The sequence below is a fragment of the Hemitrygon akajei genome, unplaced genomic scaffold, assembly GCF_048418815.1.
Source record: "Hemitrygon akajei unplaced genomic scaffold, sHemAka1.3 Scf000063, whole genome shotgun sequence".
NCBI lineage: Eukaryota > Metazoa > Chordata > Chondrichthyes > Myliobatiformes > Dasyatidae > Hemitrygon > Hemitrygon akajei.
In genome coordinates, this window is record NW_027331949.1 from 1,610,597 (window position 1) to 1,754,775 (window position 144,179).

The window sequence follows — 144,179 nt, forward strand, 5'->3', positions numbered from 1 at the left end:
GTTTGCGAGGGGAGGCGGAGCCTGTAGATTTGATGAACGGGATGCTGCGGTTTTTTGACGTCACCGGGGAGGTGCGGCTGTAATGCGCTAGAAAACTAAGGGGCAGAATGGCCGTGGGGATAAAAGTCGCCTGAAAAAAAGGCTACGGGTCCAAACAACAGCGGGTAGTTACTGCAAAGGAAGTCTGTAATTAGAGGTCCACTGGGACCTCCACTGTTTCTGATCTATATAAAGGAGCCACGTGATTCTCTAATACGATGTCCATATACTTCAATTTTCCTCACATACACGAGCCTATTCTAACGTCTGTCAATGTTATCTGCATTTACCACCACCGCTAGTGGCGCATTCCTGGTGTCCAGCGGTCTCTGCGTAAAATGAACCTTGCGCTTCTCATCTTTGAAATAACCCCTCTGGTATAAGACATTTCAACCCCAGGGGCGGGGGGTGGGTGGAAGACACTTTATCTATGCCTCTCATAATTTTATAAACCTCTACCAGATCTTTCGCCAGCCTCCACCGCTCCAGAGAAGAGAACCCAAGTTTGTGCAGCCTCTCGTTGTAGCACATGCCCTCGATTCCTGGTAAACCACTTCTGCACCCTCACCTCCTTCCCGACCAGAACAGCTTGCACTTCCTGCAACACAGCTGGAGTATTGCAAGCTCAGTGCCTCGACTGTGAGGGAGCTCTGAGCTTGGACACCAAGATTCCTGGGCTCATCAGCACTAAGGGTCTGAGGAATCTTGGCATCCCAGTTCATCGCTCCGGCTGCCCGGGTGACACACAGTAAAGTCTTCCCTTGAATGGTCCCTTCACCTTCAGCCAGTTTAAACTCCATCTGCCATTTATCTGCCCATAGCTGCTGCTGAACAATATCCCACTGCATTCTTCACTAATCGACTGCACCATCCACAACACTGCCAATCTTCGCAGCATCTGCCAACTTTGCAACCCACATTTATATACATCACAAACAGCAGAGGTCCCAGCAGATCCCTGAGGAACACCACTAATCACAGACCTCCAATCCCTTGAACTAACTATCCCCCGTACGCTCTGGGCAAACCAGCTCACCATGGAACCTCCCATGAGGGTCCTTGTCAAATGCTAAGACTCAGCCCGAAACATCGCCTGTACTTTTTTGCTTGGCCTGCCAAGACCCTCCAGAAGACTGCGTGCAGCTTGAATTCCCAGCATCTGCAGATTTTCTCGTTTGTGATTGGACTCCCTAATTTGGCCATGGTTTTCCAAATGCTCATCAGTCCTGTCCCCGGGGATTCCTTACCACTGACATAACAGTCACAAGTTTCCAGGATCATCCCGGGTTTCAGTCCTGAATAATGGAACATCAGCCACTTCCCAGTTCTCTGGAACCTTGTCTGTGGCTAGAGAGGACAAGAAGATAGTGGCCAAGACCCCTGCAATCTCTTCTCTTGCCTCTCTCAATAGCTTGGGGTACGTCCCTTTGGGCCCTGGGCACTTATTCACCTTGTTGCTGTTTAAGAACCCAACACTACCTCCTCTTTTATCTCAAGTCAATCTGTCATCCGTGTCCTTCTCACTATTGCACACTCATTAAGGACCTCACCAACGTCCTCCACATCTAGGTAAATGCCCTCCCCCCCATATCGAGAGGTCTGACACTCCCCTTAGTTATCGTCTTGCTCCTGATGCCTCGGTGTTACCTTTAATAAACTTGCCATGGCCCATCCTCACTTTACTAATTCCCCTCTTTAGCTTTTTTCTGGCTGCTCTATAAACCCCAAGTGTTTGATTCCAGCTCCCTAAGCTAATACATTAATTGCCCTTTTCTTATTGACTAGTGGAATACATCCCAAGCTATTTAAAGAAATGGCAGAAGTTATAGCAGAGGCTTTGGTGATAATTTACCAAATTGGTAAATTTACAAAATGGTAAATTGTTAATTTGGTGGAAGATGGTGAATGTCACGCCACTGCTCATAAAAGGACATAGGCAAAAGGCCAGTTAGTTTAACATCCGCAGTTGGGAAAATGCTTGGGAAAGGCGTTCGATAACTTATCTTGAAGATAAGGATGCATAGAGTTGGGGGTGATGTATGAGCATGGTTAGAGGATTGGTTAACCAATAGGAAGCAGAGAGTTGGGATACATGGGTGTTACTCTGGTTGGCAATCAGTGGTGTGCGGTGTGCCGCAGGGGTCGGGGAACAGGGCTGGGCCTGCGACTGTTCATGATATACACTAACGATCTGGAAGAGGGGACCAAGTGTTGTGGATCCAAGTTTGCTTGGATAATATCCAAAGCAAATTGTGCCGGGGATGTGGAGAGTCTGCAGAGAGATATCGAGGGTTTATAGGTATCCGTTAGTCTCGTAAGACCATGGAAGGTTTTTCCAGGGCTCAGACCTGGGCAGGGTTGTATGGGAGACCGGCAGTTGCCCAAGCTGCAGGCCTTCCCCTCTCCACGCCACCCATGTTGTCCACTAGGCACGAGGACACAAGCAGCTTGGCACCGGGGTCGTCGCAGAGCAATGTGTTGTTAAGTGCCATGCTCAAGGACACAAACACGCTGCCTCAGCTGAGGCTCGAACCAGTGACCTTCAGGTTACTAGTCTGATGCCTTATCCACTAGGCCACGCACCAACACAATATAGAGGGTTGAGCGAGTGGGAAAGGGTCTGGCAGGTGGAGTACTAGGTCATCCACTTTGGAAGATAAAATGAAGGAGCAGTTTATTATTTAAATCAGGGGTGTCAAACTCATTTTAGGTCACGGGCCGGATTGAGCAAAATGCAGCTTCATGCGGGCCGGATCAGTCGGACGCGTGCGAACGCAGCTTTCGTTGCCTCCGTTTTTTTCAGCCTGCTCTCATGTGTCTCAGTCTCTGCTATAACTACAAAGTGTTTCACTTTACAAATCCCGTTTCTTATGAAGAAGACTGCCGAGCAAGACTGCCGAATAAACACTAAAAACCCTGAAAACCTGGTACCTGAATAAACTCAGCATTAGCCATATCATATGCCATAGGCGCTTCGATTACTGGGGCCAGCTTTAATAGTAATTAGATATTATCTTGCAGGCCAAAGATAATTCCACTGCGGGCCTTGAGTTTGACATATATGATTTAAATGACAAAAAATTGCAGCATGCTGCTGTACAGAGACACTTGGGAACACTTGTGCATGAATCACAAAACATTGGCTTGCAGGTGGATGTTGGCCTTCATTGCTAGAGGGATTGAATTTAAGAGCAGAGAGGTTATTCTGCAATCATACAGGGTACTGGTGAGGCCACATCTGGAGTAGTGTGCAGTTCTGGTCTCCTTATTTGAGGAAGGATATACAGAACTGGCTTTGGAGTTGGTGCAACAGGTTGATTCCAACCGTTAGACTATGAGGAGAGATCGAGTCACGTGGGACTGTACTTGCTGGAATTCAGAAGAATGAGAGATCTTATAGAAGCATAAAATTATGAAAGGGATAGATACGACAGAAGTAGGTAGATGAGGCAAGAACTAAGGGACATAGTCTCAAGATTTGGGGGAGTAAACTTATTTTGGAGATAAGAAGGAACTGCTTTTCCCAAAGAGTGATGAATCTGTGGATTTCTCTGCCCAATGAAGCAGGCTCGACGGGCTGCTCCGATTTCTTATCTTCTATGACTAAGTTCGTCCCCTGTCTCAATATGTAAAGTTCTCATACCTTGTCATCTTTCTGACTGGAACATACCTGCCCTGTAGTCTGCTTTTAAACACTCTCCAAATCTGCAGATGCTGGAAGTCCAAGTGAAAACCAGCAGACACTGGAAAAGCCGAACACCTGCAGATGCTGGAAATTCAAGCAACGCAGCATTACTCAACACAAAGTCCTCTTCTTGAACCATCTATGCATTGAGTTAAGAAACCCTCCTGCATTCCCCTAAATTCTGCCCCACCTAAACCTCTTGCACTTAGAAGATCCCAGTTTATATGAAGGAAGTTCAACTTTCCCATGATCACAACCCTGTGGTTTTTGCATCTTTCCTGAATTTGCCTGTAGAACAATCCCACCCTTCTTATTTTTTTGATTTTGTGGTCAAACCCTCCAGTGCAGCTGTGATATTGTCCTTGATTAGTCGTGCAACTCCCTCCTCGCACTCTTTTACCCCTCCATCGTTTCAAAACCCCTCAGGGGAACTCCTCTCCCTCTCTCAAGCAGGGCCCTGTAACGGCCACCGCATCATAGTACGACAACATGCTCCGAGTTCATCACCTTTGCCCACAATACTTCCAGCACTAAAATACACACACTTCAAACTACCTGCCCCAAATTACTCCCTGCCGGCTTTTACCGCCCCTGACGTCCCCATCCCTCCACTTCCCTGACCCAGCGCTCTGGTCCCCATCCACCGGCCAAACTGGCCACATCCAAATTAATGCTGACTATGCTTCTCTTGTGGGAGCTGCCCGCCACAAACCGGAGGAAGTGTTGAGAAGCTGGAAATCCAGAGAAGCTGCTGGAGTGATGTCTCCGGTCAGCGTGTTTGCCGAGGCTCGTTCTCAAACTGCACGTACGCTACACTACCCTGAGAAATCCCATTTCTAGCAGCACTTACGGGGAGACACACAGGGATTTGTGAAAAATATACGTACGCAAAGGAAGAGGCTCGGGAGTCTCCGGTCCCACCACCACCAGGTTCAGGGACAGTTATCACCCCCAACTCACCTCAATGCTGAACGGATTCCACAACCTACGGACTCGCGTTCCCGGAATTATTTATTTGTCTGTCTATTCGTGGACTGTTATTTCATGTGTCTGCACAGCTTGTCCTTTGCCTGGCTAGCTGTCTGTTGACTCTATTGTATTGCTCTGCTCTGGGAATGCCTGGTACGTGGTGACAGCACGCGTGAGCTCGCTTCGAACTTTGAAACCGCGAAGGCGGTCACACACGCGCTCGTGGCTCTTTGTCGCAGCGAGTCAGTGGAATCCCCACCCCCCACCCCGATCGCGTCGGAGGGTGGATTTGAGGAAGGAGGACAGAGAGGCAGAACGGGATTTTGAAAGTCGCTCATGGGACAGTCTGTGCCCGTGACGATGCTGTGAGACCGTTCTCCATTGCCACTGGAAGCTCCAGACCGTGGCCGATTAAATCAGTCTCGGATAACCCCTCTCCTCGCCTGCCATTCCTACAGCTGGTCTACTCTCTATAGATACCCCTTCGCTCACCTCTGATACCCCCCTCCCTCCACTGTGCCCCACGCCCCCACCTAACCCCAGCCGCACCTACCTATTTAACTGCGGAGACCCTCTCACCCCCTTCCCTGCTCCCGCCCCAGGCCTCAGGACCTGCCAATCACCTCCCCACTGGCTCCCCTGCCATCAGATTCCTCCTCCATGCCGTTGCCAGTTCCCCCTCATCGCCTCTCACACAATACCCCCACCACCCGCCAGCCCGTGCTCTTTCCCGCCCCCTCACCCCCACCAGAATTTATTATTCAGGATTCTGCAGCCCCCCCATCCCCAACCACCCCCCCCCCGAGCTCCTGCAATCTGCTGCTCTTCAACCCCGCTCTCTCCTCCATCCTCTCCCCTCTCTTCTCCCACTTTACCTGACCCTCATTCACCCTCCGCCTCCGCTCCCCCCCCCCCCACCCGTCCTAGGGCTGGGTTCCACCTTGCCAGCTCCTGGCCACTCCTATGCAACCTTGCTTGGTTTAAACTGGGCTTGTTACTGACACACACACACACACAAACACCTCGACCCTGTATGTCAACCGTCCTCCTCCTCCTCCTGGGGACACTGAATACCATCAAGTGGGGCCATACTGCCTTGATCTGGACTCTGACACCTGGCAGATCATTCCTACCCCCTCACAAGGGTAGCAACCGCTGGGAGTCGATTCCTACCCCCCCCCCCCCCCCCACAAAGACCTCTCGCCCGCTACCCGCAGACGAGTGCAGACACAGCAAGGAAAAGTGACCGATATTTATTGGATAGAAAGACAGACTCCCAAGCCGGCACTGCAGCCACCCCTCCCCTCACAAAGCCTTCTTCCTCCTGAATTTCGCCTTCATCTTGCGTAACTGGAGGGCCTTCTGCATCCTGGACGCCGCGCCCATCCTCTGGCGGGGTCGCCCGCTGGCCGGCGCCCTCCGTTTCTGGGGCACGGGGCTCGCTGATGCGGGCTGTTCTGCTGGCATGGACGGGGCCTGTGCCCCGGCGGGGGAGGGGGCAGGGGCAGGGGCGGGGGCGGGGGCGGGGGCCGACGGCAGCGAGTTGGCAAACTTGCGGAGCTTGGCCACGAAGAAGCCGTCCATGTTGTGCGTGTGCGGGTAGAAGCGGCGGCAGAGCTTGAGGGACGGGTGAAACCGGCGCTCCCGGAACCTGAGGGGGGCAACGACAGGAGAGGCAGAGCGGTCAGTCACAGCAGAACTGGACCCCCGGCGTAGACACTGACTAGAAGGGAAGAGTTAAACACTGGGCGAGACGAGGGTAAATGCAGACCAGGGAGGGGGTTAAACAGACCAGAGGAGGGGAGTTGTTGAACACAGGCCAGGGAGGGGCTGGTTGAAAGAACAGAAGTGGGGTAAATGCAGACTGGGAGTGGGGGTAAACACAGACCCACTAAGCAGACCGGGGGGTAAATGCAGTCACAGTAAACAGAATGAGGGGTGAACACAGACCCAGTAAACAGACAGAGGGGTAAATACAGACCCAGAATATAGACAGTGCTAACAGACCCAGGGGTAAATACAGCCCCAGTAAACAGAATGAGGGGTAAACACAGACCCAGTAAACAGACAGAGGGGTAAATACAGACCCAGAATACAGACAGTGCTAACAGACCCAGTAAACAGAATGAGGGGTAAACGCAGACCCAGTAAACAGACAGAGGGGTAAATACAGACCCAGAATACAGACAGTGCTAACAGACCCAGGGGTAAATACAGCCCCAGTAAACAGACCGAGGGGTAAACGCAGACCAAGGGGAAAGCGGGCCTTACTTTGTGAATCCTTCCACGCCGAACTCCAGACCAGTGGATACAAGCTTTACGTTGCGTTTCTTCAAAGCGTAGTCCACAACCCACTCGTTCTCCTCGACCTGTGAGACAGAGAGGGAGTCAGGGTGGAAGGGCGAGCAGAGCTAGCTCGGGCTGCCCTGGCCGGGTCCCTGCGGCACAAACTCACCGTGACGGAACAGGTAGAGTAGACGAGGTAACCGCCCGTTTGGGAGTTCGCATCCACAGAGTCGATGGCCGAGAGCAGCAGCTGCTTCTGGAGCTGAGCACACTTCTTAATGTCAACGTCCTCCTGTGGGGGAGTGGCAGAGTCAGTGTGGGCAAGGGAGGGTGAGGCGAGGCGAGAGGGGGCAGAGCAGAGCGAGAGGAGAGGGGCGGTGGGGAGAGAGGAAGGGCATGTCAGGGCGAGCGAGAGGGGAAAGGTGGAGGGAAAGGGGATGGAGGAGGCATGAAGGGGGAAGGAGCAGGAAAGAATAGAGTGAATATGGGGGGGGGGGGGTGACAGGGAGGAAGACGAGGTCACGGGCCCGTGTTTGATGGTCCAGCGTACGCGGGGCTCCACACACCTTGTTGGTCTTGACAGTGGGATCCTTCGAGATGACACCGGTCCCGCTGCAGGGTGCGTCCAGCAGTACGCGGTCAAATCCCCCCATCACCTGGGCAAACAGGGCAGAGTGAGTCACCCCACCACACACCCACCAAACCCAGCCAGTGGTGAGTCAGTGCTGGCTTTACCCTCCCGATCACTGTCCCAGACTTTGGGTTTGGGGAGAGTTTAAATCAGTCCCCAGATCATGCTCCCTTTCCCTGTTCCAGCGACCCCAGAGTCAGGGAGGGAGGGGGTGAATCAGCCCAGGTTTACTGTCCCCCACCCGGGTCCCTGTACCCGATGGCAGTAACCGAAACGCTCCCGCGCACAGAGCCTGCGTTGCCAAACTTCCCGTCTGTGTTACTCTGGATTTCCAACCTCTGCAGGATCTCTCGCGTTCATAAAGAGGAATTACGAAGTTTTGATCCAGCTTTAGAGGAGAATTCGGCCGAGGCCCATCGCATCTGCTCCAGCATTTAATCGTGGCTGATCCATTTTCCCTCTCAGCCCCCCGATCTCCTGCCTTCTCCCCGTATCCCTTCACACCCTGACTAACCAGGAATCTATCAGCCTCTGCCTTAAATACACCCAAAGACTTGGAATCCAGAGCCACCCGTGGCAACGAAATCCACAGATTCACCACCCTCTGGCTAACAAAAATCCCTCCTCATCTCCGTTCTAAAACGGGCCGGCACGGTAGCGTAGTGGTGAGAACAACGCTCTACAGTGCCAGCAACCCGGGTTCAATTCCCGCCCCTGCTCGCGAGGAGTTTGGACGTTCTCTCCCTGGGACCGCGTGGGCTTCCATTTTCATTTTTAGAATCTTTTTATTTGCACATAATCTTCTACAGCTATAAAACGATACAAAACTTCAACAAATTGATATATACACAATTAATAAAGCTGAAGAGAAAAAAGCTGATCGTAATAAAATGAGAATGAAAAGAAAAAATTTTTATATAAGGAAAAAAACAGAGAACCCCAACTAAAAAAAAACCCCACTAACTACAAAACAGGGAAAAAACCCATTAGGAATCAACCCCCGGAGCAATATGTCTTACCATTATATATATAAAAAGAATCATCAACCGCCAATTCATGTTTATACAGAATAAGATTGGAAGGAAACCATATAAAATAATTCAAATTAAATGATAAAATTTGGCAAAAGAGCCCCATCTTCTCTCAAAATCGAATCGAGACCGCGTGGGTTTCCCCCCACAGCCCAGAAACGTACCCGGTTGGTAGGTTAATTGGTCATTGCAAATTGTCCCGTGAGGACTGATTCGTGTCTCGGAGTATTCCATAGTGGACGCCCCTCCACTCTGAGGCCGTGCCCTCTGGTCTGAGACTCTCCCCCCATAGGATATGTCCTCTCTACCCCCACTCTGTCCAGGCCTTTCAATGAGGTCACCCCTCATTCTTCTGAACTCCAGTTAGCAGAGGCCCAGAGCCAAACACTCTTCACACTGGGAGTCACTTTCACGCACCTCCTTTGAACCGTCTCCAGTTTCAGCACGTCCTTTCTACGATAAGCGGCCCAAACCTGCTCATAAAATTCCAACTGTGGCCTCACCAGTGCTTTACAAAGTATCAACGTTACATCCTTGCTTTTGTATTCCAGTCCTCTCAAAACGAATACTGACATTAAATTTGGCTTCTGCACCAGACTCAGCCTGCAAATTAACCTTCAGGGAATCCTGCACAAGGACCCCCAAGTTCCTTTGCACCTCAGATTTTTGAATTTTCTCTCCATTTAGAAAGGAGTCTTCCATTTTATTTCTTCTGCCAAGGTGCAGGACCCATACACTACCCAACACTGTATTCCATTTCTTTTCCCATATCTCCTATCTGTCTAACTCCTTCTGTGGACAGGGCCAACGAACTTAACCCGTTCTCCAACAGATTTGACACTGTGGCCTCTGCCCATCCCCCACACAATTCATCTGTTGTCGGCCCCCAACCAACACATACTCCACTCTCCCCTCCTACCCCTCCTCACAGCCCCCCACCTTGCTCTCATGAATACACCCCTCCCACACCTGAAACCACCACGGTGGGCTTCACAGCTGAGAAGACAGCTGAAACGTCTCCACCCAAGCAAGGCTGCAGGCCCGGATGGTGTCAGCCCCAGGGTGCTCAAAGCCTGTGCCCCCCAGCTATGTGGAGTACTTCACCATGTCTTCAACCTGAGCCTGAGTCTCCAGAGGGTTCCTGTGCTGTGGAAGACGTCCTGTCTCGTCCCTGTACCGAAGTTTTCTGATTTCCAATATACCGAAGTTTTCATAAGTTTTCTGATGACTCAGCCATAGTTGGATGCATCAGCAAGGGAGATGAGGCTGAGTACAGGACTACGGTGGGAAACTTTGTCACATGGTGTGAGCAGAATCATCTGCAGATTAATGTGAAAGAGACTAAGGAGCTGGTGGTGGACCTGAGGAGGGCCAAGGCACCGGTGACCCCTGTTTCCATCCAAGGGGTCAGTGTGGACATGGTGGAGGATTACAAATACCTGGGGATACGAATTGACAATAAACTGGACTGGTCAAAGAACACTAATGCTGTCTACAAGAAGGGTCAGAGCCGTCTCTACTTCCTGAGGAGACTGAGGTCCTTTAAAATCTGCCGGACGATGCTGAGGATGTTCTACGAGGCTGTGGTAGCCAGTGCTATCGTGTTTGCTGTTGTGTGCTGGGGCAGCAGGCTGAGGGTAGCGGACACCAACAGAATCAACAAACTCATACGTAAGGCCAGAGATGTTGTGGAGGTGGAAATGGACACTCTGACGGTGGTGTCTGAAAAGAGGATGCTGTCCAAGTTGCATGCCATCTTGGACAATGTTTCCCATCCACTCCAAAATGTACTGGTTAGGCACAGGAGTACATTCAGCCAGAGACTCATTCCACCGAGATGTAACACTGAGCATCATAGGAAGTCATTCCTGCCTGTGGCCATCAAACTTTACAACTCCTCCCTCGGAGTGTCAGACACCCTGAGCCAATAGGCTGGTCCTGGACTTATTTCCACTTGGCATAATGAACTTATTATTATTTAATTATTCATGGTTTTATATTGCTATATTTCTACACTATTCTTGGTTAGTGCGACTGTAACGAAAGCCAATTTCCCTCGGGATCAATAAAGCATGTCTGTCTGTCTGTATTGGAGAATAAAGTTGCAACGTTTGCTGTGTGGCCAGCCTTGTGTTTGCTATTTGCTATGTATCCAATTTACTGTCCAGAATGTGATCTCTGTATTGTCTCTGTACTATTGAACACATCAGTGCCTTGAGAATGTAGCTAACAGTGAAAGTAAGCAGGTAGAGATAACGGTGGTAGACGGGATCGTGGAGTGGTGTGATGGTATGGGGACCAGTCAAAGCCGGGAAGGGGGACACGTGTTCCAGGGAGTAGACTAGAGCAAGTATGGGCTACTGAGCAGAAATATTGGTGGCGAATCAAGAAGCTAATGTGCTGGTGATAAGCGTTGCAAGCGGATAGGGTTTGAGATAGGAGACGGGGTATGCTAATGTAACTGAGATAGGAGACGGGGTATGCTAATGTAACTGAGATAGGGGACGGGGTATGCTAATGTAACTGAGATAGGGGACGGGGTATGCTAATGTAACTGAGATAGGGGACGGGGTATGCTAATGTAACTGAGATAGGGGACGGGGTATGCTAATGTAACTGAGATAGGGGACGGGGTATGCTAATGTAACTGAGATAGGGGACGGGGTATGCTAATGTAACTGAGATAGGAGACGGTGTATGCTAATGTAACTGAGATAGGGGACGGGGTATGCTAATGTAACTGAGATAGGGGACGGGGTATGCTAATGTAACTGAGATAGGAGACGGGGTATGCTAATGTAACTGAGATAGGGGACGGGGTATGCTAATGTAACTGAGATAGGAGACGGGGTATGCTAATGTAACTGAGATAGGGGACGGGGTATGCTAATGTAACTGAGATAGGAGACGGGGTATGCTAATGTAACTGAGATAGGAGACGGGGTATGCTAATGTAACTGAGATAAGGAGACGGGGTATGCTAATGTAACTGAGATAGGAGACGGGGTATGCTAATGTAACTGAGATAGGAGACGGGGTATGCTAATGTAACTGAGATAGGAGACGGGTTATGCTAATGTAACTGAGATAGGGGACGGGGTATGCTAATGTAACTGAGATAGGAGACGGGGTATGCTAATGTAACTGAGATAGGAGACGGGGTATGCTAATGTAACTGAGATAGGAGACGGGGTATGCTAATGTAACTGAGATAGGAGACGGGGTATGTTAATGTAACTGAGATAGGGGACGGGGTATGCTAATGTAACTGAGATAGGAGACGGGGTATGCTAATGTAACTGAGATAGGAGACGGGGTATGCTAATGTAACTGAGATAGGGGACGGGGTATGCTAATGTAACTGAGATAGGGGACGGGGTATGCTAATGTAACTGAGATAGGGGACGGGGTATGCTAATGTAACTGAGATAGGGGACGAGATATGCTAATGTAACTGAGATAGGGGACGGGGTATGCTAATGTAACTGAGATAGGGGACGGGGTATGCTAATGTAACTGAGATAGGGGACGGGGTATGCTAATGTAACTGAGATAGGAGACGGGGTATGATAATGTAACTGAGATAGGGGACGGGGTATGCTAATGTAACTGAGATAGGAGACGGGGTATGCTAATGTAACTGAGATAGGAGACGGGGTATGCTAATGTAACTGAGATAGGAGACGGGGTATGCTAATGTAACTGAGATAGGAGACGGGGTATGCTAATGTAACTGAGATAGGAGACGGGGTATGCTAATGTAACTGAGATAGGAGACGGGGTATGCAAATGTAACTGAGATAGGAGACGGGGTATGCTAATGTAACTGAGATAGGGGACGGGGTATGCTAATGTAACTGAGATAGGGGACGGGGTATGCTAATGTAACTGAGATAGGGGACGGGGTATGTTAATGTAACTGAGATAAGGGGACGAGGGTATGCTAATGTAACTGAGATAGGAGACGGGGTATGTTAATGTAACTGAGATAGGGGACGGGGTATGCTAATGTAACTGAGATAGGGGACGGGGTATGCTAATGTAACTGAGATAGGGGACGGGGTATGCTAATGTAACTGAGATAAGGGGACGAGGGTATGCTAATGTAACTGAGATAGGAGACGGGGTATGTTAATGTAACTGAGATAGGGGACGGGGTATGCTAATGTAACTGAGATAGGGGACGGGGTATGTTAATGTAACTGAGATAGGGGACGAGGGTATGCTAATGTAACTGAGATAGGAGACGGGGTATGTTAATGTAACTGAGATAGGAGACGGGGTATGCTAATGTAACTGAGATAGGGGACGGGGTATGCTAATGTAACTGAGATAGGGGACGGGGTATGCTAATGTAACTGAGATAGGGGACGGGGTATGCTAATGTAACTGAGATAGGGGACGGGGTATGCTAATGTAACTGAGATAGGGGACGGGGTATGCTAATGTAACTGAGATAGGGGACGGGGTATGCTAATGTAACTGAGATAGGAGACGGGGTATGCTAATGTAACTGAGATAGGAGACGGGGTATGCTAATGTAACTGAGATAGGAGACGGGGTATGCTAATGTAACTGAGATAGGAGACGGGTTATGCTAATGTAACTGAGATAGGAGACGGGGTATGCTAATGTAACTGAGATAGGGGACGGGGTATGCTAATGTAACTGAGATAGGGGACGGGGTATGCTAATGTAACTGAGATAGGAGACAGGGTATGCTAATGTAACTGAGATAGGGGACGGGGTATGCTAATGTAACTGAGATAGGGGACGGGGTATGCTAATGTAACTGAGATAGGGGACGGGGTATGCTAATGTAACTGAGATAGGGGACGGGGTATGCTAATGTAACTGAGATAGGAGACGGGGTATGCTAATGTAACTGAGATAGGGGACGGGGTATGCTAATGTAACTGAGATAGGAGACGGGGTATGCTAATGTAACTGAGATAGGGGACGGGGTATGCTAATGTAACTGAGATAGGGGACGGGGTATGCTAATGTAACTGAGATAGGGGACGGGGTATGCTAATGTAACTGAGATAGGAGACGGGGTATGCTAATGTAACTGAGATAGGGGACGGGGTATGCTAATGTAACTGAGATAGGGGCCGGGGTATGCTAATGTAACTGAGATAGGAGACGGGGTATGCTAATGTAACTGAGATAGGGGACGGGGTATGCTAATGTAACTGAGATAGGGGACGGGGTATGCTAATGTAACTGAGATATGGGACGGGGTATGCTAATGTAACTGAGATAGGAGACGGGGTATGCTAATGTAACTGAGATAGGAGACGGGGTATGTTAATGTAACTGAGATAGGGGACGGGGTATGCTAATGTAACTGAGATAGGAGACGGGGTATGCTAATGTAACTGAGATAGGAGACGGGGTATGCTAATGTAACTGAGATAGGGGACGGGGTATGCTAATGTAACTGAGATAGGGGACGGGGTATGCTAATGTAACTGAGATAGGGGACGGGGTATGCTAATGTAACTGAGATAGGAGACGGGGTATGCTAATGTAACTGAGATAGGGGACGGGGTATGCTAATGTAACTGAGATAGGGGATGGGGTATGCTAATGTAACTGAGATAGGAGACGGGGTATGCTAATGTAACTGAGATAGGAGACGGGGTATGCTAATGTAACTGAGATAAGGAGACGGGGTATGCTAATGTAACTGAGATAGGAGACGGGGTATGCTAATGTAACTGAGATAGGAGACGGGTTATGCTAATGTAACTGAGATAGGGGACGGGGTATGCTAATGTAACTGAGATAGGAGACGGGGTATGCTAATGTAACTGAGATAGGAGACGGGGTATGCTAATGTAACTGAGATAGGAGACGGGGTATGCTAATGTAACTGAGATAGGAGACGGGGTATGTTAATGTAACTGAGATAGGGGACGGGGTATGCTAAAGTAACTGAGATAGGAGACGGGGTATGCTAATGTAACTGAGATAGGAGACGGGGTATGCTAATGTAACTGAGATAGGGGACGGGGTATGCTAATGTAACTGAGATAGGGGACGGGGTATGCTAATGTAACTGAGATAGGGGACGGGGTATGCTAATGTAACTGAGATAGGAGACGGGATATGCTAATGTAACTGAGATAGGGGACGGGGTATGCTAATGTAACTGAGATAGGGGACGGGGTATGCTAATGTAACTGAGATAGGGGACGGGGTATGCTAATGTAACTGAGATAGGAGACGGGGTATGATAATGTAACTGAGATAGGGGACGGGGTATGCTAATGTAACTGAGATAGGAGACGGGGTATGCTAATGTAACTGAGATAGGAGACGGGGTATGCTAATGTAACTGAGATAGGAGACGGGGTATGCTAATGTAACTGAGATAGGAGACGGGGTATGCTAATGTAACTGAGATAGGAGACGGGGTATGCTAATGTAACTGAGATAGGAGACGGGGTATGCAAATGTAACTGAGATAGGAGACGGGGTATGCTAATGTAACTGAGATAGGGGACGGGGTATGCTAATGTAACTGAGATAGGGGACGGGGTATGCTAATGTAACTGAGATAGGGGACAGGGTATGTTAATGTAACTGAGATAAGGGGACGAGGGTATGCTAATGTAACTGAGATAGGAGACGGGGTATGTTAATGTAACTGAGATAGGGGACGGGGTATGCTAATGTAACTGAGATAGGGGACGGGGTATGCTAATGTAACTGAGATAGGGGACGGGGTATGCTAATGTAACTGAGATAAGGGGACGAGGGTATGCTAATGTAACTGAGATAGGAGACGGGGTATGTTAATGTAACTGAGATAGGGGACGGGGTATGCTAATGTAACTGAGATAGGGGACGGGGTATGTTAATGTAACTGAGATAGGGGACGAGGGTATGCTAATGTAACTGAGATAGGAGACGGGGTATGTTAATGTAACTGAGATAGGAGACGGGGTATGCTAATGTAACTGAGATAGGGGACGGGGTATGCTAATGTAACTGAGATAGGGGACGGGGTATGCTAATGTAACTGAGATAGGGGACGGGGTATGCTAATGTAACTGAGATAGGAGACGGGGTATGCTAATGTAACTGAGATAGGGGACGGGGTATGCTAATGTAACTGAGATAGGGGACGGGGTATGCTAATGTAACTGAGATAGGGGACGGGGTATGCTAATGTAACTGAGATAGGGGACGGGGTATGCTAATGTAACTGAGATAGGGGACGGGGTATGCTAATGTAACTGAGATAGGGGACGGGGTATGCTAATGTAACTGAGATAGGAGACGGGGTATGCTAATGTAACTGAGATAGGAGACGGGGTATGCTAATGTAACTGAGATAGGAGACGGGGTATGCTAATGTAACTGAGATAGGAGACGGGTTATGCTAATGTAACTGAGATAGGAGACGGGGTATGCTAATGTAACTGAGATAGGGGACGGGGTATGCTAATGTAACTGAGATAGGGGACGGGGTATGCTAATGTAACTGAGATAGGAGACAGGGTATGCTAATGTAACTGAGATAGGGGACGGGGTATGCTAATGTAACTGAGATAGGGGACGGGGTATGCTAATGTAACTGAGATAGGGGACGGGGTATGCTAATGTAACTGAGATAGGGGACGGGGTATGCTAATGTAACTGAGATAGGAGACGGGGTATGCTAATGTAACTGAGATAGGGGACGGGGTATGCTAATGTAACTGAGATAGGAGACGGGGTATGCTAATGTAACTGAGATAGGGGACGGGGTATGCTAATGTAACTGAGATAGGGGACGGGGTATGCTAATGTAACTGAGATAGGAGACGGGGTATGCTAATGTAACTGAGATAGGGGACGGGGTATGCTAATGTAACTGAGATAGGGGACGGGGTATGCTAATGTAACTGAGATAGGGGACGGGGTATGCTAATGTAACTGAGATAGGGGACGGGGTATGCTAATGTAACTGAGATAGGGGACGGGGTATGCTAATGTAACTGATATAGGAGACGGGGTATGCTAATGTAACTGAGATAGGGGACGGGGTATGTTAATGTAACTGAGATAGGGGACGAGGGTATGCTAATGTAACTGAGATAGGAGACGGGGTATGTTAATGTAACTGAGATAGGGGACGGGGTATGCTAATGTAACTGAGATAGGAGACGGGGTATGCTAATGTAACTGAGATAGGGGACGGGGTATGCTAATGTAACTGAGATAGGGGACGGGGTATGCTAATGTAACTGAGATAGGAGACGGGGTATGCTAATGTAACTGAGATAGGAGACGGGGTATGCTAATGTAACTGAGATAGGAGACGGGGTATGCTAATGTAACTGAGATAGGAGACGGGGTATGCTAATGTAACTGAGATAGGAGACGGGTTATGCTAATGTAACTGAGATAGGAGACGGGTTATGCTAATGTAACTGAGATAGGAGACGGGGTATGCTAATGTAACTGAGATAGGGGACGGGGTATGCTAATGTAACTGAGATAGGGGACGGGGTATGCTAATGTAACTGAGATAGGAGACGGGGTATGCTAATGTAACTGAGATAGGGGACGGGGTATGCTAATGTAACTGAGATAGGGACGGGGTATGCTAATGTAACTGAGATAGGGGACGGGGTATGCTAATGTAACTGAGATAGGGGACGGGGTATGCTAATGTAACTGAGATAGGAGACGGGGTATGCTAATGAAACTGAGATAGGGGACGGGGTATGCTAATGTAACTGAGATAGGAGACGGGGTATGCTAATGTAACTGAGATAGGGGACGGGGTATGCTAATGTAACTGAGATAGGGGACGGGGTATGCTAATGTAACTGAGATAGGAGACGGGGTATGCTAATGTAACTGAGATAGGGAACGGGGTATGCTAATGTAACTGAGATAGGGGACGGTGTATGCTAATGTAACTGAGATAGGGGACGGTGTATGCTAATGTAACTGAGATAGGGGACGGGTATGCTAATGTAACTGAGATAGGGGACGGGGTATGCTAATGTAACTGAGATAGGGGACGGTGTATGCTAATGTAACTGAGATAGGGGACGGGGTATGCTAATGTAACTGAGATAGGGGACGGGGTATGCTAATGTAACTGAGATAGGGGACGGGGTATGCTAATGTAACTGAGATAGGAGACGGGGTATGCTAATGTAACTGAGATAGGAGACGGGGTATGCTAATGTAACTGAGATAGGAGACGGGGTATGCTAATGTAACTGAGATAGGAGACGGGGTATGCTAATGTAACTGAGATAGGAGACGGGGTATGCTAATGTAACTGAGATAGGAGACGGGGTATGCTAATGTAACTGAGATAGGGACGGGGTATGCTAATGTAACTGAGATAGGAGACGGGGTATGCTAATGTAACTGAGATAGGAGACGGGGTATGCTAATGTAACTGAGATAGGGGACGGGGTATGCTAATGTAACTGAGATAGGGAGACGGGGTATGCTAATGTAACTGAGATAGGGGACGGGGTATGCTAATGTAACTGAGATAGGGAGACGGGGTATGCTAATGTAACTGAGATAGGGGACGGGGTATGCTAATGTAACTGAGATAGGAGACGGGGTATGCTAATGTAACTGAGATAGGGGACGGGGTATGCTAATGTAACTGAGATAGGGGACGGGGTATGCTAATGTAACTGAGATAGGAGACGGGGTATGCTAATGTAACTGAGATAGGGGACGGGGTATGCTAATGTAACTGAGATAGGGGACGGGGTATGCTAATGTAACTGAGATAGGAGACGGGGTATGCTAATGTAACTGAGATAGGGGACGGGGTATGCTAATGTAACTGAGATAGGGGACGGGGTATGCTAATGTAACTGAGATAGGAGACGGGGTATGCTAATGTAACTGAGATAGGGGACGGGGTATGCTAATGTAACTGAGATAGGGGACGGGGTATGCTAATGTAACTGAGATAGGGGACGGGGTATGCTAATGTAACTGAGATAGGGGACGGGGTATGCTAATGTAACTGAGATAGGGGACGGGGTATGCTAATGTAACTGAGATAGGGACGGGGTATGCTAATGTAACTGAGATAGGGGACGGGGTATGCTAATGTAACTGAGATAGGAGACGGGGTATGCTAATGTAACTGAGATAGGAGACGGGGTATGCTAATGTAACTGAGATAGGGGACGGGGTATGCTAATGTAACTGAGATAGGGGACGGGGTATGCTAATGTAACTGAGATAGGAGACGGGGTATGCTAATGTAACTGAGATAGGAGACGGGGTATGCTAATGTAACTGAGATAGGAGGACGGGGTATGCTAATGTAACTGAGATAGGGGACGGGGTATGCTAATGTAACTGAGATAGGAGACGGGGTATGCTAATGTAACTGAGATAGGAGACGGGGTATGCTAATGTAACTGAGATAGGAGACGGGGTATGCTAATGTAACTGAGATAGGAGACGGGGTATGCTAATGTAACTGAGATAGGGGACGGGGTATGCTAATGTAACTGAGATAGGAGACGGGGTATGCTAATGTAACTGAGATAGGAGACGGGGTATGCTAATGTAACTGAGATAGGGGACGGGGTATGCTAATGTAACTGAGATAGGGGACGGGGTATGCTAATGTAACTGAGATAGGGGACGGGGTATGCTAATGTAACTGAGATAGGAGACGGGATATGCTAATGTAACTGAGATAGGGGACGGGGTATGCTAATGTAACTGAGATAGGGGACGGGGTATGCTAATGTAACTGAGATAGGGGACGGGGTATGCTAATGTAACTGAGATAGGAGACGGGGTATGATAATGTAACTGAGATAGGGGACGGGGTATGCTAATGTAACTGAGATAGGAGACGGGGTATGCTAATGTAACTGAGATAGGAGACGGGGTATGCTAATGTAACTGAGATAGGAGACGGGGTATGCTAATGTAACTGAGATAGGAGACGGGGTATGCTAATGTAACTGAGATAGGAGACGGGGTATGCTAATGTAACTGAGATAGGAGACGGGGTATGCAAATGTAACTGAGATAGGAGACGGGGTATGCTAATGTAACTGAGATAGGGGACGGGGTATGCTAATGTAACTGAGATAGGGGACGGGGTATGCTAATGTAACTGAGATAGGGGACGGGGTATGTTAATGTAACTGAGATAAGGGGACGAGGGTATGCTAATGTAACTGAGATAGGAGACGGGGTATGTTAATGTAACTGAGATAGGGGACGGGGTATGCTAATGTAACTGAGATAGGGGACGGGGTATGCTAATGTAACTGAGATAGGGGACGGGGTATGCTAATGTAACTGAGATAAGGGGACGAGGGTATGCTAATGTAACTGAGATAGGAGACGGGGTATGTTAATGTAACTGAGATAGGGGACGGGGTATGCTAATGTAACTGAGATAGGGGACGGGGTATGTTAATGTAACTGAGATAGGGGACGAGGGTATGCTAATGTAACTGAGATAGGAGACGGGGTATGTTAATGTAACTGAGATAGGAGACGGGGTATGCTAATGTAACTGAGATAGGGGACGGGGTATGCTAATGTAACTGAGATAGGGGACGGGGTATGCTAATGTAACTCAGATAGGGGACGGGGTATGCTAATGTAACTGAGATAGGGGACGGGGTATGCTAATGTAACTGAGATAGGGGACGGGGTATGCTAATGTAACTGAGATAGGGGACGGGGTATGCTAATGTAACTGAGATAGGAGACGGGGTATGCTAATGTAACTGAGATAGGAGACGGGGTATGCTAATGTAACTGAGATAGGAGACGGGTTATGCTAATGTAACTGAGATAGGAGACGGGGTATGCTAATGTAACTGAGATAGGGGACGGGGTATGCTAATGTAACTGAGATAGGGGACGGGGTATGCTAATGTAACTGAGATAGGAGACAGGGTATGCTAATGTAACTGAGATAGGGGACGGGGTATGCTAATGTAACTGAGATAGGGGACGGGGTATGCTAATGTAACTGAGATAGGGGACGGGGTATGCTAATGTAACTGAGATAGGGGACGGGGTATGCTAATGTAACTGAGATAGGAGACGGGGTATGCTAATGTAACTGAGATAGGGGACGGGGTATGCTAATGTAACTGAGATAGGAGACGGGGTATGCTAATGTAACTGAGATAGGGGACGGGGTATGCTAATGTAACTGAGATAGGGGACGGGGTATGCTAATGTAACTGAGATAGGGGACGGGGTATGCTAATGTAACTGAGATAGGAGACGGGGTATGCTAATGTAACTGAGATAGGGGACGGGGTATGCTAATGTAACTGAGATAGGGGACGGGGTATGCTAATGTAACTGAGATAGGAGACGGGGTATGCTAATGTAACTGAGATAGGGGACGGGGTATGCTAATGTAACTGAGATAGGGGACGGGGTATGCTAATGTAACTGAGATATGGGACGGGGTATGCTAATGTAACTGAGATAGGGGACGGGGTATGCTAATGTAACTGAGATAGGGGACGGGGTATGCTAATGTAACTGAGATAGGGGACGGGGTATGCTAATGTAACTGAGATAGGAGACGGGGTATGCTAATGTAACTGAGATAGGGGACGGGGTATGCTAATGTAACTGAGATAGGGGACGGGGTATGCTAATGTAACTGAGATAGGGGACGGGGTATGCTAATGTAACTGAGATAGGAGACGGGGTATGCTAATGTAACTGAGATAGGAGACGGGGTATGCTAATGTAACTGAGATAGGAGACGGGGTATGCTAATGTAACTGAGATAGGGGACGGGGTATGCTAATGTAACTGAGATAGGAGACGGGGTATGCTAATGTAACTGAGATAGGAGACGGGGTATGCTAATGTAAATGAGATAGGAGACGGGGTATGCTAATGTAACTGAGATAGGGGACGGGGTATGCTAATGTAACTGAGATAGGGGACGGGGTATGCTAATGTAACTGAGATAGGAGACGGGGTATGCTAATGTAACTGAGATAGGGGACGGGGTATGTTAATGTAACTGAGATAAGGGGACGAGGGTATGCTAATGTAACTGAGATAGGAGACGGGGTATGCTAATGTAACTGAGATAGGGGACGGGGTATGCTAATGTAACTGAGATAGGGGACGGGGTATGCTAATGTAACTGAGATAGGAGACGGGATATGCTAATGTAACTGAGATAGGAGACGGGGTATGCTAATGTAACTGAGATAGGGGACGGGGTATGCTAATGTAACTGAGATAGGGGACGGGGTATGCTAATGTAACTGAGATAGGAGACGGGGTATGCTAATGTAACTGAGATAGGGGACGGGGTATGCTAATGTAACTGAGATAGGGGACGGGGTATGCTAATGTAACTGAGATAGGAGACGGGGTATGCTAATGTAACTGAGATAGGGGACGGGGTATGCTAATGTAACTGAGATAGGGGACGGGGTATGCTAATGTAACTGAGATAGGGGACGGGGTATGCTAATGTAACTGAGATAGGGGACGGGGTATGCTAATGTAACTGAGATAGGGGACGGGGTATGCTAATGTAACTGAGATAGGAGACGGGGTATGCTAATGTAACTGAGATAGGGGACGGGGTATGCTAATGTAACTGAGATAGGAGACGGGGTATGCTAATGTAACTGAGATAGGAGACGGGGTATGCTAATGTAACTGAGATAGGAGACGGGGTATGCTAATGTAACTGAGATAGGAGACGGGGTATGCTAATGTAACTGAGATAGGAGACGGGGTATGCAAATGTAACTGAGATAGGAGACGGGGTATGCAAATGTAACTGAGATAGGAGACGGGGTATGCTAATGTAACTGAGATAGGGGACGGGGTATGCTAATGTAACTGAGATAGGGGACGGGGTATGCTAATGTAACTGAGATAGGGGACGGGGTATGTTAATGTAACTGAGATAAGGGGACGAGGGTATGCTAATGTAACTGAGATAGGAGACGGGGTATGTTAATGTAACTGAGATAGGGGACGGGGTATGCTAATGTAACTGAGATAGGGGACGGGGTATGCTAATGTAACTGAGATAGGGGACGGGGTATGCTAATGTAACTGAGATAAGGGGACGAGGGTATGCTAATGTAACTGAGATAGGAGACGGGGTATGTTAATGTAACTGAGATAGGGGACGGGGTATGCTAATGTAACTGAGATAGGGGACGGGGTATGTTAATGTAACTGAGATAGGGGACGAGGGTATGCTAATGTAACTGAGATAGGAGACGGGGTATGTTAATGTAACTGAGATAGGAGACGGGGTATGCTAATGTAACTGAGATAGGGGACGGGGTATGCTAATGTAACTGAGATAGGGGACGGGGTATGCTAATGTAACTCAGATAGGGGACGGGGTATGCTAATGTAACTGAGATAGGGGACGGGGTATGCTAATGTAACTGAGATAGGGGACGGGGTATGCTAATGTAACTGAGATAGGGGACGGGGTATGCTAATGTAACTGAGATAGGAGACGGGGTATGCTAATGTAACTGAGATAGGAGACGGGGTATGCTAATGTAACTGAGATAGGAGACGGGGTATGCTAATGTAACTGAGATAGGAGACGGGTTATGCTAATGTAACTGAGATAGGAGACGGGGTATGCTAATGTAACTGAGATAGGGGACGGGGTATGCTAATGTAACTGAGATAGGGGACGGGGTATGCTAATGTAACTGAGATAGGAGACAGGGTATGCTAATGTAACTGAGATAGGGGACGGGGTATGCTAATGTAACTGAGATAGGGGACGGGGTATGCTAATGTAACTGAGATAGGGGACGGGGTATGCTAATGTAACTGAGATAGGGGACGGGGTATGCTAATGTAACTGAGATAGGAGACGGGGTATGCTAATGTAACTGAGATAGGGGACGGGGTATGCTAATGTAACTGAGATAGGAGACGGGGTATGCTAATGTAACTGAGATAGGGGACGGGGTATGCTAATGTAACTGAGATAGGGGACGGGGTATGCTAATGTAACTGAGATAGGGGACGGGGTATGCTAATGTAACTGAGATAGGAGACGGGGTATGCTAATGTAACTGAGATAGGGGACGGGGTATGCTAATGTAACTGAGATAGGGGACGGGGTATGCTAATGTAACTGAGATAGGAGACGGGGTATGCTAATGTAACTGAGATAGGGGACGGGGTATGCTAATGTAACTGAGATAGGGGACGGGGTATGCTAATGTAACTGAGATATGGGACGGGGTATGCTAATGTAACTGAGATAGGGGACGGGGTATGCTAATGTAACTGAGATAGGGGACGGGGTATGCTAATGTAACTGAGATAGGGGACGGGGTATGCTAATGTAACTGAGATAGGAGACGGGGTATGCTAATGTAACTGAGATAGGGGACGGGGTATGCTAATGTAACTGAGATAGGGGACGGGGTATGCTAATGTAACTGAGATAGGGGACGGGGTATGCTAATGTAACTGAGATAGGAGACGGGGTATGCTAATGTAACTGAGATAGGAGACGGGGTATGCTAATGTAACTGAGATAGGAGACGGGGTATGCTAATGTAACTGAGATAGGGGACGGGGTATGCTAATGTAACTGAGATAGGAGACGGGGTATGCTAATGTAACTGAGATAGGAGACGGGGTATGCTAATGTAAATGAGATAGGAGACGGGGTATGCTAATGTAACTGAGATAGGGGACGGGGTATGCTAATGTAACTGAGATAGGGGACGGGGTATGCTAATGTAACTGAGATAGGAGACGGGGTATGCTAATGTAACTGAGATAGGGGACGGGGTATGTTAATGTAACTGAGATAAGGGGACGAGGGTATGCTAATGTAACTGAGATAGGAGACGGGGTATGCTAATGTAACTGAGATAGGGGACGGGGTATGCTAATGTAACTGAGATAGGGGACGGGGTATGCTAATGTAACTGAGATAGGAGACGGGGTATGCTAATGTAACTGAGATAGGAGACGGGGTATGCTAATGTAACTGAGATAGGGGACGGCCTATGCTAATGTAACTGAGATAGGGGACGGGGTATGCTAATGTAACTGAGATAGGAGACGGGGTATGCTAATGTAACTGAGATAGGGGACGGGGTATGCTAATGTAACTGAGATAGGGGACGGGGTATGCTAATGTAACTGAGATAGGAGACGGGGTATGCTAATGTAACTGAGATAGGGGACGGGGTATGCTAATGTAACTGAGATAGGGGACGGGGTATGCTAATGTAACTGAGATAGGGGACGGGGTATGCTAATGTAACTGAGATAGGGGACGGGGTATGTTAATGTAACTGAGATAGGGGACGGGGTATGCTAATGTAACTGAGATATGGGACGGGGTATGCTAATGTAACTGAGATAGGGGACGGGGTATGCTAATGTAACTGAGATAGGGGACGGGGTATGCTAATGTAACTGAGATAGGGGACGGGGTATGCTAATGTAACTGAGATAGGGGACGGGGTATGCTAATGTAACTGAGATAGGGGACGGGGTATGCTAATGTTACTGAGATAGGGGACGGGGTATGCTAATGTAACTGAGATAGGGGACGGGGTATGCTAATGTAACTGAGATAGGAGACGGGGTATGCTAATGTAACTGAGATAGGAGACGGGGTATGCTAATGTAACTGAGATAGGGGACGGGGTATGCTAATGTAACTGAGATAGGAGACGGGGTATGCTAATGTAACTGAGATAGGAGACGGGGTATGCTAATGTAACTGAGATAGGAGACGGGGTATGCTAATGTAACTGAGATAGGGGACGGGGTATGCTAATGTAACTGAGATAGGGGACGGGGTATGCTAATGTAACTGAGATAGGGGACGGGGTATGCTAATGTAACTGAGATAGGAGACGGGGTATGCTAATGTAACTGAGATAGGGGACGGGGTATGTTAATGTAACTGAGATAAGGGGACGAGGGTATGCTAATGTAACTGAGATAGGAGACGGGGTATGTTAATGTAACTGAGATAGGGGACGGGGTATGCTAATGTAACTGAGATAGGAGACGGGGTATGCTAATGTAACTGAGATAGGGGACGGGGTATGCTAATGTAACTGAGATAGGGGACGGGGTATGCTAATGTAACTGAGATAGGAGACGGGGTATGCTAATGTAACTGAGATAGGAGACGGGGTATGCTAATGTAACTGAGATAGGAGACGGGGTATGCTAATGTAACTGAGATAGGAGACGGGGTATGCTAATGTAACTGAGATAGGAGACGGGGTATGCTAATGTAACTGAGATAGGAGACGGGTTATGCTAATGTAACTGAGATAGGAGACGGGTTATGCTAATGTAACTGAGATAGGAGACGGGTTATGCTAATGTAACTGAGATAGGAGACGGGGTATGCTAATGTAACTGAGATAGGGGACGGGGTATGCTAATGTAACTGAGATAGGAGACGGGGTATGCTAATGTAACTGAGATAGGGGACGGGGTATGCTAATGTAACTGAGATAGGGGACGGGGTATGCTAATGTAACTGAGATAGGAGACGGGGTATGCTAATGTAACTGAGATAGGGGACGGGGTATGTTAATGTAACTGAGATAAGGGGACGAGGGTATGCTAATGTAACTGAGATAGGAGACGGGGTATGTTAATGTAACTGAGATAGGGGACGGGGTATGCTAATGTAACTGAGATAGGAGACGGGGTATGCTAATGTAACTGAGATAGGGGACGGGGTATGCTAATGTAACTGAGATAGGGGACGGGGTATGCTAACGTAACTGAGATAGGAGACGGGGTATGCTAATGTAACTGAGATAGGAGACGGGGTATGCTAATGCCACTAAGATAAGAAATTACTATAAAGAATACTGTGTACTAGGCTCGGCGGACAATTAGTGACACGTTCATTAATTGTCTCAGCTTTTGTTTGCAAATGAAGGCTTAAATTTCTCGAAAAATCTTCTGCGTCACCTGGTTATTTCAAGAAACCACGACATCTGTAGCCTCTCTACTTCATCCAAATGGCACGCTGCTTCACCGGTCTTTGTATCGTTCGCAAACATGGCCACAAAGCCATCAATTCCACCATTCAAGTCATTTGACACAGAATGTAAAAAGAGTTGGTCCCAACACAGACTGTTATGGAACATCTCACTAGTCACTGGCTACCAACCAGAAAAGGCTCCCTTTATTCCTACTCTTTGCCTTCTGCAAGTCAGCCTCACCTCACCTTTATCAATGCTAGAATAAAACCACGGGCTCTAAACTTGTTAAAAAAATCTTTGTGATTTTTATAAATGACCTGAATGAGGACCTGGAGGGATGAGTTCGTAAATTCACTGATGGCACAAAGGTTGGAGGTGTTGTGGATAGTGCGAAGGGCTGTCAGAGGTTACAGCGGGACATTGATAGGATGCAAAACTGGGCTGAGAAGTGGCAGATGGAGATCAACCCAGATAAGTGTGAAGTGGTTCATTTTGGTAGGTCAAATATGATGGCAGAATGTAGTATTAATGGTAAGACTCGGTGGTGTGAAGGGTGAGAGGGATCTTGGTGTCCGAGTCCATAGGACGCTCAAAGCAGCTGCACAGGTTGACTCTGTGGTTAAGAGGTGTACAGTGTATTGGCCTTCATCAATTGTGGAACTGAATTTAGGAGCCGAGAGGTAATGTTGCAGCTATATAGGACCCTGGTCAGACCCCACTTGGAGTACTGTGCTCAGTTCTGGTCGCCTCACTACAGGAAGGACGTGGAAACCATAGAAAGGGTGCAGAGGAGACTTACAAGGATGTTGCCTGAATTGGGAAGCATGCCTTAAGAGAATAGGTTGAGAGAACTCAGCCTTTTCTCCTTGGAGCAATGGGGGATGAGAGGTGACTTGAAAGAGGTGGAATGGGCTGCCGGTGGCAGTGGTGGAGGCGGAGATGATAGGGTCTTTTAGGGTGGCTGAATGGAGCCTAGAAAAATAGAGGACAATGGGTAAAGCCTAGGTAGTTCTAAGGTAAGGACATGTTTGGCACAGCTTTGTGGGCTGAAGGGCCTGTACGTTTTCTGTCTTTCTCTGTGTGGCACCTTGTCAAAGGCCTTCTGAAAATCTAAGTACACAACATCCACCAATTCTCCTTTGTGTCTGTCCTGCTTGTTATTTCGTCAAAGAATTCCAACAGATTTGTCAGACAAGATTTTCCCTTGAGGAAACCGTGCTGACTACGGCCTACTTTATCGTGTGCCTCCAAGTATCCCGACACTGCATCCTTAACGACCGATCCCAACACCTTCCCAACCATTCAGGTCAGATTAACTGGTCTATTACTTCCTTGCAACACACAGAAAATGCTGGAGGAACTCAGCAGGCCAGGCAGCATCCATGGAAAAGAGTACAGTCGACGTTTTGGGCCGAGACCCTTCGTCAGGACCGGAGAAAAGAAGATGAGGAGTCAGAGTTAGAACGTGCGGGGAGGGGGGGGAAGGAAGAACCACAAAGTGATCGGTGAAACCGGGAGAGGGAGGCAGGGGTGAAGCAAAGAGTTGGGAGGTTGATTGGTGAAAGAGATACAGGGGTGTAGAAGGGGGAATTTAATAGGAGAGGACAGAAGGCCATGGAAGAAAGAAAAGGGGGGAGGAGCAGCAGATGGAGGTGATGGGCAGGTAAGAGGAAAGGTGAGAGAGGGAAATGGGGATGGTATTACTGGGTTCCAGAAATTGAAGTTCGTATCATCAGGTTGGAGGCTACCCAGCCGGTATATAAGATGTTGCTCCTCCAACCTGAGTGTGGCCTCATTGCGACAGTAGAGGAGGACATGGATGGACATATCGGAATGGAACCACTTCTGACATCCTTTTTCATATTTAGCAAAAAAATCAAATTAATGAATGCTACGATCCAATCAGCAGCTACTGCCCGAAGATTTTGACTACACCATCTGATCGAGTAACATTAACTTTTCTGTAAGTTGTTTTAGAAAGGCATGGAAACATAGAAAACCTACAGCACAACACAGGCCTCTGACAGCCCTCCACACTATCTACAACACCTCCAACCTTTGTGTCATCCGCAGATTTACTAACCCATCCCTCCACTTCCTCATCCAGGTCATTTATAAAAATCACGTAAAGGTCCCAGAACAGATCCCTGAGGCACCCCACTGCTGACCGACCTCCATGCAGAATATGACCCATCTAGACCTGGCATCTCTTTGAAAATTCCTTCAGAAAAGCTGTCTGACTCCAATTGAAGCGCTGCAATATGCAGAAGCAAACTTTAACAAGTTACGGTCACAGTATCTCGGCGATACCGTTTGTTGGAGTGAAGGTGAAAGAGCCAATTGCATCTGTTAGTTCTGGTACTGATGCTGTTCCACGTGCACATAATCACTTGGGTAATAGATTTCCTGAATTAGATGAGTTCAGAGAATGGCAAGGTTACGACCCTGCTGCTGTTGCAAACACAACCGATTCTGAGTTTGGAAACGAGAATGCTGCACGACTGGCAAAATAACACTCAGCTACCATTGCGACCTACGACGAGCGCGTTGCCTCAAAAAGGTGGCAGCAACACTGTGATGTCGAATGTCCTTTCTGAGAAAGCTAAGACTGGTTCGATTGAGACGGCCACTGATATTTGAAATATGCACCAAGAGGCTAAGAGTTGGAAGAACTGACAATTTTTGCTGACATCATTGGAAATTTTCAAGCTCCCAGTGCTAACTGTGAATGCGGATTTGGTTTTGTAAATTTAACCAAATGTAAATCCAGAAGTAGTCGAAAAGTGGGACCTTTGGATGATCTGATGAGGATTTAGATGAATCTTTCATCTGGATGCAAAATTAAGCTGGACGGTGTTACAGACAGAGGAGAAATACGAAAGATTTTCTTTGCAGTACCGTATTTCATGACACACTTCAATAAATAAAATCAAAAGCCTGTGATTTTTTTTGTTTTCTTTCCAGATATTCACAGTATGCATATTTCAAATCAAAACATTTAAATTGCCCTAAACACTAATGTTAACATTTTAACAAGTTAAGTTAAATGTTAACGTTAAAGTTAACATTTAGATTGACTTTCTACAGGGGCACAATTGAGAGCACCCTGACTGGCTGCATCACTGCCTGGTATGGGAACTCTACTTCCCTCAATCGCAGGACTCTGCAGAGAGTGGTGTGGACTGCCCAGCGCATCTGTAGATGTGAACTTCCCACTATTCAGGACGTTTAGAGATAGGTGTGTAAAAAGGACCCGCAGGATCATTGGGGACCCGAGTCACCCCAACCACAAACTGTTCCAGCTGCTACCATCCGGGAAACGGTACCACAGCATAAAAGCCAGGACCAACAGGCTCCGGGACAGTTTCTTCCACCAGGCCATCAGACTGCTTAATTCACACTGATACAACTGTATTTCTATGTTATATTGACTCCTGTTGTACATAATATTTATTATAAATTGCACATTTAGAGAGATGTAACGTAAAGATTTTTAATCCTCCTGTAAATAATAAAGTCAAGTCAATACGGTTCTCAGGCCATGCAAGAATCTCCTGCTCCGAGTGGTGGCCAGTCTGAGCAGCTGTAAGGAGGAGGGGGTGGGCTTTGCTGAGGACGTACCTTGGGGAAGTCTCTGCCGTCACAGTTGGAGACGATGGCGTTGGTGACACCGAGCCGATGAAGGTTCCCCACCACGCTGCGCAGACGCTCTGCACTGGGGTCGTTGGCCACAATTACCCCTGTGTTCTTCATTAACTGGGCTGCGTGCCAACAGTGGGCGTCAGACCGAGAAACAAAACCCAGGGCATCCCCACCTACCCCTCCCTCCCATCTGCCAAATTTACCCCTGTTACTCCATCCACTACCCTTTCAACTCTCCCCCACTTTACCCCTCTCCCATAGAACATTACAGCACAGAAACAGGGCTTTTGGCCCTTCTTGGCTGTGCCGAACTATTTTTCTGCCGAGTCCCACTGACCTGCACCTGGGCCATATCCCTCCAAACCCCTCTCATCCATATACCTGTCCAAGCTTTTTTCTTAAATGTCAAAACTGAACCCGCATTCACCACTTCATCTGGCAGCTCATTCCACACTCCCACCACTCTCTGTGTGAAGAAGCCCCCAACAATGTTCCCTTTAAACTTTTCCCCCTTCACCCTTAACCCATGACCTCTGTTTTTTTTCTCCCCTGACCTCAGTGGAAAAAGCCTGCTTGCATTCACTCTATCTATACCCATCATAATTTTATACTCCTCTATCAAATCACCCCTCATTCTCCTACGCTCCAGGGAATAAAGTCCTAACCTATTCAACCTTTCTCTGTAACTCAGTTTCTCAAGTCCCGGCAACATCCTTGTAAACCTTCTCCGCACTCTTTCAACCTTATTAATATCCTTCCTGTAATTAGGTGACCAAAACTGCACACAATACTCCAAATTCGGTCTCACCAATGTCTTATACAACCTCACCATTACATTCCAACTCTTATATTCAATACTTTGATTTATAAAGGCCAATATACCAAAAGCTCTCTTTACTACCCTATCTACCTGTGACGCCACTTTTAGGGAATTATGTATCTGTACTCCCAGATCCCTCTGTTCTACTGTACTCCTCAGTGTCCTACCATTTACCTTGTATGTTCTACCTTGGTTTGACCTTCCGAAGTGCAATACCTCACACTTGTCCGCATTAAACTGCATCTGCCAGTTTTCAGACCATTCCACCAGCTGGTCCAAATCCCTCTGCAAGCTTTGAAAACCTTCCTCACTGTCCACTACACCTCCAATCTTTGTATCATCAGCAAATTTGCTGATCCAATTTGCCACATTATCATCCAGATTATTGATATAGATGACAAATAACAATGGACCCAGCACGGATCCCTGTGGCACACCACTAGTCACAGGCCTCCACTCAGAGTAGCAATCCTCCACTACCACTCTCTGGCTTCTTCCATTGAGCCAATATCTAATCCAATTTACTAGCTCTGCATGTATACCTAGCGATTGAATCTTCCTAACTAACCTCCCATGCGGGACCTTGTCAAAGGCCTTACTGAAGTCCATGTATACAACATCCACTGTCTTCCATTTATCCACTTTCCTGGTAACGTCCTCAAAAAACGATTGGTTAGACATGACCTACCACGCGCAAAGCCATGCTGACTGTTTCTAATAAGTTCCTGTCTATCCAAATACTTGTAGATCCTATCTCTTAGTATTCCTTCCAATAATTTACCTACTACCTATGTCAAACTTACCGGCCTATAATTTCCCGGCTTACTTTTTGAGCCTTTTTTAAGCAACGGAGCCACATGAGCTATCCCCTTTCTTTCTTCTCATTTCCCTAACACCTCTTTTTCCTCCAGCTCCCCATTCCACTCCCTCACTTTCCTCTCTGTCTTTTCTTGTACCTCTCGTTTGCCACTTCTTCTCTCCGCCCCATTGCCCCCTTTCCCATCTCCCCATCCACTCCCACTCCCTCATTCTCTCCACAAACTGCTCTCCCTCTGGCCTTATCCCCCCTCCCTCCCGCTCTCCCTCCCCCGTCCACCCCGTCTACTCTCCCTCCCACTCTTCCTGCCTCGTTCACTCCCTCCCACTCTCCCTCAGTCGCCCTTACCTCCCTTCTCCCCACCTCTCCGCTCCCTGCTCATCCCCTGCCAGTCTCCATTTTGCTCCCTCTCTCTGAGCCCCACCTGCTGCTCCCACTGCACCCCCCCTTCTCTGCACACTCCATATCCACTGCACCTCTCACCTCTCCCCATCCTCTCTCCCCCTTCCTTGCACACTTCCACCTCGACTCTTTCTGCCCCTTCTCCGCACCCCATCCGTCACTCTCCTCCCTTCCTGCCTCTCCAACGTCCCACCTCCCTGTACCCAAGTTGACCCCCCGCCCCTCAGCTCGACCTCGTGCTCCCCGCTCCCCACTCACCACAGTAGGTAGTCTTCCCCCCCGGGGCGCAGCTCATGTCGAGGAGCATCTCTCCCTCCTGAGGGGCGAGGGCCATCACCGGCAGCAGGCTGGAGGCACCCTGGAGCATGTAGTGGCCCGCAAGGTACTCGGGGGTGGCTCCTGGGGACAGGACACAGGGTCAGAGAGTCCGAGGTGGAGGCGGGGAGGGAACAGGAGGGGATGGAATGGGAGGGGTGGGAAGGCAGCAGGAATCCAGATCAGATAGGTCGGGGGGCGAGGAGGAGGGTGGAAAAGGGGGAAGGGAGAGTAGACAGGGAGGAATAATGGCGAGAGAGGGTGGGAGACAGACAGAACCTCCCTCGCCCCTGAACTCACCGATGGGCACGGCAGAGTCGAAGATGACCAGGCCAGTCTTCGACCACTTGCCCAGTGGGTCCAGGTTCACCCCGCGGTTGATCAGCGCCTGTGCAGAGAAGAGGCAGTCAGCCAGTCCCAGTCACTCCACCCTCCCCGCGCACACTATCCCTCACGTCGGGCGGGGGAGGTCACGCATGGAGAGACACCACATATCCCCCCACCTCACACCCTCACCGCAGCCGAGACTGACCCCACACCGTCACGCGCCCCACGGACTCCAGTTGTCCAACCCTACTGCCACCCCAGGTATCTCCCCCCTTCTCCCCAGACAATGCCTGTCCCCCTTTCAGCGAGACGTCCCACCTCCCCCTCACCTGGGCCAGGTCCCGCCGGCGGGTTTTCAGGGTGTTGGTACGGATGGTCACGGGTCGCTGAACCTCACTGGCCTCCAGGAACTCCAGCAGCTGCGAAGGGAGGTGAAAGGGGTCAAGGAGGGCGAGGGCAGGGGCAGGGCTGCTCTCCGTCCGTTCCCTCCTCCCTCTCTCTCCCCTGCCCTGCTCTCTCTTTTCTCCCGTTCTCTTTATCTTAACCATCCAGCAACCTCCCAATTTAACCCTCGCCTCATCACAGAACAATTTACAACGACCAACTAACCTACCAGCCGGTATGTCTCGGGACTGTGGGAGGAACCCGGGGCACCTGGAGGAAACCCACACAGTCACGGGGAGGGAGAGCGTGGAAACTCCTCACGGGCAGCGGGCGGAATTGAACCCGGGTCACTGGGACTGTACAGCGTTGCGCTCACCGCTACCTCCTTCCCCATCTCTTACCCTCTTCCCTTCACTGCTCTCCCTATTCTAGCTTTCTCTCCCTCCCTTTCTTCCCTTCTCCATCCTCCTTTCCCCTTCCTTCATGTCTCTCCCTGCCTCTTCCGTCCTCCCGCCCCCTCTCTCCCTACCCCACCTCCGGCAGAGGGAACAGCTCCATCAGCTTCTCGATCAGGTAGCTGTTGTAGCTGTAGTAGGCGGCCAGGTCTCTGCGAAGGACCTGCAGGTACTCCTGCCGGTCGCGGCCCTCCTCCCGTCTCCCGCGGAAGTCCGCCAGCACCTCCATCGTGTCCTGGATCCTCTGGAAGATCAGCTTCAGGTCTGGGGGCTGGCTGGGTAGGATGGAGTGAAGGAAAGGGTAACAGAGCCCTCCCCTACCGCCCCCACCTCACAACACTCTCCAAAGTGGAGAGATTCCACAGAGGAGCCTGGCAGCTTGCGGGTGCAACCGGTTATCGAGAAGGCAAATGCAATCATTTCTAGAAGGGATTGTAAAGCGTTTCGTTAAAGCACCACACAGGATGTGGGCCAGTGCAAAAAAAATTTCCTGCCCATCAGTCCGTGCAGCCGTTAAAAAAAAATTGCGGGGAACTTCGGCAGCGAGGCTTCGTCAGGAGTTTGAGGTGAACTGGTACCCTCGCAGATGCACCGTGGAGAGGATTCTGACTGGCTGCATCCCCGCCTGGTATGGAGGGGGCCTCTGCACAGGATCAGAGAAAGCTGCCAACTCTGTCAGCTCCATCGTGGGCGCCAGCCTGCCCAGCATCCAGGGCAGCTTCAAACAGGCGGCATCCAGCATTAAGTACCCCCATCACGCAGGACATTGCTACCATCAGCGAGGAGGTACAGGAGCCTGACGAGACACACTCAGCGTTTCAGGAACAGCTTCTTTCCCTCCTACGTCAGATTTCTGAACGGACAGTGAACCCATGGACACCTCCTCTGTATTCTCCTTTCCTCTCTTCATTCAATTTAATCTTCTTTTTCTGTATCTGCTCCCTGTTACTATTGAAGGTGAGGACGTAGATGTGGTGAGGACCTAACTGTATTTTGGGGGGGGGGGGGGGGTGCACCGGGATGACAGACTTGAGTGGAAACCACACAGAGGCTGTGTACGAGAAGGGTCAGAGTCACCTCAACTTCCTGAGGGGACTGAGCTCCTTTCGAGTATGCAGGCCTCTCCTTCACATGTTCTACCAGTCTGGTGTTACCAGTACAATCTTCTATGCGGTGACGTGCTGGGGCAATGGAATCAACATGGGTGATGCCAACAGGCTCAATGAATTGATTAGAGAGTCTGGCTCTGTTATGGGAGTCAAACTGGACACACCAGACACCGTGGTAAAACAAAGGACCCTACGGAAAATACTGGACAATGTTTCTCACCCTCTGCACGGCACCTTGGCTGAACAGAGCGAACACTTTTAGTGATAGACTGAGACAACGGTGCTGCTCCAAAGAGCGCTAGATGAGGTCATTCTCACCCTCGGCCATTAGTCACTCTCTCACTGGGGAAATGATGACTCCCCTTCTGTTAGACTGTTTGAGGTAACTTAATTTTTATTCTTTCTTACTTCACTTCTAATATTTATAAATATGTGCACATAATGCTACTGTGACACTGCAATTTCCTTTGGGATCAATAAAGTATCTATCTATCTACATGCTCATGGTCTTGTTTACATATTGCAGAGGAGTGCTGCTGCAAAACGATCCATTTCACAGCACACGCCGGTGACACTGACCCTGAAGGCACAGACAAACCGCTGGAGGAACTCTGCAGGCCAGCAGGCACCATCGACGGAGACGAGTGGACAGTCGGCGTTTCGGGTGCACGGGGTAGCAAAGGGTTTCGAGGGATGAGGCATGAGCCCAAGCGTGAGTCTGGTCAACGGGGGCCAGTTCGGCCAAAGGGCCTGCGACACTGAACCGGAGAGCACCTGCAGACGCAGCCTTGGGCCCCCCGATCCAAGGAAAGATGAGCCGGCGAGAACGATCCCGAGGACGAACACACGAGGGGACGCTTGACGTCTCTGGGCCCGGACCCGATGGAATTCAGCGGATGATGGGAGGGTGGTGGGGGGTGCTGGGGGTGGAATCTCATCGAAACCTGCCAGGATGGAAGTCGCAGGGGTAGAACAGACACGGGAGGGAGGGAAGTTCTGCCACCCGAGGGCACGGCCTCAGAATAAAGACTTGCTTCGACGGGGATCTTGGCCGGCACGGATCAGCTGGTCTGAGGGGCATGTTTCTGAGGTGTGTCGCTCTACGAGACCCTCGATGAGGGTCGCGGATCACCACACACACACACACACACACAAAACAGAAAGGATATCTTCCCGGGTAATCTCCTGCCCACTCGGCAGTGTGAACCTCTCGACCTCTGCCACGTTGATCTGCACCTCCTCCTCCTCCTCCTCCTCCGCTGTCCCTCCATCCTCTTTGACTGGCCTGGAACAGATTCCTCCGTCTGAGTCATTATGCCCTCCTGCCAGGGAGCTCCCCCACACACCTGCCTCCCCTCGCCGGGAGAGCTCCCTCGACTGCAATCCTACATCGGGGGTGGGGGGGATGGAGCACCGTCGGACCACTGCTCCTGCATTCAGCAAGCTGCCCATCTCTCCTGGCAGTGTATGTGGGGAGCTCCCTCAGGCCCACCTGCTCCCCGCCCCCCGAGTGGAGAGCTCCCGCGGGCCCCCGTCCCCACGTGCGGGGAACCCTTTCAGTCACCCCCATCCCCATGCGAGGAGATTGAAGACCCTCAAGGTCCCTAACTTGGTCATCGAATTACAGGAAGGATATTAATAAGGTTGAAAGATTGCAGAGAAGGTTTACAAGGATGTTGCCGGGACTTGAGAAACTGAGTTACAGAGAAAGGTTGAATGGGTTAGGACTTTATTCCCTGGAGCGTAGAAGAACGAGGGGAGACTTAGAACATAGAATAGTACAGCACATTACAGGCCCTTCGGCCCACAATGTTGTGCTGACCCTCAAACCCTGCCTCCCATATAAACCCGCATCTTAAATTCTTCAATATACCTGTCTAGTAGTCTCTTAAATTTCACTAGTGTATCTGCCTCCACCACTGACTCAGGCAATGCATTCTACACACCAACCACTCTCTGAGTGAAAAACCTTCCTCTAATATCCCCCTTGAACTTCCCTCCCCTTACCTTAAAGCCACGTCCTCTTGTACTGAGCTGCGGTGCCCTGGGGAAGAGGCACTGGCTGTCCACTCTGTCTATTCCTCTTAATATCTTGTACACCTCTATCATGTCTCCTCTCATCCTCCTTCTCTCCAAAGAGTAAAGCCCTAGCTCCCTTAATCTCTGATCATAATCCATACTCCCTAAACCAGGCAACATCCTGGTAAATCTCCTCTGTACCCTTTCCAATGCATTCACATCCTTTCTATAGTGAGGTGACCAGAACTGGACACAGTACTCCAAGTGTGGCCTAACTAGAGTTTTATAGAGCTGCATCATTACACCGCGCCTCTTAAACTCTATCCCTCGATTTATGAAAGCTAACACCTCATAAGCGTTCTTAACTACCCTATCTACCTGTGAGGCAACTTTCAGGGATCTGTGGACATGTACCCCCAGATCCCTCTGCTCCTCCACACTCCCAAGTATCCTTCCATTTACTTTGTATGAGTTGTTATAGGTGTATAAAATTATGACGGGTATAGACAGAGTGAATAGAAGCACGCTGTTTCCACTGAGGCCAGGGGAGAAAAAAAGAGGTCATGGGTTAAGGGTGAAGGGGGAACATTGTTGGGGGCTTCTTCACGCAGAGAGTGGTGGGAGTGTGGAATGAGCTGCCAGATGAAGTGGTAAATGCGGGTTCAGTTTTAACATTTAAGAAAAGCTTGGACAGGTATATGGATGAGAGGGGTTTGGAGGGATATGGCCCAGGTGCAGGTCAGTGGGACTCGGCAGAAAAATGGTTCGGCACAGCCAAGGAGGGCCAAAAGGCCTGTTTCTGTGCTGTAATGTTCTATGGTCCCTCAGCCGTACATCGAAAGGGCACTCACAGGGCCTCCTGTATCGGGGGTGCTCCCTCAGTCCTGCAGGCCAGGAGTTCCCTCAAATCCACACTCCTGTACACGAGGGAGCTGTCTTTGACCACACTCACCACTATCTCTGACAGACACCGGCTCCGTGGAGCTCCCTCAGTCATCTTTTGCCGGGAACTCCCTTGATCCCTCTTTTCGATACAGGGGAACTCCCTCGCCACACCACCCAGCTTCCAGCCTGCGCCCCACTCACCCCGTCAGCCACTCACCGAGTCTGCGCTAGTTTCTGTTTCTTCCTCATGCGCTCAGCAGCCCGCTCGATCGGCAAGAGCTGGGGACAAGAGGGGGGCAGATATAACAAGCAATGCCACTCTCCACACCCCTCGCACACTCCCCCAAGATTTCATGTCCCCGCAACGGTTACAGCCCAAAGCTACAGAACAGATACAGAGTGAATCTCCCTCCACACCGTCCCATCACACACTCCCGGGGTCAGACACAGAGTGAATCTCCCTCCACACCGTCCCATCACACACTCCCGGGGTCAGACACAGAGTGAATCTCCCTCCACTCTGTCCCATCACACACTCCCGGGGTCAGACACAGAGTGAATCTCCCTCCACTCTGTCCCATCACACACTCCCGGGGTCAGACACGGAGTGAATCTCCCTCCACACCGTCCCATCACACACTCCCGGGGTCAGACACAGAGTGAATCTCCCTCCACACCGTCCCATCACACACTCCTGGGGTCAGACACAGAGTGAAGCTCCCTCCACACCGTCCCATCACACACTCCCGGGGTCAGACACAGAGTGAATCTCCATCCACACCGTCCCATCACACACTCCCGGGGTCAGACACGGAGTGAATCTCCCTCCACACCGTCCCATCACACACTCCCGGGGTCAGACACAGAGTGAATCTCCCTCCACACCGTCCCATCACACACTCCCGGGGTCAGACACAGAGTGAAGCTCCCTCCACACCGTCCCATCACACACTCCCGGGGTCAGACACAGAGTGAATCTCCATCCACACCGTCCCATCACACTCTCCCGGGGTCAGACACAGAGTGAATCTCCATCCACACCGTCCCATCACACACTCACGGGGTCAGACACAGAGTGAATCTCCCTCCGCACCGTCCCATCACACACTCCCGGGGTCAGACACAGAGTGAAGCTCCTTCCACACCGTCCCATCACACACTCCCGGGGTCAGACACAGAGTGAAGCTCCTTCCACACCGTCCCATCACACACTCCCGGGGTCAGACACAGAGTGAAGCTCCCTCCACACCATCCCATCACACACTCCCGGGGTCAGACACAGAGTGAAGCTCCTTCCACACCGTTCCATCACACACTCCCGGGGTCAGACAGAGTGAATCTCCCTCCACACCGTCCCATCACACACTGCCGGGGTCAAACACAGAGTGAATCTCCCTCCACACCGGCCCATCACACAGTCCCGGGGTCCAGTACAGAGTGAAGCTCCCTCCACACCGTCCCATCACACACTCCCAGGGTCAGAGACAGAGTGAATCTCCCTCCACACGGTCCCATCACACACTCCCAGGGTCAGACACACAGTGAAACTCCCTCCACACCGTCCCATCACACACTCCCAGGGTCAGACACACAGTGAAACTCCCTCCACACCGTCCCATCACACACTCCCGTGGTCAGAGACAGAGTGAATCTCCCTCCACACCGTCCCATCACACACTCCCGGCGTCAGACACAGTGTGAATCTCCCTCCACATCGTCCCATCACACACTCCCGGGGTCAGACACAGAGTGAATCTCCCTCCACACCGTCCCATCACACATTCCCGGGGTCAGACACTGAGTGAATCTCCCTCCACACCGTCCCATCACACACTCCCGGGGTCAGACATAGAGTGAATCTCCCTCCACACCGTCCCATCACACACTCCCGGGGTCAGACACAGAGTGAATCTCCCTCCACACTGTCCCATCACACACTCCTGGGGTCAGACACAGAGTGAATCTCCCTCCACACTGTCCCATCACACACTCCCGGGGTCCAGTACAGAGTGGAGCTCCCTCTGTATCGCAGGAGGGTGGAGTGTGTCGGAGCACGTAGGTTCTCCACGAGCCTACGGATCAGCCCTCTGTCTCTCCGTAAGGGGCCACGGGATTGTCAACCAGTGACCGACCACATTCTCAGTCCCGGTTCAGACACACTGTATGCTCTTACCTCCTCATCCTCCTCCTCTTCCTCCTCATCCCCCTCGTCCTCATCCGAGCAGACCCCGAAGTCATCGAGCGGCAGGTCACTGCCAGAGTCGGATACCGAGGGCGCATCCTCCTCCTCCTCCTCCGAGCCCAAAGAGAGCAGTCGGGGCCGGGGCGCCCCGGTCTGGCCAGGCTCCTGCTGGGCTGCCCTCTCCCCCCTCGGCTGGGGCCGCTGGCTGTCCTCGTCGCTGAAACCCTGGGGGACGTCAGCTGACAGCACAGAGGGGGATGAAAGAGTGGGGGCGGTGTCAAGGGATGGGGGGGAAGAGGGAGATGAAGAGGATGGGGACAGAAGGAAGGGGATAGGTAGGGAGAAGTGGAAGGAGGCCGACTGAGGGGAGGTGGATGCTGGTGGGTAAAGGCATGTTGGGTGTTACTGAAGGGGGTTGGGGAGGAGCAGATAGGCTGTGAGGGGCAAGGGAGGGAGTGAGGGGGGTAAGTGGAGGAAAATAGCGCAGGCAGGAGAGGGAGGGTTGAAGGTGTGAGGGAGTGGAAGGGAGGAGGGAGGAACAGCAAGGCGTGGATTGCGGAGGGGGTGACCCCCTGGCACTTACCAGAAGTCCGCTTCCTCTTCTCCTGAACCGGCCGCTCCCCAGAAGCCCCTGCCGACAGACGGGTGCGTTTCAGGGCCCTGCCAGGAGGAGCAGGGAGAGTCAAGAGCCAGAGCGGGAGGGCGGGGGTGGTGCCGTGAAGGGAGAGGGCGGATTGTCCAGGCTCAGCTGGAAAGGTTGGACGGGGCTGGCACCGAGTCGTCAGGAGCCTGGGGCTGGGGGCGGGGGTTCGGGGCTGTGGGCCGGAGTAGGCCAAGGGCCACGAGGATCACAGCTGGGAACGGGCTCCGGGGGGTCTGGGGAAGACGGAGAAAAGTCAGAGGAGAAGGGGCCAGTGGGTGGGGGTGGGTGTCAGTCGGAAGGGACTGGGTGGGGTTGGGAGGAAGGGGCTAAGGGGCTGGTGGGGGGGGGGTCGGGGCTGGGGTGGATACAGGAGGGGCTGTGGGCCGGAGTAGGCCAAGGGCCACGAGGATCACAGCTTGGAACGAGCTCCGGGGGGTCTGGGGAAGAGGGGGAAAAGTCAGAGGAGAAGGGGCCAGTGGGTGGGGGTGGGTGTCAGTCGGAAGGGACTGGGCGGGGTTGGGAGGAAGGGAGAGCCGCAGGGACAGGGATCGGAGGTCGCTGTGTCAATCTCTCACCGTTTCCTCTGGCGACTCTTGAGGCGTCGTGTCTCTGGCTGATGGTCTGGAGGCAGAGGGGGTGGTGTTAGCAGGGGCCGGGGGAATGGTTTTACCCTCACCATCCTTCCCACCCCTCTTCTCCAACCCCTCCCGACTTCTCTGCTTCCGCCTCGCCCCCCCCTTCCATCCCATTCCGGTCTCCACCTCCCCTCCCCAGCTGCCACCCTCCTCCCCCCCTTCTGCACAGGCCCTCCTTGCCTCCGCAGTCCCACCTCCACTCCCCCTTTTCCCCACCCTCTCCCTCTCATCTCCGCTCCCCCTTTTCCCCACCCCTCCCCTTGTGGTCCCTTCTCTGCTCCCTCCCATGATCCCATCCCCCCCCCTTCGTGCCCCGCCCTTCTCCGCTCCCCCACCCACTGCTGTCCACCAGGATGGCACCTGCCCCCCATTTCCCCCTCCCTCGTTCCCTCGCCTACCCTCCAGCAGCTCGGCAGGGACCTCGCTCTCAGCCCCCCTTTGCTTGCGGGCCTTCCTGCCGGGCCCTCGGATCGGCCTCTTGCCGGGCTCCAGTTTGCGCCCCATCCTCCAGAAGAGCCTGTGCCTCACGGTGCTGGGCTGGGGAGAAAGCAGAGAAGGTTTACAACTCCCCCTGCAGCCCCCCCTTCCTCTCCCCGCTTCTGCCCTCTACTCCCTCCCTCTCTGCCCCCGCTCCCTCCTTCCCTCACAGCCTGCAAACAGGCTCACATTTCTGCCCATCATTCTAGCCCCGCTCACCCCCACCTCCAGTCGGCCGGGGAGCATAGAAACAGGTTCCCCAGCCCTCTGGAAAACGCCAAACTTTCATTCTGCTCGGTCTTATCGACCTGCACCTGGACCACCACCTTCCCCTCCCATCTGAAATCAAACCACTGGCCCCGGAATAATGAAGCCACTCCCCACCCCCACGCTCCCCTTAAACATTTCACCTTTCACCCTGAATCCATGCTCCAGCCCGGGAGGAAAAAGAGCCCGCTTGCATTTCCTCTCTCTGCAACCCTCACATCTCTCCTTCCTCTGCTCCAGGGAGTAAAGTCCTGACCGATTAAACCTTTCCCAGAAACTCGGGTCCTCACGTCCCAGCTGCACCCTCCTTCCTGTAGGGAGGTGACTGGAAATCAGGCCTCAGCGACTTCTCGTTTAATTCCACGCTCCATTCTTTCCTTTATGAACACAGTGCGCCAGAAGCTCTCTTCACTGTCTCTCCGAGATGCGATTTTCACGGAACTGTGGACCGTACCCCCAGATCCTTCCGTTCTCCCACACTCCTCACCATGCAAGTCCTTCACTGATTTGTCTTCACAAAGTGCACTGCCTCGCACTTCTGTGCTTTAAATTCCACCCGTACACTTCGGCCCCCGTTCCCAGATGTTCCAGATCCTGCGGCAGACCCTCTGCACCCCAGCTCCTCGTGTCACCCGCAAATTTGCTGATCCAGTTGGCCACATTATCATCCAGATCACTGACACAGCCAACAACCAGCATCGATCCCTGCGGCCTCTGGCCGGAGGCAACCATCTCCTACCTCGCCCTGGCTTCTCCCGCAAAGCCAATGTTGAATTTGTTTTACCCCATCCTGAATGCTGGGCAACGGAACCTTTTTCTCCCAGTTTCCCCACGACGGACCCGGTCAAAGCCCCTGCTAAAGTCCATGTCTTGTTGTCATCAACTTCCTGGTAACCTCCTCGAAAAACTCTATAAGATTGCTTCGATACGACCCACCACACACAAGCCGCACTGACAAACTCCGCCATCTGTCCCATGAAACTAGGGGTAGAATTAGGCCATTCAGCCCATCGAGTCTGCACCGCCATTCCATCATGGCTGATCCCGGATCCCACTCAATGCTATACACTTCCCTTTTCACCATATCCTTTGATGCCCTGAGTGATCAACTTCCGCCTTAAATATACCCACGGACTTGGCCACCACCACAGTTTGTGGCAGAGTATTCCACAGATTCACTACTCTCTGGTTTAAAAAAAATCCTCCTTACTTCTTTTATAAATGGTCGCCCCTCAATTTGAGCCTGTGCCCTCTAGTTCTGGATACCCCCACCACAGGAAACATCCTCTCCACATCCACCTGATCCACTCCTTTCAACGTTCGGTAGGTTTCAATGAGATCCCCCCCCCCCGCCCCATTCTTCCAAGTCCCAGTGAGTACAGGCCCTAGCTGCCAAACACTCCTCCTGTGTTAACCCCTTGTGGTGAACTACATATACCTGTCTGGACACGCCCCTCTGCTGACTGCTCCTGTGCCTCCTCCCACAGACCCCTGTATAAAGGCGATTGGAGGCACTGCTCCTCCCTCAGTCTCCAGGATGTTGTGTGGTGGTCGCTTGCTGCTAATAAAAGCTTATCGTTCGCCTCCCGTCTCCGAGAGTTATTGATGGTGCATCACCCCTTCATTCCCAGAATCATCCCTGTCAACCTCCTCTGGACTCTCCCCAATGTCAACCCATCCTTTCTCGGATAAAGGGCCCAAATCTGTTCACTACACTCCCAAGTGAGGCCTGACTTATAAAGGCTCAGCGTTATCTCCTTGCTTTTATATTCTATTCCTCTTGAAATGAATGCCAACATTGCATTTGCCTTCTTTACCACACTCAGCCTGTAAATTAACCGTCATGGTCTTGCACGTCGACTCTTAAGCCCCCCTATACCTCTGATGTTTGAACCTTCTCCCCATTATGATAATAGTCTGCACTATTGTTCCTTTTACCAGAACAAAAAAGGACCGTTTCACGGGGTTCACACAGCTCAATGACGCCTTCACGGACACCTGCAACACGTCATTCACCGAGGGTGCTTCAAAAGCCCTGCACCAGAGACACCTTCAGGACCAAACGACCAATGCCCAGTGGCAATGCTTACGATGAAGCACTTCGAATGGCTCATATCAGAAACTTCATTCCTGCCTCTCTGGACACTCACTGGCAGGAATGAAGTTTCTAACGTCTGTCAGGCACCTGGCCCGAAAGCAGACGCTCGTGCCGGATTGCTGCTTCTGCAATCGTTGGTGAGCACACCCGTACTCTTCGCTCACGGTGCCTTCAAGAAGGATTCAGCTCCCACAACTATCTTCACAGTTTACTGTCTCATTTTCTAATTTTAAAATATATTACAGCAGGAATTTTTTGGATCTAATCGATGAAAAGTTGTGCATCGCATCAGATCAGAAGAAAAATTCCAAGAACTAAAAATCTAAAACCTAAATTGTGAGGGTGAGAAAGGAGTCGCCCCCTTTCTAATTATTACAGGAAGGATGTGGAAGGGTGCAGAGGAGATTTACAAGGCCATTGTCGGGATTGAGAATAGGTTGAGTGAACGCGGCCTTTTCTCCTTGGAGCGACGGAGGATGAGAGGTGACCTAATAGAGGTGTATAAGATAATGAGAGGCATTGATCGTGTGGATAGTCAGAGGCTTTTTCCCAGGGCTGGAATGGCTAGCACGAGAGGGCACAGGTTTTAAGGTGTTTGGAAGTAAGTACAGAGGAGATGTCAGGGTTGTTTTTTTTTTCACAGAGAGTGGTGAGTGCGTGATGGAGGTGAAAACGAGAGGGTCTTTTAAGAGACTCCTGGATGGATACATGTAACAGAAAAATTGAGGGCTATGGGTAACCCTAGGTAATACCTAAGGTAAGGACATGTTCGGCACAGGTTTGTGGGCCAAATAAGCCTGTATTGTGCTGTAGATTTCCTATGTTACTATGCCAACTTTCCACAGGAGCAATGCCTTTACAACTCACCCAATTTGCTGATGTGGAAAATTGGAGGATCTCCTGAATAAATAGACCCTCCCCCTGTAAAGTGAATGGTAAGGTCGATTTTCGACCAAGGAAGTCAAAAAAGACAAAAGAGCAGTCAAGACAAGTCAGGGAAATGATAATAGAGAAGCACAAATCTGGGGAAGGGGGCAAGACCATCACGACGGCACTGACCACACCTCAAAGCTCAGTGCAGTCCATCGGGAAAAAGTGGAAATACCATAGCCACACTGCCTAGATCAGTGTAAATGTATTTACATTGTACTAAATGTACTCCCTGGAGAAGACTGGCACTTGTGAGAGAGGATACTGTGACGTCAGCGGTGACTCTGAGCAAGCTGCATAAGTCAGTGGCTGTGCAATCCGTCCGTCCTTGCACAAAAAGGGTATTTACGGACTGGCAAGGAGGAAGCCCTAGTTAAATAAACTCATCCTTGCCCGCAAACACTTTGCAAAGTGTCAGCTTGAAGAATCTGTGAAGGTGTGGAAGAAGGTCTTGTGGTCAGATAAGACTGAAGTGGAACTTTCTGGCCTCAACACCAAGCAGTACTTGAGGAGTAAATCTTATACAGCACATCAGCCAGGTAACACCATCCCTCTTTTAAAGTATGGCGGAGATAGCATCATGCTATGAAGATGATTTTCAGCAACAGAGACCGGATATCTGGTCAGGATTGATGGGAAGATGAATGCTGCTAAATACAGGGAGATCCTGGATAAAAACAACACACACAAAATGCTGGTGGAACACAGCAGGCCAGGCAGCATCTATAAGGAGAAGCACTGTCGACGTCTCGTGAGAGATTTGAATTACTATCTTTCCTTTCAGTTAGTCCTGACGAAGGGTCTCGGCCCGAAACATCGACAGTGCTTCTCCCTACAGACGCTGCCTGTCCTGCTGTGTTCCACCAGCATTTTGTGTGTGTTGTTTGAATTTCCAGCATCTGTAGATTTCCTCGTGTATGCTGGATAAAAACTTGTTGGCCTCTGCCAGAAATCTTAAACTGGGGAGGAAGTTCATCTTTCAGCAAGACAACAACCGAAAACACACTGCCATAGCAACCATGGAGTGGCTTCAAATGAAGACAACTGATGTCCTTGAGTGGCCCAGTCAGAGTCCTGACCTTAACCCGATCAAACATCTCTGGCAAGACGTCAAGATTCCTATCCGCTCTTGCTCCCCAAATAACCCGACACATTTGGAGCAACTTTGCCAGCAGGAACGGGCAAACCTTGCTCCACCACCTTGTGCAAAGTTAATACAGTCTTATCCAAAACAGACCGCTGTCCGTAATAGCTGTGAGAGACGGTTCCACTCAACAACGAGAAGGGGAACGGACGCTTTTGATCTCTGACATTTGGTTTTGAACTTCTAGCTTTCCGTGCCCTTTGAAAAAACAGGAGCACGTGATTCACGAATGAAACGCTCAGTTAAATTGGTCGAAATGCTTGTGTGTGATACTCATTTATGTGCCGAGGGTTGGGGGCTGAATACCCTGAGAAATTCACTGTGAATGCACTGCAGAACAACCGGGCGTCCGAACGAGCAGACCTCAGGATGCACGACTGCTCCTCCCTCGCCGTCACCCTGGGTGTGTGTGTGCCCAGCCCACCACCGTCCGCCCCGCTCACGCACGACTGCTCCTCCCTCGCCATCACCCTGGGTGTGTGTGTGTGCCCAGCCCACCACCGTCCGCCCCGCTCACGCACGACTGCTCCTCCCTCGCCATCACCCTGGGTGTGTGTGTGCCCAGCCCACCACCGTCCGCCCCGCTCACGCACGACTGCTCCTCCCTCCCCGTCACCCTGGGTGTGTGTGTGCCCAGCCCACCACCGTCCGCCCCGCTCACGCACGACTGCTCCTCCCTCCCCGTCACCCTGGGTGTGTGTGCCCAGCCCACCACCGTCCGCCCCGCTCACGCACGACTGCTCCTCCCTCGCCGTCACCCTGGGTGTGTGTGTGCCCAGCCCACCACCGTCCGCCCCGCTCACGCACGACTGCTCCTCCCTCCCCGTCACCCTGGGTGTGTGTGTGCCCAGCCCACCACCGTCCGCCCCGCTCACGCACGACTGCTCCTCCCTCGCCGTCACCCTGGGTGTGTGTGTGCCCAGCCCACCACCGTCCGCCCCGCTCACGCACGACTGCTCCTCCCTCGCCGTCACCCTGGGTGTGTGTGTGCCCAGCCCACCACCGTCCGCCCCGCTCACGCACGACTGCTCCTCCCTCGCCGTCACCCTGGGTGTGTGTGTGCCCAGCCCACCACCGTCCGCCCCGCTCACGCACGACTGCTCCTCCCTCCCCGTCACCCTGGGTGTGTGTGTGCCCAGCCCACCACCGTCCGCCCCGCTCACGCACGACTGCTCCTCCCTCGCCGTCACCCTGGGTGTGTGTGTGCCCAGCCCACCACCGTCCGCCCCGCTCACGCACGACTGCTCCTCCCTCGCCGTCACCCTGGGTGTGTGTGTGCCCAGCCCACCACCGTCCGCCCCGCTCACGCACGACTGCTCCTCCCTCCCCGTCACCCTGGGTGTGTGTGTGCCCAGCCCACCACCGTCCGCCCCGCTCACGCACGACTGCTCCTCCCTCGCCGTCACCCTGGGTGTGTGTGTGCCCAGCCCACCACCGTCCGCCCCGCTCACGCACGACTGCTCCTCCCTCGCCGTCACCCTGGGTGTGTGTGTGCCCAGCCCACCACCGTCCGCCCCGCTCACGCACGACTGCTCCTCCCTCGCCGTCACCCTGGGTGTGTGTGTGCCCAGCCCACCACCGTCCGCCCCGCTCACGCACGACTGCTCCTCCCTCGCCGTCACCCTGGGTGTGTGTGTGCCCAGCCCACCACCGTCCACCCCGCTCACGCACGACTGCTCCTCCCTCCCCGTCACCCTGGGTGTGTGTGTGCCCAGCCCACCACCGTCCGCCCCGCTCACGCACGACTGCTCCTCCCTCCCCGTCACCCTGGGTGTGTGTGTGCCCAGCCCACCACCGTCCGCCCCGCTCACGCACGACTGCTCCTCCCTCGCCGTCACCCTGGGTGTGTGTGTGCCCAGCCCACCACCGTCCGCCCCGCTCACGCACGACTGCTCCTCCCTCGCCGTCACCCTGGGTGTGTGTGTGCCCAGCCCACCACCGTCCGCCCCGCTCACGCACGACTGCTCCTCCCTCGCCGTCACCCTGGGTGTGTGTGTGCCCAGCCCACCACCGTCCGCCCCGCTCACGCACGACTGCTCCTCCCTCGCCGTCACCCTGGGTGTGTGTGTGCCCAGCCCACCACCGTCCGCCCCGCTCACGCACGACTGCTCCTCCCTCGCCGTCACCCTGGGTGTGTGTGTGCCCAGCCCACCACCGTCCGCCCCGCTCACGCACGACTGCTCCTCCCTCGCCGTCACCCTGGGTGTGTGTGTGCCCAGCCCACCACCGTCCGCCCCGCTCACGCACGACTGCTCCTCCCTCGCCGTCACCCTGGGTGTGTGTGTGCCCAGCCCACCACCGTCCGCCCCGCTCACGCACGACTGCTCCTCCCTCGCCGTCACCCTGGGTGTGTGTGTGCCCAGCCCACCACCGTCCGCCCCGCTCACGCACGACTGCTCCTCCCTCGCCGTCACCCTGGGTGTGTGTGTGCCCAGCCCACCACCGTCCGCCCCGCTCACGCACGACTGCTCCTCCCTCGCCGTCACCCTGGGTGTGTGTGTGCCCAGCCCACCACCGTCCGCCCCGCTCACGCACGACTGCTCCTCCCTCGCCGTCACCCTGGGTGTGTGTGTGCCCAGCCCACCACCGTCCGCCCCGCTCACGCACGACTGCTCCTCCCTCGCCGTCACCCGGGTGTGTGTGTGCCCAGCCCACCACCGTCCGCCCCGCTCACGCACGACTGCTCCTCCCTCGCCGTCACCCGGGTGTGTGTGTGCCCAGCCCACCACCGTCCGCCCCGCTCACGCACGACTGCTCCTCCCTCGCCGTCACCCTGGGTGTGTGTGTGTGCCCAGCCCACCACCGTCCGCCCCGTTCACGCACGACTGCTCCTCCCTCGCCATCACCCTGGGTGTGTGTGTGCCCAGCCCACCACCGTCCGCCCCGCTCACGCACGACTGCTCCTCTCTCGCCGTCACCCTGGGTGTGTGTGTGCCCAGCCCACCACCGTCCGCCCCGCTCACGCACGACTGCTCCTCCCTCGCCGTCACCCGGGTGTGTGTGTGCCCAGCCCACCACCGTCCGCCCCGCTCACGCACGACTGCTCCTCCCTCGCCGTCACCCGGGTGTGTGTGTGCCCAGCCCACCACCGTCCGCCCCGCTCACGCACGACTGCTCCTCCCTCGCCGTCACCCTGGGTGTGTGTGTGTGCCCAGCCCACCACCGTCCGCCCCGTTCACGCACGACTGCTCCTCCCTCGCCATCACCCTGGGTGTGTGTGTGCCCAGCCCACCACCGTCCGCCCCGCTCACGCACGACTGCTCCTCCCTTGCCGTCACCCGGGTGTGTGTGTGCCCAGCCCACCACCGTCCACCCCGTTCACGCACGACTGCGTGGCCGAACACCCACGCGGTCGCTCGGTCAAGTCCGCTAATGGTCCCGCAGTGATAGTGGGGCTCGTTGCCAATGAATAACCTCTTCCTCAATGTCAACGAGATGGCTATAGCAATCACAGGGGAGCTCGCGCCCCTCTTGACGCTAGCGGAACGGCGAGCAGTCTCAGAGCCGGCAGTGCACAACCTCCGACGGTCCCCAAGCACACCCTACGCGGTCAGGGGGTCTGGAAGGGAGCTGGGACAGTGCAGATCTGCGGATCATTCCCCACGTGCGCCGGAGAGAGCACCCCAGCACGGTACGGACAGGAGGGTTCTACCACGGGTCGCTGAAACTGCCCAAAGTGTCAGCGGCCCGCCGGAGAGGCAGCCCGAAGGAATCCAGCCACCCTGTTTGCTCCACTCCCGTTGGAGGGGAGGCAGCCCGGGCTACCAGACTCGACAACGGTTACTTTCCTCAGACAGCGAGGCCCAGCGCCGCTACCTTATCACTTCCTACCAATCGCTTACCCCCAGGTTCCTGCGCCGAGTGTCACTCTACGTATACCACCTAGCTTATGTATTTACATCTGTTGTGGCTTTGTTTTTTAAAATCACCTTTTTATCTGATTGGCTTTCTTTTTGTGCTGCCTCAGATCCGGAGTAACAGTTATTTCATTCTCCTTTACACTTGTGTACTGGAAATGACGACAGATACTTCACTGACCCCAAAGGAAATGACAGTGTCACGGTAGCATTGCCAGTGCACAGGTATAAATACTACAGGAGAAGGGGAGACGAGTAAAAAAATAAGTTACCTCCAACAGTCTAACTGGAGGGGGTCATCACTTCCCCAGGTGAGAGGGTGACTCATTATGGAGCCTAACAGCACAGTTGTCTCAGTCTGTTACTAAAAGTGTTCCCTCTGTTCAGCCAAGGTGGCGTGCAGAGGGTGAGAAACATTGTCCAGTATTTTCCGTAGGGTCCTTTGTTTTACCACGGTGTCTGGTGTGTCCAGTTTGACTCCCATAACAGAGCCAGCCTTTCCAATCAGTTATTGAGCCTGTTGGCATCACCCGTGTTTGTACCATTGTCCCAGCACGTCACCGCATAGAAGATTGTACTGGTGACACCAGACTGGTAGAACATGTGAAGGAGAGGCCTGCATACTCGAAAGGAGCTCAGTCCCCTCAGGAAGTTGAGGTGACTCTGACCCTTCTCGTACACAGCCTCTGTGTGGTTTCCACTCAAGCCTGTCATCCAGGTGCACCCCCAGGTACTGGTGGGTCCTCCCCACATCCATGTCCTCACCATCCATAGTAACTGGGAGCAGAGCAGGCTTAGCCTTCCTAAAGTCCATCACCATCTCCTTTGTCTTACTGATGTTGAGCTGCAGATGATTCAGCTTGCACCATTTGACAAAGTCCTCCACCAGGGCCCTGTATTCATCCTCCCGTCCTCCCTTTATTCAATCTTTATCTATTAACCAGTCTTCAGTCCTTTAGAATACTTTACAACAATTTAAACGACTAAATGCAGATGCGAAAAACCTCATGCTTTCGTTCCGCCTCTTCGGTGCTCTCTTGCATTCCCGATACTCCTCCAGTACCTCATTTGTTCCCCTCTGCCTTGCTCCTCCTCCTCCTCCTTAACCAGGGCCACAAAAAACAAGGATCCCTAACCCTGTCAGGCCTTGCCTTTTATTCCAGTAGGAACATACAAACCCTGCTCTCTCAGAATTTCACTTTCCAAGACCTCCCACTTGCCAAGCACGCATTTGCCAGAAAACAACTTAGCCCAATCCACACTTGTCAGATCCCTTCTAACTCCATCAAAACTGGCCAAGTTAGACCCCTAACCTGAGGACCAGACCCTATCCTTTTCCATGAGGTTGCTATAGCCGGGGGTGGTAATGGAGACAAGCTCCCTCCACCTATTAAATGCTCTCAATGACAACCAAGTCTGGTTCCCGGCCTTCACGTGTGGCTCAGCTACGAAGCCCAGAGGGACCGTTTCTACTGACAGGAGAAGGGGCAAAGGCGGGTGACTGGCACCTCGAAACCAGTCGCTTCGGGCAGCCGGGGCTCATCAGCCGTGGCTGGCAGCTCATCTGGGAGAAAATCTCCGATCTCAAACTTCCGCTGCCTTGCGACTATACCCAGTCCCGGGGAGGGCTTCGGGAGTAAACCCCGAGGGAAAAAATCTGGAGCTGGAGTCCCTGAGGCAGTCCTACGTTGAGTTCGACGCTGACTGGCAACTCCTGCGACGCTGCTGGTGCCAAACCGAATCGGTCTCTGCCGTTCCTTTGGGTTCATCAGCTGTGTGGAGAGGGGGAGCCTGCAACATGGGCACCAGCTCGCTCTCCATGTCGTACTGCCCTGGCCTGCCTATCTAGACAGCTCAGACCCACAGTCGACCCTGACCTGCAGAAGCCCTCGCCTCATAACGGAACTGTGATTGCCTGATCCAAAGTGTTCCACTGTTCAAACCTGAGTCAGCGACCCCAACTCGTTCCCTAGCAGGAGATCCAGCACAGCACTCTCTCCCATCGGGACCTCTATATATCGACAGAGCAAGCTTCCTCGAACGCACACGACAAACCTGCATCCTTTCGGTGCAGAAATCGCAGCAACACGGGAAAAGTTAAATCAGAACCAGGCTTATTATCGCCAGCACGTGCCGTTGAATTTGTTAACTTAGCACCAGCACCTCAACGCAATACATAATAGAGAAAAAAATTAAATAAAAACAAATATGTAAATCGGCAAGTAAAATCTTCCATCACAAACCGGTTCTGTGCAATCTCTCTACAAGTCTGCCCCTCTAAAACCTGCCATTGGGTGCTCTACCATTAACACAGTCTTCTCTTGTTTATCGTTTCCATCCTTCAAGCCCCAGACAGTCTGATCAGTGTCCATCAAATAGACTAGCAAGGCTGCCCACCCACCCCCACAATCTCCCCTCCTCTGTCACGTCCACAAGGGAATGAGCCACCGGCCCTGCCCCTCCTGCGACCAAGTCTCACTAGCCTCTCCGGCACCATCACCCCACCCGTGCTCCAAGCGTCATCGCCCGCCTTCCCTACAGAGGTCCCTGCGTCGAAATGGAGGCGACGCAGAGTGCTGGTCCTCGGCCTTTTGATCCTGCCTCTGAGTGTGGGCTGCCCCGGAGGTTCCCCCACCCCACTCTGCCTCGCTCACTTGCGGCCGGCTGCCAGCCTCAGTGATTGGACCTCAATCCACCCCGCTCTCTCCGTTAGTGTCTCCCACCCCCCCCACCACCACACCCAGCCTCTCCCCTTCCCTGCCCCGTCCCTCCTTCCCATCCCCGCCTCTTGCTGGATCACTGCCACAGGGGTACGAAACGGAGAATACGGCGGGTGGGGGAATGGAAAAAGGGTTAAGGAGGCGCGTTTCTCATGAAGAAGAACACACGGCGGGCAGTGAGCAGTCCGAGATGAAATTGCCCCAGGGCTGTCCAGCGTGGATCTTAGTGGAGCTGAGGAGCAACGTATTCCCTCGTTGGGACTGTTATCGGCCGACAGCCAACAGCAGCTAGAAGCATAAATATGGAACACATTCCCTCACTAGGACTGTGATCAGCCAACAGCCAGTGGGAACTAGAGGAATAAATATGGAACACATTCCCTCGCTGGGACTGTTATCGGCCCCCGACAGCCAACAAAAACTAGAGGCACGAATATGGAATACATCCCTTCAATATGACTGTAATCAGCCAGCAGCCAGTGGGATGGGATATGCATGGGATGGAACGTCGGATAGCTCGGGTCCTCAAGCCCATGATGCAGCCTCCACCCTGACTCCTGGGTGGCAGGCGGTTCGCGTAACGCCAAGCAGCAATCCACACGGGCCCCCTCCGGGTGCCCCGGCTCGCTGCAGACGCACGGGCCGCTTGGCTTGTGGTGCCCACTGCCGACTGGGCTCCCCTTCCAGTAGGGCCGGCCGCAGTGCTGTTTCTCCAAGCCCCCAAAGAATCCGGAGAGCCAGCCGGAGGAACAGACGTACAGCTCCGGCACCCCGGAGGAACAGACGTACAGCTCCGGCCGGCACCCCGGAGGAAGCGTGCTCCCCAGCCAGCACCGTGACCCGCGACGCGCCCGACTCCCTGGACAACCCCCGGTCGGCCCGCTCACGGATGCAAGGCGCACTCCTGGAGGGCAGGGAAAGCGGGCGAGGGCGGGTATCAATTTAACCAGGGAGAAAGTTGCACGGGACGCGGAAAGCTGGAAAAGGACAGACTCTGTACGGAAGTGGCTTCTGATGCTCTGCTTCGCAAGACGGGTGACCCCGCACCCCCCAGCCATTATCAACACCCGTCAGAGTTCATCTGCCTGGCGTCAGCGATTGCAGAACCAGGATGCTCGTACGACCATCCCTGCTCCCATGGCTTGACGTGGCCACGATCGGTGGGGTGGTTCGGGCTGAGCAGGTGCGACACCTTGCCCAAGGGTGACCCGCAGGCTAGTGGAGGGGAAGGAGCACTCCCAACACCTCCCCTGGTAGGGAAACATTTCCACCCCGCATCAATGAACAGAATCCCAGCTACCTTCTCGATTTGTCTTCACTCTTTACGCCTCGTCCCAAACAAGACTGGGAGACGGGGTGGGGGGGGGAGGCCATTCAGTCCATCTAGTCTGATCCTGCCATGGCCCAACAGCTCGAATAACACCGCCAGGCCGCTGAGACCCAGCGGCTCCAACACACGGAGAGAGGGGGAGGGAGGCCCCACCAGCTACACCTGCCAACGCTGTAACAGAACCTGTGATCGATGATGATGATGGCGACCTCAAAATAATATAAAACTACACCAAGCTGGACCTAACGCTTCCCTCCTACATGACCCCAGGTGCTTCTTGCATCCGTCTAGGTCTCTCTTACATTTCCCTAACATAGTTGCCTCTATCACCACGCTCAGCAGCACACTCACCACCATCTGTGTTAAAACAAAACCTCCCTCCCCACATACTTGCCGCCAAACGCCTCAAACGTTATCGCCCCCACCCCCCCCCAAGAATGAGCTATTTCTGCCCGAGGAAAGGCGCTCGAGCTGCCAACGATGTCTATCGCCTCACACGCCACTCATCCCCGTCCGCTTGAAAGAGAACAGCCCCAGCTCACTCAACCTTTCCTCACCAGACGCGGTCTCTAATCCTGGCAAATCCCTGCGCTTGCCCCGTCGGTTCCACATCCCTCCCGGCATCAGGTCACCAGCACAGAACACAATATTCTGCGTCTCAGTAGGAGCATTCAATGTCAGAGGAACGTATGTGATATACAGCCCGAAATTCTTTTTCTTGGCAAACATCCATGAAAAGAGCAGTCCCCCAAAGAACGAATGACCATTAAACGTTAGAACCCCAAAGCTCCCTCCTCCCACGCACAAGCAGCAGCAAGGCAACGACACCCCCCCCCCCCTAACAAAAAGCAAAAGTGCCTCCACCGGGCACTCAAAGGTGCATCAATAAAGACACAGACTTCCAGTACCCCCAAAGACTACTTCGCCCGGTAATTCGGCAGACCACAGGCTCCCTCTGTTAAGTGTGGCATAACCACCGTTTTACAGAGCTGCAACATTACTTTGCGGCTCTCGAACGACGTTCCCCGACTTACAAAAAGGCAAATGCTCCATGCATCATAACAAGCCCATCAATTAGCCCTGCAATGTTGGGACTTGCCTCCCAGGAACCCTCTGTCCCTCCAGCCTGTTGGGGAGCCTGGCCTGTATTCTGCCCTCCAGTTCGACTGGCTTGACGCTTCATCTGGACTCAGCTCCGTCTGCCCTCTCTCGGGATCTCAGTACCATCCACCCAGGCTTGTGATGATGATCACCCATCGTCCTTCGAGACAGACGGAGGCCAACCACCGCCCTCTCTAAGAATCCTCGCCAATAGTTTGCCCACCGCTGGCTCGGCTCTGACTGGTGTCTAATTCCCAGGGCTCTCCATATTACCTTTCCTGACCAAAGGATGGGCATTTACCACCCTTCAATGACCCCTGTGGCCAGGCCAGTGAGGGTGCAAGGGTCGCTGGAAAAGGCACAGCAATCTCCCCCACCCACCTCCCCGTCCAAACCCGGGGACTTGTCCATCCATCTAAAGCGTTTCTAAAGTCCCTCTTCCTCGGCGTCAGCACGCTCCACCAGATTATCTGACAGGCAGACAGTGAGGCCCCGCTCACCAGCCAACACGGAGGCGAGGAAGACCCAGCCGGCCCTCCGAGCCGGATTTACTAGGGGGAGACCGGAGCAAGCCAATGCGGTCACAACCAGAGAACGCACAAGATGGTGACAGTCCCGGTGGCTGTAAAGCATCACGTTAACCATGTCGACCTCGGACTGACGCTCACTCTCAGCTTAAAATCTGACCCGGGGGCCCTGCCTACGCAGAGTCTAACCGCTCCTCCTGTGATTGCATGGGGTTCCCCCTCCCCCAGTGCTCTGATTTCCTCATTGCCCACAGACATGCGGAGTGTGTGTGGGGGGGGGGGGGGGGGTGAAATGGTGACCGTAAATATCCTCCTCCCCACCCCCATTACTAGATTGGGAGAATCAGGGAGGAGGAGTTAATGACAATGTCAGACCATGAGGCATTATCAATTTCAGCTGCTTTATTTGCCCCCTCAGTCCCATTCTCCTGCCTTCTGCCCGTCGTCAGACCGTAACATACAGGAGCAGAAGTAGGCCATTCAGCCCATCGAGTCTGCTCCGCCATTCCATCATGGGCTGATCCAAATCTTCCAGTCATCCCCACTCCCCTGCCTTTTCCTCTGATGCTCTGACAAATCAAGAACCTATCTATCTTTGCCTTAAATGCACCCAATGACTTGGCCTCCACAGCCGCTGGTGGCAACAAATTCCACAGATTTACTGTGACTCAAGTAATTTCTCCGCATCTCAGTTCTAAAAGGACGTCCTTCAGTCCTGAAGTCGTGCCCTCTTGTCCTACACTCCCCTACCTTGCCATATCTAATCTGTTCAGGATTTTTAACATTCAGAATGTTTCGATGTGGTCCTCCCTCATTCTCCTGAACACCAGGGAATACACCCCAAGAGCTGCCAGATGGTTCTCATACGGTAATCCTTTCATTCCAAATCTCTGCCACCCTTCTGAATTACGAATCTATCAGTCCCCCCTTTAAATACTATACCCAATGACTTGCCCTCCACTGCTACCTGTGTAATGACTTCCACAGATACGCCACCCTCTGACTAAAAGGGGAGAATTTTTGAGAAAGGGCCACTGTGAGATTAGTGTAGATGGGTGGAGGGTTGGGAATGAGAAGGCACAGTCAACAGTCTCGTGCAGCACTGAAACAGCCCCTTCTGCCCCACTCTTCAATGCTAGCCTAGACTCCCATCCAATCCCAATTACCAGCATTTGCCCAAAATCCCTCTGAACTTTTCCCCAAACACCACACACACCTCTCCCCACCATCCCCCTCTTCCCTTGCTCCTCTCCCTCGCCTACTTTCCCTCATTCCCTCCTCTTGCTCACATACCCCCGCATTCCTCCTCCACTACCTGGGGTGGTGGTGGGGAGGCACCAGGATGACTGACGAGTGGAAACCAACACAGAGGCTGGGTACAAGAAGGGCCAGAGTTGCCTCTATCCTCCTGAGGGGACTGAGGTCCTTTTGAGTATGCAGGCCTCTCCTTCACATGTTCTACCAGTCTGGTGTCACCAGTACAATCTTCTATGCGGTGACGTGCTGGGACAATGGCATCAACACGGGTGATGCCAACAGGCTCAATGAACTGATTAGAGAGTCTGGCTCTGTTATAGGAGTTAAACTAGACACACTGGAGGCTGTGGTAGAACAAAGGACCCTACGGAAAATGCTGACAATTCTGGACAATGTTTCTCACCCTCTGCATGCTACTTTGGCTGAACAGAGGGAACACTTTCAGTGATAGTCCGAGACAACAAGACAACGAGCGCAATATATGAGGTAATTCTTACCCTCGGCCATTAGGCTCCATAATGAGTCAATCTATAGCCAGGGAAGCGATGACCCCCTCCGGTTAAACTGATTAAGGTAGCTTTTTTTTTTAACTCTTTTGTACTTCACATCTAATATTTATACCAGTGCACTTGTAACACTGCTGTGACACTCTAATATCCTTTGGGATCAATTAATTATCTATCTCTTCCCACACTCCACCACCTCAGCCACCCATCCCTCTTTCACATGAACACTACTCTCCCTCCACCCCGCACCTCACTCTCTCCCCACTTTTAAGCACTCCTCCCTTCCACCTCATTCCTTCCATCATCTTTTCTTCACTCACCCTCACTCCCTCCTCTTCCCCACTCGTGGTATTAACATCCCCACCCTAATCCCCCTCGTCTCACCCTTCATTCCCTTCCCTGCTCACCCATCCATCTCAACTTTTCCTCCCTCATTCCCTATCACCTCCCTCCTTCACACGTTAACGATTTCCCTCCGTATCACCTCCCTCCGTCCCTCATTAACAATCTCCCTCCCTGACTTACCTCCTTCACTCGCTCACCAGGTCTCCACGCTGCCGAGCCTGGCCGGACGTGACATAGTTCACCCGGAAGTGGGGCAGCCGTGACCCGGAAGTGGGGCGCGGTGGGCGGTGGCGGCGATGAAGCGGATGGAGCCGGACCCGGAGCGGCAGCGGTTCCCGCACAGCGTGGTGTGGACGCCCATTCCCGTGCTGTCGTGAGTGCCAATCGCTCCCGGGCCCCGTCCGACCCGCGCTGTCACCAGGAGCAGCTTCAACTCAACTTCTCACCTCAGTCCAGACCCTGACCCCCCGACCTCATCTCTCCCCTTAAACACTGACCCCACTCTTGCCCCCTCCCTTAAACCCTGACCCCACTCTCGTCCCCTTTAAACCCTGACCCCACTTTCGCCCCCTTTAAACACTGACCCCACTCTCGCCCCCTTTAAACACTGACCCCACTCTTGCCCCCTCCCTTAAACCCTGACCCCACTCTCGTCCCCTCCCTTAAACCCTGACCCCACTCTCGTCCCCTCCCTTAAACCCTGACCCCACTCTCGCCCCCTCCCTTAAACACTGACCCCACTCTCGTCCCCTCCCTTAAACACTGACCCCACTCTCGCCCCCTCCCTTAAACACTGACCCCACTCTCATCCCCTTTAAACCCTGACCCCACTCTCACCCCCTCCCTTAAACCCTGACCCCACTCTCGCCCCCTTTAAACACTGACCCCACTCTCGCCCCCTCCCTTAAACCCTGACCCCACTCTCGCCCCCTTTAAACACTGACCCCACTCTCGCCCCCTTTAAACACTGACCCCACTCTCGCCCCCTTTAAACACTGACCCCACTCTCGCCCCCTCCCTTAAACCCTGACCCCACTCTCGTCCCCTCCCTTAAACCCTGACCCCACTCTCGTCCCCTCCCTTAAACCCTGACCACACTCTCGCCCCCTCCCTTAAACCCTGACCACACTCTCGCCCCCTCCCTTAAACCCTGACCACACTCTCGCCCCCTCCCTTAAACCCTGACCCCACTCTCGCCCCCTCCCTTAAACACTGACCCCACTCTCATCCCCTTTAAACCCTGACCCCACTCTCACCCCCTCCCTTAAACACTGACCCCACTCTCGTCCCCTTTAAACACTGACCCCACTCTCGTCCCCTTTAAACACTGACCCCACTCTCATCCCCTTTAAACCCTGACCCCACTCTCACCCCCTCCCTTAAACCCTGACCCCACTCTCGCCCCCTCCCTTAAACCCTGACCCCCCGACCTCATCTCGTCCCCTTTAAACCCTGACCCCACTCTCGCCCCCTCCCTTAAACCCTGACCCCACTCTCGCCCCCTCCCTTAAACACTGACCCCACTCTCATCCCCTTTAAACACTGACCCCACTCTCATCCCCTTTAAACCCTGACCCCACTCTCGCCCCCTCCCTTAAACCCTGACCCCACTCTCGCCCCCTCCCTTAAACCCTGACCCCACTCTCGTCCCCTTTAAACCCTGACCCCACTCTCGTCCCCTTTAAACCCTGACCCCACTCTCGTCCCCTTTAAACCCTGACCCCACTCAACCCCCCCTTAAACCCTGACCCCACTCAACCCCCCCTTAAACCCTGACCCCACTCGCCCCTCCCTTAAACCCTGACCTCGCCTCCCCTGTCCGGACACCTCAAAACCAGCCCCTGACCCCGACCTCACCTCTCCCCTGGACAGACCCCTCACCATTCTGGTGGTGCCTGCATTGTTGAGCGGTGTCAGTGCCAAACAGAATCATGTTTAATACATTTGTTACCTCTATGTAATCAGTACAATACAATGCATGATAAATAAATGTAGAGAAAAAAAATGAGTTACAATAAGTATACATATGTAAATTAACTAGCTAAGTTATAATGCGTAGTTACATAAATAAAAGATATGGTGAGGTAGTGTTCATGGGTTGAAAGTCCACTTAGGAATTGGATGGTAGATGGTAAGAAGTTGTTCCTGAATCGCTGAGTGTGTGCCTCCCATCCCTGACGCCGCCCCTCCCCACCCTCCCCTAAACGCTGTCCTCACCTCCCCCGAATCCTAATCCCACTTCCCGACCCTACCAGACCACCCCCAGTCCCATGATGTCGTGAGAACGACCAGAGAATAGACCCACCTCCCCTAACACGACCTGAACTCCTCTCTGACCACTCACATCTCCTCCTCGGCTCCCTCCTCCCCTCCCCCTACCTTACTCACTGTCTGCTCATTCCTGTCCACAGTTGGATCTTCCCCTTTATTGGGCACATGGGAATCTGCACTCTCTCTGGCATCATCCGTGACTTTGCAGGACCCTACTATGTCTCTGTGAGTATCTGTGGGGGATCCCGCTTGGCCGTGCTTGTTTGTGCGATCAGTCCTCGGCTCGGGGTCCCGGTGTGGGATCGCACTCACCCCTCACCATTTCTCCTTGCAGGAGGACAACATGGCGTTTGGCAAACCGACCAAGTGAGTGAATCTGCGGGTCGTCTATGTGTGTCTGTACAGAGTGACAGCCAGGTGTGTTCAGACAGTCTGTGTGGGTGCTGACGGGACGGTGTACAGAGACTCTGTGTGTGTGTGTGTCTGTACATAATGACAGGTGTGTTCAGACAGTCTGTATGCATGCTAATGCAGAGTCTGTGTGTGTGGTGACAGGACGCTTTAAAGAGACTCTTGAGTGCGTGGTGACAGGACAGTATACAGAGTCTGTGTGTGGGTCCGTTCTAATGGGATGGGAATCAGAGTCTGTTTGTGTATGTGTGTGTGTGTCTGTACAGAGTGACAGCAAGGAGTGTTCAGGCAGTCTGTGTAGGTGCTGACGGGACGGTATACAGAAACCTTGTGTGTAGTGACGGGATGGTATACAGAGATCCTGTGTGTGGTGACGGGACAGTATACGGGGACCGTGCGCGTGGTGACTGGACGGTATACGGAGACCGTGCGTGTGGTGACTGGACGGTATACCGAGACCCTGTGCGTGGTGACGGGACGGTATACCGAGACCCTGTGCGTGGTGACGGGACGGTATGTGGAGACCGTGCGTGGTGACGGGACGGTATACCGAGACCCTGTGCGTGGTGATGGGACGGTAGCTGGAGACCCTGTGCGTGGTGACGGGACGGTAGATGGACACCCTGTGCGTGGTGACGGGACAGTGGACCGAGACCCTGTGCGTGGTGACGGGACGGTAGGTGGAGACCCTGTGCGTGGTGACAGGACGGTAGATGGAGACCCTGTGCGTGGTGATGGGACGGTAGCTGGAGACCCTGTGCGTGGTGACGGGACGGTACGTGGAGACCCTGTGCGTGGTGACGGGACTATAGCTGGAGACCCTGTGCATGGTGATGGGACGGTATACCGAGACCCTGTGCGTGGTGACGGGACGGTACGTGGAGACCCTGTGCGTGGTGATGGGACGGTAGCTACAGACCCTGTGCGTGGTGACGGGACGGTAGACGGAGACCCTGTGCGTGGTGACGGGACGGTATACCGAGACCCTGTGCGTGGTGATGGGACGGTATACCGAGACCCTGTGCGTGGTGACGGGACGGTACGTGGAGACCCTGTGCGTGGTGATGGGACGGTACGTGGAGACCCTGTGCGTGGTGATGGGATGGTATACCGAGACCCTGTGCGTGGTGACGGGACGGTATACCGAGACCCTGTGCGTGGTGACGGGATGGTACGTGGAGACCCTGTGCGTGGTGATGGGACGGTAGCTGGAGACCCTGTGCGTGGTGACGGGACGGTATACCGAGACCCTGTGCGTGGTGACGGGACGGTGTACCGAGACCCTGTGCGTGGTGACGGGACGGTACGTGGAGACCCAGTGCGTGGTGATGGGACGGTAGGTGGAGACCCTGTCCGTGGTGATGGGACGGTAGATGGAGACCCTGTGCGTGGTGACGGGACGGTATACCGAGACCCTGTGCGTGGTGACGGGACGGTACGTGGAGACCCTGTGCGTGGTGATGGGACGGTAGCTGGAGACCCTGTGCGTGGTGACGGGACGGTACGTGGAGACCCAGTGCGTGGTGATGGGACGGTAGCTGGAGAACCTGTACGTGTGGTAACTGGACGGTAGACGGAGACCCTGTCCGTGTGGTGACGGGACGGTATACCGAGACCCTGTGCGTGGTGACTGGACTGTAGATGGAGACCCTGTCCGTGTGGTGACGGGACGGTACACCGAGACCCTGTGCGTGTGGTAACTGGACGGTATACCGAGACCCTGTGCGTGGTGACAGGACGGTATACCGAGACCCAGTGCGTGGTGACTGGACGGTAGACAGAGACCCTGTGCGTGGTGACGGGACGGTATACCGAGACCCTGTGCGTGGTGACGGGACGGTATACCGAGACCCTGTGCGTGGTGACTGGACGGTAGACGGAGACCCTGTGCGTGGTGACGGGACGGTATACCGAGACCCTGTGCGTGGTGACGGGACGGTAGACGGAGACCCTGTGCGTGGTGACAGGACGGTAGACGGAGACCCTGTGCGTGGGGACGGGACGGTATACCGAGACCCTGTGCGTGGGGACGGGACGGCAGATGGAGACCCTGTGCCTGGTGACGGGACGGTATACCGAGACCCTGTGCGTGTGGAGACGGGACGGTAGATGGAGACCCTGTGCGTGTGGAGACGGGATGGTATACCGAGACCCTGTGCGTGTGGAGACGGGACGGTAGATGGAGACCCTGTGCGTGTGGAGACGGGACGGTATACCGAGACCCTGTGCGTGGTGACGGGACGGTATACCGAGACCCTGTGCGTGTGGTGATTGGACGGTAGATCGAGACCCTGTGCGTGTGGAGACGGGATGGTAGATGGAGACCCTGTGCGTGTGGTGACTGGATGGTAGATGCAGACCCTGTGTGTGGTGACGGGACGGTAGATGGAGACCCTGTGCGTGGTGACGGGACGGTGGACGGAGACCCTACGTGGAGACCGAGACCCTGTGCGTGGTGACGGGACGGTATACCGAGACCCTGTGCGTGGTGACGGGACGGTATACCGAGACCCTGTGCGTGGTGACGGGACGGTAGATGGAGACCCTGTGCGTGTGGTGACTGGACGGGATACCGAGTCCCTGTGCGTGGTGACGGGACGGTATACCGAGACCCTGTGCGTGGTGACGGGACGGTATACAGAGACCCTGTGCGTGGTGACTGGACGGTATACCGAGACCCTGTGCCTGGTGACGGGACGGTATCCGGAGACCCTGTGCGTGGTGACTGGACGGTATACCGAGACCCTGTGCGTGGTGACGGGACGGTATACCGAGACCCTGTGCGTGGTGACGGGACGGTAGATGGAGACCCTGTGCGTGTGGTGACTGGACGGGATACCGAGTCCCTGTGCGTGGTGACGGGACGGTATACCGAGACCCTGTGCGTGGTGACGGGACGGTAGATGGAGACCCTGTGCGTGGTGATGGGACGTATGGAGACCCTGTGCGTGGTGACGGGACGGTATACAGAGACCCTGTGCGTGGTGACGGGACGTATGGAGACCCTGTGCGTGGTGACGGGACGGTAGATGGAGACCCTGTGCGTGGTGACGGGACGTATGGAGACCCTGTGCGTGGTGACGGGACGGTATCCGGAGACCCTGTGCGTGGTGACGGGACGGTATACCGAGACCCTGTGCGTGGTGACGGGACGGTATACCGAGACCCTGTGCGTGTGGTGACGGGATGGTATACCGAGACCCTGTGCGTGGTGATGGGACCGTATACCGAGACCCTGTGCGTGGTGACGGGACGGTACGTGGAGACCCTGTGCGTGGTGACCGGACGGTATACCGAGACCCTGTGCGTGTGGTGACGGGACGGTATACCGAGACCCTGTGCGTGGTGATGGGACCGTATACCGAGACCCTGTGCGTGGTGACGGGACGGTGGACTGAGACCCTGTGCGTGGTGATGGGACCGTATACCGAGACCCTGTGCGTGGTGACGGGTCGGTGGACTGAGACCCTGTGCGTGGTGATGGGACGGTATACCGAGACCCTGTGCGTGGTGACGGGACGGTGGACTGAGACCCTGTGCGTGGTGATGGGACCGTATACCGAGACCCTGTGCGTGTGGTGACGGGACGGTATACCGAGACCCTGTGCGTGGTGATGGGACGGTACGTGGAGACCCTGTGCGTGGTGACCGGACGGTATACCGAGACCCTGTGCGTGTGGTGACGGGACGGTATACCGAGACCCTGTGCGTTGTGATGGGACCGTATACCGAGACCCTGTGCGTGGTGACGGGACGGTACGTGGAGACCCTGTGCGTGGTGACCGGACGGTATACTGAGACCCTGTGCGTGTGGTGACGGGACGGTATACCGAGACCCTGTGCGTGGTGACGGGACGGTAGACGGAGACCCTGTGCGTGGGGACGGGACGGTATACCGAGACCCTGTGCGTGGGGACGGGACGGCAGATGGAGACCCTGTGCCTGGTGACGGGACGGTATACCGAGACCCTGTGCGTGTGGAGACGGGACGGTAGATGGAGACCCTGTGCGTGTGGAGACGGGATGGTATACCGAGACCCTGTGCGTGTGGAGACGGGACGGTAGATGGAGACCCTGTGCGTGTGGAGACGGGAAGGTATACCGAGACCCTGTGCGTGGTGACGGGACGGTATACCGAGACCCTGTGCGTGTGGTGATTGGACGGTAGATCGAGACCCTGTGCGTGTGGAGACGGGATGGTAGATGGAGACCCTGTGCGTGTGGTGACTGGATGGTAGATGGAGACCCTGTGCGTGGTGACGGGACGGTAGATGGAGCCCGTGTGCGTGGTGACTGGACGGTGGACGGAGACCCTACGTGGAGACCGAGACCCTGTGCGTGGTGACGGGACGGTGGATGGAGACCCTGTGCGTGGTGACGGGACGGTATACCGAGACCCTGTGCGTGGTGATGGGATGGTATACCGAGACCCTGTGCGTGGTGACGGTACGGTATACAGAGACCCTGTGCGTGGTGACTGGACGGTATACCGAGACCCTGTGCCTGGTGACGGGACGGTATCCGGAGACCCTGTGCGTGTGGAGACTGGACGGTATACCGAGACCCTGTGCGTGGTGACTGGACGGTATACTGAGACCCTGTGCGTGGTGACGGGACGGTATACCGAGACCCTGTGCGTGGTGACGGGACGGTAGATGGAGACCCTGTGCGTGTGGTGACTGGACGGGATACCGAGTCCCTGTGCGTGGTGACGGGACGGTATACCGAGACCCTGTGTGTGGTGACGGGACGGTAGATGGAGACCCTGTGCGTGGTGATGGGACGTATGGAGACCCTGTGCGTGGTGACGGGACGGTATACCGAGACCCTGTGCGTGGTGACGGGACGTATGGAGACCCTGTGCGTGGTGACGGGACGGTAGATGGAGACCCTGTGCGTGGTGACGGGACGTATGGAGACCCTGTGCGTGGTGACGGGACGGTATCCGGAGACCCTGTGCGTGGTGACGGGACGGTATACCGAGACCCTGTGCGTGGTGACGGGACGGTATACCGAGACCCTGTGCGTGTGGTGACGGGACGGTATACCGAGACCCTGTGCGTGGTGATGGGACCGTATACCGAGACCCTGTGAGTGGTGACGGGACGGTACGTGGAGACCCTGTGCGTGGTGACCGGACGGTATACCGAGACCCTGTGCGTGTGGTGATGGGACGGTATACCGAGACCCTGTGCGTGGTGATGGGACCGTATACCGAGACCCTGTGCGTTGTGACGGGACGGTACGTGGCGACCCTGTGCGTGGTGACGGGACGGTATACCGAGACCCTGTGCGTGGTGACGGGACGGTGGACTGAGACCCTGTGCGTGGTGATGGGACGGTGGACTGAGACCCTGTGCGTGGTGACGGGACGGTGGACAGAGACCCTACGTGGAGACTGAGACCCTGTGCGTGGTGACGGGACGGTATACCGAGACCCTGTGCGTGGTGACGGGACGGTAGACGGAGACCCTGTGCGTGGTGACAGGACGGTAGACGGAGACCCTGTGCGTGGGGACGGGACGGTATACCGAGACCCTGTGCGTGGGGACGGGACGGCAGATGGAGACCCTGTGCCTGGTGACGGGACGGTATACCGAGACCCTGTGCGTGTGGAGACGGGACGGTAGATGGAGACCCTGTGCGTGTGGAGACGGGATGGTATACCGAGACCCTGTGCGTGTGGAGACGGGACGGTAGATGGAGACCCTGTGCGTGTGGAGACGGGACGGTATACCGAGACCCTGTGCGTGGTGACGGGACGGTATACCGAGACCCTGTGCGTGTGGTGATTGGACGGTAGATCGAGACCCTGTGCGTGTGGAGACGGGATGGTAGATGGAGACCCTGTGCGTGTGGTGACTGGATGGTAGATGCAGACCCTGTGTGTGGTGACGGGACGGTAGATGGAGACCCTGTGCGTGGTGACGGGACGGTGGACGGAGACCCTACGTGGAGACCGAGACCCTGTGCGTGGTGACGGGACGGTGGATGGAGACCCTGTGCATGGTGACGGGACGGTATACCGAGACCCTGTGCGTGGTGACGGGACGGTATACCGAGACCCTGTGCGTGGTGACGGGACGGTATACAGAGACCCTGTGCGTGGTGACTGGACGGTATACCGAGACCCTGTGCCTGGTGACGGGACGGTATCCGGAGACCCTGTGCCTGGTGACGGGACGGTATCCGGAGACCCTGTGCGTGGTGACTGGACGGTATACCGAGACCCTGTGCGTGGTGACGGGACGGTATACCGAGACCCTGTGCGTGGTGACGGGACGGTAGATGGAGACCCTGTGCGTGTGGTGACTGGACGGGATACCGAGTCCCTGTGCGTGGTGACGGGACGGTATACCGAGACCCTGTGCGTGGTGACGGGACGGTAGATGGAGACCCTGTGCGTGGTGATGGGACGTATGGAGACCCTGTGCGTGGTGACGGGACGGTATACAGAGACCCTGTGCGTGGTGACGGGACGTATGGAGACCCTGTGCGTGGTGACGGGACGGTAGATGGAGACCCTGTGCGTGGTGACGGGACGTATGGAGACCCTGTGCGTGGTGACGGGACGGTATCCGGAGACCCTGTGCGTGGTGACGGGACGGTATACCGAGACCCTGTGCGTGGTGACGGGACGGTATACCGAGACCCTGTGCGTGTGGTGACGGGATGGTATACCGAGACCCTGTGCGTGGTGATGGGACCGTATACCGAGACCCTGTGCGTGGTGACGGGACGGTACGTGGAGACCCTGTGCGTGGTGACCGGACGGTATACCGAGACCCTGTGCGTGTGGTGACGGGACGGTATACCGAGACCCTGTGCGTGGTGATGGGACCGTATACCGAGACCCTGTGCGTGGTGACGGGACGGTGGACTGAGACCCTGTGCGTGGTGATGGGACCGTATACCGAGACCCTGTGCGTGGTGACGGGTCGGTGGACTGAGACCCTGTGCGTGGTGATGGGACGGTATACCGAGACCCTGTGCGTGGTGACGGGACGGTGGACTGAGACCCTGTGCGTGGTGATGGGACCGTATACCGAGACCCTGTGCGTGTGGTGACGGGACGGTATACCGAGACCCTGTGCGTGGTGATGGGACGGTACGTGGAGACCCTGTGCGTGGTGACCGGACGGTATACCGAGACCCTGTGCGTGTGGTGACGGGACGGTATACCGAGACCCTGTGCGTTGTGATGGGACCGTATACCGAGACCCTGTGCGTGGTGACGGGACGGTACGTGGAGACCCTGTGCGTGGTGACCGGACGGTATACTGAGACCCTGTGCGTGTGGTGACGGGACGGTATACCGAGACCCTGTGCGTGGTGACGGGACGGTAGACGGAGACCCTGTGCGTGGGGACGGGACGGTATACCGAGACCCTGTGCGTGGGGACGGGACGGCAGATGGAGACCCTGTGCCTGGTGACGGGACGGTATACCGAGACCCTGTGCGTGTGGAGACGGGACGGTAGATGGAGACCCTGTGCGAGTGGAGACGGGATGGTATACCGAGACCCTGTGCGTGTGGAGACGGGACGGTAGATGGAGACCCTGTGCGTGTGGAGACGGGAAGGTATACCGAGACCCTGTGCGTGGTGACGGGACGGTATACCGAGACCCTGTGCGTGTGGTGATTGGACGGTAGATCGAGACCCTGTGCGTGTGGAGACGGGATGGTAGATGGAGACCCTGTGCGTGTGGTGACTGGATGGTAGATGGAGACCCTGTGCGTGGTGACGGGACGGTAGATGGAGCCCGTGTGCGTGGTGACTGGACGGTGGACGGAGACCCTACGTGGAGACCGAGACCCTGTGCGTGGTGACGGGACGGTGGATGGAGACCCTGTGCGTGGTGACGGGACGGTATACCGAGACCCTGTGCGTGGTGATGGGATGGTATACCGAGACCCTGTGCGTGGTGACGGTACGGTATACAGAGACCCTGTGCGTGGTGACTGGACGGTATACCGAGACCCTGTGCCTGGTGACGGGACGGTATCCGGAGACCCTGTGCGTGTGGAGACTGGACGGTATACCGAGACCCTGTGCGTGGTGACTGGACGGTATACTGAGACCCTGTGCGTGGTGACGGGACGGTATACCGAGACCCTGTGCGTGGTGACGGGACGGTAGATGGAGACCCTGTGCGTGTGGTGACTGGACGGGATACCGAGTCCCTGTGCGTGGTGACGGGACGGTATACCGAGACCCTGTGTGTGGTGACGGGACGGTAGATGGAGACCCTGTGCGTGGTGATGGGACGTATGGAGACCCTGTGCGTGGTGACGGGACGGTATACCGAGACCCTGTGCGTGGTGACGGGACGTATGGAGACCCTGTGCGTGGTGACGGGACGGTAGATGGAGACCCTGTGCGTGGTGACGGGACGTATGGAGACCCTGTGCGTGGTGACGGGACGGTATCCGGAGACCCTGTGCGTGGTGACGGGACGGTATACCGAGACCCTGTGCGTGGTGACGGGACGGTATACCGAGACCCTGTGCGTGTGGTGACGGGACGGTATACCGAGACCCTGTGCGTGGTGATGGGACCGTATACCGAGACCCTGTGAGTGGTGACGGGACGGTACGTGGAGACCCTGTGCGTGGTGACCGGACGGTATACCGAGACCCTGTGCGTGTGGTGATGGGACGGTATACCGAGACCCTGTGCGTGGTGATGGGACCGTATACCGAGACCCTGTGCGTTGTGACGGGACGGTACGTGGCGACCCTGTGCGTGGTGACGGGACGGTATACCGAGACCCTGTGCGTGGTGACGGGACGGTGGACTGAGACCCTGTGCGTGGTGATGGGACGGTGGACTGAGACCCTGTGCGTGGTGACGGGACGGTGGACAGAGACCCTACGTGGAGACTGAGACCCTGTGCGTGGTGACGGGACGGTATACCGAGACCCTGTGCGTGGTGACGGGACGGTAGACCGAGACCCTGTGCGTGGTGACAGGACGGTAGACGGAGACCCTGTGCGTGGGGACGGGACGGTATACCGAGACCCTGTGCGTGGGGACGGGACGGCAGATGGAGACCCTGTGCCTGGTGACGGGACGGTATACCGAGACCCTGTGCGTGTGGAGACGGGACGGTAGATGGAGACCCTGTGCGTGTGGAGACGGGATGGTATACCGAGACCCTGTGCGTGTGGAGACGGGACGGTAGATGGAGACCCTGTGCGTGTGGAGACGGGACGGTATACCGAGACCCTGTGCGTGGTGACGGGACGGTATACCGAGACCCTGTGCGTGTGGTGATTGGACGGTAGATCGAGACCCTGTGCGTGTGGAGACGGGATGGTAGATGGAGACCCTGTGCGTGTGGTGACTGGATGGTAGATGCAGACCCTGTGTGTGGTGACGGGACGGTAGATGGAGACCCTGTGCGTGGTGACGGGACGGTGGACGGAGACCCTACGTGGAGACCGAGACCCTGTGCGTGGTGACGGGACGGTGGATGGAGACCCTGTGCATGGTGACGGGACGGTATACCGAGACCCTGTGCGTGGTGACGGGACGGTATACCGAGACCCTGTGCGTGGTGACGGGACGGTATACAGAGACCCTGTGCGTGGTGACTGGACGGTATACCGAGACCCTGTGCCTGGTGACGGGACGGTATCCGGAGACCCTGTGCGTGGTGACTGGACGGTATACCGAGACCCTGTGCGTGGTGACGGGACGGTATACCGAGACCCTGTGCGTGGTGACGGGACGGTAGATGGAGACCCTGTGCGTGTGGTGACTGGACGGGATACCGAGTCCCTGTGCGTGGTGACGGGACGGTAGACGGAGACCCTGTGCGTGGGGACGGGACGGTATACCGAGACCCTGTGCGTGGTGACGGGACGGTAGACGGAGACCCTGTGCGTGGGGACGGGACGGTATACCGAGACCCTGTGCGTGGGGACGGGACGGCAGATGGAGACCCTGTGCCTGGTGACGGGACGGTATACCGAGACCCTGTGCGTGTGGAGACGGGACGGTAGATGGAGACCCTGTGCGTGTGGAGACGGGATGGTATACCGAGACCCTGTGCGTGTGGAGACGGGACGGTAGATGGAGACCCTGTGCGTGTGGAGACGGGAAGGTATACCGAGACCCTGTGCGTGGTGACGGGACGGTATACCGAGACCCTGTGCGTGTGGTGATTGGACGGTAGATCGAGACCCTGTGCGTGTGGAGACGGGATGGTAGATGGAGACCCTGTGCGTGTGGTGACTGGATGGTAGATGGAGACCCTGTGCGTGGTGACGGGACGGTAGATGGAGCCCGTGTGCGTGGTGACTGGACGGTGGACGGAGACCCTACGTGGAGACCGAGACCCTGTGCGTGGTGACGGGACGGTGGATGGAGACCCTGTGCGTGGTGACGGGACGGTATACCGAGACCCTGTGCGTGGTGATGGGATGGTATACCGAGACCCTGTGCGTGGTGACGGTACGGTATACAGAGACCCTGTGCGTGGTGACTGGACGGTATACCGAGACCCTGTGCCTGGTGACGGGACGGTATCCGGAGACCCTGTGCGTGTGGAGACTGGACGGTATACCGAGACCCTGTGCGTGGTGACTGGACGGTATACTGAGACCCTGTGCGTGGTGACGGGACGGTATACCGAGACCCTGTGCGTGGTGACGGGACGGTAGATGGAGACCCTGTGCGTGTGGTGACTGGACGGGATACCGAGTCCCTGTGCGTGGTGACGGGACGGTATACCGAGACCCTGTGTGTGGTGACGGGACGTATGGAGACCCTGTGCGTGGTGACGGGACGGTAGATGGAGACCCTGTGCGTGGTGACGGGACGTATGGAGACCCTGTGCGTGGTGACGGGACGGTATCCGGAGACCCTGTGCGTGGTGACGGGACGGTATACCGAGACCCTGTGCGTGGTGACGGGACGGTATACCGAGACCCTGTGCGTGTGGTGACGGGACGGTATACCGAGACCCTGTGCGTGGTGATGGGACCGTATACCGAGACCCTGTGAGTGGTGACGGGACGGTACGTGGAGACCCTGTGCGTGGTGACCGGACGGTATACCGAGACCCTGTGCGTGTGGTGATGGGATGGTATACCGAGACCCTGTGCGTGGTGATGGGACCGTATACCGAGACCCTGTGCGTTGTGACGGGACGGTACGTGGAGACCCTGTGCGTGGTGACGGGACGGTATACCGAGACCCTGTGCGTGGTGACGGGACGGTGGACTGAGACCCTGTGCGTGGTGATGGGACGGTGGACTGAGACCCTGTGCGTGGTGACGGGACGGTGGACAGAGACCCTACGTGGAGACTGAGACCCTGTGCGTGGTGACGGGATGTATGGAGACCCTGTGCGTGGTGACTGGACGTATGGAGACCCTGTGCGTGGTGACGGGACGGTACGTGGAGACCCAGTGCGTGGTGATGGGACGGTAGGTGGAGACCCTGTCCGTGGTGATGGGACGGTAGATGGAGACCCTGTGCGTGGTGACGGGACGGTATACCGAGACCCTGTGCGTGGTGACGGGACGGTACGTGGAGACCCTGTGCGTGGTGATGGGACGGTAGCTGGAGACCCTGTGCGTGGTGACGGGACGGTACGTGGAGACCCAGTGCGTGGTGATGGGACGGTAGCTGGAGAACCTGTACGTGTGGTGACTGGACGGTAGACGGAGACCCTGTCCGTGTGGTGACGGGACGGTATACCGAGACCCTGTGCGTGGTGACTGGACTGTAGATGGAGACCCTGTCCGTGTGGTGACGGGACGGTACACCGAGACCCTGTGCGTGTGGTAACTGGACGGTATACCGAGACCCTGTGCGTGGTGACAGGACGGTATACCGAGACCCAGTGCGTGGTGACTGGACGGTAGACAGAGACCCTGTGCGTGGTGACGGGACGGTATACCGAGACCCTGTGCGTGGTGACGGGACGGTATACCGAGACCCTGTGCGTGGTGACTGGACGGTAGACGGAGACCCTGTGCGTGGTGACGGGACGGTATACCGAGACCCTGTGCGTGGTGACGGGACGGTAGACGGAGACCCTATGCGTGGTGACGGGACGGTAGACGGAGACCCTGTGCGTGGTGACGGGACGGTATACCGAAACCCTGTTCGTGGGGACGGGACGGCAGATGGAGACCCTGTGCCTGGTGACGGGACGGTATACCGAGACCCTGTGCGTGTGGAGACGGGACGGTAGATGGAGACCCTGTGCGTGTGGAGACGGGATGGTATACCGAGACCCTGTGCGTGTGGAGACGGGACGGTAGATGGAGACCCTGTGCGTGTGGAGACGGGACGGTATACCGAGACCCTGTGCGTGGTGACGGGACGGTATACCGAGACCCTGTGCGTGTGGTGATTGGACGGTAGATCGAGACCCTGTGCGTGTGGAGACGGGATGGTAGATGGAGACCCTGTGCGTGTGGTGACTGGATGGTAGATGGAGACCCTGTGCGTGGTGACGGGACGGTAGATGGAGACCCTGTGCGTGGTGACGGGACGGTGGACGGAGACCCTACGTGGAGACCGAGACCCTGTGCGTGGTGACGGGACGGTGGATGGAGACCCTGTGCGTGGTGACGGGACGGTATACCGAGACCCTGTGCGTGGTGACGGGACGGTATACCGAGACCCTGTGCGTGGTGACGGGACGGTATACAGAGACCCTGTGCGTGGTGACTGGACGGTATACCGAGACCCTGTGCCTGGTAACGGGACGGTATCCGGAGACCCTGTGCGTGGTGACTGGACGGTATACCGAGACCCTGTGCGTGGTGACGGGACGGTATACCGAGACCCTGTGCGTGGTGACGGGACGGTAGATGGAGACCCTGTGCGTGTGGTGACTGGACGGGATACCGAGTCCCTGTGCGTGGTGACGGGACGGTATACCGAGACCCTGTGCGTGGTGACGGGACGGTAGATGGAGACCCTGTGCGTGGTGATGGGACGTATGGAGACCCTGTGCGTGGTGACGGGACGGTATACAGAGACCCTGTGCGTGGTGACGGGACGTATGGAGACCCTGTGTGTGGTGACGGGACGGTAGATGGAGACCCTGTGCGTGGTGACGGGACGTATGGAGACCCTGTGCGTGGTGACGGGACGGTATCCGGAGACCCTGTGCGTGGTGACGGGACGGTATACCGAGACCCTGTGCGTGGTGACGGGACGGTATACCGAGACCCTGTGCGTGTGGTGATGGGATGGTATACCGAGACCCTGTGCATGGTGATGGGACCGTATACCGAGACCCTGTGCGTGGTGACGGGACGGTACGTGGAGACCCTGTGCGTGGTGACCGGACGGTATACCGAGACCCTGTGCGTGTGGTGACGGGACGGTATACCGATACCCTGTGCGTGGTGATGGGACCGTATACCGAGACCCTGTGCGTTGTGACGGGACGGTACGTGGAGACCCTGTGCGTGGTGACGGGACGGTGGATGGAGACCCTGTGCGTGGTGACGGGACGGTATACCGAGACCCTGTGCGTGGTGACGGGACGGTGGACTGAGACCCTGTGCGTGGTGATGGGACCGTATACCGAGACCCTGTGCGTGGTGACGGGTCGGTGGACTGAGACCCTGTGCATGGTGATGGGACGGTATACCGAGACCCTGTGCGTGGTGACGGGACGGTGGACTGAGACCCTGTGCGTGGTGATGGGACCGTATACCGAGACCCTGTGCGTGTGGTGACGGGACGGTATACCGAGACCCTGTGCGTGGTGATGGGACGGTACGTGGAGACCCTGTGCGTGGTGACCGGACGGTATACCGAGACCCTGTGCGTGTGGTGACGGGACGGTATACCGAGACCCTGTGCGTGGTGATGGGACCGTATACCGAGACCCTGTGCGTGGTGACGGGACGGTACGTGGAGACCCTGTGCGTGGTGACCGGACGGTATACCGAGACCCTGTGCGTGTGGTGACGGGACGGTATACCGAGACCCTGTGCGTGGTGATGGGACCGTATACCGAGACCCTGTGCGTTGTGACGGGACGGTACGTGGAGACCCTGTGCGTGGTGACTGGACGGTAGACGGAGACTCTGTGCGTGGTGACGGGATGGTATACCGAGACCCTGTGCGTGGTGACGGGACGGTAGACGGAGACCCTGTGCGTGGGGACGGGACGGTATACCGAGACCCTGTGCGTGGGGACGGGACGGCAGATGGAGACCCTGTGCCTGGTGACGGGACGGTATACCGAGACCCTGTGCGTGTGGAGACGGGACGGTAGATGGAGACCCTGTGCGTGTGGAGACGGGATGGTATACCGAGACCCTGTGCGTGTGGAGACGGGACGGTAGATGGAGACCCTGTGCGTGTGGAGACGGGAAGGTATACCGAGACCCTGTGCGTGGTGACGGGACGGTATACCGAGACCCTGTGCGTGTGGTGATTGGACGGTAGATCGAGACCCTGTGCGTGTGGAGACGGGATGGTAGATGGAGACCCTGTGCGTGTGGTGACTGGATGGTAGATGGAGACCCTGTGCGTGGTGACGGGACGGTAGATGGAGCCCGTGTGCGTGGTGACGGGACGGTGGACGGAGACCCTACGTGGAGACCGAGACCCTGTGCGTGGTGACGGGACGGTGGATGGAGACCCTGTGCGTGGTGACGGGATGGTATACCGAGACCCTGTGCGTGGTGACGGTACGGTATACAGAGACCCTGTGCGTGGTGACGGTACGGTATACCGAGACCCTGTGCCTGGTGACGGGACGGTATCCGGAGACCCTGTGCGTGTGGAGACTGGACGGTATACCGAGACCCTGTGCGTGGTGACTGGACGGTATACTGAGACCCTGTGCGTGGTGACGGGACGGTATACCGAGACCCTGTGCGTGGTGACGGGACGGTAGATGGAGACCCTGTGCGTGTGGTGACTGGACGGGATACCGAGTCCCTGTGCGTGGTGACTGGACGGTATACCGAGACCCTGTGCGTGGTGACGGTACGGTATACAGAGACCCTGTGCGTGGTGACTGGACGGTATACCGAGACCCTGTGCCTGGTGACGGGACGGTATCCGGAGACCCTGTGCGTGTGGAGACTGGACGGTATACCGAGACCCTGTGCGTGGTGACTGGACGGTATACTGAGACCCTGTGCGTGGTGACGGGACGGTATACCGAGACCCTGTGCGTGGTGACGGGACGGTAGATGGAGACCCTGTGCGTGTGGTGACTGGACGGGATACCGAGTCCCTGTGCTTGGTGACGGGACGGTATACCGAGACCCTGTGTGTGGTGACGGGACGGTAGATGGAGACCCTGTGCGTGGTGATGGGACGTATGGAGACCCTGTGCGTGGTGACGGGACGGTATACCGAGACCCTGTGCGTGGTGACGGGACGTATGGAGACCCTGTGCGTGGTGACGGGACGGTAGATGGAGACCCTGTGCGTGGTGACGGGACGTATGGAGACCCTGTGCGTGGTGACGGGACGGTATCCGGAGACCCTGTGCGTGGTGACGGGACGGTATACCGAGACCCTGTGCGTGGTGACGGGACGGTATACCGAGACCCTGTGCGTGTGGTGACGGGACGGTATACCGAGACCCTGTGCGTGGTGATGGGACCGTATACCGAGACCCTGTGATTGGTGACGGGACGGTACGTGGAGACCCTGTGCGTGGTGACCGGACGGTATACCGAGACCCTGTGCGTGTGGTGATGGGACGGTATACCGAGACCCTGTGCGTGGTGATGGGACCGTATACCGAGACCCTGTGCGTTGTGACGGGACGGTACGTGGAGACCGTGTGCGTGGTGACGGGACGGTATACCGAGACCCTGTGCGTGGTGACGGGACGGTGGACTGAGACCCTGTGCGTGGTGATGGGACGGTGGACTGAGACCCTGTGCGTGGTGACGGGACGGTGGACAGAGACCCTACGTGGAGACTGAGACCCTGTGCGTGGTGACGGGATGTATGGAGACCCTGTGCGTGGTGACTGGACGTATGGAGACCCTGTGCGTGGTGACTGGACGGTATCCGGAGACCCTGTGCGTGGTGACGGGACGGTATACGGAGACCCTGTGCGTGGTGACGGGACGGTATACGGAGACCCTGTGCGTGGTGACGGGACGGTATACGGAGACCCGGTGCGTGGTGACGGGACGGTATACCGAGACCCTGTGCGTGGTGACTGGACGGTATACCGAGACCCTGTGCGTGGTGACGGGACGTATGGAGACCCTGTGCGCGGGGACGGGACGGTATACCGAGACCCTGTGCGTGGTGACGGGACGGCACGTGGAGACCCAGTGCGTGGTGATGGGACGGCACGTGGAGACCCTGTGCGTGGTGATGGGACGGTAGATGGAGACCCTGTGCGTGGTGACGGGACGGTAGATGGAGACCCTGTGCGTGGTGATGGGACGGTAGATGGAGACCCTGTGCGTGGTGACGGGACGGTATACCGAGACCCTGTGCGTGGTGACGGGACGGTACGTGGAGACCCTGTGCGTGGTGATGGGACGGTAGCTGGAGACACTGTGCGTGGTGACGGGACGGTACGTGGAGACCCTGTGCGTGGTGACAGGACTGTAGCTGGAGACCCTGTGCGTGGTGACGGGACGGTATCTACAGACCCTGTGCGTGGTGATGGGACGGTATCTACAGACCCTGTGCGTGGTGACGGGACGGTAGATGGAGACCCTGTGCGTGGTGACGGGACGGTACGTGGAGAACCTGTGCGTGGTGATGGGACGGTAGCTGGAGACCCTGTGCGTGGTGACGGGACGGTACGTGGAGACCCAGTGCGTGGTGATGGGACGGTAGCTGGAGACCCTGTGCGTGTGGTGACTGGACGGGAGATGGAGACCCTGTCCGTGTGGTGACGGGACGGTATACCGAGACCCTGTGCGTGTGGTAACTGGACGGTATACCGAGACCCTGTGCGTGGTGACGGGACGGTATACCGAGACCCTGTGCGTGGTGACTGGACGGTAGACGGAGACCCTGTGCGTGGTGACGGGACGGAATACCGAGACCCTGTGCGTGGTGACGGGACGGTAGACGGAGACCCTGTGCGTGGTGAAGGGATGGTAGACGGAGACCCTGTGCGTGGGGACGGGACGGTATACCGAGACCCTGTGCGTGGGGATGGGACGGTAGATGGAGACCCTGTGCGTGTGGTGATTGGACGGTAGATCGAGACCCTGTGCGTGTGGAGACGGGATGGTAGATGGAGACCCTGTGCGTGTGGTGACTGGATGGTAGATGGAGACCCTGTGCGTGGTGACGGGACGGTAGATGGAGACCCTGTGCGTGGTGACGGGATGGTGGACGGAGACCCTACGTGGAGACCGAGACCCTGTGCGTGGTGACGGGACGGTGGACAGAGACCCTGTACGTGGTGACGGGACGGTATACCGAGACCCTGTGCGTGGTGACGGGACGGTATACCGAGACCCTGTGCCTGGTGACGGGACGGTATGTGGAGACCCTGTGCGTGTGGAGACTGGACGGTATACGGAGACCCTGTGCGTGGTGACTGGGAGACCCTGTGCGTGGTGACGGGACGGTATCCGGAGACCCTGTGCGTGTGGAGACTGGACGGTATACCGAGACCCTGTGCGTGGTGACTGGACGGTATACCGAGACCCTGTGCGTGGTGACGGGACGGTAGATGGAGACCCTGTGCGCGTGGTGACTGGACGGTATACCGAGACCCTGTGTGTGGTGACGGGACGGTAGATGGAGACCCTGTGCGTGGTGATGGGACGTATGGAGACCCTGTGCGTGGTGACGGGACGGTATACCGCGACCCTGTGCGTGGTGACGGGTCGGTATACCGAGACCCTGTGCGTGGTGACGGGACGGTACGTGGAGACCCTGTGCGTGGTGACCGGACGGTATACCGAGACCCTGTGCGTGTGGTGACGGGACGGTATACCGAGACCCTGTGCGTGGTGATGGGACGGTATACCGAGACCCTGTGCCTGGTGACTGGACGGTATCCGGAGACCCTGTGCGTGGTGACGGGACGGTATACGGAGACCCTGTGCGTGGGTGACGGGACGGTATACGGAGACCCAGTGCGTGGTGATGGGACGGCACGTGGAGACCCTGTGCGTGGTGATGGGACGGTAGATGGAGACCCTGTGCGTGGTGACGGGACGGTAGATGGAGACCCTGTGCGTGGTGATGGGACGGTAGATGGAGACCCTGTGCGTGGTGACGGGACGGTATACCGAGACCCTGTGCGTGGTGACGGGACGGTACGTGGAGACCCTGTGCGTGGTGATGGGACGGTAGCTGGAGACACTGTGCGTGGTGACGGGACGGTACGTGGAGACCCTGTGCGTGGTGACAGGGACTGTAGCTGGAGACCCTGTGCGTGGTGACGGGACGGTATCTACAGACCCTGTGCGTGGTGATGGGACGGTATCTACAGACCCTGTGCGTGGTGACGGGACGGTAGATGGAGACCCTGTGCGTGGTGACGGGACGGTACGTGGAGAACCTGTGCGTGGTGATGGGACGGTAGCTGGAGACCCTGTGCGTGGGTGACGGGACGGTACGTGGAGACCCAGTGCGTGGTGATGGGACGGTAGCTGGAGACCCTGTGCGTGTGGTGACTGGACGGGAGATGGAGACCCTGTCCGTTGTGGTGACGGGACGGTATACCGAGACCCTGTGCGTGTGGTAACTGGACGGTATACCGAGACCCTGTGCGTGGTGACGGGACGGTATACCGAGACCCTGTGCGTGGTGACTGGACGGTAGACGGAGACCCTGTGCGTGGTGACGGGACGGAATACCGAGACCCTGTGCGTGGTGACGGGACGGTAGACGGAGACCCTGTGCGTGGTGAAGGGATGGTAGACGGAGACCCTGTGCGTGGGGACGGGACGGTATACCGAGACCCTGTGCGTGGGGATGGGACGGTAGATGGAGACCCTGTGCGTGTGGTGATTGGACGGTAGATCGAGACCCTGTGCGTGTGGAGACGGGATGGTAGATGGAGACCCTGTGCGTGTGGTGACTGGATGGTAGATGGAGACCCTGTGCGTGGTGACGGGACGGTAGATGGAGACCCTGTGCGTGGGTGACGGGATGGTGGACGGAGACCCTACGTGGAGACCGAGACCCTGTGCGTGGTGACGGGACGGTGGACAGAGACCCTGTACGTGGTGACGGGACGGTATACCGAGACCCTGTGCGTGGTGACGGGACGGTTATACCGAGACCCTGTGCCTGGTGACGGGACGGTATGTGGAGACCCTGTGCGTGTGGAGACTGGACGGTATACGGAGACCCTGTGCGTGGGTGACTGGACGGTATACCGAGACCCTGTGCGTGGTGACGGGACGGTATCCGGAGACCCTGTGCGTGTGGAGACTGGACGGTATACCGAGACCCCTGTGCGTGGTGACTGGACGGTATACCGAGAACCCTGTGCGTGGTGACGGGACGGTAGATGGAGACCCTGTGCGCGTGGTGACTGGACGGTATACCGAGACCCTGTGTGTGGTGACGGGACGGTAGATGGAGACCCTGTGCGTGGTGATGGGACGTATGGAGACCCTGTGCGTGGTGACGGGACGGTAGATGGAGACCCTGTGCGTGGTGATGGGACGTATGGAGACCCTGTGCGTGGTGACGGGACGGTTATACCGCGACCCTGTGCGTGGTGACGGGTCGGTATACCGAGACCCTGTGCGTGGTGACGGGACGGTATACCGCGACCCTGTGCGTGGTGACGGGTCGGTATACCGAGACCCTGTGCGTGGTGACGGGACGGTACGTGGAGACCCTGTGCGTGGTGACCGGACGGTTATACCGAGACCCTGTGCGTGTGGTGACGGGACGGTATACCGAGACCCTGTGCGTGGTGATGGGACCGTATACCGAGACCCTGTGCGTTGTGACGGGACGGTACGTGGAGACCCTGTGCGTGGTGACGGGACCGTATACCGAGACCCTGTGCGTGGTGACGGGACGGTACGTGGAGACACTGTGCGTGGTGACCGGAAGGTATACCGAGACCCTGTGCGTGTGGTGACAGGACGGTATACCGAGACCCTGTGCGTGGTGATGGGACCGTATACCGAGACCCTGTGCGTGGTGACGGGACGGTACGTGGAGACCCTGTGCGTGGTGACCGGACGGTATACCGAGACCCTGTGCGTGTGGTGACGGGACGGTATACCGAGACCCTGTGCGTGGTGATGGGACCGTATACCGAGACCCTGTGCGTGGTGACGGGACGGTACGTGGAGACCCTGTGCGTGGTGACCGGACGGTATACCGGACCCTGTGCCGTGTGGTGACGGGACGGTATACCGAGACCCTGTGCGTGGTGATGGGACCGTATACCGAGACCCTGTGCGTTGTGACGGGACGGTACGTGGAGACCCTGTGCGTGGTGACGGGACCGTATACCGAGACCCTGTGCGTGGTGACGGGACGGTACGTGGAGACACTGTGCGTGGTGACCGGACGGTATACCGAGACCCTGTGCGTGTGGTGACGGGACGGTATACCGAGACCCTGTGCGTGGTGATGGGACCGTATACCGAGACCCTGTGCGTTGTGACGGGACGGTACGTGGAGACCCTGTGCGTGGTGACGGGACGGTGGACGGAGACCCTGTGCGTGGTGACGGGACGGTATACCGAGACCCTGTGCGTGGTGACGGGACGGTGGACCGAGACCCTGTGCGTGGTGACGGGACGGTATCCGGAGACCCTGTGCGTGTGGAGACTGGACGGTATACCGAGACCCTGTGCGTGGTGACTGGACGGTATACCGAGACCCTGTGCGTGGTGACGGGACGGTAGATGGAGACCCTGTGCGTGTGGTGACTGGACGGGATACCGAGTCCCTGTGCGTGGTGACGGGACGGTATACCGAGACCCTGTGTGTGGTGACGGGACGGTAGATGGAGACCCTGTGCGTGGTGATGGGACGTATGGAGACCCTGTGCGTGGGTGACGGGACGGTATACCGCGACCCTGTGCGTGGTGACGGGTCGGTATACCGAGACCCTGTGCGTGGTGACGGGACGGTATCCGGAGACCCTGTGCGTGGTGACGGGACGGTATACCGAGACCCTGTGCGTGGTGACGGGACAGTAGACGGAGACCGTGTGCCTGGTGACGGGACGGTAGAAGGAGACCCTGTGCGTGGTGACGGGACGGTAGACGGAGACCGTGTGCCTGGTGACGGGACGGTAGAAGGAGACCCTGTGCGTGGTGACGGGACGGTATACCGAGACCCTGTGCGTGGTGACGGGACGGTATACCGAGACCCTGTGCGTGTGGTGACGGGACGGTATACAGAGACCCTGTGCGTGGTGATGGGACCGTATACCGAGACCCTGTGCGTGGTGACGGGACGGTACGTGGAGACCCTGTGCGTGGTGACCGGACGGTATACCGAGACCCTGTGCGTGTGGTGACGGGACGGTATACCGAGACCCTGTGCGTGGTGATGGGACCGTATACCGAGACCCTGTGCGTTGTGACGGGACGGTACGTGGAGACCCTGTGCGTGGTGACGGGACCGTATACCGAGACCCTGTGCGTGGTGACGGGACGGTACGTGGAGACACTGTGCGTGGTGACCGGACGGGTATACCGAGACCCTGTGCGTGTGGTGACGGGACGGTATACCGAGACCCTGTGCGTGGTGATGGGACCGTATACCGAGACCCTGTGCGTGTGACGGGACGGTACGTGGAGACCCTGTGCGTGGTGACCGGACGGTATACCGAGACCCTGTGCGTGTGGTGACGGGACGGTATACCGAGACCCTGTGCGTGGTGATGGGGACCGTATACCGAGACCCTGTGCGTGGTGACGGGACGGTACGTGGAGACCCTGTGCGTGGTGACCGGACGGTATACCGAGACCCTGTGCGTGTGGTGACGGGACGGTATACCGAGACCCTGTGCGTGGTGATGGGACCGTATACCGAGACCCTGTGCGTTGTGACGGGACGGTACGTGGAGACCCTGTGCGTGGTGACGGGACCGTATACCGAGACCCTGTGCGTGGTGACGGGACGGTACGTGGAGACACTGTGCGTGGTGACCGGACGGTATACCGAGACCCTGTGCGTGTGGTGACGGGACGGTATACCGAGACCCTGTGCGTGGTGATGGGACCGTATACCGAGACCCTGTGCGTTGTGACGGGACGGTACGTGGAGACCCTGTGCGTGGTGACGGGACGGTGGACGGAGACCCTGTTGCGTGGTGACGGGACGGTATCCGGAGACCCTGTGCGTGTGGAGACTGGACGGTATACCGAGACCCTGTGCGTGGTGACTGGACGGTATACTGAGACCCTGTGCGTGGTGACGGGACGGTATACCGAGACCCTGTGCGTGGTGACGGGACGGTAGATGGAGACCCTGTGCGTGTGGTGACTGGACGGGATACCGAGTCCCTGTGCTTGGTGACGGGACGGTATACCGAGACCCTGTGTGTGGTGACGGGACGGTAGATGGAGACCCTGTGCGTGGTGATGGGACGTATGGAGACCCTGTGCGTGGTGACGGGACGGTATACCGAGACCCTGTGCGTGGTGACGGGACGTATGGAGACCCTGTGCGTGTGACGGGACGGTAGATGGAGACCCTGTGCGTGGTGATGGGACGTATGGAGACCCTGTGCGTGGTGACGGGACGGTATCCGGAGACCCTGTGCGTGGTGACGGGACGGTATACCGAGACCCTGTGCGTGGTGACGGGACGGTATACCGAGACCCTGTGCGTGTGGTGACGGGACGGTATACCGAGACCCTGTGCGTGGTGATGGGACCGTATACCGAGACCCTGTGAGTGGTGACGGGACGGTACGTGGAGACCCTGTGCGTGGTGACCGGACGGTATACCGAGACCCTGTGCGTGTGGTGATGGGACGGTATACCGAGACCCTGTGCGTGGTGATGGGACCGTATACCGAGACCCTGTGCGTTGTGACGGGACGGTACGTGGAGACCCTGTGCGTGGTGACGGGACGGTATACCGAGACCCTGTGCGTGGTGACGGGACGGTGGACTGAGACCCTGTGCGTGGTGATGGGACGGTGGACTGAGACCCTGTGCGTGGTGACGGGACGGTGGACAGAGACCCTACGTGGAGACTGAGACCCTGTGCGTGGTGACGGGATGTATGGAGACCCTGTGCGTGGTGACTGGACGTATGGAGACCCTGTGCGTGGTGACTGGACGGTATCCGGAGACCCTGTGCGTGGTGACGGGACGGTATACGGAGACCCTGTGCGTGGTGACGGGACGGTATACGGAGACCCTGTGCGTGGTGACGGGACGGTATACGGAGACCCGGTGCGTGGTGACGGGACGGTATACCGAGACCCTGTGCGTGGTGACTGGACGGTATACCGAGACCCTGTGCGTGGTGACGGGACGTATGGAGACCCTGTGCGCGGGGACGGGACGGTATACCGAGACCCTGTGCGTGGTGACGGGACGGCACGTGGAGACCCAGTGCGTGGTGATGGGACGGCACGTGGAGACCCTGTGCGTGGTGATGGGACGGTAGATGGAGACCCTGTGCGTGGTGACGGGACGGTAGATGGAGACCCTGTGCGTGGTGATGGGACGGTAGATGGAGACCCTGTGCGTGGTGACGGGACGGTATACCGAGACCCTGTGCGTGGTGACGGGACGGTACGTGGAGACCCTGTGCGTGGTGATGGGACGGTAGCTGGAGACACTGTGCGTGGTGACGGGACGGTACGTGGAGACCCTGTGCGTGGTGACAGGACTGTAGCTGGAGACCCTGTGCGTGGTGACGGGACGGTACGTGGAGACCCTGTGCGTGGTGATGGGACGGTACGTGGAGACCCTGTGCGTGGTGACGGGACGGTATCTACAGACCCTGTGCGTGGTGATGGGACGGTATCTACAGACCCTGTGCGTGGTGACGGGACGGTAGATGGAGACCCTGTGCGTGGTGACGGGACGGTACGTGGAGAACCTGTGCGTGGTGATGGGACGGTAGCTGGAGACCCTGTGCGTGGTGACGGGACGGTACGTGGAGACCCAGTGCGTGGTGATGGGACGGTAGCTGGAGACCCTGTGCGTGTGGTGACTGGACGGGAGATGGAGACCCTGTCCGTGTGGTGACGGGACGGTATACCGAGACCCTGTGCGTGTGGTAACTGGACGGTATACCGAGACCCTGTGCGTGGTGACGGGACGGTATACCGAGACCCTGTGCGTGGTGACTGGACGGTAGACGGAGACCCTGTGCGTGGTGACGGGACGGAATACCGAGACCCTGTGCGTGGTGACGGGACGGTAGACGGAGACCCTGTGCGTGGTGAAGGGATGGTAGACGGAGACCCTGTGCGTGGGGACGGGACGGTATACCGAGACCCTGTGCGTGGGGATGGGACGGTAGATGGAGACCCTGTGCGTGTGGTGATTGGACGGTAGATCGAGACCCTGTGCGTGTGGAGACGGGATGGTAGATGGAGACCCTGTGCGTGTGGTGACTGGATGGTAGATGGAGACCCTGTGCGTGGTGACGGGACGGTAGATGGAGACCCTGTGCGTGGTGACGGGATGGTGGACGGAGACCCTACGTGGAGACCGAGACCCTGTGCGTGGTGACGGGACGGTGGACGGAGACCCTGTACGTGGTGACGGGACGGTATACCGAGACCCTGTGCGTGGTGACGGGACGGTATACCGAGACCCTGTGCCTGGTGACGGGACGGTATGTGGAGACCCTGTGCGTGTGGAGACTGGACGGTATACGGAGACCCTGTGCGTGGTGACTGGACGGTATACCGAGACCCTGTGCGTGGTGACGGGACGGTATCCGGAGACCCTGTGCGTGTGGAGACTGGACGGTATACCGAGACCCTGTGCGTGGTGACTGGACGGTATACCGAGACCCTGTGCGTGGTGACGGGACGGTAGATGGAGACCCTGTGCGCGTGGTTACTGGACGGTATACCGAGACCCTGTGTGTGGTGACGGGACGGTAGATGGAGACCCTGTGCGTGGTGATGGGACGTATGGAGACCCTGTGCGTGGTGACGGGACGGTATACCGCGACCCTGTGCGTGGTGACGGGTCGGTATACCGAGACCCTGTGCGTGGTGACGGGACGGTACGTGGAGACCCTGTGCGTGGTGACCGGACGGTATACCGAGACCCTGTGCGTGTGGTGACGGGACGGTATACCGAGACCCTGTGCGTGGTGATGGGACCGTATACCGAGACCCTGTGCGTTGTGACGGGACGGTACGTGGAGACCCTGTGCGTGGTGACGGGACCGTATACCGAGACCCTGTGCGTGGTGACGGGACGGTACGTGGAGACACTGTGCGTGGTGACCGGAAGGTATACCGAGACCCTGTGCGTGTGGTGACAGGACGGTATACCGAGACCCTGTGCGTGGTGATGGGACCGTATACCGAGACCCTGTGCGTGGTGACGGGACGGTACGTGGAGACCCTGTGCGTGGTGACCGGACGGTATACCGAGACCCTGTGCGTGTGGTGACGGGACGGTATACCGAGACCCTGTGCGTGGTGATGGGACCGTATACCGAGACCCTGTGCGTGGTGACGGGACGGTACGTGGAGACCCTGTGCGTGGTGACCGGACGGTATACCGAGACCCTGTGCGTGTGGTGACGGGACGGTATACCGAGACCCTGTGCGTGGTGATGGGACCGTATACCGAGACCCTGTGCGTTGTGACGGGACGGTACGTGGAGACCCTGTGCGTGGTGACGGGACCGTATACCGAGACCCTGTGCGTGGTGACGGGACGGTACGTGGAGACACTGTGCGTGGTGACCGGACGGTATACCGAGACCCTGTGCGTGTGGTGACGGGACGGTATACCGAGACCCTGTGCGTGGTGATGGGACCGTATACCGAGACCCTGTGCGTTGTGACGGGACGGTACGTGGAGACCCTGTGCGTGGTGACGGGACGGTGGACGGAGACCCTGTGCGTGGTGACGGGACGGTATACCGAGACCCTGTGCGTGGTGACGGGACGGTGGACCGAGACCCTGTGCGTGGTGACGGGACGGTATCCGGAGACCCTGTGCGTGTGGAGACTGGACGGTATACCGAGACCCTGTGCGTGGTGACTGGACGGTATACCGAGACCCTGTGCGTGGTGACGGGACGGTAGATGGAGACCCTGTGCGTGTGGTGACTGGACGGGATACCGAGTCCCTGTGCGTGGTGACGGGACGGTATACCGAGACCCTGTGTGTGGTGACGGGACGGTAGATGGAGACCCTGTGCGTGGTGATGGGACGTATGGAGACCCTGTGCGTGGTGACGGGACGGTATACCGCGACCCTGTGCGTGGTGACGGGTCGGTATACCGAGACCCTGTGCGTGGTGACGGGACGGTATCCGGAGACCCTGTGCGTGGTGACGGGACGGTATACCGAGACCCTGTGCGTGGTGACGGGACAGTAGACGGAGACCGTGTGCCTGGTGACGGGACGGTAGAAGGAGACCCTGTGCGTGGTGACGGGACGGTAGACGGAGACCGTGTGCCTGGTGACGGGACGGTAGAAGGAGACCCTGTGCGTGGTGACGGGACGGTATACCGAGACCCTGTGCGTGGTGACGGGACGGTATACCGAGACCCTGTGCGTGTGGTGACGGGACGGTATACAGAGACCCTGTGCGTGGTGATGGGACCGTATACCGAGACCCTGTGCGTGGTGACGGGACGGTACGTGGAGACCCTGTGCGTGGTGACCGGACGGTATACCGAGACCCTGTGCGTGTGGTGACGGGACGGTATACCGAGACCCTGTGCGTGGTGATGGGACCGTATACCGAGACCCTGTGCGTTGTGACGGGACGGTACGTGGAGACCCTGTGCGTGGTGACGGGACCGTATACCGAGACCCTGTGCGTGGTGACGGGACGGTACGTGGAGACACTGTGCGTGGTGACCGGACGGTATACCGAGACCCTGTGCGTGTGGTGACGGGACGGTATACCGAGACCCTGTGCGTGGTGATGGGACCGTATACCGAGACCCTGTGCGTGGTGACGGGACGGTACGTGGAGACCCTGTGCGTGGTGACCGGACGGTATACCGAGACCCTGTGCGTGTGGTGACGGGACGGTATACCGAGACCCTGTGCGTGGTGATGGGACCGTATACCGAGACCCTGTGCGTGGTGACGGGACGGTACGTGGAGACCCTGTGCGTGGTGACCGGACGGTATACCGAGACCCTGTGCGTGTGGTGACGGGACGGTATACCGAGACCCTGTGCGTGGTGATGGGACCGTTATACCGAGACCCTGTGCGTTGTGACGGGACGGTACGTGGAGACCCTGTGCGTGGTGACGGGACCGTATACCGAGACCCTGTGCGTGGTGACGGGACGGTACGTGGAGACACTGTGCGTGGTGACCGGACGGTATACCGAGACCCTGTGCGTGTGGTGACGGGACGGTATACCGAGACCCTGTGCGTGGTGATGGGACCGTATACCGAGACCCTGTGCGTTGTGACGGGACGGTACGTGGAGACCCTGTGCGTGGTGACGGGACGGTGGACGGAGACCCTGTGCGTGGTGACGGGACGGTATCCGGAGACCCTGTGCGTGTGGAGACTGGACGGTATACCGAGACCCTGTGCGTGGTGACTGGACGGTATACTGAGACCCTGTGCGTGGTGACGGGACGGTATACCGAGACCCTGTGCGTGGTGACGGGACGGTAGATGGAGACCCTGTGCGTGTGGTGACTGGACGGGATACCGAGTCCCTGTGCTTGGTGACGGGACGGTATACCGAGACCCTGTGTGTGGTGACGGGACGGTAGATGGAGACCCTGTGCGTGTTGATGGGACGTATGGAGACCCTGTGCGTGGTGACGGGACGGTATACCGAGACCCTGTGCGTGGTGACGGGACGTATGGAGACCCTGTGCGTGGTGACGGGACGGTAGATGGAGACCCTGTGCGTGGTGACGGGACGTATGGAGACCCTGTGCGTGGTGACGGACGGTATCCGGAGACCCTGTGCGTGGTGACGGGACGGTATACCGAGACCCTGTGCGTGGTGACGGGACGGTATACCGAGACCCTGTGCGTGTGGTGACGGGACGGTATACCGAGACCCTGTGCGTGGTGATGGGACCGTATACCGAGACCCTGTGAGTGGTGACGGGACGGTACGTGGAGACCCTGTGCGTGGTGACCGGACGGTATACCGAGACCCTGTGCGTGTGGTGATGGGACGGTATACCGAGACCCTGTGCGTGGTGATGGGACCGTATACCGAGACCCTGTGCGTTGTGACGGGACGGTACGTGGAGACCCTGTGCGTGGTGACGGGACGGTATACCGAGACCCTGTGCGTGGTGACGGGACGGTGGACTGAGACCCTGTGCGTGGTGATGGGACGGTGGACTGAGACCCTGTGCGTGGTGACGGGACGGTGGACAGAGACCCTACGTGGAGACTGAGACCCTGTGCGTGGTGACGGGATGTATGGAGACCCTGTGCGTGGTGACTGGACGTATGGAGACCCTGTGCGTGGTGACTGGACGGTATCCGGAGACCCTGTGCGTGGTGACGGGACGGTATACGGAGACCCTGTGCGTGGTGACGGGACGGTATACGGAGACCCTGTGCGTGGTGACGGGACGGTATACGGAGACCCGGTGCGTGGTGACGGGACGGTATACCGAGACCCTGTGCGTGGTGACTGGACGGTATACCGAGACCCTGTGCGTGGTGACGGGACGTATGGAGACCCTGTGCGCGGGGACGGGACGGTATACCGAGACCCTGTGCGTGGTGACGGGACGGCACGTGGAGACCCAGTGCGTGGTGATGGGACGGCACGTGAAGACCCTGTGCGTGGTGATGGGACGGTAGATGGAGACCCTGTGCGTGGTGACGGGACGGTAGATGGAGACCCTGTGCGTGGTGATGGGACGGTAGATGGAGACCCTGTGCGTGGTGACGGGACGGTATACCGAGACCCTGTGCGTGGGTGACGGGACGGTACGTGGAGACCCTGTGCGTGGTGATGGGACGGTAGCTGGAGACACTGTGCGTGGTGACGGGACGGTACGTGGAGACCCTGTGCGTGGTGACAGGACTGTAGCTGGAGACCCTGTGCGTGGTGACGGGACGGTACGTGGAGACCCTGTGCGTGGTGATGGGACGGTACGTGGAGACCCTGTGCGTGGTGACGGGACGGTATCTACAGACCCTGTGCGTGGTGATGGGACGGTATCTACAGACCCTGTGCGTGGTGACGGGACGGTAGATGGAGACCCTGTGCGTGGTGACGGGACGGTACGTGGAGAACCTGTGCGTGGTGATGGGACGGTAGCTGGAGACCCTGTGCGTGGTGACGGGACGGTACGTGGAGACCCAGTGCGTGGTGATGGGACGGTAGCTGGAGACCCTGTGCGTTGTGGTGACTGGACGGGAGATGGAGACCCTGTCCGTGTGGTGACGGGACGGTATACCCGAGACCCTGTGCGTGTGGTAACTGGACGGTATACCGAGACCCTGTGCGTGGTGACGGGACGGTATACCGAGACCCTGTGCGTGGTGACTGGACGGTAGACGGAGACCCTGTGCGTGGTGACGGGACGGAATACCGAGACCCTGTGCGTGGTGACGGGACGGTAGACGGAGACCCTGTGCGTGGTGAAGGGATGGTAGACGGAGACCCTGTGCGTGGGGACGGGACGGTATACCGAGACCCTGTGCGTGGGGATGGGACGGTAGATGGAGACCCTGTGCGTGTGGTGATTGGACGGTAGATCGAGACCCTGTGCGTGTGGAGACGGGATGGTAGATGGAGACCCTGTGCGTGTGGTGACTGGATGGTAGATGGAGACCCTGTGCGTGGTGACGGGACGGTAGATGGAGACCCTGTGCGTGGTGACGGGATGGTGGACGGAGACCCTACGTGGAGACCGAGACCCTGTGCGTGGTGACGGGACGGTGGACGGAGACCCTGTACGTGGTGACGGGACGGTATACCGAGACCCTGTGCGTGGTGACGGGACGGTATACCGAGACCCTGTGCCTGGTGACGGGACGGTATGTGGAGACCCTGTGCGTGTGGAGACTGGACGGTATACGGAGACCCTGTGCGTGGTGACTGGACGGTATACCGAGACCCTGTGCGTGGTGACGGGACGGTATCCGGAGACCCTGTGCGTGTGGAGACTGGACGGTATACCGAGACCCTGTGCGTGGTGACTGGACGGTATACCGAGACCCTGTGCGTGGTGACGGGACGGTAGATGGAGACCCTGTGCGCGTGGTGACTGGACGGTATACCGAGACCCTGTGTGTGGTGACGGGACGGTAGATGGAGACCCTGTGCGTGGTGATGGGACGTATGGAGACCCTGTGCGTGGTGACGGGACGGTATACCGCGACCCTGTGCGTGGTGACGGGTCGGTATACCGAGACCCTGTGCGTGGTGACGGGACGGTATCCGGAGACCCTGTGCGTGGTGACGGGACGGTATACCGAGACCCTGTGCGTGGTGACGGGACAGTAGACGGAGACCGTGTGCCTGGTGACGGGACGGTAGAAGGAGACCCTGTGCGTGGTGACGGGACGGTAGACGGAGACCGTGTGCCTGGTGACGGGACGGTAGAAGGAGACCCTGTGCGTGGTGACGGGACGGTATACCGAGACCCTGTGCGTGGTGACGGGACGGTATACCGAGACCCTGTGCGTGTGGTGACGGGACGGTATACCGAGACCCTGTGCGTGGTGATGGGACCGTATACCGAGACCCTGTGCGTGGTGACGGGACGGTACGTGGAGACCCTGTGCGTGGTGACCGGACGGTATACCGAGACCCTGTGCGTGTGGTGACGGGACGGTATACCGAGACCCTGTGCGTGGTGATGGGACCGTATACCGAGACCCTGTGCGTTGTGACGGGACGGTACGTGGAGACCCTGTGCGTGGTGACGGGACCGTATACCGAGACCCTGTGCGTGGTGACGGGACGGTACGTGGAGACACTGTGCGTGGTGACCGGAAGGTATACCGAGACCCTGTGCGTGTGGTGACAGGACGGTATACCGAGACCCTGTGCGTGGTGATGGGACCGTATACCGAGACCCTGTGCGTGGTGACGGGACGGTACGTGGAGACCCTGTGCGTGGTGACCGGACGGTATACCGAGACCCTGTGCGTGTGGTGACGGGACGGTATACCGAGACCCTGTGCGTGGTGATGGGACCGTATACCGAGACCCTGTGCGTGGTGACGGGACGGTACGTGGAGACCCTGTGCGTGGTGACCGGACGGTATACCGAGACCCTGTGCGTGTGGTGACGGGACGGTATACCGAGACCCTGTGCGTGGTGATGGGACCGTATACCGAGACCCTGTGCGTTGTGACGGGACGGTACGTGGAGACCCTGTGCGTGGTGACGGGACCGTATACCGAGACCCTGTGCGTGGTGACGGGACGGTACGTGGAGACACTGTGCGTGGTGACCGGACGGTATACCGAGACCCTGTGCGTGTGGTGACGGGACGGTATACCGAGACCCTGTGCGTGGTGATGGGACCGTATACCGAGACCCTGTGCGTTGTGACGGGACGGTACGTGGAGACCCTGTGCGTGGTGACGGGACGGTGGACGGAGACCCTGTGCGTGGTGACGGGACGGTATACCGAGACCCTGTGCGTGGTGACGGGACGGTGGACCGAGACCCTGTGCGTGGTGACGGGACGGTATCCGGAGACCCTGTGCGTGTGGAGACTGGACGGTATACCGAGACCCTGTGCGTGGTGACTGGACGGTATACCGAGACCCTGTGCGTGGTGACGGGACGGTAGATGGAGACCCTGTGCGTGTGGTGACTGGACGGGATACCGAGTCCCTGTGCGTGGTGACGGGACGGTATACCGAGACCCTGTGTGTGGTGACGGGACGGTAGATGGAGACCCTGTGCGTGGTGATGGGACGTATGGAGACCCTGTGCGTGGTGACGGGACGGTATACCGCGACCCTGTGCGTGGTGACGGGTCGGTATACCGAGACCCTGTGCGTGGTGACGGGACGGTATCCGGAGACCCTGTGCGTGGTGACGGGACGGTATACCGAGACCCTGTGCGTGGTGACGGGACAGTAGACGGAGACCGTGTGCCTGGTGACGGGACGGTAGAAGGAGACCCTGTGCGTGGTGACGGGACGGTAGACGGAGACCGTGTGCCTGGTGACGGGACGGTAGAAGGAGACCCTGTGCGTGGTGACGGGACGGTATACCGAGACCCTGTGCCTGGTGACGGGACGGTAGAAGGAGACCCTGTGCGTGGTGACGGGACGGTATACCGAGACCCTGTGCGTGGTGACGGGACGGTATACCGAGACCCTGTGCGTGTGGTGACGGGACGGTATACAGAGACCCTGTGCGTGGTGATGGGACCGTATACCGAGACCCTGTGCGTGGTGACGGGACGGTACGTGGAGACCCTGTGCGTGGTGACCGGACGGTATACCGAGACCCTGTGCGTGTGGTGACGGGACGGTATACCGAGACCCTGTGCGTGGTGATGGGACCGTATACCGAGACCCTGTGCGTTGTGACGGGACGGTACGTGGAGACCCTGTGCGTGGTGACGGGACCGTATACCGAGACCCTGTGCGTGGTGACGGGACGGTACGTGGAGACACTGTGCGTGGTGACCGGACGGTATACCGAGACCCTGTGCGTGTGGTGACGGGACGGTATACCGAGACCCTGTGCGTGGTGATGGGACCGTATACCGAGACCCTGTGCGTGGTGACGGGACGGTACGTGGAGACCCTGTGCGTGGTGACCGGACGGTATACCGAGACCCTGTGCGTGTGGTGACGGGACGGTATACCGAGACCCTGTGCGTGGTGATGGGACCGTATACCGAGACCCTGTGCGTGGTGACGGGACGGTACGTGGAGACCCTGTGCGTGGTGACCGGACGGTATACCGAGACCCTGTGCGTGTGGTGACGGGACGGTATACCGAGACCCTGTGCGTGGTGATGGGACCGTACACCGAGACCCTGTGCGTTGTGACGGGACGGTACGTGGAGACCCTGTGCGTGGTGACGGGACCGTATACCGAGACCCTGTGCGTGGTGACGGGACGGTACGTGGAGACACTGTGCGTGGTGACCGGACGGTATACCGAGACCCTGTGCGTGTGGTGACGGGACGGTATACCGAGACCCTGTGCGTGGTGATGGGACCGTATACCGAGACCCTGTGCGTTGTGACGGGACGGTACGTGGAGACCCTGTGCGTGGTGACGGGACGGTGGACGGAGACCCTGTGCGTGGTGACGGGACGGTATACCGAGACCCTGTGCGTGGTGACGGGACGGTGGACCGAGACCCTGTGCGTGGTGACGGGACGGTATCCGGAGACCCTGTGCGTGTGGAGACTGGACGGTATACCGAGACCCTGTGCGTGGTGACTGGACGGTATACCGAGACCCTGTGCGTGGTGACGGGACGGTAGATGGAGACCCTGTGCGTGTGGTGACTGGACGGGATACCGAGTCCCTGTGCGTGGTGACGGGACGGTATACCGAGACCCTGTGTGTGGTGACGGGACGGTAGATGGAGACCCTGTGCGTGGTGATGGGACGTATGGAGACCCTGTGCGTGGTGACGGGACGGTATACCGCGACCCTGTGCGTGGTGACGGGTCGGTATACCGAGACCCTGTGCGTGGTGACGGGACGGTATCCGGAGACCCTGTGCGTGGTGACGGGACGGTATACCGAGACCCTGTGCGTGGTGACGGGACAGTAGACGGAGACCGTGTGCCTGGTGACGGGACGGTAGAAGGAGACCCTGTGCGTGGTGACGGGACGGTAGACGGAGACCGTGTGCCTGGTGACGGGACGGTAGAAGGAGACCCTGTGCGTGGTGACGGGACGGTATACCGAGACCCTGTGCGTGGTGACGGGACGGTATACCGAGACCCTGTGCGTGTGGTGACGGGACGGTATACCGAGACCCTGTGCGTGGTGATGGGACCGTATACCGAGACCCTGTGCGTGGTGACGGGACGGTACGTGGAGACCCTGTGCGTGGTGACCGGACGGTATACCGAGACCCTGTGCGTGTGGTGACGGGACGGTATACCGAGACCCTGTGCGTGGTGATGGGACCGTATACCGAGACCCTGTGCGTTGTGACGGGACGGTACGTGGAGACCCTGTGCGTGGTGACGGGACCGTATACCGAGACCCTGTGCGTGATGACGGGACGGTACGTGGAGACACTGTGCGTGGTGACCGGACGGTATACCGAGACCCTGTGCGTGTGGTGACGGGACGGTATACCGAGACCCTGTGCGTGGTGATGGGACCGTATACCGAGACCCTGTGCGTGGTGACGGGACGGTACGTGGAGACCCTGTGCGTGGTGACCGGACTGTATACCGAGACCCTGTGCGTGTGGTGACGGGACGGTATACCGAGACCCTGTGCGTGGTGATGGGACCGTATACCGAGACCCTGTGCGTGGTGACGGGACGGTACGTGGAGACCCTGTGCGTGGTGACCGGACGGTATACCGAGACCCTGTGCGTGTGGTGACGGGACGGTATACCGAGACCCTGTGCGTGGTGATGGGACCGTATACCGAGACCCTGTGCGTTGTGACGGGACGGTACGTGGAGACCCTGTGCGTGGTGACGGGACCGTATACCGAGACCCTGTGCGTGGTGACGGGACGGTACGTGGAGACACTGTGCGTGGTGACCGGACGGTATACCGAGACCCTGTGCGTGTGGTGACGGGACGGTATACCGAGACCCTGTGCGTGGTGATGGGACCGTATACCGAGACCCTGTGCGTTGTGACGGGACGGTACGTGGAGACCCTGTGCGTGGTGACGGGACGGTATACCGCGACCCTGTGCGTGGTGACGGGTCGGTATACCGAGACCCTGTGCGTGGTGACGGGACGGTATCCGGAGACCCTGTGCGTGGTGACGGGACGGTATACCGAGACCCTGTGCGTGGTGACGGGACAGTAGACGGAGACCGTGTGCCTGGTGACGGGACGGTAGAAGGAGACCCTGTGCGTGGTGACGGGACGGTAGACGGAGACCGTGTGCCTGGTGACGGGACGGTAGAAGGAGACCCTGTGCGTGGTGACGGGACGGTACGTGGAGACCCTGTGCGTGGTGACCGGACGGTATACCGAGACCCTGTGCGTGTGGTGACGGGACGGTATACCGAGACCCTGTGCGTGGTGATGGGACCGTACGTGGAGACCCTGTGCGTGGTGACGGGACGGTATACCGAGACCCTGTGCGTGGTGACGGGTCGGTATGCCGAGACCCTGTGCGTGTGGTGACGGGACGGTATACCGAGACCCTGTGCGTGGTGATGGGACCGTATACCGAGACCCTGTGCGTGGTGACGGGACGGTACGTGGAGACACTGTGCGTGGTGACCGGACGGTATACCGAGATCCTGTGCGTGTGGTGACGGGACGGTATACCGAGACCCTGTGCGTGGTGATGGGACCGTATACCGAGACCCTGTGCGTTGTGACGGGACGGTACGTGGAGACCCTGTGCGTGGTGACGGGACGGTGGACGGAGACCCTGTGCGTGGTGACGGGACGGTATACCGAGACCCTGTGCGTGGTGACGGGACGGTGGACCGAGACCCTGTGCGTGGTGACGGGACGGTGGACAGAGACCCTACGTGGAGACTGAGACCCTGTGCGTGGTGACGGGATGTATGGAGACCCTGTGCGTGGTGACTGGACGTATGGAGACCCTGTCCGTGTGGTGACGGGACGGTACACCGAGACCCTGTGCGTGTGGTAACTGGACGGTATACCGAGACCCTGTGCGTGGTGACGGGACGGTATACCGAGACCCTGTGCGTGGTGACTGGTCGGTAGACGGAGACCCTGTGCGTGGTGACGGGACGGTATACCGAGACCCTGTGCGTGGTGACGGGACGGTAGACGGAGACCCTGTGCGTGGTGAAGGGATGGTAGACGGAGACCCTGTGCGTGGGGACGGGATGGTATACCGAGACCCTGTGCGTGGGGATGGGACGGTAGATGGAGACCCTGTGCATGTGGTGATTGGACGGTAGATCGAGACCCTGTGCGTGTGGAGACGGGATGGTAGATGGAGACCCTGTGCGTGTGGTGACTGGATGGTAGATGGAGACCCTGTGCGTGGTGACGGGACGGTAGACGGAGACCCTGTGCGTGGGGATGGGACGGTAGATGGAGACCCTGTGCGTGTGGTGATTGGACGGTAGATCGAGACCCTGTGCGTGTGGAGACGGGATGGTAGATGGAGACCCTGTGCGTGTGGTGACTGGATGGTAGATGGAGACCCTGTGCGTGGTGACGGGACGGTAGATGGAGACCCTGTGCGTGGTGACGGGATGGTGGACGGAGACCCTACGTGGAGACCGAGACCCTGTGCGTGGTGACGGGACGGTGGATGGAGACCCTGTGCGTGGTGACGGGACGGTATACCGAGACCCTGTGCGTGGTGACGGGACGGTATACCGAGACCCTGTGCCTGGTGACGGGACGGTATGTGGAGACCCTGTGCGTGTGGAGACTGGACGGTATACGGAGACCCTGTGCGTGGTGACTGGACGGTATACGGAGACCCTGTGCGTGGTGACTGGACGGTATACCGAGACCCTGTGCGTGGTGACGGGACGGTATCCGGAGACCCTGTGCGTGTGGAGACTGGACGGTATACTGAGACCCTGTGCGTGGTGACTGTACGGTATACCGAGACCCTGTGCGTGGTGACGGGACGGTAGATGGAGACCCTGTGCGTGTGGTGACTGGACGGGATACCGAGTCCCTGTGCGTGGTGACGGGACGGTATACCGAGACCCTGTGTGTGGTGACGGGACGGTAGATGGAGACCCTGTGCGTGGTGATGGGACGTATGGAGACCCTGTGCGTGGTGACGGGACGGTATACCGAGACCCTGTGCGTGGTGACGGGTCGGTATACCGAGACCCTGTGCGTGGTGACGGGTCGGTATACCGAGACCCTGTGCGTGGTGACGGGACGGTATCCGGAGACCCTGTGCGTGGTGACGGGACGGTATACCGAGACCCTGTGCGTGGTGACGGGACAGTAGACGGAGACCGTGTGCCTGGTGACGGGAAGGTAGAAGGAGACCCTGTGCGTGGTGACGGGACGGTAGACGGAGACCGTGTGCCTGGTGACGGGACGGTAGAAGGAGACCCTGTGCGTGGTGACGGGACGGTATACCGAGACCCTGTGCGTGGTGACGGGACGGTATACCGAGACCCTGTGCGTGTGGTGACGGGACCGTATACCGAGACCCTGTGCGTGGTGACGGGACGGTACGTGGAGACCCTGTGCGTGGTGACCGGACGGTATACCGAGACCCTGTGCGTGTGGTGACGGGACGGTATACCGAGACCCTGTGCGTGGTGATGGGACGGTATACCGAGACCCTGTGCGTTGTGACGGGACGGTACGTGGAGACCCTGTGCGTAGTGACGGGACGGTATACCGAGACCCTGTGCGTAGTGATGGGACCGTATACCGAGACCCTGTGCGTGGTGACGGGTCGGTATACCGAGACCCTGTGCGTGGTGACGGGTCGGTACGTGGAGACCCTGTGCGTGGTGACGGGACGGTATACCGAGACCCTGTGCGTGGTGACCGGACGGTATACCGAGACCCTGTGCGTGTGGTGACGGGACGGTATACCGAGACCCTGTGCGTGGTGACGGGACGGTACGTGGAGACACTGTGCGTGGTGACCGGACGGTATACCGAGACCCTGTGCGTGTGGTGACGGGACGGTATACCGAGACCCTGTGCGTGGTGATGGGACCGTATACCGAGACCCTGTGCGTTGTGACGGGACGGTACGTGGAGACCCTGTGCGTGGTGACGGGACGGTGGACGGAGACCCTGTGCGTGGTGACGGGATGTATGGAGACCCTGTGCGTGGTGACTGGACGTATGGAGACCCTGTGCGTGGTGACTGGACGGTATCCGGAGACCCTGTGCGTGGTGATGGGACGGTATACGGAGACCCTGTGCGTGGTGACGGGACGGTATATGGAGACCCTGTGCGTGGTGACGGGACGGTATACGGAGACCCGGTGCGTGGTGACGGGACGGTATACCGAGACCCGGTGCGTGGTGACGGGGCGGTATACCGAGACCCGGTGCGTGGTGACTGGATGGTATACCGAGTCCCTGTGCGTGGTGACGGGACGTATGGAGACCCTGTGCGCGGGGACGGGACGGTATACCGAGACCCTGTGCGTGGGGACGGGACGGTATACCGAGACCCTGTGAGTGGGGACGGGACGGTACGTGGAGACCCTGTGCGTGGTGACGGGACGGTATCCGGAGACCCTGTGCGTGGTGATGGGATGGTATACCGAGACCCTGTGCGTGGTGACGGGACTGTGGACCGAGACCCTGTGCGTGGTGACGGGACGGTATACCGAGACCCTGTGCGTGGTGACGGGACTGTATACCGAGACACTGTGCGTGGTGACGGGACGGTGGACCGAGACCCTTTGCGTGGTGACGGGACGGTGGACCGAGACCCTTTGCGTGGTGACGGGACGGTAGGTGGAGACCCTGTGCGTGGTGACGGGACGGTAGGTGGAGACCCTGTGCGTGGTGACGGGACGGTAGACGGAGACCCTGTGCGTAGTGACGGGACGGTGGACCGAGACCCTGTGCGTGGTGACGGGACGGTAGGTGGAGACCCTGTGCGTGGTGACGGGGCGGTACGTGGAGACCCTGTGCGTGGTGACGGGACGGTAGCTGGAGACCCTGTGCGTGGTGACGGGATGGTACGTGGAGACCCTGTGCGTGGTGACGGGACGGTACGTGGAGTCCCTGTGCGTGGTGACGGGACTGTAGCTGGAGACCCTGTGAGTGGTGACGGGACGGTACGTGGAGACCCTGCGCGTGGTGACGGGACGGTAGCTACAGACCCTGTGCGTGGTGACGGGACGGTATACCGAGACACTGTGCGTGCTGATGGGACGGTGTACCGAGACCCTGTGCGTGGTGACGGGACGGTACGTGGAGACCCTGTGCGTGGTGATGGGACGGTAGCTACAGACCCTGTGCGTGGTGACGGGACGGTAGACGGAGACCCTGTGCGTGGTGACGGGACGGTATACCGAGACCCTGTGCTTGGTGACGGGACGGTATACCGAGACCCTGTGCGTGGTGACGGGACGGTACGTGGAGACCCTGTGCGTGGTGACGGGATGGTAGCTGGTGACCCTGTGCGTGGTGACGGGACGGTAGCTGGTGACCCAGTGCGTGGTGATGGGACGGTAGATGGAGACCCTGTGCGTGGTGACGGGACGGTAGATGGAGACCCTGTGCGTGGTGATGGGACGGTAGATGGAGACCCTGTGCGTGGTGACGGGACGGTATACCGAGACCCTGTGCGTGGTGACGGGACGGTAGCTACAGACCCTGTGCGTGGTGACGGGACGGTAGATGGAGACCCTGTGCGTGGTGACGGGACGGTACGTGGAGAACCTGTGCGTGGTGACGGGACGGTAGCTGGAGACCCTGTGCGTGGTGACGGGACGGTAGCTGGAGACCCAGTGCGTGGTGATGGGACGGTAGCTGGAGACCCTGTGCGTGTGGTGACTGGACGGTAGATGGAGACCCTGTCCGTGTGGTGACTGGACGGTAGATGGAGACCCTGTCCGTGTGGTGACGGGACGGTACACCGAGACCCTGTGCGTGGTGACTGGACTGTAGATGGAGACCATGTCCGTGTGGTGACGGGACGGTACACCGAGACCCTGTGCGTGTGGTAACTGGACGGTATACCGAGACCCTGTGCGTGGTGACAGGACGGTATACCGAGACCCTGTGCGTGGTGACTGGACGGTAGACGGAGACCTTGTGCGTGGTGACGGGACGGTATACCGAGACCCTGTGCGTGGTGACTGGACGGTAGACGGAGACCCTGTGCGTGGTGACGGGACGGTATACCGAGACCCTGTGCGTGGTGACGGGACGGTAGACGGAGACCCTGTGCGTGGTGACGGGACGGTAGACGGAGACCCTGTGCGTGGGGACGGGACGGTATACCGAGACCCTGTGCGTGGGGATGGGACGGTAGATGGAGACCCTGTGCGTGTGGTGATTGGACGGTAGATCGAGACCCTGTGCGTGTGGAGACGGGATGGTAGATGGAGACCCTGTGCGTGTGGTGACTGGATGGTAGATGGAGACCCTGTGCATGGTGACGGGACGGTAGATGGAGACCCTGTGCGTGGTGACGGGACGGTGGACGGAGACCCTACGTGGAGACCGAGACCCTGTGCGTGGTGACGGGACGGTGGATGGAGACCCTGTGCGTGGTGACGGGACGGTGGATGGAGACCCTGTGCGTGGTGACGGGACGGTATACCGAGACCCTGTGCCTGGTGACGGGACGGTATACCGAGACCCTGTGCCTGGTGACGGGACGGTATGTGGAGACCCTGTGCGTGTGGAGACTGGGCGGTATACGGAGACCCTGTGCGTGGTGACTGGACGGTATACCGAGACCCTGTGCGTGGTGACTGGACGGTATACCGAGACCCTGTGCGTGGTGACGGGACGGTATACCGAGACCCTGTGCGTGGTGACTGGACGGTATACCGAGACCCTGTGCGTGGTGACGGGACGGTAGATGGAGACCCTGTGCGTGTGGTGACTGGACGGGATACCGAGACCCTGTGCGTGGTGACGGGACGGTAGATGGAGACCCTGTGCGTGGTGACGGGACGGTATCCAGAGACCCTGTGCGTGGTGACGGGACGGTATACCGAGACCCTGTGCGTGGTGACGGGACGGTAGACGGAGACCGTGTGCCTGGTGACGGGACGGTAGAAGGAGACCCTGTGCGTGGTGACGGGACGGTAGACGGAGACCGTGTGCCTGGTGACGGGACGGTAGAAGGAGACCCTGTGCGTGGTGACGGGACGGTATACCGAGACCCTGTGCGTGGTGACGGGACGGTGGACCGAGACCCTGTGCGTGGTGACTGGACGGTATACCGAGACCCTGTGCGTGGTGACTGGACGGTATACCGAGACCGTGCGTGTGGTGACTGGACGGTACGTGGAGACCGTGCGCATGGTGACTGGACGGTATACCAAGACCGTGCGTGGTGACGGGACGGTACATGTAGTCCCTGTGCGTGGTGACGGGACGTTATACGGAGACTGTGTGTGTGGTGAATGGACGGTATACCGAGACCCTGTGCGTGGTGACGGGACTGTATACCGAGACCCTGTGCGTGGCGAGGGATGGTATACGGAGACTGTGTGTGTGGTGAATGGACGGTATACCGAGACCCTGTGCGTGGTGACGGGACGGTATACGGAGACTGTGTGTGTGGTGAATGGACGGTATACCGAGATCCTGTGCGTGGTGACGGGATGGTAGATGGAGACCTTGTGCCTGGTGACGGGACGGTAGATGGTGACCCTGTGCGTGGTGACGGGTCGGTACGCAGAGACCGTGTGCGTGGTGATGGGACGGTGCACGGAGACCATGTGTGTGCGGACGGGTCGGTATACAGTGTCTGGTAAAGTGATGGCATACAGAGACCGTGTGTCAGTCTGCCTCTCTACCCTAGGCCTTCAGGTTCAGATGCAGGGAATAATTGTCAAACACAGTTTACTTAAAAACACATACTCTTTATTAGCAAGCTTGCGTCTCAGTTGACACTGAGCTTGAGAAAATCTGCAGCCGGGGGAGTCCAAAGTACTGTTTGGAGCTACTGATATACATTGTTATCACATATATATTCTGATAAGGAGTACACAGTGTAGTTCTCATGCAACAAACACTTCTTTGTTCATACATTATCCTCACAGCACGATATGCCAAGCTACAAATAAATCAGTTAGGGTCTAGCTTTTTAATTCTGCAATGTAATTCCTCATGTCATGATGGGACGGTATAGAGACTGTGTGTGTTGACGGGACGGTATACAGAGACCAGGTGTGTGTGTTTCGGTACAGAGTAACAGCCAGGTGCATTTCGCCAGCATGTGTAGGTGCTGATCGGACAGTATACAGAGTGTGTGTGGTGACGAGACTCACTGTCTCCATCTCTGGAGATATCCACCGACATCTATTACAAACCCACGGACTCTCACAGCTACCTCATCCCACCCTGCTACTTGTAAAAACGCCATCCCTTTCTCTGAATTCCTCCATCTCCACCGCATCTGCTCTCAGGATAAGGCTTTTCTTTCTAGAATAAAGGCGATGTCCTCCTTTTTCAAAGAAGGGTCTTCCCTTTCTCCATAAACGCTGCCCTCAACTGCATCTCTTCCATTTCAGGCATGTCTACTCTTACTCCATCCTCTCCCACCCTATCAGGGATAGGGTTCCTCTTGTCCTCACCTACCATCCCACCATCCTCTGCGTCAGCACATCATTCTCCAAAACTTCCGCCATCTTGAACGGGATCCCTCCAACAAGCACATCGTTCCCTCCCCTCCAGTTTCTGCTTTCTGCAGGGATCGCTCCCTACGCGACTCCCTTGTCCATTCATCCCTCCCCACCGATCTCGCTACTGGCCCTTCTCCTTGCAAGCGGAACAACTTCTATACCTGCCTCTGCGCCACCTCCATCCCTACCTTTCAGGCCCCAAACAGCCCTTCCAGGTGAGTCTGTTGGAGTCGTAAACTGTGTCCGGTCCTCCTTGTGTGGCCTCCTGTGTATCAGTGAGACCTGACATAGATTGGGAGACCGCTTCGACAGGCATTTACGCTCCTTCTGCCAGAACAAGCGGGATCTCCCAATGGCCACCCGTTTTAATTCCTCTTCCCATTCCGATATGTCTATCCATGGCTACCTCTACTGTTGTGATGAGGCCACACTTCGGGATGGAGGAACAACACCTTATGTTTTGCGTCTGCAGATTTTCTCTTCTTTGTATACAGATATTGTGTGTGTACGTGTACACGAGGTGATGGGACAGTATACAGTGACTGTGTGTGTGTATGTGGCAATGGGATGGTATACAATGACTGTGTGTGTGAGTGTGTACGTGCGTGTCTGTTTGTGTTACAGTGTGCCGGGGCCCTGCCCCCTGCTGACAGGCAGCGTGCTTCTTGTCAGCGTCCGATCACTGGTGTGGGACCTCTGGTTGCCCGCAGGTACTGGCAGCTGGACCCTGCCAAGGTTTACGCCATGGGATCCAACCCCTGGGACACGGGTGTGCTCGAGGCGTCCGAGGAGTACAAGCATCGGATGGTATGTTCAGCCTCCCGCTGACAAGGGGCTCTCCGGGTTGTCCCCAGGGTCCCACTCTCCCTCTGATCTGGGACTGGGGTGTTCCTGCAGGGTCCTGCTGCCCCCCACCCCATGGACCGTCGGTGTCCCCAGGGTCCCACTCTCCCTCTGATCTGGGACTGGGGTGTTCCTGCAGGGTCCTGCATTCCTGGGCTTCTTTCCACGTTCCTGATACGCCCCCAGAGGGCAGGGTGCATTCGCAGGGCCTCAGTGTCTCTCTGCCATGGGACTGGGGCTTTCTACGGGGACCTCTCTCCCACCTGGGGACTGGCATGGCGCTTCAGGCTTCCAGTGTCCCATCTACCCAGGGATTCAGTGTGGTCTTTCCTCTCTCCCTTTGGGCCACTCCATGCACGGACACGACCACACGGTGTCGCCAGGGTCCCAGTGTCCTCTTGTCCAGAGGGTGGGAATACTCCTCGGGGTCCTGCTGCCCCTCCACCCAGAGACCGTCGGTGTCCGCAGCGTCCCACTGCCCCCCCTTCTCTTCTACGGGACCGACTGTCTTTGGGATTCAGCAGGGTCCCATTTCCCCCACTCCTCCACTGTTCACCAGGATCCTGCTGCCCCCCCACCCCACCGGGGACTGTCGGCATCCGCAGGGTCCCATTTCCCCCACTCCTCCAGTTCTTTTCAGGATCCTGCTGGGAGTTCTTCTCGGGGTCCTGCTGCCCCCCCCCCCCCCCCACCCATGGACTGTCGGTGTCCCCAGGGTCCCACTGCCCCTTTACTACTACAGGACTGTCTGTGGGTATCAGCAGGGTCACCCTTCCCCACACCCCTCTGCTGTCTGTTGTCGGGGCTGTGAGGGCACTGCCTTGCGTGGACGACTGTACCCTGGTCTGGGGTGTGCTGTTTCTGGCCAGTTGTAACAGCTTGCTTCCTCTTCCAGCACAACCTGTGCTGCGATAACTGTCACTCCCACGTGGCCATGGCCCTGAATCTGATGCGATACGAGAACAAGACCTCCTGGAACATGGTGAAGCTCTGCTTCCTGATGCTGGTGCACAGTCGCTATGTCAGGTAGGTGCTCTCCGCTGGTTCCTGAGGGTTAACAGGGCCCCGGAGTCTTGCCCCCGGTCCTCCAGCTCCAAGGGGAAGGGCTGGGTTAAACCAGCCCTGTGTTCCCACTTCCCTTTCCTGTTTGGGGAGTGAGGAGGTGAATTGTCCCTGGGTTCCTGCTCCCCATCCCTGGGCTGATTGAGGATACCTGCTCTCCATTCCCAGTTGAGGGAGGAGCTGAATCAGGCCCTGAGCTCGATAGGAGGGGGAGGGTGAATCAGCCCTGGATCTTTTTCTCGCTCCCCATCCCCGGGTTCAGGTGAACTGGGCCTGGGTTCTCGCTCCCCATCCCCATGACCCCTGGGCTGTTGTTTTCACTTGGAGCAGGGGTCAGTATCGTTAACTGAGGGGCCCGTGGACCCCAGATTGGGAGCCCCTGATGTAGATTTGGAGCAGGGGTCAGTATCGTTAACTGAGGGGCCTGTGGACCCCAGATTGGGAGCCCCTGATGTAGATCTGGAGCAGGGGTCAGTATCGTTAACTGAGGGGCCCGTGGACCCCAGATTGGGAGCCCCTGATGTAGATCTGGAGCGAGTGGGCCCGCGCCGCCCGATTGCACCTGGCTGTTCTACTTACCCTGTGAGGAGGGGGGAGGATTTTGCAGGTCTTTACCCGGGTGGCTCGTCTGATTCCATCCCTGGCAAGATCCTTTTGTTCCTGGCAGAGTCCGGGCGCCTGGGGAGTGACAAGAAGGAGTCAGGCTGACCCAGATATCTGTCCTCTCTCTCTCTCCCCGCCAGCTTTGCAGGATTTCTCCGTACTTGGCTGCCCTTCCTGCTGATCCTCACCGTCACTCTCACCATCGTACTCGCCTTCAGTCTGAGGTGATCCAGCACGGCCGGCAACACTGGAGGTCTCCCGGGACCGCGGCAGCCTGACTCTCTTCATTCCAGTGACTCCCAGCTCATCGCTCGTCTCTCCCCACTGATACACGACCCCGTCCCAGGGTCAGGGGGCCCACAGCCGGCGCCGCGCAGAGAGATCACCGCACTGCCCCTTTCCCCACTCTGGCTATGACGTTGGACTTTCGGGGTGGTGTGGTCTTCACCTGTCCCTTCTTCAGTGGTGTGACGGTTGCTGCACAATCCTTCATTTTACTCCGAGAATTAAGACTCTGATGCAAGAATTAAATGTTCAACGTGACCCTTTTCCGACCTCTGGATCCTTCTGAACCAAGCCTGTTGTTGTAACGATATATGTTGTTAAACCCACCCCCCCCATACCTCCACCCCTGATTTCAGGTCCAGGAATCTGCTCCAGGACTGGGTATCTATCTCCCCATGGCCCAGCCCCCATTCCCCACCCTGTATGAACTCCCTGGGGGCCCTCTGAAATCCCCGGAAACACTGTTTTCTACGGCCTCAAAATCTCCCCAGGACCGCGCTTGCTGCTCCTTACAGACTCACCACTTCCCCATTCCCTTTGGACTCCATTCACCATTCCCTGTATCCTGGGCCCCGTTCCCCGCCTCTTTCAAACTCCGAGAACCCCCCACCTTAACCACTCCCCTTCAAATCCGTCGGAACCCCTTCCTTACACACAGGAAATTGAATTAATTTTACTGGGTAATATCTAAATAAAAATTTTTTTAAAATGTGCTGGAATGTGAACAGGATAAGCTCGCGGAATATCTGTCAGTCACCCTGAAACTGGTGGCCATGTTGGCGAAGAGAGCGTTCAGCACGCTTGCCTTCATCGATCGTGACGCACTGACTACAAGACAAGTGTTACGCCTGGACACAACTGTGATGAAATCGCACTGGGAGTGTGGTGTGCATTTCTGCTTGCTCAGAAGCTGTGTTTAGGCTATCAAGAATGTTGGCCTTCGTTGCGAGGGGGATTTAGTTTGCGTGCAGGGAGGTGATGCTGCAACTGTAGCGAGGCTGGTGAGGCTTCCCCCGGAGCCCTGCATGCATTTCTGGTCTCCTGAACTTGAGGGAAAGGTGCTCCAGGCTGATTCCGGAGAAGGGACCATGACTGTTCAAAGGTTTCAAAGGTGTCAGAGAAATGTATACAAAATGCATCTGGAAATCCTTTTTCTTAGCAACCATCCACAAAAACAGAGCAGTGCCCCACAGAATGAATGATAGTTAAATGTTAGAACCCTGAAGCCCCCTCCCCAGCTCCCCTCCCTCCCACGTGTAAACAACAGCAAAGCAACGATCCCCCTCCCCCACCAGCAAAAAAAAGCATCGGCGCCCCCCCCCCCCCCCCCACTGAGCACTCAAATGTGCAGCAAAGCATCAATAAAGACACAGACTTGCAGTACCCCAAAGGCCACTCGTTCACCTGGTATTTGACATACCACAGGCCTTCTCCCTCTCCCCCAATAAGGGAAAAAGAGGTGCCTCCATTTCACTGGAATGTGTGGAATTTGTTACTGCAGGCAACTGTGGAGGCCAGGTCGTTGGGTGTATTTAAGGTTCATGATTGGACACGGCATCAAAGGTTACAGGGAGAAGATTGGGGAGTGGGTCTGAGGAGGGGGAGAAAGGGATCAGCCATGATTGAATGGCGGAGCAGACTCGATGGGCCAAATGGCCTAATTCTGCTCCTGCGTCTTGCAGTGTTCAACATATAAAGTTATGAAAGGGGTGTTGGCAGGAAAGTTGCTTTCACCGGTGGGTGGGTGGGTGGCAGCAGAACAAGGAGATTCAGGACCGAGATGAGGATAAACTGCTTTTCCCAGAGGAAAGAAAAGGAATCTGTGTAATTGTCTGCCTCAGGAAACAGTAGAGGGTTCTTTATTCAATGGATTTAAGCTATGGTTAGGTAATTGCATAGCAGGGCAACTAATGGCTCTGGGTGTTGGATCCAGATATGATATTGTCCAGGAGGTTTGAATGGGGGTGAAAATCTTGTGAAATAATAGTTACCAACTTACTCGATTGCAGGGGCTCCCAAGCCTCTTTATGCCATGGACCAATACCATTAAGGCTGGAAAGTCTTGTGTCTCTGCTCTGTGTCCAGAAGGTCCCTTATTGTAAGTAAGGAGCAAGAGCACAAGAGCCAGGACAAAGAAGCCGTGGTCATCTTATGATGAAAGCTTGGTCAAACAGTTACTTCTATCAGAAATGCCAAAGACAGTTTGATTTGTGTAGGTTGTTGCTCGTGTCACTTCTGTAGTTCAAGAATCTTCTGCTGTCCCCTTCGTACCGTACAGAGTTGATATAGCAAAGGCAACAGTGAAAACAATCGGTGCGCATCAACGTTTCACATCCAGTTGCCATTTTCCCGATTTTAGCGGACAATGCTCTTACACAACCACAGATCTTGGAAATTGTCCACAATGCAACTCATTCCCCATGCCCTCCTAACGTTTCAGAACTGACTTGTGTAGTTTTCACGTTACCTTTGGCTAAAATACATTATTTCACTCAGGAGAAATCAATAGCAGGAACCATCGTTGACAGCACTGACTGATGCAGGAAGAGTACCGCTGTACCTTAATTCACTCAACCAGAGAGAAAAAAAAAATCCCTTTACATGTACCTAGCTGCCTCTCAATTGAGGCAAACATTTTCCATCAATACTACTGAAACCCCCTTTTACCAGGCATCTCTGGAAATGTGGCTCGTTTGCCCATTGCTAGGAGCCACTGGATTCCATGGCGAGAAATCCACCTTACTCGGGCTTCATACGTCTTGGGTGTACACGAGTTTGTTCCCGCCAAGTCCGTGAGGGTGGGATGTCTCTCCCAACCAAACCCCGGATTCTGTGAATGCCCTGTGGTTTACCAGCCTCCTGCAATTGCCCATCGGCAAGAAGTAACAGATTGTACACTGCATACAATTATAAAGAAAGTGTATTGGCGAACATTAACTTAACCAAAGAATTAGTAAAGAGAAAAAGGGCCCATTATAATTAAACAGTCACATGTGCACGTAAGTTGGAGCTCATCTTGAACTTGTCTGTAATTTGTGCACTTGGCCCTCGGTCAGCGTGAAAGCACACACATTTTGAACGTCACCCGAAATCCATCTCGAACAAACAGGCTCTGCCACGGAAGTATCAGTCCTTCCTCCTTGCAGTCATTCATCTGCACAAAGCACCTTGTGCAACAGGGACAGCAGCCAAAGCCATTGTCCCTCCTGTCTTTTCCCAGCTCCTGTCAAAAAAGTTATTGACCTATACCAGTATCGCTCACAAAAACACTCTGCCCAGCCTTCTCTCAAACCTTCTCCCAATTCCATACCGCCCTGACTGGCTGACACCACATTCCTAAGCCTCAAACCCAAACAGGCTGAAAGCAGAACAGACTGCTCTTACAGAACCGCAAAACTGAGCATCCTGTACAGCAGGGCAGTAAACATCTTAACCAGGGTGTTACTCTGTCCTACCTGGAAGACTTTGAGGTCTGGCAGCTAGGTGCTCATTCTGGGCCTTGAGATGCAAGAAAATGACACGAGCATTAATTGTCCTGCAAATGTAAAACCAGCTACAACTCAAATGACAAAGTCTATTGAACGTTCATTGAGGGACAGGTGATATACAGAACGTATAAGCAAACAGAAAGGAAGTTAAGCTACAAGGAAAATGATAACTTAGACCCCAATGCAACATGGAAGGCAAGCAGTGGGGTAAAATCCATGCCAGTTTGGCCACGTTGTTACCGATTAGTGGAGCAACTGGCCAACTCCATCTCCCATTTTGTAGGGCTGGAGAGGACGTTACAGTGACTGGAGGATTTCAGTCGTAAGGAGAAACTGGGGCCTTCTTCCTTGGTGTGTGTGTGGTACTATATTTGAACGGGTTACATGATGTTTCTTTATTTTGTGACTGTGCGGGCAGACGAATCTCAGGGTTGTATGCTGCAAACACAGTAAATGTACTTAGACTTTAGAGCGTTAGGTGGACTGATACTTTATTGATCCCAAAGGAAATTACAGTATCACAGTAGTGTTACAACTGCACAGATATATATACAAATATCAGAAGAGAAGTAAGAAAGGATAAAAAAAATGTTTAACAGTCTAACAGGAGGGGGTCATCACTTCCCTGGCTATAGAGTCAGAGGGCCGAGGGTAAGAATGACCTCTTTGGAGCAGATTTCTCCCCCAGGGTAGTGGAGTCTGTAACTAGAGGACACAGGTCCGAGGGGAAAGCAGTTGCCTCTCACGTTCTTCACAGGAGAAGGAAAGAGTTGTCAGTGGAAATGGTGGAGGCGGATGCACAAGTAAGGAAGGTTGTGAGGGAGGTGTGCCAAACAGAGGCAAATGGGACGACCACGGGGTGGTCGGCGTGAACAAGCTGGGATAAACAGACTGTCTCCGTGTCCTCAAATTCCTCCCCGAACAGCTGTGGGAGTTCAGCAACATCTTTCATTTCCCCATTTCGAACCGTGAGCTTGTTTCGCACCTCACTTGTGTCAGGCCAGAGAAAAATGCCGGGAGCTTGGGTGCTCGCCAAGCTGATTTCAGACTTCCAGTTAGGGTCTTAAATCCCTACCTTGCTCGCCCTGGCACAGCCCAGATAGTGAAGTCACCGTGCTGCTTGCGACCCCAGTGCCAGCAGTCAAATAACATGTTAGAAAGGTTTTGACAAGAACAGGACAAGAGTGCCCATGGATGAGTCGCAGTAGAGACTTTCACCAAAGTAGGAGGTTCACAGAGGTGACTGCACACGATCTGTTGCCTCAAGGTGGAATAATTTTTAAACAACGTGGGAACTCGTGCTTCTGTCCTGTTCTCCTTTATTCTTGTGGCCCCTCAACCCCCTTTCTTCCCTGCCCATCAACTCCCTCTGATCCCTTACATCTTTCCCAGTATTCCATGGTTGCCTGTCCTTGCCTTTTAAATTTCCCTTACATCGGTCGGCTCTTCCATCTGTCATCTAGTACCCATATCATCCCCTCTAATCCCCCCTCTACCACCCACCGGCCTCCCTCTCACCTACTTCCACCTGCCCATTGCCTCTCGCGTTCTTTACAGAAGGAGGAAAGAGTTGTCAGAGGAAGTGGTGGAGGCGGATGCACAAGTAGGGAAGGTTGCGAGGGAGATGCGCCAAACAGAGGCAAATGGGACGACCAAGAGGAGTCAACATATTGGACATCTTGTCCACTGCTACAACTGTACACAGAATGAAGCTACCCAGTACACATGGTATTATCTAATGTTTGGGCGCAAGGCGAGTTTATCTGTTGAGCTCTGTTTCGGGACTGGCGAGGAAGATCTACCTGAAGTACGTGTCTGATATGAGAAGGGAGCCGACAAAGGCTTAGGAAGTAGCTGAGGTCTCAGCTACCAAGCAGAATCCATGGAATAAGAGGAGGTATGATCAAAAGGTTAGGTTCTCCCAACTCGTGCCTGGAGACCGAGTCCTCAGAAAGAATTTGGGGCTACCTGGGAAGCATAAGATGGCTGACTGCTGAGCGGCTACGCCCTATGTGGTGGAGAGCAAGATGCCAAACCTACCAGCTTTCTGGGTGAAACCAGAGGATGGGAATGGGCCTGTCAAGATCCTCCATCGGAACAACCTTCTGCCTCTGGGAGAAGAAGTGCATGTGGACCCAGAGCCCGACCTGGAGCCTACTCCTAGTAAGAGGGCTGTGGGGAGACTGAAGGACCGGCAGTGGGAAGGATCCCCTCAATGGGATAAAGACTGGGATGATGAGGAAATGGGGGAGTGGTATATGCTACCTTTTGCTAACTCCCCACTGATGGAGGAAGAGATTCCCAACCTTTCTCACGTTGAGGCAGGTGAAGGGGGGCTGGGCTCTAAAGTAACTGGGAATGAAGCTGAGCTCAGCCAAGCGCATCAGCACATCCTTCCTGTAGCAGAGGGATCTGAGTTAGAAACAGGAAAAAACCTACAGCACAATACAGGCCCTTCGGCCCACAAAGTTGTGCCGAACATGTCCTTACCTTAGAAATTTCTAGGCTTACCCGTAGTCCTCTATTTTTCTAAGCTCCATGTACCAATCCAAAAGTCTCTTAAAAGACCCTTAAAAGTCTCGTAAAAGACAGAGAAAAGACCCTTTTCTCCAAGGAGAAAAGGCCGAGTTCACTCAACCTATTCTCATAAGGCATGCTCCCCAATCCAGTCAACATCCTTGTAAATCTCCTCTGCACCCTTTCTATGGTTTCCACATCCTTCCTGTAGTGAGGCGACCAGAACTGAGCACAGTACTCCAAGTGGGGTCTGTCCAGGGTCCTATAGAGCTGCAACATTACCTCTTGGCTCCTAAATTCAGTTCCACGATTGATGAAGGCCAGTACACCATACACCTCTTAACCGAGTCAACCTGTTCAGCTGGTTTGAGTGTCCTATGGACTCGGACACCAAGATCTCTCTCATCCTCCGCACTGCCTGAAGTCTTACCATTAATACTACATTCTGCCATCATATTTGACCTACAAAAATGAACCACTTCACACTTATCTAGGTTGAACTTCATCTGCCACTTCTCAGCCCAGTTTTGCATCCTATCAATGTCCCGCTGTAACCTCTGACAGCCCTTCACACTATCCACAATACCCCCAACCTTTGTGCCATCAGTGAATTTACGAACCCATCCCTCCAGGTCCTCATCCAGGTCATTTATAAAAATCACAAAGATTTTTTAACAAGTTTAGAGCCCATGGTATTACAGGAAAGATTCTAGCATTGATAAAGGTGACGCTGACTTGCAGAAGGCAAAGAGTAGGAATAAAGGGAGCCTTTTCTGGTTGGTAGCCAGTGACTAGTGAGATGTACCAAAAGGCCGTGTAGAAGGCTCTCAAGAAATGTCCCCTCATAGAATCCGGCACCAAACCAATTTTCCTAAACTACCTGCTTATTCAAATCCCCATGACTATTGTAACATTGCCCTTTTGCATTCATTTACTCTCTCCCGTTGCAATTTACACACCACATCCTTACTACTGCTTAGAGGTCTGTATACAACTCCCATCAATGCCAAGTTTACCACTCCATTTCTGTAGCTCTTTCCACAGTGATTCAACAGTCTCCAACCCCCAAGTGGGCTTAACCAACAGCACAGAATTAGTCCTTTGTCTCAAGCCGTGATGCAGAGAGTGATGGGTCTATGAGTGAGAGTGAAAAAGGAGCTAGAATTGGCACAGCCTTGACGTGAAAAACTACCGGGCTGCAGCCAGAGGAGTGGAATTGAGTTCTGCCAGGTGCAGTTGGAGATGCAGGCACCTCCGGTCACTCGAGCCCCATGTTTAACATCAGGCCTCAAGCAAGCCAGAGATGCGATCTCATTTTGTGGGAATGTGGACTGACGGAGAAACCGACGGTCTCTGGTCCCAGGGGAAGTCCAGTCCCTGATGAAAATCCTGTAGATACGCTGGGAGGAGCTGCAAAGCTCTGGGGCATGGAGTGTTGCAAATTGGTCAGATTTTGGCCTGGAGAGTCACTGGATCAGACAGTGTGTGTCTTCACAAGGCAAAACTTTCCTTCTCATCTCAAGGCTGGTCTAACACTCCTGTTGATATTGTTTACTCCAGAGCAACGCCTGTCACTACGATGGCTGAGAACTCCAACAGAGAAGCGGATGCAGAGACAGGAAGGAACAACACAGGTTTGTGTAGTTCTCCAGAAAATTTTCGCCATATTCCGTGTCGCTTGCAAACACCCGAGACTCATAAAGGAAGAGGAAATGGGGAAGCAGCTGAGCCAGAGAATGAATATTTGCAGTGGCAGCCAATCACAGACGAACGAGGTACATGAGCTATGATCCACCAGAGATGAATGGGGTGCAGGAGCTCTGATCAATCACACATATTGGCTATTTTGATATGCACAATGATGTTAGCAGAGGAAGGAGGCTTCCTGACAGTGAAACCCAGACAGTGAGCAGGTCAGAGACAGTGAAAGGAGAGTGACAGTGGTGGGATTTACTGTGTCACAGGAACAGAAACATAGAAAACCCTTCGGCCCACAAGGTTGTGCGGATCATGTCCCTACTCTAGAAATCACTAGGTTTACCTATAGCCCTCTATTTTTTTTAAGCACCGTGTAACGATGCAAAAGTCTCTTAAAAGATGCTATCGTATCCGTCTCCACCACCTTTGCCGGCAGCCCATTCCATGCACTCACCACCCTCTGAGTAAAAAACTTACCCCTGACATCTCCTCTGTACCTACTCACCGGCATCTTAAACCTGTGTCCTCTTGTGGCAACCATTTCAGCCCTGGGAAAAAATCTCTGACTATCTACATGATCAACACCTCTCGTTATCTTATACACCTCTATCAGGTCACCTCTCATCCTCCGTCGCTCCGAAGAGAAAAGGCCGAGTTCACTTAACCTGTCCTCATAAGACGTGCTCCCCAATCCAGGCAACTTCCTTGTAAATCTTCTCTGCGCCCTTTCTATAGTTTCCACATCCTTCCTGTAGTGAGGTGACCAAAACTGAGCACAGTACTCCAAGTGGGGTCTGACCAGGGTCCTATATAGCTGCAACCTTACCTCTCGGCTCCTCAATTCAATCCCATGATTGATGAAGGCCAATTCACCGTACGCCTTCTTAGCCACAGCGTCAACCTGCGCAGCTGCTTTGAGCGTCCTATGTACTCGGACCCCAAGATCCCTCTGATCCTCCACACTGCCAATAGTCTTACCAGACTAAGAAGTATCCCAGAAGTTAGTAATGACTGGATGACAAATTATTTCAATGTCATGAGGACATGATGATTTGCAGTAGGGAGAGAGTGTAATTCTCTGGTTCACACCATTATTGTTATGCCAAAGGTATTTTATTTAGCAGCTCTGTAAGAGCTATTTGCTCTGCTTTCAGCCTGTTAGGATTATTGTTGAAGACAAGGGATGATGAGGAATGTGTGTTATCCAATTAGGATGGTGGAACCAGGAGGAGAATTTTTGTGAGTTGAGTTGAATTGAATTGACTTTATTACTTCCATCCTTCACTTACATGAGGAGTAAAAATCTGTACGTTATGTCTCCGTCTAAATGTGCAATGTGCAATAGTGAATATTATTTACAACAGGACAGTCAATATAACATAGAAATACAGTTGTATCAGTGTGAATTAATCAGTCTGATGGCCTGGTGGAAGAAGCTGTCCCGGAGCCTGTTGGTCCTGGCTTTTATGCTGCGGTACCGTTTCCTGGATGGTAGCAGCTGGAACAGTTTGTGATTGGGGTGACTCGGGTCCCCAATGATCCTTCGGGCCCTTTTTACACACCTGTCACTGTAAATGTCCTGAATAGTGGGAAGTTCACATCTACAGATGCACTGTGCTGTCTGCACCACTCTCTGCAGAGTCCTGTAGCATATAGAGTATTGAGGGAAGTCCAGTTCCCATACCAGGCAGTGATGCAGCCAGTCAGCATGCCCTCAATTGTGCCCCTGTAGAAAGTTCTTAGAATTTGGAAGCCCACAGCAAACTTCTTCAACCATCTGAGGTGAAAGAGGCACTGTTGTGCCTTCTTCACCACACAGCCGTTATGTACAGACTGTGAGGTCCTTGTTGATGTGTATGCCGAGGAACTTAAAGCTGTTCACCCTGTCCTTCCCAGATCCATTGATGTCAATAGGGGCGAGCCTGTCTCCATTCCCCCTGTAGTCCACAACCAGCTCCTTTGTTTTTGTGACATTGAGGGAGAGGTTGTTTTCTTGACACCACTGCGTCAGGGTGATAACTTCCTCTCTGTAGGCTGCATCGTTATTATTTGAGAAAAGGCCAATCAACGTAGTGTCATCAGCAAATTTAATTAGCGGATTGGAGATGTGGGGGGGGGCAACACAGTCTTGGGTGTACAGAGAGTAAAGGAGGGGGCTTAGTACACAGCCCTGAGGGACATCTGTGTTGAGGGTCAGTGGGGGAGAAGTGAGGCTTACCATCTGCCGGTGATCTGACTGGAAGTCCAGGATCCAGTTGCATAAGGCTGGGTGAAGACACTCAGGTTTGTCTGTGAGTTTTTTTTTCGGCGGGAGACGAAGAGAGAAGACGCTGGTTGGAACAATCATAGGACACGATCCGTGGGAGACCCGTTTGTTCAAGGTGGATTGTGAGCGACGTTCAGAAGGTGGTGGGTGCTTTCATGTTGACCGAGGGCCCAGCGCATGAGTGACAGAGAAGTTCAGGATGAGCTCCAACTCGTGCGCATTGGACTGTTTAATTAAAAGGGGCCCCCTTTCATTTCTCTACTAGCCCTTTATTTAAGTGAAGATTCATAACTATAATTCCCTTAATCCTATGCAGTGCACTGTGTATTATTTCGTGGCACACAAACACAAACTCTGCAGAGTCTTCCCTAGACTTACGCAGCCAAGTCACAGCTATTGGGGCTCCAATAGCATTGACTCTTGTTCCTGTCCCCTGACACTCACGGACCACTGGCACACTGCTAGTGTCTTCCACAGTGAAGACAGATGCAAAGTACCCATTAAGTTCATCTGCCATTTCATTGTCCCCTATTATGACCTCACGAGCATCATTTTCCAGTGGTCCAATACCAAATCTCACCTCCCTTTTACTCTTTGTGTAATTGAAAAAAAAACTTCTGGTATCCCGCTTTATATTATTGACTAGACTGTCCTCAGATTTCACCTTTTCCCTTCTGATACTTTTTTGGTTGCCTTTTGTTGGATTTCAAGAGCTTCCAGACAATTAACTTCCGACTCACTTTTGCTATGTTATATGCCCTTTCCTTGCCTTTTGTGCAGTCCTGAACTTTCCTTGTCAGACACACATGTGGATATTACGCAGCATTAACAGCATTCAGTGAAATGGGTCCATTGTAGAGGCACTTATTAGTAGAAACTTATGAATGGAATGACTGGGGATTACCAAACGTTATGTGTTTTTTCTTGTGTGGTCTGTTTTGTTGTGCGCTTTTTTTGTGATATCATTCCGGAGAACGTTGTCTCATTTTTTAACTGCATTGCATTTGTGGTTTCTAAATGACAACAAACTGAATCTGAATCTGAAATCAAAGCATCGAAATGGCAGGATACGTTAAGAAACAAAATTAATGCCTTAAGGGTAGAAATAGCATGCGTAATGGGATTTAAACTGGACATCCCATTCAATAAAGTTAAGAGAAAAGCCAGGGAAACAGTAAGGAAACACAGAATCCATACATGATACGATCAGCAGAACTGAAACATTACAGAATTCATACATACTTATCTCAGATTCTTCCTGTTTTAAACATCACGCGCTAAAGATGACCCATTCTAAATGAGACCTGTTGAATTTATCCTGGTTATAGAAACATAGAAAACCCACAGCACAATACAGGCCCTTCAGTCCACAAAGTTGTGCCAAACATGTCCCTATCTAGGAAATTACTAGGCTTACCTGCAGCCCTCAATTTTACTAAGTTCTATGTACCTATCTAGAAGTCTCTTAAAAGGCCCTGTCGTATCCACCTCCACCACCATTGCCAGCAGCCCATTCCACGCACTCACCACTCTCTGAGTAAAAAACTTACCCCTGTCATCTCCTCTTACTTACTCCTCAGCACCTTAAACCTGTGTCCTCTTGTGGCAACCATTTCAGCCCCGGGAAAAAGCCTCTGACTATCCACACGATCAATGCCCCTCATCGTGTGCTATGGACTCGGACCCCAAGATCCCTCTGATCCTCCACACTGCCAAGAGTTTTACCATTAATGGTATATACTACCATCATATTTGACCTACCAAAATGAACCACCTCACTCTTAGAAACATAGAAAATAGGTGCAGGAGTAGGCCATTTGGCCCTTCGAGCCTGCTTGATCATGGCTGATCATCCAACTCAAAACCCTGTACCTGCTTTCTCTCCATACCCCCTGATCCCTTTAGCCACAAGGGCCATATCTAACTTCCTCTTAAATATAGCCAATGAACCGGCCTCAACTGTTTCCTGTGGCAGAGAATTCCACAGATTCACCACTCTCTGTGTGAAGAAGCTTTTCCTCATCTCAGTCCTAAAAGGCTTCCCCTTTATCCTTAAACTTTGACCCCTCGTTCTAGACTTCCCCAACATCGGAAACAATCTTCCTGCATTTAGCCTGTCCAATCCCTTTAGAATTTTATACGTTTCAATAAGATACCCCCTCAGTCTTCTAAATTCCAGCGAGTATAAGCCTAGTCGATCCAGTCTTTCTTCATATGAAAGTCCTGCCATCCCAGGAATCAATCTGGTGAACCTTCTTTGTATTCCCTCTATGGCAAGAATGTCTTTCCTCAGATTAGGGGACCAAAACTGCACACAATACTCTAGGTGCGGTCTCACCAAGGCCTTGTACAACTGCAGTAGAACCTCCCTGCTCCTGTACTCAAATCCTCTTGTTATGAATGCCAACGTACCATTCGCCTTTTTCACCACCTGCTGTACCTGCATGCCCACCTTCAATGACTGGTGTACAATGACACCCAGGTCTCGTTACACCTCCCCTATCCTAATCGGCCACCGTTCAGATAATAATCTGTTTTCCTGTTCTTGCAACCAAAGTTGATAACCTCACATTTATCCACATTAAATTGCATCTGCCATGAATTTGCCCACTCACTTAACCTATCCAAGTCACCCTGCATCCTCTTAGCATCCTCCTCACAGCTAACACCGCTGCCCAGCTTCGTGTCATCCACAAACTTGGAGATGCTGCATTTAATTCCCTCGTCTAAATCATTAATATATATTGTAAACAACTGGGGTCCCAGCACTGAGCCTTGCGGTACCCCACTAGTCACTGCCTGCCATTCTGAAAAGGTCCCGTTTACTCCCACTCTTTGCTTCCTGTCTGCCAACCAATTCTCTATCCACATCAATACCATACCCCCAATACCGTGTGCTTTAAGTTTGCACACTAATCTGTGTGGGACCTTGTCAAAAGCCTTTTGAAAATCTAAATATATCACATCCACTGGCTCTCCCCTATCCACTCTACTAGTTACATCTTCAAAAAATTCTATAAGATTCGTCAGACATGATTTTCCTTTCACAAATCCATGCTGACTTTGTCCGATGATTTCACCTCTTTCCAAATGTGCTGTTATCACATCTTTGATAACTGACTCTAGCATTTTCCCCACCACTGATGTCAGACTAACCGGTCTATAATTCCCCGGTTTTTCTCTCCTTCCTTTTTTAAAAAGTGGGGTTACATTAGCCACCCTCCAATCCTCAGGAACTAATCCAGAATCAAAGGAGTTTTGAAAAATTATCACTAATGCATCCACTATTTCTTCGGCTACTTCCTTAAGCACTCTGGGATGCAGACCATCTGGCCCTGGGGATTTATCTGCCTTTAATCCCTTCAATTTACCTAACACCACTTCCCTACTAACATGTACTTCCCTCAGTTTCTCCATCTCACTAGACCCTCGGTCCCTTACTATTTCCGGAAGATTATTTATGTCTTTCGTGAAGACAGAACCAAAGTAGTTATTCAATTGGTCTGCCATGTCTTTGTTCTCTATGATCAATTCACCTGTTTCTGACTGTAAGGGACCTACATTTGTCTTGACCAATCTTTTTCTTTTCACATATTTATAAAAGCTTTTACAGTCAGTTTTTATGTTCCCTGCCAGCTTTCTCTCATAATCTTTTTTCCCTTTCCTAATTAAGCCCTTTGTCCTCCTCTGCTGGTCTCTGGATTTCTCCCAGTCCTCAGGTGTGCCGCTTTTTTTTTGCTAATTTATATGTTTCTTCTTTGGACCTGATACTATCCCTAATTTCCCTTGTCATCCACGGGTGCACTACCTTCCCTGGTTTATTCTTTTGCCAAACTGGGATGAACAATTGTTGTAGTTCATCCATGCGATCTTTAAATGCTTGCCATTGCATATCCACCGTCAACCCGTTAAGTATCATTTGCCAGTCTATCTTAGCTAATTTACGTCTCATACCTTCAAAGTTACCCTTCTTTAAGTTCAGAACCTTTGTTTCTGAATTAACTATGTCACTCTCCATTTTAATGAAGAATTCCACATTATTGTGGTCTCTCTTACCCAAGGGGCCTCGCATGACAAGATTGCTAACTAACCCTTCTTCATTGCTCAATACCCAATCCAGAACGGCCTGCTCTCTAATTGGTTCCTCGACATGTTGGTTCAGAAAACCATCCCTCATACATTCCAAGAAATCCTCTTCCTCAGCACCCTTATCAATTTGGTTCACCCAATCTATATGTAGATTGAAGTCACCCATTATAACTACTGTTCCTTTATTGCACACATTTCTAATTTCCTGTTTAATACCATCCCCAACCTCACCACTACTGTTAGGTGGCCTGTACACAACTCCCACCAGCGTTTTCTGCCCCTTAGTGTTATGCAGCTCTATCCACATCGATTCCACATCCTCCAGGCTAATGTCCTTCCTTTCTATTGTGTTAATCTCCTCTCTAACCAGCAATGCTACCCCACCTCCTTTTCTTTCCTGTCTATCCCTCCTGAATATTGAATATCCCTGGATGTTGAGCTCCCATCCTTGGTCACCCTGGAGCCATGTCTCTGTGATCCCAATTATATCATATTCATTAATAACTACCTGCACATTCAATTCATCCACCTTGTTACGAATGCTCCTCGCATCAACACACAAAGCCTTCAGGCTTGTTTTTACAACACTCTTAGCCCTTATACAATTATGTTGAAAAGTGGCCCTTTTTGCTTTTTGCCCTGGATTTGCCTGCCTGCCACTTTTCACCTTACTACTTTTTGCTTCTACCCTCATTTTACACCCCCGTCTCTCTGCACTTGTTCCCATCCCCCTGCCACATTAGTTTAAATCCTCCTGAACAGCAGAAGCAAACGCTCCCCCTAGGACAGTGATTCCAGTTCAGCCCAGGTGCAGACCGTCCTGTTTATACCGGTCCCACCTCCCCCAGAACTGGTTCCAATGCCCCAGAAGTTTGAATCCCTCCTCCTTGCACCATTTTTCAAGCCATGTATTTATCTGAAATATCCTCCTATTTCTACTCTGACTAGCACGTGGCACTGGTAGTAATCCAGAGATTATTACTTTTGTGGTCCTATTTTTTAGTTTATCTCCTAACTCCCTAAATTCACCTTGTAGGACCTCAACCCGTTTTTTACCTATATCGTTGGTACCTATGCGCACCACGACCACTGGCTGTTCACCCTCCCATTCCAGAATGTCCTGCAGCCGCTCAGAGACATCCTTGACCCTTGCACCAGGGAGGCAACATACCATCCTGAAGTCTCATTTGCGGCCGCAGAAACACCTATCTATTCCCCATTCCCCTTACAATCGAATCCCCTATCACTATAGCTCTCCTACTCCTTTTCCTTCCCTCCTGTGCCGCAGAGCCACCCATGGTGCAATGAACTCGGCTGGGGTTACCTTCCCCTGATGAGACATCTCCCCCAACAGTATCCAAAACAGTATGTCTGTTTAGGAGGGAGATGACCTCAGGGGACTCCTGCACTACCTGCCTACTGCTACGCTGTCTAGTGGCCACCCCTTCCCTTTCTGCCTGTGTAGCCTTTACCTGTGGTGTGGCCAACTCACTGAACGTGCTATTCACGACTTCCTCAGCATCGCGGATGCTCCAGTATGAATCCACTCGCAGCTCCAGACGCTCAATGCGGTCTGCTAGAAGCTGCAGCTGGTCACAATTCCTGCACACATAGTCGTCAGGGACACTGGAAGTATCCCTGATTTCCCACATGCTGCAGACCTACCCAATACCTGCCTCAACTTTTGAAACTTTCTCCTTTGAAAGGAACTTACCCGGCCTTACCTCACTTGGAGTGAAGCTCGTCCTCAGCCTCTGCTCACCGAAGCCACTCAAGATAAAGCCTTCCTACTCTGTCCCCCTCTACTCCGTCTCCATTTAGAATGTCACCCACTCTGTCTAACTGTTCTCTTTAAATACACACGCTGCTCACGGTCCGACTTACACGCGCTTGTGCAGTCGTGCCCCCATTAAACTGCCGAAGAAAACTCTTATCTGGGTTGAACCCCATCTGCCACTTCTCAGCCCAGTTTTGCATCCTATTAATGTCCTGCTGTAACCTCTGACAGCCCTCCACACTATCCACAACACCTCCGACCTTTATCATCAGCAAATTCACTAACCCTTCCCTCCACTTCCTCATCCAGGTCACTTATAAAAATCACAAAGAGTAGGGGTCCCAGAACAGATCCCTGATGCACACCACTGGTCAATAACTCAAATAACCTTGTAAATCTTCTCTGTACTCTTTCTATAGTATCCACATACTTCCTGTAGTGAGGTGACCCGAACTGAACACAGTACTCCAAGTGGGGTTTAACTAATGTCTTTAACAGCTGCAACATTTCCTCACGGCTCCATAGTCCTATAGTCCTAGAAGAACAAGAGGGAGAAATAAAACGATGGGATGGATGAGGTAATTTGCGTTTATATTAATGCTAGTTTTATCGTGTTTAAGGGTGGGAAACTTAAAATATGAATTTGCCTCTGGGCTATAATCTTGTGCAATTACGGAGACTTAGTCAAATAACTGTCGTGATTATAATACAGGTTTTAAAAAATTGAATATTTTTTATTCTGTTTTTCCACAAACAAACAAAAAAAAATACAGCACATACACAAAAACCACAACCTTAAACAAAATCAAATTAAATATTGAGCAGCAAAAGGGAGAATAATATAAAGGCAAAAGTAAACATACACAGCAGAGGTGCATCACACCAAAAAACCTCAGTCCTCACCCCGTAAGAAAGTCCAATACAGGGCCCCATATCCTTTCAAAGATGTCCCCTCTGTCCCCATTACATAGTCTCAGTCTCTCCAAATGTAAAGTATTTGCCAGTTCTCTCAGCCACAGATCATACATAGGCGCAGAGTCTATTTTCCACTTTTGCAGAATTAACTTCTTAGCAATCACCATTTCAAACAATGCAGCTATATTTTCTTACTTATTGGCTGAAGAAAGGTAGCTTGTTGCTCCAGGGATGGCTATGAGCTGGTCTGGTTCCCACCGATTCCCATAAGCCTCCGAGAAACAGTGAAAAATACTTTTCCAGTATGCATAAAGCTCACAACATGACCAGAATGAATGTGACAAGTTACTGTGGATCCAGGTTTATTTATGCTAGGAATATCCGGGGAGGTAAAAGGTGGATTTGAGGTAGGATAATATTGATGGGAAATATAATAACTGTACTCAGGGGGTCATAAAAGAGGGTCGTTGATCGAAATCAACATATATATAAAAGAGACCAGTGATACTGAAAAGCACAAAATAAGAAGCACAAAGATACTTACCTTTTCAGTCCTACTTCTCAACTTCCTTCCTAACTTCCTGGAGTCGTTTTTTCAGGACCTCTTCCCTATTTCTACCTATGTCATTGGTGCCAATATGTACCACGACCTCTGGCTGTTCTCCCTCCCACTACAGGATGTCTTGGACACGATCCGAAACATTCCAGACCCTGGCACCTGGGAGGCAAACTACCATCCGTGCTTCTTTCCTGCATCCACAGAATCGCCTGTCTGACCCCCTAACTATAGAGACCACTATCACTACTGCCTTCCTCTTCCTTTCCCTACCCTTCTGAGCTACAGGGCCAGACTCTGTCAGAGGCACGGCTACTGTCGCTTCCCCCAGGTAGATTGTTCCCCCCCCCCCCCAACAGTACTCAAGCAGGAGTACTTATTGTCAAGGGGTACAGCCACTGGGGTACTCTCTAGTACCTGACTCTTTCCCTTCCCTCTCCTGACTGTGACCCATTTCTCTGTCCCCCATGGCCCTGGTGTGACCATCTGCATATAACTCCTCCCTATCACCTCCTCACTCTCCCTGACCAGGCGAAGGTCATCGAGCTGCATCTCCAGTTCCCTAACTCGGTCCCTCAGGAGCTGCAGCTCGACACACCTGGTACAGATATAGACGTCGGGGAGGCTGGGAGACTCCAGGACCACCCCTCCCCCCACCACACCTAACACCGAGCACAGAAAACTGGCCTCAGACACATACTTTCTCCTTTCCGAAAATAGCACAGCGAGAATAGGAATAGGATGAGGTGGAGGATAAATGCGTGGCTGACAGATTGGAGCAGGGGGCAGGGATTCAGATTTCTGGATCATTGGGACCTCTTTTGGGGCAGGTGTGACCTGTACAAAAAGGACGGGTTGCACTTGAATCCCAGGTGACCAATATCAGCAGACAGTATCAGCGCAGGGAAGTGGGCTTTCGGTGTTTATGGTCCATGCCCCGAAAAAGAACCAGTTTGATTCTCAATACAAATAAATGAAGGGAAAAGTGGTGGACGGAAGAAGATTGGAAAGAATGGTAAGCACAGGGAAGTGTAGGCGCTGGTAATCCGTTCGCGCTGTCATAGGAAAGGACGAAGAAGCGCGAAAACAAATAAGGAAGGTGCCTTCCGGACATGGAAAGAGCAACATGGTAGAACTTGTAAAATGAGTGTGAGGTTGCTTGACAAATGGAGAGGTTGGAGCAGGAAATTGAAGCTGGCTGATTGGACAAGTCATGTGATTGCGAATGAGTAGGGGGAAAATTAATTCCCAGCCACCAATTCTGGAGCATTACATTACCCCTGCTGACATGGATCAACACCTGACTCCTGGATCTCACTACACATTTTCCGCTCACCTCCTAATTGGGGCTATTTTCCAGGAACCTCCTGAAGAATGTCGAACTTAATCGCCAGCTGTCCATTTCTCTCTGCAGACTCTTGCCGACCCACATAGTTCCTCGAGCAGAGTCTCGTGCTTGTGGTCCCAGGATATCAGATTCCTGTGTCTCTTTTTCTTTGTAAGGCAGACTCAGTGGAACAAAGAATACTAAGCTGCAACTGTTTTTCTACTTGTAAAAATAAAACTATACTTACTTTGTCTTCCCATCCCTTCTAATATCTTGCATATTAGACTTTATCTTTTTCATGGTGATATTGTGAATGCAACATATCACAGAATATGTGACGTAATGACGGTCCATTCACAAATTTTCACTCGGAGCACTTCTTGGCTTACTATAGGGGAAAGAGCCATCTAACTTCACACCTTCTTCCACAGGGATAAATTCTACATATGAATGAACAGAAGCAACATATTGATCTCTTCAGCCGCTGATGTATTGCCAGCAGAACCGGATTTCGAGTTGAGTTCGAACTTGGTCAGGTCCTTGCACGCTATCTATTCGTTCTAGATTCAGCGTCGAGCTAGCAACTCCGCCTCGAAAAAAATAAGTCAAATTAACGATAAGTTTTCTGGCCGATGCACCTCAGGTCCGGGAGAGCAATGAAAAAAGTGATCTGCACGTATCACAAACGGAGAAAAATAAATCTATATATACAAAGATTTTTGAAGTGCTGTACGATAGTAAGAGATTGCCAAACAAAGAACCATGCACATTACGGTTGATGCCATATTCATACTGAATATCATTCTCTTGTTCATATTACATTTCCCCAGATGCATTTTAAAAGAAAGAAATATCAAGCTCACGAAGGCAGATTATCAGAACGCAACTGGAATTCAGCAAAGTTTAAATTGTCAGTTAAAATATGGGAATCATTTAAGTAGATCTTTCTTAAATGTACTCGGACCTATTTCAGCTTGAGAAGCTTATGCTCCACATGAAGATTTGGAAACTTGTGGCTACCTCAATAAATGAGCGGTGATATCAAGCTTTGGAAAAGGATAAACGACATTTATTTCAGAAGCAGAAAGCGAAGGTAGAGGCAGAGATGCCGGAGATCAGTTTCTAATAACCGAGTGAAATTAGTGTAAATCTAGAAGATCGTTGAAGCTGAATATTTGGACGGCTCCACAGGAGATCTGGTAAATTGATAAACACGCTCATAGGGGCTCACATGAAACACAGGAATAGTGGATGAACACACTACTCCAATCGACAGTGGTGTCAACAATGAGATTGAGGGTGGGGATGCTCAGATGCCGACGGGAGATCACTAACCGTCAGGACAGGGAGAGGAAAACACAACACCGCGATTGCAAAATCCCTGCTTTCATAGTTTTAGTCATTGCTGTGGCGGGATATTTCACAGCAGTCTTTAGTTGCTCTCGGAACTTGCATTGTGTCACTGCGTAAATAAGTGTATTTGTGCAGCAGCTGAAATTCTGCAGTAAATATCCGACTTGCTGAAATATATATTCAGAATCGTTCTGACTGGTTCCTCTAATGTTGTAATAGATGAAGTCTGAAACGTACGTCAGCCACAGGATAATAAAACTACCGGAGATGGTGAAAAGTAAAATCACAGACCTCCTCCTGCTCTCCATCTCAGGGTCACTGCGATTCTCCGCACTTCGTTCACCCCTTAGGCCCTTACGAACACGACTGGCTTCTAAAATGTGTCTGACTGTCAGAGCGTTCAGCAGCAAAATTACTGCAAAAGGAATTAGTGGAGTTAAAATGGTGTCAAACCAATTAAATCCCACCCAAAGTGGATCTGCATAGTAACTACGTTTCGTAATGCAGAACCACTCTACACCGTCATAACGTTCTCCAGGTTCATATGCAAAATACAGGGGTACATCTTTCAGACAGAGAAGAATACCGGCAGTGGCTAGAACCGTCGCCGCAGTTTTCCCGGTGCAATACTTTGTCCGGAAATTATCACAACATATGGCAACATATCGATCGAAAGTGAAGGTGACGGTGAACCAAACTGAACATTCTACGGATGCACGTTTCAGCACGATGACCACACGGCACACAGTGGTAATATCCAGGAAATTCAATGGGAAATAATGATAATTGATCCGGTCCAAAACAGCCTGAGTAAAAATAACCAACAGATCTGCCGCTGACATGGCCACCAGGTAGCGACTGGTGCAGCTGGAGAGGCCGCACTTTCCCCGAGATAGGATTACCATCGCCAAAACATTCACTGCAGAAAGAGAGACGGTGAGATATTGGACATACAGTAAAACTGTAATCTGAGCAATTACAGCAAATGTGTGTGATTAAATACGGATAACACCAACGTCCTCGCACTGCACACGGCAGAATTTAGGTTACAGTAGAAGGAGGAAGGTATGGATTGAAAGGCCGGAGGGAACGAGAAATACGGGAAGGCGACCTGTAGTTTCAAAATTTCAAATATGCTAATAACCTCTCCAAGGCACTTTTTAAAACGCAATCAGATATTCACTACTATTGCCGCTGCCAGCGGCGATTCCTGAATTTTCTAAACGGAAAAGATAAGCTTGATTCTTGTCCCGCAACGCTTGAGATTTGAGTCCCTTGCTCGTTCAGGTCGGTAGGTCAGCAGAACCACACTGATGGGCGATCACTGTGAGCGGCCCTGTGAACTGCCGTGGTGGACGGGGTCCATCGGGGTCCATGAAACAATGGGCAAACGAGTGAAATACAGAACGTCCGGACATGAACAAGTTCACAGGTCGTTTATCGGCAACTCAGCCCCTCACAACATCACCAGTCTACAGGAGTGAACGAAATAATACCTGAAAGAGCAGAGCCGAGGACCAAGGCGTTCTCTCTGTTGTAAAGAATTATTGGCTTTACGGGTAATGTTCCGCTTCTTCAATCGCAAACTTACAATATTATAATTCACAATGTGTACTGACAAGTGTAAGATGTTCTGATGCTTTTGATGGCGGACACTGAGTACCATTTGCTGTGATAACGGACCATGAGTACCCACCATGCTGGTGTGATCTGCTTCACCCAATTGTGTATGGTCATTCGTTGGTGTTGAACACTGAGAGCCATCCTAACACACTGTTTCTTGTGGTGTACTCGTACTCGAAATCATGTTTAATGATTTTTTAGCACTCAGCTGCACAGATATCATTGAAGTGTTCTTGATATTTGCAACCATTTGACACCCGTCTCTGGACTGTAAGGGATATTAACAATTGGATTTTGTTCCAATTATTCAGGAAAACGTGCTTAATAAAACTGTGCTCGATCGATTTCTACCGGAAAAAAATGCCGAAACTTCAAGCAACCATACCGATGTCTGCCGAGTTCTCGGTAATTACAGTCCTGTGTGTAATTCCCTTAACTGAATGTAAGTGCTATTTTGCTATTTTACTTTCTGAAGGCGGCCAATTGACTGAGACCTTAAAGGAGGCGTAATGTGATATGAATAAACATCACAGATTCTCCCATAGCACAACAGAATCCATGTTATAAAGTGACTTACCAGGAACTCCAATGATTGCAATGAATACGTACAAAACCTTCTCCACATCGTAATAAGTGCCCCTCATTTTACATACGTACAGGTATCTGCCACTTTACGCCATTCGCAAACTCCTTAATTGCAAATGACTCTTTGACACATTCACTGTGTTTTTATACACCTCTGAATATCCATTGGGACATCCAGTTTGCAACACAATTAAAATAGGCAAGTTAAAGTGAACAAACATAAACACAGCCGACTTAAATCTCATTTGCGAAAGATCATGTTCACTTCACAGGCGTGTTTCGATAACAATGACGTGATCACATTAATCAATGGAAAGGAGAAGCAGCATTTTTTCAGCAACGGGAATATTGATCCAGAAACATAGAAAAACTACAGCACAGTACAATATTGATTTAAGCTTTTCCATCCATCTCATGTTAATCAACTGATGGTTTCTTTTCATGCGTTTCAATTTTCACAATACAGTGCAATTTTCCACTTGGCATTGTCAAGGGTGCTGATACACGCCCAACAATTCTTTGTCTCCCCGTCATGAGGCAAGAGATACCGTAGCATTATGACAATGACTGTTAGGATGAGGAAAAACTCCTTCTCCCAGGCCGTGAGGATACCGAATACCACGCCACACCGAGGACTCATCAGGTGTGAAGCTCCAGTGTCGTTACACTGCTCACTTTTCAAATTCTGTCGGAAAAGCATCTTATTACTTGTAAATTTAATTGTACTAATGTTAATAAATGTGTTGTGCACTTGAGTTATACGCTATGTTTCAGACGTTGGTCCTGAGATTGGTTGTTTCGTCTGGCGTTTCGCTTGTATAAGATAGAATGACAGTAAATTGAAATTGAACTGGAAGTGGAATGGTAAGCGTGCTTGACAGAATGGATATAGTGGGGATGTTTCCTATGGTGGGATTGTCCAAGTCGGGATTCATATAAGAGGCGCCCTTTTAAAGCTGTCGAATTCCTTGGCACAGAAAGCTGTGGAGGACAAGTCTTTATGATATTTAAGGCAAGGTTTGATAGATTCTTGATTGGTCACGGAATGGAAGACTATTGGGAAATGCAGCAGATTGGGGCTGAAAGGATATTTTAATAAACAGTAATTAAATAGAGGGGAAGATACGATGGGCCAAGTGGACTAATTCTGCTCCTCCTTCATATGATGTTATGATAAACCCACTACACTGAACACATGTTACAGTTAAATACTAAATCAAACTATGCCTTGCCCCATCTGTGTGAACAAAATACACGATTTGGAATTTTACATTGAATAGATGTACAGTGCCAAAGTGCAGAAAATCAACATCATAGGATGTTTGGATGTTTGTGCAAAATAATATTATGGATTGAAACATCACATTTTCCTCAACATTTATCAATTCCGCTCCCTCTGTAGACTTTTAACATAATCGAAATTACGTTCGGTGCGTGCCTAGTCTAAGCCTTCACCTCCTCCGTGAATTACAACTTCAAGCACCATGAGAAGTATCAGATTAGTTATAGCGTCCCTGGATCAAAGGATTCGGGCTGCAAACACGATGCAGCCAGTAGTGAACAAACACCATATTCAAGCTGACGATTGTTTTGGCAATCAGATTGAGTTTCGGGAAGACCAGAAGCCGATACAGGATGCAGATTGTCAGGAGAGGGAGAACAACGCGCAACACCGCGTCCACAAAATCACCACTTTAATAATTTTAGACTTTGATGAGGCTGGACATTCACAATATTCTTTAGTTATTCTCAGTGAAAGTGGAGGATTGATTCTTGGTGCTAAACGTAGCGAACTCGGACTGCTTGTCCCAACGTCGACACGTTTCAAGGACCATGAAATCCATGGCTGCAAGAAGAGGGATCCAGTCGGACGTGAGTTTCCAAAGTTGCGCACCAAACCAAATAAATCTTCCATTCCATAAATACGATTACTGAAGCGATTGAATGGGCTCTGTTCCTGCGTCCACCCGCATTGGGAAAATTGTTATTGTTGGTGGAGGGTCTGTGCCGCTACACATTATGAACAAGGGACGATGACATTGTGCCATTAAGAGACTGGGTGAATTACGCAGTGATATCAGCTACACACAACACGTGATCAAAACGTAAATTACGGACTCCAATCGCTGACAGATCAGAAGGGGAGGAAGAAGTAGTTTCTTGAGCAGTCTGCAGAGCGTCAACGTTAATCGACTTTGTCGTTGGCTCCATCTTCCCACAGTATGTGACGGAGATTCTTAAAAATTAGATTCTTTTTCAATGGGATGTAGCTATGAAGACAATCTACATATTTCCGACACTACCTAAAAGCGGGGTCGGCAAATTAGTGGAGCAAATTTACAATGGAAGTGATAGTTGATCTTCATGGGTTTGGGTGGAAAACAAGTAGGTTACACTTTGTGTCGCCTGTAATCTACACATTACACTCAAAACAGGGCAGGTTAAGGGGAACGTGAAATCTGACCTAGAATGGCACATTTGCAGATTTACTATCTTGGAAATCATGATACTGCAGCTGTCAGACCACCGTCTCTTGTTGGAACAGAAGCTGAATCTATGGTCATGGGTTATCGCGGGATCGCTATCAAAGCCAAATTAAATCAAGCCAATTATCCCTTTGTTTTTCAGAATGTTACCCGTTATTGAATATGTAATTGAAAGAGAGCAAATTAAATTGGGATTGCTCGTTGTTTTCCACTCTTCCGAGCAAGATGCGAGTCGTCTGTCTCTGTTTGGTGTTGTTGTCTCCGTGTTCCACTTCCCGATTCCCAGCTCGGTGTCCAAGTCAGGTCCGATTCCCGGCTCGGTGTCCAAGTCATGCCAGAGTCCGTCTCCGTGCCTGCGTCCTGCACTTGGGTCCGCTTCGAGCCGCCTCAGCCGTCCATCGCAACACCATATCACACTGAAGAGAGTCAACATTCTCTCCATTCTCTTCATTTTCTATCAAAATTCACGACCCAACATTTTACAGTGAGGATGGAATATCGTGTGGGATATGAAAAGGAATTTTTGTCCCAGCATCTCTCTGTCGAAAATGAGGCCAAATGAATCTAATCCTATCAGCCTGAACATTCTCCATACAACCCGCTTCCCCACCATTGCCTATGTGTGCACCACTGCATACGTGTCTCCATTCATGTGCCTGATGAGCATCCATTTCACATCTCACTACATTTCATTCATCCGCGCTGTGAGCTCTTCTAAAACCTGATATCCACCTCCTACCTCCAGTTGGCGCTGGATGGAATACCAAAAGCGCTGAACAACTTCCACATCCCACAACCCATGGAAAACTTTGAAGAAAGAGTCTGGCCGCGCGCGGAATGACGAGGCATTCTGTCGCCAATGCCCAGAATCATCCACAGCAATTGCATTATATAGCCCTTGTCAATAAAGTGACCATGCCTTCGCCATTCAGGTTCCTGGCGACTAACGTGCTTGTCTGGATTATCGGTGAGCCGGGCGGGTTGGGGGCGGGGTGGTTTCAACAGAGTGGACCCTGGACGGCGAGAGTTTAATGACAGTGTCTGCGTCGCTGGGTCCATGTCTGACTGGGCCGTTCTGTTGCAAGGGGGCGAGGATAGTTGACCCAAATGCAAGACACAGACGCTGAAGTACTGGGAACTAGACTTAAGTTTATTCTGAATACTAGGTAAACCAAGGAGCGAGGACAAAATGATAACATGAACGTAGATGTAGAGTGACTGACCGGAAAACCTGGACTTGGACATCGGACTTGAACTGGACAGGGAAATCAGGTCATAACTCGGACTTCGGGTCTTGACAGGGACTTGGTACATGGGTCTAGACTTAGCTCTTGACGAGAACTCGGACATTGCTGGGCTTGACTTGGGGTTTGACTCTGGACTTGGACTCGGAACTTGGCTCTTGGACTCAGCTTTCTGATACCGAGCTCTAGGAGTGAGTTTCTGACGGGGTTACTGACGAGGTTTCTGATGAGATTACTGATGAGGTTACTGATGCCGAGCTTCTTGGACAGAGTTTCTGTTAAGTTTCTGATGCCAAGCTCCTGGAGTGAGTTTCTGACGAGTATCTGACGGGGTTTCTGACAAGGTTACTGACGGGATTACTGACGGAGTTACTGACGAGTTTTCTGACGAGGTTACTGATGCTAAGCTCCTGGAGTGAGTTTCTGACGAGTATCTGATGGGGTTTCTGACAAGGTTTCTGACGAGGTTACAGACGAGGTTTCTGACGAGGTTACAGACGAAGTTACTGATGGAACGGTCCAGCAAAGAATCACTGGTCCCCAGAACTATTTATGTTGCCAGCCCGAAACGAGAATCAGGTGCCTCAATTAAGACACCCAACAGAACAAGGAAAAAAAAACCGGAATAAGCGGACTACGATATCAATGGACCAGACCGTGAACCGGAATGGGGATTTCATGGACCGACCCATGACATCAGGTGTTCATCTGTAAACTTCTGAAATCTGCCAATAATATCACCTCATCCACTGAAAGGAGGCAATGTATTCCAGGCATTCAGAGGGAAAGTAATATCTTGTCTTTCCTTGTATCCAAAAATATCTTACCTCTCCAAGTATCTGAAAGGCTCCATAAGAGGCAAAACCCCAGTGACAACCCTCATGCATTTTCTCCAACATTGTAACATCTTTACTGTGGTAGTTTGACCAGAAATAGACATTTATAGTACTCAATATATATTCTGAGCAATGCTGTATGATCTTGGAGGAAATGCTTCCCGATCTTGTCTGTAATTCTCTGACCCCTGAGCATCGTTATCACATAGTTCTCCTTAACCCCGCTATTTACAACATCAACTGCAACAGCTTGAATTTTCTTTCGCTCGGTTCTCAAACGGACATCAGTATGAATGCAGTATGTCCCACCCAATGGATTAGACAATATTGATCAGAATGAAATCATTTTTTCAATTTGTTTATGAAAACACTCGTTTAACACTGTTACCCGTCCAAAAGCCATATCGCCAACTCTATCGATCTTCGTGTCATCTCAAATATTGTTGATAATGCCTGCAAATCGCACATCCAAACCGTCCACAACTTTTTCAAAGAGCTAGACTCCCAGCATTAATATATATGGTGCACAACTAGTCATATGCATCCAATAACATGTCAAGCATCTACCATTATCTTGGTTCTCCGGTTCCAAAGCAGGATTTTGATCTCTTTACACACATAGTAACTGATTGTTCTGGATTCTTGCAGCATCTGCATGAAGTCAATGAACATCACATATTTTCATTAATGTCTTTTCCCCATTGCTTAAAACTAAATCATTTTTCAGACCGCTTGGGCTCTTAACCAATGTTGCTTATTTCTGAAGAGGTGCTGCCATTCAATTAATAATTAATGCTGGAAAAAAAGGGAAAAAAAAAACAAAAACTGATTTGAATCTCATTTGCAAATGATTATGTTCTCTTCGCTGACATATCTGGAAAATAATGACGTGAACATGTCTATCAATGGATATTAGAAGAAGCACTCCTTTAGCGATGGGAGTATTGACTGAAGCATCAGGATTTTCCTTCCAATCTCATGTTAATCAGTGGATGATTTAATCTTCATCTGTTTCAATTTTCACAATGCAATTCTGGCCACACAACATTGTCACGGATACTATCCATCCATCCAGCAATCTCTTTGACACCCTACCATCAGAATGGAGGTACACTAGCATTTGGGCCATGACTGTTCAGATACGAAGCAGGTATGTCCCCAACTTCCTGCCACACCGAGGGCTAATCACGAATGAAGCGCTCAAAACGTTATTCTGATTACTTTATAACGTTGTTTCATCTGGCGTTTCATATCTGTATGATCGAATGACAGTAAATTGAACTCAACTTGAACTTGAAGATTGGTCTCCGTTTCATGATGGGTGTTGTCATTTTAGAAAGTGTTAATTACGGTGTATGAAGGGTGATTGATAAGTTTGTGGCGTAATGTCCATTTTCTCCTACAGTGCTTACTTGCAATTTTGAATTATCTGAAACAGGAATACCGCAAAAATTATTAACTTCAAACTTTCTGCGTAATCTCTCAGAGAGTTGACCTGCACGTGCATGTAACGAGAGCTGTATAACTCATCTCCTTCTACCTTGGGCCACGAACTTATCAATCACCCCAGTATGTCTGCAGTCTTAATAATTAAACTCTGCTTCTCCGAATAAACTGGTGCACCAATGAATTAAAAGTTGCGACTAGTATACCCGGACAATGTTATGCAATTCCTCAGACCCAGCCCCTTCCCGGTAATTACTAACCACGCCAACAAACCAACTCATGGCTACAAACAGAACAATCTCAGTTCAATACAGAAAATCCAACGTCTTTTTGAGCTCGACTGAACAATAATATTGTAGACCTGAAAATTAATCAGAAGTTAAGACTGTTACTTAATGAATTACAGCAAGCACACTTATCTGGTCTCCTGGATTAAGCCAGACTCATGAATTGATTTCTATCCTGAGAGTCATGTGGCTGCTGGAAATAGTAGGGAATATCACTTGCCCACACGCCGGGATTTTCAGGCGCAGAGCCGTTCTTAACCTGCTGCAAAAATTACAGCTGCCAGAAAACCTGATGATCCTGCAACCGTGAACTGAGGTGGCGGTGCTGTTTTTGATCATTTAAAAATTTGTGCCTTTGGATGTTTGTTTTTAGTTTCGTGTGAATGGACCTGAGGACTGCGAGGAGAGGTCATGTTTTGCGAACCGTCATGTGAGGGAATTAGAGGACCAGTCGGAGTCCTGCGTCTCTGCTCATTGTTGGAAGGACTGCCCGCTGAACGGGCCGGATGACATTCCAACAGATCAGTGTGAATAAAGGCTGATGGTTACCCCAGGGTCGTCAATGTTGACGATGGATTCCGCGAGTTCCGTTCAGAAGTGGGAAACGAGTTGCGATGAATCTTGTGTTTGAGGACTGGTGAGACCGTAGTTCGTGCCCTAGTATTTGAGATCCCGCCGTTTCATTGTAAGTTCTGGTGTTCGCTGATTGGTGCGCCCTGGAATCGATGTCCAGGATGAAGGCCGAAGACGAATCTGATTCTAATGAGGAGGACCATTGGACGTAGTCCACTGGGGTGGGGAAAGGATGGTGTCTGCATTCCCAAGAACATCTCCGCTATAGACTGGAGCTCTAGTCATGTCTCGGGGTAGAAAACTGTCATTGTTTGCTGCGTTCTGTGCTGTTCAGCCGAGCATTGTTGGCTCCCCGCGTGTGGTGACGCGTTTGGGCTGCGCTTAGTGAACTTTCGCGTGTTCATTGTAAATGCATACGACACACTGTGTGTCTCTCTGTACAGTTGTCAAGTAAAATGTATCTTTAATCTTGAACTTAATATAGATACATACCAGCTCTTCGGAGAAAACAGCGTGAAGATGTGTAAGTAAAACATTCCAATCCACTCAACAACAATTGCTGCGAAGAGAGCCGACCAGATGTTTAAAAAAAGACACACGCATAATAAATTTCTTAATTGAAAGATGGCTCTAAACGCCGACTGAACAGAACATAAAGCATTGTACAAAGTTGAATTCACCACTGAATCAAGTTAAGCTTTACGGAATCCTTCAGGAGGATTGAAAGGTCCTTTTCCAACTCTGATCGTTGATCCTTTGTTCTCCGTTTAGAAAATGGCCTATGTTTTTTATTCATTCTCCCAAAATGCATAATCATACACCCTGTCTATGTATTTCATTTATTACTTTCTTGCCCTTTCCCCTAATGTACAAGTTACTTCACAAACAACTTTGAGTATACATTCTTGAGGGGATAAGGAAATATCTCATTTTATTGTCATTGAAATTAAGTGATCCCTGTTCACTTTAATATGGCCGATGACAGATAGCGTGAAACATAAAGAGTACCGGTAATGGAGTAAAGGGATCGGTAAATAGGGGTATATATCAAAAGAGATTAAATGACAATGATTATAGGCAGCTTATGTTAGTTACATTACAGCCAAAAGGGAACCTTACCCAGCAACAAGTGACGTACCAGACATTGTTCCCTAATAATGTTAGATATAGGTTCAAATAAGGAATTGTCCGGTCACACAAAGCATTTTGAGGTATAACATACCTAAATAGGGGAAGGATAGAGTTGGGGGGGGGGGAGGTAGAACGTTCGAGAGAAGGGGGAGGTGTCAACATGAGGAACTGAGTTTGCATCCAAGCTAGTCTTGGCAGAAAATAATTATAACTAACCAATATCGATTTTTACATCTAATTGTATCTTAGCGTGTGATGGAAACTATTCTAAAACAGTATTAACTTGCGTAATTATAATATTTCCTGTAATGATCAATGTTATAAACTGTGCAGAATTGTGTTTGGGGCAGGGCAATGTCTGGACTGGCTCTTTGGGAGATCAGTCTGTAACTTCCCCCATAGCATGCTATTAGCAAAAAGTGAAGTTTGACGAAGCATCACTTGTTTTATGGTTTTATTGAATTCGTGGTACCTTGCGTTATTGCATCGGGTCGATCCGTCTTTGACACTGGAATATGGAAAAGTCCAAGCAGTTCGAAGGTACTGCAAGGGATGGGTATTAGTGACTGGGAGAGCCAACATTGTACATTTCTTTATGTTCTGCTCAGCCGGTGTGGTATGATCGTGTGGAGGTCTCCACCTGATGATATGATGATTGAATGTTGTGATCAGTGTTCACTTGCAACGTGTGATCGGTCGCGGCACCGTTTTCTGTATAGAAAGTGTGTAACAGTTTCGACTAGTGTTTGGTTGTGGCTCAATGACTGGTCCTACCTTTTTCGGAGGTTGTACATATGGGGAATTTCATGATGAATTTCATGTTCGGCAGCCCCAAATCCGTCAGGTCAACCCAAAGGTATTCAGGAGGCAAAATCATGGTTTTCCAGTGTAATTGACTGGGAATGGTGGAATAAATGTTGGCAACCTAAAAGAGTGTCTAGTTGAGAGGAATGCTCGTCGGATTTGGAGGGATGATTGGAAAGAACGACGAGGACTGGAAGGAGTGCTGAACGCCTGTTAGTTGGAATCACTGGGGCTACGAAGGCTGGAATATTATAGGGAAGGAATATGTTGAATGGAGTCAGATAGGGTTGGGATGTATGGCTGTCTGGTGGCATCGTTCGGCCCAGGCTCTGGGCCACATGGAATTTCGGGTTAAGCAACTGGTAATTTCATGAACAAAAAACAGTTGAACAATCAAGGTCTTGGAATACTCGAATATCTCGGTCAGACATCCAAGCATATTTGCAACTTAAACGTAACCTGAAACGTGCAAGAAACAAAACAATACAAAACAAAACAGCTGCAATGTCTCAAGGAATTAATATTCAAGGAAATTGCAACTGAATTCTAAACAACTGAAGTTCTAACAATAGCAGATAAAATCGAGAAGCGCAATAATAAAGATAAGTATGATCAATAAAACGCAGAGTGTGATAAAAAAGATAAAAAACAGATTAAAAAAAACAAACTGGGGTCGTCATTATACGGATTGGAACATAGGTCAGATGTGACACCTTGAGAGTGGGCGACTGCAGGTCAAGAGAGTGGATGAGAGAAAGCAGAGGGGTTTATGGTTTCTGATACGAATTTTTGAAAAAAATGTGCAGCAGTTTTAATTGTGTGTGTGTGTGTGTGTGTGTGTGAGATTTGATGTTAGACAACAAGGAATAACTGAACGGTGAGATCAATTGTAACAAATTAGTTGCAACGTTGCGACGATAAACGACACGTAACATTTTTACAGCACAGTAAAAGGAGAAAAAAGGGAGTAAGAAGCTTTAGAACAGATTCACTAAAAATACAAATGGACCTGATAGAAACAACCCGATAAAATCCATTTTAAAACATAAAGTGCCTTTAATGTGAACAGATAGAGTACATGACAGAGATTCCTAAAGTTATTATGCGATCGAGTGTTGTGTGTGTGTGTGTGTGTGTGTGTGTGTGTGTGTGTGAGAGAGAGAGAGAGAGAGAGAGGAGAGAGAGAGAGAGAGAGAGAGAGAGAGAGAGAGAGAGAGAGAGAGAGAGAGAGAGAGAGAGAGAGAGAGAGAGAGAGAGAGAGAGAGAGAGGGAGTGGGAGAGGGAGAATGAGAATGAGAGAAAGATGATGGATGATGGATCATTGTCAGGCTGGAAAAACCCCTCCCTGAGCATAGCGGCTGGGGTACGACACTAACAACCGGTTACATTCAATGAAGTCCTGACATCTCCACCCCGGGGTCTCCACAACATTTAATAACTTATAATCGTGCAAAGATAACACTGATGACCCTCTCATTACCTCGACGACTCTTAACAACCCTCATGTGATGCTATATCTTTAAACAACTCATAAAGTTTACAGGCCGAAAAGCTACCTTCCATGGATCAGAACAGAAGAGGGCTTTCAGAAGAGTTGCGAAACGACTTCTCGACATAACAGCAAGTCCAGTTGCCTCGATATATTAATATTTAACATACAATGACCTGGATGACTGAGAACCTTCATAGACATATGAAAGAACAGACACAATATCAAGTTATTGATCTTACTTTTAACCAATCCTCTGCAGACTTTTGCGTAATCAAAATTGCTTTCTGAGTGTACGTCGTCACCGACCCGGGTTCTTTTGCATGAACGATTGGCACGGCAAGGTCAATATCGGTGAACATTCTGGGTAAAGGACCGTTTGACTACGGGCAATGTGACGGTGATTTACTATCTCGGGAATGGAGGCAGCATGATTCCTAACCCTAAGCATTGCCAGCAAAGACTGCTTATCCCAAGGTATTAAAACAAGTTTTCATTGCCTTCGTGAATTACAGTTTCAAGGACTGTAATAGATTGTTATAGCGTCTGCAGATCAAGGCAATTGGGCCACAAACTTGACACGACCACAGGTAATGAATGACACCATCTACAAGCGGACGATCGTTTCAGCAATCATTGGGTTCAAAAGCCGATGCTAGAAGCTGGTTGGCAGGAGAGGGCGAACAACATTGATCACATCGTCGGTTCAGTAATTGTGTCGCTTAATTACCCATATACACAGATACGTTGAACACTGCCGACAGCTGTTCGCATCAATGAGATTGTTACCTCAAATTCTTTTGGTGGGGGTATTCTATTGGTATCACGTTAAGCTAATCTCACTGCGTATTTGGCCCTGTCTCTTAATAACACACTGTCAGTGTCCTTTGCTCATAATGTTGTGGAGGCGGAGAAGCTCCACAAAATGCACACGGCCGATAACAATTTTCCCAGTGTGGGTGGCTGCAGAAACAGAGCCCATTCAATCGCCCAGTAATCGTATTTATGGAATGGAAGTTTTAGCTGGTTTGGTACTCAACTTTAGCAACACATCTCCTACGACTTGATCAATGTAATAACAGAATTTTTATAGTCCACCCAAATGAGGCAATTGGGCTATAAACACGATGCAACCAGAAGTAGTGAATAAATACCATATTAAACCCGGCTATTGATTCAGCAATCAGATTGAGTTTGCGGAAGTCTAGAAGCCGATGGGAGATGCTGATCATCAGGAGAGGGAGAACAATGCCCAACACCGCGCCCGCAAAGTCACCGCATTAATAGTTTTAGTCACTGATGTGGCTGGATATTTCACAGCGTTCTGTAGTTCTTCCGGAACCAGGATTGCATCACAGCGTAAATAATAGAAAAATTCTGAGACCTCCGTCAACCAAAGGAGGACAAAACAACAGGAGATGGTGAAAAGTAAAATCACAGACATCCTCCTTTTCTCCATCTCAGGATCAGTGCAGGTCTCCTCATTTCTCTCACGCCCCCCCCCCCCCGCCCCTTACGAACACGACTGGCTTCTAAGATGTGTCTGTCTGTCACAACGTTGAGCAGCAATATGACCGCAAACGGAATCAGTGGAGTTAAAATTGAATCGAACCAATCCAATTCCACCCACAATGAATCTGATTAATAGCTACGTTTCGTATTGCAGAATCACTGTACTTCACTGATAACTTTACCAGGTTCATGCGTAAAATATCTGGGGACATCTTTCAGACAGAGAAGAATACCGGCAGTGGTTAGAACTGTCGCCACAGTTTTCCCGGTGCAGTATTTTGTCCTCAAGATTTTGACAACATATAGCAACATATCGATCGAAAGTGAAGGTGGTATCCCATTCCACGCACTCACCACTCTCTGCATAAAAACCTGACCCCTGACATCTCCTCTGTACCTACTCCCCAGCACGATAAAACTGTGTCCTCACGTGTTAGCCACTCCAGCCCTGGGAAAGTGACTCTAACTATTCACACGATCAATGCCTCTCATCATCTTATACACCTCTATTAGGTCACCTCTCATCCTCCGTCACTCCGAGGAGAAAAGGCCCAGTTCACTAAACCTATTCTCATAAGACGTGCTCTCCAATCCAGGCAACATCCTTGTTAATCTCCTCTGCACCCTTTCTATGGTTTCCACATCGTTCTTGTAGTGAGGCGACCAGATCTAAGCGCAGTGATCCAAGTGGGGTCTGACCAGGGTCCTATAGAGCTGCAACATTACCTCTTGGCTGCTAAACTCAATCCCACGATTAATGAAGGCCAATGCATCGTATGCCTTCTTAACCACAGAGTCAAAGTGAGCGACAGCTTTGAGCGTCCTTTGGACTCGGGCCCCAAGATCCCTCTGATCCTCCACACTGCGAAGAATCTTACCATTAATATTATATTCTGCCACCCCATTTGACCGACCAAAACCCACCTCACACTTATCTGGGTTGAACTCCATCGTCCATTTTTCATTCACTCCAGGAAATAGAATATGACAAAGCAGAAAAAAAGCAATGGACAAAAATATCTTGTTCTCATGACAATAACCATATTGTCTGACAGAGAAATTGTCAAGAACTTCAATGAATTGTTTCAATATCTGTTGTCCAACAGACAAATTAGATAAAAACAAAAATGCAATCAATCTGTTGTACTGAAGGATCATTTTACTCTGCTGTAAAATGTACGATCCTATATTTATTTCTGATAAAAAAAAACACCATTGTAATGAATTTTAGAATGCACATTTGTTATTTTAGTTCCCGTGGAGTGAAATCTGTACCGCAGAAACACCTTGTGTAAAAATAGTGTTTTGCAATAGATTGGCGGTGACGTAACGTAGGAGGTCTCACTAATTCGTGCAGTACGCAATCCTCTGCTATATGAAAGCTTCTTAAACCACTTTTTAGGACGTAAATGCAGAACACTCTATTGGCAGATTTGTTTCCTGTGCGTCTTCTCACAGAACATGGGATATCCAGCGATTTTCTATGTAGCTGCCATTTACTATGCTTGCAAAATTTGGTAAGCTGCAGGAACTGACTGACATTATTCTAATAGACTTTTTTGTTATAATTGTTGTATTGCGTTAATATTTCAGTTGTTTCTTTTTCTGCAGAACTACCGTCGTGATATATATGCTGTTAGTTCCTTAACAACTTGAGTTTTTTTTTCACTTCACACTTGAAGATTTTGTGTTCCTCATTTGAGAAGTATTATCAGAATGTCTCATCTGCAGAGAATGTGTACAGTCAAAGGCGATTTTATCATCTTTGCATTACGACAACTATCCTGTCAGAGTTTTATACCTGATGTCACCTTGGCGAGTTACCCACTTTGTTCACCAGCCAAACATGACGGATGGACGTTTCCACTATTCACTCAATTGGTCTCCACATCTGGAGATTAGGGCGATACTTGCATTAATTGTTTACTCATGTATTCAAAGTTTAAATAGCTGTACGTGTATTTAACCTATATATTTATACATTTTTTTCAAAGCAGTGTTCGGCTTTGACCTTTTACTGTTTTTCGGAAATGTTTTTTTAATGTCTTTCAAGTCAGCTTCAGTGTAGGTAGTGTCAGCTGTTTGTCGGTATGTAGAATGTTGGATGGTAAGGTGCCGCCGAACCAGTAGTAATCAGGTAAATTGGTGATCGTTTTTATATATGTAACTCTGTATTTCCTAATTGTTACAGTGAATCTCATCGCGATTGTGATCTTGGCCCGCAGAAAATGTGATCTCACCGAATGCATGACTCGCTATCTGATTGCCATGGCAACAGCAGATCTAATTGTGGTGATCGATGCTGTCATAATGGAGCAGATCAATAGCATTTATTTATTTGCTTATTTCTTGCTCATCACTCCGGTCTGCACGTTCACACATTACACAGTGATGGACTGTTCAGTGTGGTTCACAGTCACTTTCACGTTCGATCGCTACATCGCCATTTGCTGTCAAAATGCACGGAGACGATATTGTACAGAGAGAACTGCGCTGATTGTTTTAGTAGCGGTGGCAGTGGGATCCTGTTTGAGGTGTATACCACATATTTTCATGATGGAACCTTACGAAGTTATCAATGAAGTGCCGTGGCGTTGCGCAGCAATACCTGAATATTTTACATCGAATTTCTGGAAATCCTTCAAGATAATAGACAGTATTGTGACTCCCTTATTACTCATCTGTTTAATACTGATGTTTAATGCTTTCACTGTTAGAAACATTGTTGCGGCAAATAGAGTCCGCCGGGGTCTGCGGAACAACAGCAGCAACGAGAAGGATTCAGAGTTGGAGAACTGGAGAAAGTCAAAGAAATTAAAATTATGAGGGGGATAGATAGAGTTGACGTGGATAGGCTTTTCCCATTGAGAGTAGGGGAGATTCAAACAAGAGGACATGATTGGAGAATTAGGGGGCAAAAATTTAAGGGTAACACGAGGGGGAATTTCTTTACTCACAGAGTGGTAGCTGTGTGGAACGAGCTTCCAGTAGAAGTGGTAGAGGCAGGTTCGGTTTTGTCATTTAAAGTAAAATTGGATAGGTATATGGACAGGAAAGGAATGGAGGGTTATGGGCGGAGTGCGGGTGAGAGTAAGCGCTTGGCACGGACTAGAATGGTCGAGATGACCTGTTTCCGTGCTGTAATTGTTATATGGTTAAAGTCAATGATGTTGCTGTTTGCTCTATTGGCCAATTTCATAATTCTGTGGATGCCTTACCTAGTGCACTCGATGATCTTTCAAACGGTGAATTATTTTTACACAAACAAATACTTGAATACCCCGAGATATATCGGGCAGCAATTTGCGTTTCTATTGCGACAACTCAGTATCTGCACCAACACGTGTATCTATGGACTGACACAGAGGAAATTCAGGGAGGAGCTGAAGAATGGAGCGAAGTATCTTTTCACATTCAATGGTCGCCTCTGCAAATAACGTACAAATTTGTTGGTTTTGCAATAAATGTTCCAAACCTGTGATAAGTAAACAGTGAGTATCGTATTCCAATAGAATTCGCAAACCTTTAGAATGACCGAATTGTTGCACAGTCCTTAAATCATTGCCTCCTAACAATAGTGTTTTCAGTATCGCTGATGTTATCATAGGTGGGACAGCCTTTGCGAATATTTATCTCTATTATTATCTTATATAAAATAAAATGCTGCATAATCTCAGTGAACACCATAATATCAACCGCAATATTCTCGATATGTTCGGCAATGCCAGAGCAGATTCTCAAAGTCCACCTGCTGCAACGGGTTGCAGATCGATTGCAAATGTCGTTGGAGAAATGGCAGATGGTTTGTTGGTTTATTTTCTGGGCGTTGGAACTGGTTGGTGCGGCAGGGGTTGTGTGTGTGTGTGTGTGTGTGTGTGTGTGTGTGTGTGTGTGTGTGTGTGTGTGTGTGTGTGTGTGTGTGTGTGTGTGTGTGTGTGTGTGTGTGTGTGTGTGTGTGTGTGTGTGTGTGTGTGTGTGTGTGTGTGTGTGTGTGTGTGTGTGAGAGAGAGACAGAGAAAGTGAGAGGGAGAGAATGACAGAAAGATGATGGAAGTAAATCATGTCACAGGAGGACGCAGGTGGTTTCACTGCCTGAAAGCAGTTTTGAAAACAAATTAGATTTACAGCAAGTCGGGCTCTGCTGACAAGTAATAGGCTGTAAATTTTCAACATGGTTTGTTTGGGTGCCCACAAGTTCTGGCCGCGTGGTATTGCATCGACCTACGAGAGGTACAATAACCAATAGGAAATGTGGGTGACGGAGCTGTCATTATGGATCATTTGCAAACAGTAGGTATTAACCATATAACAATTAGAGCACAGAAACAGGCCATCTCGGCCCTTCTAGTCCGTGCCGAACACTTACTCTCACCTAGTCACACTGGCCCGCACTCAGCCCATAA

The 144,179-nt window shown here is 53.2% G+C and overlaps 3 protein-coding genes across 3 annotated transcripts; 1 reads left to right on the top strand and 2 right to left on the bottom strand.

Annotated features, from left to right (window-relative positions):
* Positions 1 to 5,930: 5,930 nt before the first annotated feature.
* Positions 5,931 to 58,052, bottom strand: nop2 (NOP2 nucleolar protein homolog (yeast)). Its single transcript, XM_073036713.1, has 16 exons — positions 57,997 to 58,052; positions 41,656 to 41,794; positions 41,198 to 41,243; positions 40,563 to 40,639; positions 39,971 to 40,218; positions 38,015 to 38,076; positions 36,063 to 36,178; positions 33,864 to 34,063; positions 33,275 to 33,364; positions 32,919 to 33,006; positions 32,562 to 32,702; positions 30,244 to 30,383; positions 7,546 to 7,635; positions 7,149 to 7,271; positions 6,965 to 7,062; positions 5,931 to 6,344 (listed from the first exon to the last, which is right to left on the bottom strand). The coding sequence occupies exons 2-16, from the start codon at positions 41,759 to 41,761 to the stop codon at positions 5,999 to 6,001; spliced, it is 1,971 nt and encodes a 656-aa protein (XP_072892814.1). The 5' UTR covers positions 41,762 to 41,794; positions 57,997 to 58,052; the 3' UTR covers positions 5,931 to 5,998.
* Positions 58,053 to 58,060: 8 nt separating this feature from the next.
* LOC140721886 (transmembrane protein 222-like) lies at positions 58,061 to 106,487 on the top strand. The gene is made up of 6 exons (XM_073036714.1): positions 58,061 to 58,189; positions 60,228 to 60,312; positions 60,422 to 60,453; positions 103,692 to 103,788; positions 104,720 to 104,850; positions 105,630 to 106,487. Exons 1-6 carry the CDS (start codon positions 58,113 to 58,115, stop codon positions 105,715 to 105,717), a joined length of 510 nt encoding a protein of 169 aa, XP_072892815.1. The 5' UTR covers positions 58,061 to 58,112; the 3' UTR covers positions 105,718 to 106,487.
* Positions 106,488 to 125,744: 19,257 nt separating this feature from the next.
* On the bottom strand, positions 125,745 to 126,665 carry LOC140721879 (probable G-protein coupled receptor 139). The gene has a single exon (XM_073036705.1). It carries the CDS (start codon positions 126,663 to 126,665, stop codon positions 125,745 to 125,747), a length of 921 nt encoding a protein of 306 aa, XP_072892806.1.
* Between the last annotated feature and the right edge of the window lie 17,514 nt (positions 126,666 to 144,179).

What these genes read in the sequence shown, in the direction of transcription:
- nop2 (XM_073036713.1), bottom strand. Translation starts at nt 41,761, where the DNA reads ATGGGGCGCAAACTGGAGCCCGGCAAGAGGCCGATCCGAGGGCCCGGC. An exon ending in GGGGAAGACTACCTACTGTG is followed by an intron (nt 30,384 to 32,561) that starts GTGAGTGGGGAG and finishes GTTGGCACGCAG; the next exon opens with CCCAGTTAATGAAGAACACA. An exon ending in ACTCTACCTGTTCCGTCACG is followed by an intron (nt 7,063 to 7,148) that starts GTGAGTTTGTGC and finishes TCTGTCTCACAG; the next exon opens with GTCGAGGAGAACGAGTGGGT.
- LOC140721886 (XM_073036714.1), top strand. Translation starts at nt 58,113, where the DNA reads ATGAAGCGGATGGAGCCGGACCCGGAGCGGCAGCGGTTCCCGCACAGC. An exon ending in GCGTTTGGCAAACCGACCAA is followed by an intron (nt 60,454 to 103,691) that starts GTGAGTGAATCT and finishes GGTTGCCCGCAG; the next exon opens with GTACTGGCAGCTGGACCCTG. An exon ending in GTGCACAGTCGCTATGTCAG is followed by an intron (nt 104,851 to 105,629) that starts GTAGGTGCTCTC and finishes TCTCCCCGCCAG; the next exon opens with CTTTGCAGGATTTCTCCGTA.
- LOC140721879 (XM_073036705.1), bottom strand. Translation starts at nt 126,665, where the DNA reads ATGGTAATCCTATCTCGGGGAAAGTGCGGCCTCTCCAGCTGCACCAGT.